Source organism: Columba livia, chromosome 5 (genome assembly GCF_036013475.1).
Source record: "Columba livia isolate bColLiv1 breed racing homer chromosome 5, bColLiv1.pat.W.v2, whole genome shotgun sequence".
NCBI lineage: Eukaryota > Metazoa > Chordata > Aves > Columbiformes > Columbidae > Columba > Columba livia.
The window spans coordinates 38,112,530-38,217,635 of NC_088606.1; the positions used below are offsets into that span (position 1 = coordinate 38,112,530).

A 105,106-nucleotide genomic window follows, 5' to 3' on the forward strand; every position below is an offset into this window, starting at 1 on the left:
ACGGCCGAATTTAAGAATATCTAAGAGAAAATCTTGTGGTTTTTTTCAAATAACTGCCTTAACAGGAAACAAAAGAGTGAAATAAAGATTGGCCATAAAGGAGAGAACCCAGTATCAAGCTCCGAAGAAAAAGGTTTATGTATACCACCAGACTCTTCGGAGTCCACAGTTAAGCAGATTTACACACCTTTCCAGAGAGTGGTCCTCATCACAGAATCATAGAATGTACTGAGTTGGAAGGGACCCACAAAGATCACCAAGTCCAATTCCTGTCCCTGCATATGACAGCCCCACAGTTCACATCATGTGTCTGAGGGTGTTGTCCAGTCTCTTCTTGAACACTGTCAGGCTTGGGGCCGTGACACTTCCCTGGGGAGCCTGTTCCAGTGCTCTACCACCTGCTGGGTGAAGAACCTTTTCGTATGTCCAACATAAACCTCCCCTGGCATACCTTCCTGACATTCCCTTGGCTTCTGTCATTGATCATCAGAGAGAAGAGATCAGTGCCTGTCCCTCCTCCTTCCCTTGTGAGGAAGCTGCAGACCAGCACGAGATCTCCCCTTAGCCTACTCCAGGCTGAACAAACCAAGTGACTTTAGCCACTTTTCATACGGGTTCCCCTTCAAACCCTTCACCAACTTTGTACCCCTCTGGACACTCCCCAATAGCTTAATATCTTTTTTATCCTGTGTTGCCCAGAACTACACACAGTGCTCCAGGTGAGGCCGCAACCAGTGCAGAGCAGAGCGGGACAATCACCTCCCTCGCTCGGCTGGCCATGCTGTGCTAGATGCACCCGAGGACACAGTTGGCCCTCTTGGCTTCCAGGACACACTGTTGCTCATGTTCAACTTGCCACTGACCAAAAGCCCCATATTCGTCTCCATGGGACTGCTTTCCAGCTTCTCGTTCCCCAGTCTGTATGTACAGCTAGGGTTGCTGGCTGTGACAGCCAGATGTGGAGGTGTGGGCAGAGGATGTGGAGCAGCCAGATGTGGAGGTGTGGGCAGAAGCCACCCAGTCCGACTCAAGTTACTCAGCCATTGCTGTAGGGAGTTGTAGAGACAGAGAAGGACCCTCTGTTGATGGTGGTCATGTCCAGTACAAGTCGATGGTATTTTTCTGTGGAGCAGTCAAATGGAAACATAAGAATACACACCCTGCAAGACAAAACAAGAAAACAGGGCTTTAGCTTAGTCAGGTGGTATATGCATATGTCGACACCATTGGTACATAGGAGAATGAACACAGGCCCGTCCAGGTACCAAGCAGGGCTAAAACATCTCCGGTGCAATGGGGAGTGAACCCATTTGTCCACCACATGTGAAAACAGCAGGAACAAAATGGCATGGTAGATGCAGGCAAAACAGTAGGAAAGCTGACAGCAAGCAAGAACTGAAGTTGAAATGAGAGAGGGGTGAACTGATCATGGAATACAAAATACAAGCCAAACCCAGATGCATGGGCAGAATAAGAATTGAACTAGAAAAAACCTGGCCAGAGGCTTAGCCACGTTATTTGTAGTTCATAACAAGACCCAGTTTTAATTGGCAGGATGCACAGCAGGAAAAAGGGCAGTAAGATTTGAGGTGATTTTCCAGCTGGAGGGGGCGAAAGAGGGGGAGGTTTCCTTCCTCCAGCACAATCATTTTTGAAAGCGTGAGGAGAAGACAAATATGTGCCAGCTGCAGAATTCTTCCAAGTATGTGTTAACCATTGCAGTTGGTAAAAGTGGCCTGGACCGACTGGAGAAGTCCTTGTCTAAATTAAGAAGAGAGTATGACTGGTTTCCAGAACTGATGGGCAGGCAAAGGTCTTCGCTACTCTTACTTGCTAGTGAACCCAGGAACCTGTAAGATGTAGAGGAGGATGTTGAGTACAGATCAACCCTCTTAGCCATGCATCTCCATTTTGTTTTCCCAGAGTTTTGCTGCAAGCTTCATCTGTGTAAATGTTCTCACCAAACTACGGCCCAGCAGGCTCAGGAGCAGCTCTATTCTCACGATGCTTCATGTGAGATCTCCAGAGGCTGTGTCTGCATTGTTTTCTTTATGCTCAGTCCCTTGATGATACCCTTTCTCCTTTCCTTTCCCAAGGGGCAGAAGTGAAGGGTGGGGAGTGGCTGACGTGGAATGATGCACTGGCCAAAGGGGAAATCAAACCATATTCACACAGGACCTGCTGACTACCCCTCATCTCTGCTCATTTATTCACCTTTCCTTCTGCACCCCGAAGCACACTCATGTTCTTCCCAGTTTCTACTGCAAACCCCCTGGCTCCACACAGTAGTTGGGTAGAGGCTTAGACAGGGGTTACTTAAACAAGGAGTAAGAGTGATGGGTCAATGTGCCACCCAGATGGTCTGCTTGGGAGGGTGCAGTGAATTATCGAATTCCTTAATACTATCCAAGGGTTCACATAGCCAGTTAGTAGGACTTTATATCACTGCAGCTGGCGTGAGATGGTTTCCAGAGATTGTTTTGAGTTGATCTTAGGAGTTCCTTGGTTACTAGATGCTGCAGGCTATGCTACTGCACCACCAGCAGCCTGGATACTACCTCAGCGAAGGTGAACCCTCCTCATTGCTGTCGAAGCTACAGTTTAGAGAAGTTAAATTCATAGATTCTGGATAAGAAGATGAGAAGAAACTTGTGGTGATACGTGACTTCAGCAGCCTGTGGGGTGGAAGAGCATGTAAGTGGTCCCAGAGATGTAGGGAGGGAAGGGAACTCTCTTTTGCTTCCTTGAGACAGGTGCTGCCTGTGTCACAGCAAGAGGCAAGCTCCAACTCTGCTCAGCCTGGAGAGCTGTGCCTACAGCAACTGTTTCCAGTAGTGGCTGTGGTGGGGAATCAGGAAATAAACAGACTGTGTAGTGCCCAGGAAATTACCTTGTTACCCTAGTTTCATGCTCAGTCCTTAGCCTGTGGAAAGCTTCTGCTGTGTTACAGGGATAGATAAGGGGTCATGTACGGCACCATTCAACCATGGCAGCAATGAATGAAGCTGCTCTCCAAGAGAGGCTGACTTCCCAGGCCCTACCCACAGCCTTTCACCTTATCGCCACCCAAGTTTTAGAAATAGCAGCAGCTTTGCAACAACTAACTTCCACAACTTTTGTTTCCTTCTAGAGGGCTCCCCTTCACTCAGTTTAGCCTAAAATGTAGCCAGGTGAAACTGCCAAGGGAATTAAGGAATAAGAAAAGGAATTTGGCTGGGGCTTTGAAGCCAACGCAGATCCTCATACAAATAGTGCCACTAGATCTGCAGTGATTACACATGTTCAGACACCTGTAATACATGGCACTCACCAGAGCTCCCTGTTGCCCACTACAACCTGCAGAAGAGGTGGGAGATCAGCTCAGAGGAAGGGTGAATCAGCAGTGTACTCTATTCATTATACTGTTTTCTCCTGAGAGCTCACAGAAGCATATGAGCCTATGTTCTCTTGTCTATTGTCAGAGCTACAAATCAAAACTGTGATTCATGTGAAACTGTACATTTTCTGTATCAGACCCCAGCTTACCTCAGTACTGTAAAGGTTTGGTGTTAACTACAGTGAAATACTGACATCCAAAATGCAAAATATGAGCACTGAAAATGACAGAAGAGTTTTATGTAAAGAACTCTGCCAAGAAAAAAAAAATCACAAGGAAAGGGAAGGGAAGGGAAGGGAAGGGAAGGGAAGGGAAGGGAAGGGAAGGGAAGGGAAGGGAAGGGAAGGGAAGGGAAGGGAAGGGAAGGGAAGGGAAGGGAAGGGAAGGGAAGGGAAGGGAAGGGAAGGGACCTGGCTACTAGTAACAGAAGCTAGATTTACTATTAAATCATCTCAACCAGCAGCTTTGTTTGCAGCATTTACAGAGGCATTCCTCAGTCTACGCATGTGTGAGTGTGTGTGGGGGTGCATGAGGGGTACAGCCCTGAGGGCAGAAATGCGTGAAACAGAGCTGGACCAGACCCTGTCCTGCTGTCCATTCCATCCCACAGCAGAACCTGCTGTAGCTCAACCAGTCCTGACACGTTTTTACTGATTCCTTCACTCTTTTGGAATGAGAGCAGGACAACTATTTGGTTACCTGTTGCTGCTTTTGTGAGTTTCCAGTTCTGCATGCTTTCATCTGGCTGTGAATCTTGCAGTGAACATCAGTGCTTACACACACTCCCCGTGGTGGTAGAGAAGGAAGGAGGTATCCAAAGGGAAGTGGGAACTTCGCTGAACGTGGAAACCAGCCTGAGTGAAAAGTCTCCCCACAGATCAATGCAAGCAGATTGAGTTCACAGCCCGAGACCCTGTTTGTGTGAGAAAGGAGAATGAGAGTATCTCAAAGAAGAGCTTAGGTGGGAAAAGGAACGGAGGCAAAAGAGACACAGATACCCATAGCTAAAAGTCTGAAGGGCCTGGCAGAAGCCCTTACTCCAGGGTGGAAGAGCGGTTTTTGGACTGGGAGACACAAGAAGGAGTGAAACAAAACAGAAAGAGTAAATAGAGAAATAGAATATAGTAGAAAAAAGAATATATAGAGCTGGTAGCAAGCATTCTCACCCATGACACAAGCAGGACTTGTGCCAAGTAGGACTTGGGCATCTGGGTGACCAAACCCTACCGTAGTTCTGAACCTGGAGACAGAGGGAGGATGAGTGAGACCAATATCTTCCTGAGGACACAAGGAGGAGACCTCAGGCAGTGGCTGTCTGCTGGACCTTTAAATGCTGATTCCTTTCTTTTGCCTTTGTATTGTTTTCCATATGGCGAAAGAAGAGACACACCAGCTGCCTTGCTTTACTGTGTTTTTCAACACATGACAGCAGCATTGGAGTGGCTGGGCCGGGGACAACATGCATTGGGTCATAATTTTAACACCTATATTAGCTGGAAGTGGCCACCCACCTTCAATATGTGTTTTGGGGACAGAGTCAATCTGAGACCTGAAACAAAGCAAATGAGAGCTTTTTTCCAAGGCTGAAAAGGGAGTTTGATTTTCATGATTCCAGCCCTTTTGCCAAAGTTGTCCGTAAAGCAGGCTGCTCTTCCAGTTTGGTGGGGCGATATTTTTGCTTGTCAGTTCCTCTGCTTCAGCAGTGGCTCAAACTGAGATGCAGTTGCACTGTGTTTCTCCTGCAACAGCACCTTAAATTCTTGTTCTAGACAGAAAATGTTGCTGATCATGCGATACTACAATTAAAAATTATTTTCATGGCTGCTAGGAAAAAAAAGCACTTATTCAGATTACCCAGAATGAAACAGATGGACTAAGTGTTTCTCTGATTTTGCTTAGCAAAGACAGCTGCGGGATTTACAGTTGGGAACACAAGGATTTTCACTTTCTTAACCAACAATGGGTGGTTTTCAGGCAGCCTGCCTGGCAGTGTTATTCTCATTTTGTGAAGAAAGCAGCCCAAAGAAAGCAGCTTAGTATGGCCTGGAACAGCCTCAAGGGAAAGTCATGTGCTGGATGGATTGTGGCATCAGGTCCCTGAAAATGGCTGGTGATAGAGCTGCAGACTCTGCATTCTTCCTCCACTTCACACAGCAGCAATACTGGGTTACAGCAAATCTTCTGGCATCAGATAAAACCCAGCTGTTTCATATTACCTCCTACAAGCTTCTGGTTAGAAAAATGGCCACGTGCAAATGGCATATTCTTTCACTCAGAGCCGGTCTCCTGCATCTTGCTGGAGCTGAATTAGATCCAACGGCTTGCTGAATTCTGTAGGCTATCTCTGAGACTTGTCTGCCTGTTGGCAAGCTCTGAGCATTGACTCAGGGAGAGCACATAAGCCCATTCCCTGAAATATGCTTAGCAAGCTAAGATGCAAGCCCTTTCATGGGGTCCTTTAGATGGCCTCTGACTGAGCAAGGTATGGGGACTGAGCCTGGATGCTCACAAAAAGCCAGGTCTTGGCATCAGTTGGGCAGAACAGATGTGTGACCTGCTTGTGGTCCAGAGGCCAATCTCTGACATCAGTTCCAGAAGCTGCGGGGGTGGCTCATGAAGCCAGGGCCACCCTCTGACTGGCATATCCCCATTGCTGACAACTCTCACAATTTTTGACTCTCCAGGTCTATGGCACTGGGACTGCACCGTCATCCTGAGGTAGAGGTAGGTCCCTGATTCTAAAAGCCCTTTAAATCCTGAGTAGTAAGGACTCCAAACATCAACAGGCAAACTGTAAAAATCCATGAGTTTATTTAAGCTCTCATGATTCAGAGGAGCTCAGCTCATCGCTTCATAATGTTTGTGGCAGGTGGTGCAGCCTGCTGATATATCACATGGGCCTGGGCTTTCCTATAAGCACAGAAAAATAGTTATCTGGTCAGAAGCCTAGCAAAATGGAAGGGCTGAGCAAGAGAAAAGCCTGCAGTGAACATCACCTTACCAACATGTCACAGCAGCACCCCAAATTTAAGTTTTCAGCAGACCTAAGGTTGTCAGTTCAGAACATTTGATTGACTTCTGGGAAATTATTTCTGTGTGACAGAAGAAGAGGAAAAGGTGTACGCAGGAATAGGGTCTTAATCTACAGATTACAGGTAACTGTACAGCTTGACAGATCAGAGGCTGGGAATACAACACTGTCAGTCAGAAAAATCCTATAAATTATAGCATATGTGGTCAGAATTCAAACCAGCAGAAAAATGAAGGATCCCACAGCACCATTAGTAAAAGTTCCTATTACAAAATGAGCTGTGGTTTTCTTCTCAAGCAATGCATCTTCTTCTAAGACATGCTGTTGTGGAGAGACATCTCTCCCATTTTCAGTGTTCTGGAACAGCCATTTCCCTCTCCACCTGTTGTTAGTCTAGCAACAGATGTGGAGCTCTAGGGATCCCAAATGTTCATGTCTCTGTGATCCAATGTCAGGTGGACTCAGTTAACTAATGAAAGATCCCGTCTAATAAAAGACGGGATCTCTACTTTTTACTCATTACCAGTATAAATACAGATGCCCTGGAGGGATTTCACAGGTCTGTTCATGATGAGCAAGCCAAGCCATGTCATCTCACACCATAAATCTGAGGAAGTACCGACTCTGAAAATAGGACTGGAAAAGATCCTCAAGACAGCGTCTACATTACCCCATTGCCTTAAGGCAAGTAAGTCACATAAAGCTAGACTGTTCCTGAGAGATGTTTATCCAACCTGGTGTTAAAAGCCTTCTATTACAGTATACCACTGCCTTCATAAATGGAAAGTTAAGAAACCTTTTACTAAAGCTCAAACTAAGTCTTCTTTGCAGTGATTTAAACCAATTCTTGTTTCAGCTACAGCACATATGACCAAAAAATTATTCTCTTGCTTTGCAGCATTTCCTGATCTTTGTGAAAGGCTCTTCTCTATGACTATTCTTTCTCAGCTTCCATCAACATTTCTGCAACTCAGCAAGTTTTTTAGCTCCTTGCTTGTTCTCCTCATTCTCCTCTGGATTTCTTCCAGGTGATTTACATCTTTACTGGAGTGTAGTGCTGAAAGCAGGACAGTTCTCCAGGTGTGGCCTTCCAGTGTAAGATAAAGCAGAAGCATTATTTCAGAAGTCCTACATACGATACGCCTACTTATAATTTTCTTTGCACTAGCAAGACATCATTGACTCATGTGCAAGTCTCTCCCCAGACTGCTTTGACTCATCGCAGTTTTTCTTCTGCTGTGTCACTATCAGATCCTTTTGTATCTGTGCAGCCAACACTCTTTACTGAGTTGCATCATGTTTGACGGAGGCATTATTAGATTCCAGGAAATCAGAAATCACAATTATTTTTCCACAAAAAGAACAGATCTGCGTGTCTCTGCTTTTTAAAGGATACATGTGGCCAAATTTTAAGGCAAAGCAAAAGTTAGACAGCATAAAGTACCAGCTTTTGTATGGGGGGAAATCAACATAGCTGTTCCCGTTTAGTAGTATTACTAACAAGTTGTACAGCTGCACAAGGTCTGCAGAGCTTTAGCAGCTCAGACATACACTGCATGACAGCTGAGAGTCACAGTCTGTTGGGAGCATCGCTCACACTCTCCTTCCACCAGGCAAAGCAATTCCTTCTGCTCTTTTAGATTACCTTGCAGAGTCAGGTACATTCAGATCATGCAAAACAAGTAGGATTAATAATGCTCGAGCAAGACGAGAGCATTCAAGATCAACAGCACAAATATTGAGAACTGGTATGTTGTTCGCCACACCCTGCAAGGTTTTTCCCCAGCATCCCCCAGTCAGACAGAGATAGATGTTTCTTTCAAAACCTTCTAAGCAAAGCTCACAGGCAATGCAACCCATAGTTTGGAATCCACAGCTCTCCTGGGTGTCTTGTTTTTTTAGCAGCTTGTGCACCTGACCATGAACAGAAAACTAGAAGATGTTCAAGATAAATGAAAAATGAAAGGAAATTATTGACCTGTGTCTAGATTCCAGTGAAGATTATGCTTTGGATACTCTTCAGAGGATTGTGATCAATAGTGCAGAGTGTAGTTGGAAGCCTATAGCTAGCAGTGTTCCCCAGGATCCAGTACTGAGTCCAACAAGGAATGACTGGAGAGAGTCCAGCAGAGAGCTACAAAAATGATTAAGGGTCTGGAGCATCTTTCATCAATGAGCTGGATTAACTGACTGAGTTCACCCTCAGCAAGGTTGCTAGTGATACCAAACTGGGAGGAGTGGTCAACACATCAGAAAGCTGTGCTGCTATTCAGTAAGACCTGGAGAGCCTGGAGAAGAAGAAGAGCCTGGGCACAGAAGAACCTGATGAAATTCAACAGGGGCAAGTGTAGGGTCCTGCACCTGGGGAGGAATAACCCCCAGGCACCAGTACAGGGTGGACATGCTGGAAAGCAGCACTGCAGAGAGGGACCTGAGAGTTCTGGTGGACAACAGATTGACCATGAGTCAACAGTGTGCCCTTTGTGGCCAAGAGGCCAATGGTATCCTGAAGTGCATTAGCAAAAATGTGACCAGCAGGTCGAAGGAGGTTGTCCTCCTCCTCTACTCTGCCCTGGTGAGGCTGCATCTGGAGTATTGTGTCCAGTTCTGGGCTCCCCAGTTTAAGAACAACAAGGAATGACTGGAGAGAGTCCAGCAGAGAGCTACAAAAATGATTAAGGGTCTGGAGCATCTTTCTTATGAGGAAAGGCTGAGAGAGCTGGGTCTGTTCAGCCTGGAGAAGAGAAAGCTGAGAGGGGATCTTATCAATGTTTACAAATATCTCAAGCGTGGGTGTTGAGAGGATGGGACCAAACTCTTCTCAGTGGTGCCCAACAATAGGATGAGGGGCAATGGGCACAGACTGAAGTATAGGAGGTTCCATCTGAATATGAGGCAAAACTTCTTTACCTTAAGAGTGACAGAACACTGGAACAGGCTGCCCAGAAATGCTGTGGAGTCTCCTTCTCTGGAGACACTCAAGACCCACCTGGATGCATTACTGTGTGATCTGGTCTAGGTAAACCTGCTTTAGCAGGTGGGTTGGACTAGATGATCTCCAGAGGCCCCTTCCAACCCTAACCATTTAGGGATTCTGTGATTCTTTTCTTCATAGATTTTCATCCTGTATTCACAGGTAGGGAGTAGCTCAAGTGTCATCCAGAAAGACATTTGCTTGCTGTTTGCTCTTTCCCAACAGTAGAAAGTATGTGCAACAGAGGACTTGGTTTGGTAGGTCATGGGATTTAATGCACGCATTCCAGTGTTTCCTTCTTTAATGAGCAATGAAGAAACAAGTCCCATGCAAGTCACAGGTAGTATGAAGTTTCTGAAGGCACTGAAGTGATGTTAGTGGTCTCCTAACATGACTGAACATCTAATTCCAGAGCAAAGCCAACTTTGACTTGGATCTGATACTCTATGGGAGAGCTGTGGCAAGCGCAGAGTCAAATCTGTAGTTGGCTGGTTACATCGAACCATACTGTAGGATGCTGTGAGAACTACCTATGCATTGCAGGCTCCATTCCCAAATTCATGTTGAAAGGTGTTAATTGCTGAGACCAGATAATTGATTACAGAATAGGTAGGTCCCTTACTCTCCAAGACTACCAATAATGGCGTAAAGCCTGTGATGTATGCTGCTATGTCAGATCTTCAGGCAAACACAGATTCCAAGTGTACTTTTGAAGTGCGGGTGAAGTGTCCAGACACAAACATGCAGCATCCACCTTCATTGAATAGCATGTTACACACAAAAATGCAGCCTGTCTTCATAATCCAGCTTGGTGGGGTTTGGCTTCTGCTCAGAGAGGAAATAATTCAAACACTCACCACTCTTAATGGCAGCAGTAAGCTAAATACATCTAAAAAACTGTTAAGTGTCCATGGGAAATCCATGGGAATTTAACCTGAAAATGTGGGCTGGATCCAAACAAATGTTGGTGTCTCCCCAAGGCATTGAAGGAAATAATGCTGATTAAAGTAACTGAGGATCTAGCACGTGGCTATGTTGCTGAAAAGTAGCTCAGAGGGGAAGAAAAGTTGTGTAGAGCAGTAGAAGACGGACTTCTCTCCTAGTTCTGCAGCTCCCTGCTTTACCTGGCCCATGTCAGAGAGCTGTGCTGAGCCCCATTTCTCACTGCATTGAAATAGCCCCATCTTCTATTGTTGGGTGTGGAGGAATTCAGCAAATAGTGTTTCCAGCACCCTAGGAGTGTGAAACATTGTTGCTGCCATTGTTAGAAACAAGAACACAGTCTGCTGCTGAATAATTCATCTGATGTGAAAAACAGCCAGCGAGTTGTTGAACAAAAATACAGTACAATGAGATGTAATTACAGAGCGGTTACAGGGAGCAGGATACAGATGGAGCTCTCAGGTTGGCTGGGGGGTGACATCAGGCCACAAACAAGCACGGATCTGTGTCCGGTTTCATACGTCATTTTCTGAGTTATTATAACACTTTGCCTTTAATTTTTGAGATATCAAAGGACTACCTGACTTGGAGAGACCATCTCTGGTGGACAAAGTGTGTTCAATGTCCCCAGCTTTTTCAGTGCTTCACCTCCTGGTAAGGGTGTAGAAGAAGTACCTAGTGATGACTGGGAAGCACTGACTTGTCACAGCAATATTGTTTTTACTGACAGGAGGAGTGGGCAGAGGTTCTCATTCCCAACCAACGTGTCACATTGTGGACACCCAGGTTTCCTGTGGCAGTTTTTTAAAATGTCAAGGACATTTCCTCCCTCAGAGACCTGTTTGAAATAAAGGTACCAGCATGCTCAGAGCCCAGCCGGCAGTTGGGAGTTCTACAGACAAGTCTCTGTTCTTCATCAAATCACACAGAAAACCTTCCTCTTCTCTGGCTTGGGAAGAAAACCCATGCCTGTCCTTAAGGTTATCTCCTTTTCTCACACATGGTCAATCATTGGCTTGAAAATGGATATAAGATCTCAAAACTGCTACAAAACTGTGTTGTCATTTATGTGCACAGAGCTGTGGTGCCCTGATTCTCATCTGGCAACTGTGAAAGCTCTCAGTGTACCAGCAAAACCAGGCACTAAACCAGAAACTAAACCAGAAGCTGAGACCTACTTCAGCTCACTTATCATCAGAGTAAACAAAAACCGGGACTTCCAGATACTAAACCAGAAGCTGAGACCTACTTCAGCTCACTTATCATCAGAGTAAACAAAAACCAGGACTTACAGATACTAAACCAGAAGCTGAGACCTACTTCAGCTCACTTATCATCAGAATAAACAAAAACCAGAACTTCCAGATACTACTGATGGATTCAAGCCTGGCTTGAGAGACTGAAAGATGAAAGTCCCTCCTGCAGAACAGGTCTCTGGCCTGCGGGCCAGATTCAAGGGACAAGGAACCTAGAAGATATGGGTAGCTTAGAGCCAGGGAGAAAAAGTGGAACATGAGAAGAGTATTTTTCATACATTTTCTTTATAATGGCCAAAATACCCTCCTGTTCTTTCTCATATATCCTAGACAGAGCACAACTGAAGTGTGAAGGACTGGTTAATAGATTTAGAAATAGTATTGATTTTCTGTCATACAAAAAGGGACTTGGAGCTTAATCAGATCTGTACAAGTGTCTCATTCTTTATTTTGCCAAAGGAACGGATTAGATATCAGAGAAAGAAAAAGCTCTTCAGCAGGCATGGGTTTGCTCTGCAGGATGAAAATCCATCCATTTACTGTTACCCATATAAGTATTTAAATGGGAAAGAATCCAAACAATTTGCCATGAGATTCTGCCTGGAGGAACTAATACAGCAGCAATAAGCAGAGGTACACTCAGCAATGCAGCAAACCATCTCCTAGCTTTTCAACACTGATTTAGCTCCATAATCTGGTCACCTAAGCATTAACAGTAGAAATTGTATTGCTGGTAACAGTCAAAAACAAACTGAACAAGTTTTCACCTTCGGAGGTACCTTCCTGCTACTGAGATACAAAGCAATGTTTATTTGCAAGCTGGACACATCTGACTGGAAAGTGACACTGAGAAAGAATTAACTAGGTACCCTCTGATGCCATTTATACAGTCACTTTTGAGACAACAGATAACTGGCTCATCACACTGTTGTCAATAAGGCCCTTTCAGGAAATACTGCAATGGTTTAGTTTCCTTGACACTTTAAGCCATAACCCCTGATGTGTCTTTCAGGTGGCTGTACATGAGACAGCTGGTTTGTGTATCTGTCTTGTGACACTACTGAAGCTGCGTGTGTGTAGAGTCCTGCACCTGGGTAGGAACAACCCCAGGTTCCAGTATAAGTTGGGGAATGACCTATTAGAGAGCAGCGTAGGAGAAAGGGACCTGGGGGTCCTGGTGGACAGCAGGATGACCAGAAGCCAGCACTGAGCTCTTGTGGCCAAGAAGGCCAATGGCATCCTGGGGTGTCTTAGAAGGGGGGTGGTTAGTAGGTCGAGAGAGGTTCTCCTTCCCCTCTACTCTGCCCTGCTGAGACCACATCTGGAATATTGTGTCCAGTTCTGGGCCCCTCAGTGCCGGAAGGACGGGGAACTGCTGGAGAGAGTCCAGTGCAGGGCAACAAAGATGATCAAAGGAGTGGAACATCTCCCTTATGAGGAAAGGCTGAGGGAGCTGGGTCTCTTTAGTTTGGAGGAGACTGGGGGGTGACCTCATTAATATTTACAGAAATATAAAGGGTGAGTGTCACAAGGATGGAGCCAGGCTCTTCTCGGTGACAACCAATGAACCCATTACCCCTTGTCCTATCAAACTGGAACACAGGAGGTTCCACTTACATTTGAGAAGAAACTTCTTTTCAGTGAGGGTGACAGAGCACTGGAACAGGCTGCCCAGGGGGGTTGTGGAGTCTCCTACTCTGGAGACATTCAAAACCCGCCTGGACGCCTTCCTGTGTAACTTCATCTGGGTGTTCCTGCTCCGGCAGGGGGATTGGACTAGATGATCTTTTGAGGTCCCTTCCATTCCTTAACATTCTGTGATTCTGTGACATGATATAGAGGATGGAGAACTGCCTGATCAACATGAGCTGGCTCTACAAGAAGTGAGTAAAATACTTCAGGTTGAACATAAACAGTGACTTTGCAGCAAGAGTTTTTTTAACATCTCAGAAATTCTCAACGTATTCCAGGATAGGCACACACACATGTATACTTGCAGGATAACCACAATGAATAATCTGGTTGGATTTGGTTTGCAGGAGATACTTAAATAACTAATCCAACTCCATGCAAGCTCTACACCAGTTTCTACAATTGAATCCCACAAAGAATGGAGGGAATTCAAGAAGCTCTCTCCCATCACTGGGAAGATTAGTTTCTTCCCAGTTAGTTTTCTTTCGTATACTTCTTCTTGGAGACTTTCATTTAAAACAACTTGCTATTTAATAAAGGAAGTTGCAGGTGGCTTGCTTTCTTGGATCGGTATTGATCTACCTTGATCTTCTCTGCCATTGTACTTGTTCATCCTGAGCCACACTTGTGCTTAGTCATGCAGACAGGACAATGGAACCTTATTTGGGACCTGGAGGGTTTGGACATCCCCTGTCTCCCAAACACATATGTAAGGAAAGGAAGGTACACAAAACAAAATGACCAAGAAGGGGTTAATCCTTTCATTTTCTAACAGTAACGAACCTTCTTCCAGGGCAGAGTTGGGTTAGCAGGTGAGCAGCATATCTGCTTGGAACACCATAGTCAGCCAATCCCAACATGGCTGTCAAAGCACGGGAACATCAATCTCTGAATCAGAAACAACTTCAGCATGGCAGGAAGAGCCACTGCCTAATTTTAAGAGAGGCCTGAAGGTGGCTGTCAAGCCCACAGCCTGTGCCAAAGTGGTGGAGAGCAGAGGTGGGTAAACAGCTCTGCCACGGGGAGGTCTGGCTTGGCAAGGTCCCCCCACACTGGTGGCATTTTCCCAGTGCCACCGAGATCCCTGGCTGTCACTGCCAGTGAGGCAGAGGGCGAGGAGGAAGGGGCGGTGGGAGTGCAGATTCTCACTCCTTGTATCAATAGTGGATCTCACCCGGCAGTCACTGACAGATCATAAATTTAGCAGAAAAGGAACACCATTTTTTTTTTTACTGTTCCTATTAAGAAGGTGACAGTGTTGGAAAGCCACTATTCATTATTTACTCACACTGCAGTATGTGACATAATTTAGTCTGACATTAGAGTCCAGTATTTCAGAGAAAATTTCAAAAGCCTATACCTTTGAAATTCTGATGTAGATCCAAAAAGCTGGCACAGGCATGAGTATCCAGCAGCTAGAAATACATTTTGTGATTACAGGAGTCCCAAGTGAAGAACAGCTTTGTCTGGAAAGAGAACTTTCCCCTTATGCTCAACCGTCTATTTCATACAATAATTGAATGTCCGCTGAAAAACTATCGTCATCTGTTGCAATAAAAAGAATATGTTTGATCATAGCTTGGCTGTACTTACCGAAATGCTGCAGCCCACAGCCGCAAGGGCGGGAATCCTGACAACTTCCTTCTCAGAGCACCTCTCGTTCATATAGAAATGTTTTGGTTCCCTTGCACATTTTGCCTACAGTGCCAGAGCCAGCCCCTTCCTTAGGTAAAAAGTCTTCAAGCTCTCCTTCCACACTCAGAGTATTTTTTACAGGAGTGTCTCGGGCTTTCTATCAGGTTTGTAACCTCCTCCCCACATTTCATGCTCTGTATTATATCCACAATCCATTAGAAAAAGAGGTGGCATTTTTTACTTCTGGAGTTCAGTCTGAACCTCACTGACTTAGCAGGAGAGGGGAGATGTGGTGAATTCATCTTGGCTTGTACTGTCCCTGCACTGCGGAGCTCCTTTAGCTGTAGGAGGACCCACCATTTCATGAAAGCGAACTACTGCAGCATGATCCAGAAAGCAGCTAAGTGCTTTACTTTTTTTTTTTTTCATTTTTACCACATTTAATCTAAATCAAGTCTTAAAGCCTGAAACCAGATATTCCCTAGAAGTGTAGAAAAATCAGCAAAAGTAAACTGCTTCTTTTTTTTTAGAGTTATATTCTATAAAAAGCAAGTGTTACTAGGAGTGCTAACATCATTAAAAGTGAGGGGAGAATTTTGGTTTGGTTTTAATTCACAATTTTGTGATGCTGAGAAGCGTACCAGAATTGTTCTGAGCTGTTGTTTAGTGGCTGCTGTGACACCAGCTAGAACTTCTCTTGGAAACTATAAAGAACAGATGTGCAGTTCTGAGCTGGATGTACATGCCTCCCCCAACACACGCATGCTTGGGTGCACATATGGGAAAGGGTGTGAATGCACAGGCACATATACACTTTAGAAACATTTTATATTTCCCTCAGCCTTATTCCATCTGTAAAAGGAGATTGTTGAATCCTGGCCTTTGAAACTCAGTGTGTAGCTATTCTGGACTTTCCTTGGCTATTGCCTTCCTCACTGAAACTGATTTTAGTTCCGGATCAGACTTCACCTCATGTAGATTAAATTTATCAATTTCCATTTTGACTTAGGGGACCCAACGATACCAACAGATCGTTGGTCTCCTGTGTGTCCCCTGCTTTCCATCTCAGAGATATCTCTTCTTGGCCATTTTTCACCAGCTCAGCTATTCCCACTCCGCCCTCAGTCTTACCCCTAGGCAATATGACTGGACTGCCAAACCTTTTACATTTTGTTGTTCTTTGGTATGAGCCTGAGGTTGTTTATTGCAGTGATGCCCAGAATATCATCTGTCTTCGTCAAAGGCACATAGGTAAGAGAGGGCAAGGGCATAGGGAGAGAAGCACATGTCTAGGAAAACAGGGGACCTCTTCCTCCCCTTGCCATTCAAGATGAAATAATTATCTCCTTTATTTCAATTAAAAGTTGGGACAGGGTGTGACTTTCCTCTCTCTTTCTTTTCTATAGGGGAGGATGTCATCTAGCATGCCAAACAACCATCTGTTAGGGGAGGTCAGAAATTATTTTCCTCATCCCCAGATGGAGCTAGAACAGCAAAAAGACCGGGTACGAGAAGGATGTATTCACCCCATAATGCCAATCAAAGGGGTATTAAATGTGATCAAGACTTAGAAACTGGCACAGAGTAGCTGTTAAGAACACCTGTTAGGAACACTCCAACATGTAGAAGAGCATTAAAGACCAGCTTCCAGGGTAAGGGCAGTTCCAAGATATATTAATACTATGAGCAAAGACAAAAGCACCTTCCTTTCCCTGGGCTACTATCCCCTCACTCATTTGCCCTTCAGTGGAGGACACATTAACTTACAATTACAGTTTGCAATTTACGTCCATCTAGCCTGAATCATTCACATCCTTTAGCTGCTCTGTGGGCCCTAAGTGGTTCTGAGCTGTAGAGCTGAGCAGGACTTTTCTTCCTCAGGTTACGAGGAGAGCCCTGCCCCTTTCTCTGCCAAACGGCATTTTGCCATTCTCACTTTTATGTTAGCATTTTATGTTAATCCAGAGGCAACCCTATTTCCAGCCTCAGCTCCTTTGCTGAGGTTCCGCTTCTCAACTGGCATTTCCCTGCTCCTTTCATAAGCTCCTGTAAAGTTTATTCCCTTCATTTGAATCAATACAGCTTTATTTAGGATGGTATCTTTTATAGAAACTGCATCCTCAAATGCCTGTGAATAACTCCAGACCACAGCCTGTGTCCAGGACAAATTACTACAAGAAGTAAATATTGCATGGAGTGAAAACATTCAATCATGCTATATTTGTTTCACTAAACCTCATGTTATTGATTTCTTACTTTTTCTGCAGCTCATAGATTTCATATCTGCATACTTTTCCTTTCCCCTCAAACACTGGTGTTACCCAGTTTTGTCCTTTCTGCAAGTCTGATTACAGCTGCATGAAACTCTGAGGAAGGAAGATGCTCTTAAGTAAAATATATACCCAGACCATATACGCAATGGGCATTTGAGATGATGCCCAGCTAACTAGCTTTCTGCCTTCCAGTATATCCAGTCTCATCATTTCTACCTAATTTATCTGATGACTTGCTTATTCAGAAGAGGTTCTGAGCTCAAACTCAGGATATCAGCACTGAGGTGTGTAACATGCTACTGTAAGCTGTACCAGAATCACACACTGAAGGACTAGTACCTGCTCCAAAAAGGACACTTTAAACCCAGACTTGTCTAGTCTTCCGAGATCAGTAACATCAGGCAAATGGCCAAACTGCAGTAGGAAGATGATGAAAGGCATATAAGTGGCCTCCTGGAGGGCACTAACATGAAAAATGATGGTTCTTCCCCAGCAAAGCTTCAGACGCATCTATATCCCCTCCCTACACATCTTATGGAAACCTCCCAGCCCCTGCCTCCACAGACATGCTGATGCAGAGGTACCAGTATGGACTTTTCCAGAGGCATCCCTTGTATGCTGAGCATTGATCTTCTGAAATGTGATCAAAATAAAGGGCAAAATGCAAAGAAGATCATTTGGCACTAAGATTCAATTATTTTTATATGACTAGCATGTGTGAGAACAAGGGTTGAAAAATATTAGCATATGCAGTGAAATCTAGAAGAAGCAAAGTCCCCGTGTACTCTGACTTCAAAATAATGTGGGTGTCGTCAGGCCTCACTGATGTAAAGGATGGGTCACTCGCTCTGCCCACCAGACTGTGCAGCAAATAACCACAATCTGCCTCAGTTTACCAGCGCCCCCCCCCCCCCGCCCCGTGAATCCCTGGGTCTGGTGGGCTCGGGAGGCCCAGTGCACTTCTTCAAAGGGCAAGAAGACCCTACCACCCCCAGCTTGGGGTGGGGGGGACAGTAAACACAGCACAGAGATCATCTCTGGTGGCATGCATAAGAGAATCCGCAGCTCAGGTTATGTGGGCTCAGCACTCTGCTGGTGTAACATGCACCACCACTGAGGGATGCTGACACTCAATGGGTATTTTAAACTTTGACCAATAGAAATGCTTTGTCATTCTGTACTCACACAGCTGTCAGTAACTTCCCTTTTGTTAGCTAAAGCCCACAAAACTCACGACAAAACATCTGACTGATCTTCTGGGTAGAATGCAACGTTTTCTTAGGAAACAATTATCAAAACCCCAAAATAGCCTCAACTTCTGTATGTCATTTTTCTTCTTAATGGGCTATTAAAAGGCTGGTTCTTGCGCTACATTGCTCAGTACCTAGCTAGAACATTCATCACTTTCCTGATAGTGCTGCTCTTACAGGAGCATCCTGTGCTTCCCTGTAGACCTTCAGAGATATCCGGCCATTTTGTTTTAATATCATTATCCTTGCTAACAACTGAATGTAATTGTCCAAGAGAGCAAGCTAATGCATACCTCAATCAAAAAAATACTTGTCGAAAATCGAAGGCGGCGGCTGTGGCTAGAAAAGGGAATTAAGAGGCAGGACTCCCAGGCTCTACTTTCAGTCCTGCTTAGAGTTTGTACCTTGGAAAATATTTTTTAACCTACTTTTTGCTCAGTGTCTGAACTGTAGAGTGACCCATTGAAGAGGCTTGTCTGGAATACGAAACAGTATTTCCAAAGATCCTGGATTTAGGGTGCTAAGTGGACACACACAAAAGTTGGTCTGCCCTTCCTATGGCCCTTAATCACACTTTGGCAATTCTATTTATTTCATTCTCCTGCTCTCCATCCTGAATTTTTTCTTCTTTTTGGTAATTATGTGCACTCATTTAAATTGTAGCCAGAGACTTCTGCTAGGAAAGCAATTCTAAGAGGAAAGACAGCAAGATGACAATCATTTTCCCCATCATGAAAGGAAAGGAGCACATAGACATGTGTGCCTCACAATTACTCCTTGTAGTTGCCAAAACATTCCTGATCCTTGGGCCACAATGATGGGGAAGAAGGTCACAGCAGTGCACTGCCATGGTTTCTAGTCCTTATTGTTGGAGCTGCTATTTTGCTGGGTTGGAGATGTTATGACTTTGACTACCTCAAGGATGTGTAAGAGTAGCCAAAACACCATTCACACCTCACTGAGATAATTCAGTGAACAACTTACAGAAACCAGAAGGGTCAGGAAGACATTTTGGGGAGCTGGAACCACATAAATTGCACAAAATTTTGCATTTGAATTGTGATGGTCACTATCAGACAAAGTCAGTACAAGCTTTAGCTTGTGCCTGGGACAAAACTGACAAAAGGCTGTGCTTTGATAGAAAGAAACAGAAGAAAAATAATTGAAAAGCCATTACAAAATCAAATGTAAGCAACTGCAAGAGCAAAGCTCAGTTCTGTGACAGTCATACGCTCACCTTGGCTATTATTTTGTACCTAGCTACCAGTCTGTGATTGGCGCCTATAAATACAGAAAATCAGCTCATCTGGAAATAGATGTGATCTACACCAATTAGTATCTCATCCACTCGAAAATACAGAAAAAGGCACAGCCACACAAGCTGCAAAACTGAGTGCTAGCAGATGAGGCTCTGGAAGCGCATCCAAGAAGGTTGGGTGGGAACTGGGAAACTGCATGGGTACACATGGAAGCCAGAGTAGAACAGGAGCGGAGACAGGGAGCACATGGCTCCTGGAGTTAGCAAAGGGACATAGAGCTTCATGGTGCCCAGTCGCCAGACTGTGATGTGCAGATGTACTTCTGTCTGACCGCTCGCTCTTGACCTGTGTGTAAGGCTATTTGCAGGAAGCACCGAAAGCCCAGCAGCACCTGAGAAAGACAACATTTTGCAGCTTTTGAAGGCACCAGCTCCATGGTGGTGAGTCACCGAACGCCTACTGTACAATTCAAGCCCTTGGTGAAACACAGTTTCCACACAAGCTGCATGTCGGAAGACAAGAGGGGATCAAGGTGCAGGGACTGGGCACACACCTGCTCCCTGCGGACCCACAGCTCCCACCCTGCCTGGGCGACAGGGGTCAGAGCCCAGCCGATCCCTCCCACGGATCCTTTATGGCATCCTCCCTTCTTTGTGGAGCCCTGCTCTGGTGCGGTTCAGGCTGCAGAACCCAGATGTGAGCTCTAGATGTTTTCCTCTCTATCCACAGCAGCCCTTTTATCTTTCAGCTGCCACAGAGACATGTGGCTCCTGACAGGAAAACAATCAGCAAGTCCCTCTATCAGCCACAGACATCAGAGACACAGGCATGTTCAAGCCTTGCTCCTGTTCCCAGCCCTTATCTGCGTGTATGCAGCTGTATGACCCTTGGAAGAGCCGAGCCGCTCTCTCACCATGCCCTACATCCAGGGTCGGGATCAGTGAACCGCCCAGATCCTCTGCAAAACTGCTGTCTGGCATAACACCTGGGAACAGCCCTGCCCTGTCACCAGCCATCTTGGACAAGTGACAAGGGGTGTTGAATGGAAAGACAGTTATAACACCCATGGGGCCCCTCATGACTCGTCACCTGCTAGTGCTGTTCTTCCCACTTCCCCTTCATCTGCACCAAACTGGCACCAAGTGAGCCACATCAAAGACTGCTTCTTGGCTAATAGTAATGCAAGAAACTCTTAATCTATTTTTAAATAAAGGCTGAGTACTCTGAAAGATAAAGGACCGGAGAGCAATGAATATAAAACAGGAAAGTAAATACACACATGTTCCCAGGGTCTTCCAACAGAAGCTCCAGACGGTTATGCAAGATAGCCACTACAGTATTCACATCCACTTTCTGCTGATGTTTAGAGGTGCTACATGGACCTGGAGATAAGGAGCTTTCAGCTCTGGGATAGATGCTTTCAGTCTGTCCAAGCAGCATGCTTCAGTTATGCCCAAGAGTGAGGCAACTAGCAGTAAAACCAGCACATAATCGTCTGTAATTAAAACCCACCACCACCATCACACCTCCCAGCAAAGGGAAAGGCTTCAGAGACAAGATGTCCCCCACTCCCACAGAGAACTCTCCTCCTGGAGGAAGCAGGAGCCCTTTGTTTGCAAGGAGGAAAACTGAGGGTCATGTGAGTGCAACACCCCGTGCTTGTAATGTCCAGATAAAACATCCTTCAGGTGGACAACAGGGTGGTGGTTTCTGTCTGTTTGGCTGCTGGTTACCTCATGACATGAAGCAAATTAAACCCAATGGCCTTTCTGAGCAAGGCTTCTTTTCCATTTTGTCCAATGCCTGTGCAAAAAAGGAAGAGTGTTATTTTTGGTCTGTCACTGACACAGCATAGCACTGAGATGTAGGTGTGGGGGCACTAAAGTGAGAAAACGATAGAGTCATTGCAGCACATTTTGCCCTTCAAGTTCTTAAGCAGGACACAGACCATCACAGCCTGAGTCATCCAGCCTCGCAGCAGCACAAATTTGGTGTCGATACCCCAGGTTGCCTTTTTACAGAAAATCCACCTCCTTACCAGCCTGTCATGGCACAAAGTGTTTAGCAATTAATAATATTTCTGCACCGGTAGGAAAATTCCCTGCAGATTGAGGATGCAAACAGTTTCTTCCTGGCAATCCACAGTGCAGCTGCCAGAGGCTACCAATCTGAGCCAGAGCCTCGGTGTTATTTTAAGCGCTGTTCGCAGCTGCAGCAGCACTGTGCTCGCCAAAATCCTTCATTCTAGAAAAGAAGAAAACTGTCCTGGCAGCGTGGTGACTTTCAGGGACGTCAAGTGTCAACTCCCAGTGTTTCATGAGGATAAAATTAATCCAGCCAGTGAAGAATCCTATACACCTTGCATGTTCAAATCCACATAGTTTGTCTGTCTCTTTAACTCTAAATTTAACACACATCCCTCAAACTCCAGCATGATCCCAAGACTTAGATGAATACTTTGGTCATTCCTATCACGGAACAAATATGTGGCACAGTCACTGAGCTGTATTAAAAGCCAAAGGTAGGGACACACCTGTAAGTGAGGATGAACGAGGTCTTTGAGGGACAGGAGGTAGGCGTCAGGCAGACATGAGCAGAATGTCAAGAGGAATTTGCACATTTCTGATTCACCTGTGGCTATGTAGCCAGCCCCCCTGCACAGACCCAGGTGGGGGTCTCAGACTGATTTCCTAATTTATTGTTTTCCTGATTAAAATTGAGGTCACAGTACAGAGCTCCAGATGCACAGAGGGAGCATTGATGTTTTGGGGTCAAACTGTGGGTAATGGTGAGACCCCAGGGTACAACCCATGCAGTAAGAGAGCCATACACATGTGTGCTAACCCAGACACAGGCAAGAGCAAGCAAAGGAAACTCACATGTGTGCTACACTTATTCTGCTCCTCTGCCTGCGTTGAAAAGCTCAGACACATCCACCAGGTACCTGGGTATAACAGTGGGTGGCAGGCAAATGCACCTTCCTAAGGGATGGGGGGCAGGGTCCGAGCAGCTTAACTCTCGGTCTCATTAAAGTCTCAAGCAGGAGGCGAACAGACCTAACTGTGGGTTGTAAAAGCTTTCAGGATGCCTGCAGAGAGGTTTACCTCCCCATATGCACAGCCACCACAGGGCACAAACCCAAGCAGCTTCTGTTTTAACAACCCATCAAGAGAAACACTCAACTATCACCTCAGTCAATCTAGTGAAGAGTCACTTTAGATAAAACAAAACTGAAGAAAGCTAAGAGCCTTGCATAATCTAAATTACATTTACTCCCACACACAGAGTAAATAAAAAAAGGTAAATTGTGCATCACAGTCCACTGAGAAGTATGTGTATAATAAATATCCCCATTCTAAAAGCGGTTAAAGTAGGGGTGTAATGGGCCGTGTAGGAAACACATCAGGAAGATGAATCCAAGTGCTCAGCCACCTCTAAGGTCTCCCAGCTTCTGCCTGCTTTCCCATGGTGGATCTCAGCAGACAACCCTAGCAAACTGAAAAAGACCCCTTGGCAAAGAAAATGGCTGTCTGAATTATAGGACTAGGTCTACAGCACTTAAAGTGATGGTTTGCATAGTGCTTCAGTCACAGAAGAGGAGGATGCTGCTGACCAGCACGCCTTGCTCTCAGCTGATTTTGTTTATAATACGTACAGGCAGCATCCTGACGCACACCAAAACCTTTTGGAGAAGAATAAGTTTCCAAAGGGTCTGCCACAAGGATAAGAGTGCCAGTCTGAGGTGGAGCCCAGAGTGCTAAGAACTGCATCAAAGTGAGGCAGTTCAGATGTACCCTACAGTCCCAAGGTGAATCTTCTGGTTGATGAGACAAAACAGGAGTTGCACAGAGCTGGTCAGGGTGCTCAGGTTTCCTTAGCCATGTGGTCCCAAATCTCTGCTCTTATTCTAGAAAGCTTGTGTGCAAGCTTGCCAGCTGTTACCCAATCACTGCACAGTTTAGATGAGGAAAGGAAAACCTTTTCCAACACGCTTGCCAGTTGCTTATGCAATACTTAACATTATTGATGCTCAAACACTCTCATGGCAGCTTCTCCCTAGTCCCAAAAGCCCTGTCATTCTGGAGAGAAATTTGATAGCACTTACATCCTGACGACTGTGTAGACGCAAGCCCAGAAAGGACTTGTGTAAGTAGCAGGTTATTATAGCAAATTCCTAGGCTCTCCATACATTTTCAGTACTGCACTGTCCAACAACATCTTTAGTTAGATGGGAAAGAATTTGTGATCAAGAGGTAGGCAACAGGTTTTGTGGTGGCTGTTTAAGTTAAGGAACCCTAAAGACTAAGTTGCTGTGATGCCATTCCAGAAATAAAAATGGATAATGTGGAATGCTCATCCATGTCTGTAGGCAGGAGGAGAACGATGGACATTGCTTGAAATAGCACCGCTTGAAGGTATGTGTATAATCAGGGAGAAAAAAAGTGGCTGCTCTACCTTGCATGTAACTTGTGCAGAGAAAAATACTTCAGGCTAACCCAAAAGCACTGACACGTGGCTGCAAGAATAGCGTGGTCCTAATGTCAGAATTGTATGAGGGTGAGAAATCAGTTGGCAAACAGTTATGACAGCCTGCTCCAGAGAAAGCTTTCTGATTGCAGAAGAGGTGATAAGCACTAAGCACTGAAACTGCAGGAGCTGCTTCTGCCACCAGACTCCACAAAAGCTGAGGTTATGAAGTGCCCAGTGGTAGTGAAAGCTCCTGGGTCCTGTCCCTTCTCTCTCCTTCTAACTGCACTTGATTACAGTGATGAACTACAGAATTAGACAAACAAACCAAGATGATTATGAGCTATAATGGATACGTCACTGGATAGGTGTCATCCCTCCTGAGTACCAAACAGCCTCCGTAACTTCTTCCTTCTCCAGGTTTGGCTGGGCGTGCCCAGGGCCAGCTCAGAAAGATGCAGCTGCATAGCCTTGGAAGCTGCTGCTGGGACAAGACCTGTGAGAAGCCTCACCACAGCCTCCCCCCTTCACTAGGCAGCCACATTTTCTTGCCTCAACTAAATTACGGCCATGCCTATGCCTGCCCGGGTACCTTGCTGACCCAGGCCCGCCCTTGTTTTCCTGGTGTGAACTTGGACCTGCCTCATCTTCACGGACGTGCCTGGTGATCCCTGGACTCTGACTGGCCCTGATTACTGTCACTGTACCTGCTCCGTTCACCTTGCTCAGGTACCCTGGGACTGCATTGGTGAGGCCACTGCCCTGCTGCCACCCTTTGCTCCAGCTCATCTTCTCTTACAAGAGCAGCACCTGGCATTGCTGCTCCCTGACACAAAAAACTTAATTAAGGAAATCAAAACATTACAGGTATAACCTTGATACCACCAAAGACAATTGCTACCAGCAGCAATGGCATAGGCAGGTTCTTAAGAAAACCTGCACTTGCTGGGGGACTGTATGGATGGTTTTACTAGATCAGTAGAATAGAGTTTTTAAATTAATAAAGCTATATATATACACCTGGAAGTTTTGCTCATGAGCTAGCAACATTATTGGTGCAATAGCTCCTAAGGAAGGCATTTGTTTTTGCCTTGGGCAAGCCTGAACTTCAAAATCCTTTCAGCGCTGACTTGCGGTAGTCCTGATACCGTCCCAGAAATAACAAATGCAGAAGTAGCAGAAATTACAGCTGTGCTACAGAGCCTGCCTAAAAGGCTCTTCCTGCCCAGAGACACCGCTGATATTTGCTAGTTTGGAAGAAGATACAGTGAGATAATTTGGCCTGTAGAGACACGGTTCTCACTCAGTTTGGTGGGGCTGAGACCTGAAGCTGATGACGGGGCATCTCTCTCTGCAGCTATACTTGCTTCTGGTCACTCCAGCCATTTACCCTGCTCTTTCTACCCTCAAATACAGACATAAGCTGCAAATTCTACCTCTCTCTTTCGCACCAGATAGGGTTTTAAAACCCTAGGTTTGGTCTTTCTTGGAAAACTCCTTTCTCTGGCTTCAAAATCACCCTGAGCAGATCAGCATTTTGAGGTTGGCTTCCTTTTCTACTCCAGCAGAGCGGGAAGCGGGCACTCCTACACAGATGCTGCAACACATTAACATCAGAGCAGTTACCAGTCACCCATGAGGTGAGAGTGGCACAGCAACTGAGGCAAGTACAGCAGCTTTAAGGCAAGGAACCTGGAAGGCTCCTTTAGGGCTACGGAAGCAGAAGCTTTGGATAGGGCAGAAGACAGGAAATTTGAACTGACTGAGGGCAGTCTTGGAGAAAGGCAGAGGAGCAGCCCCCTTGAAGAGTGAGGTCTCTGTCTTTAGAGAAGGAGAAAAAGGAGACCGTGCTGAATGTGGTGGTCTTTGGGACAAGAGCACTTGGAAGTTAAGACTCCAAGTTCTGTTTTGCTAGCAGAAACCAGCTGCATGATCAGATATCAGCTGGGCTATTTCCTCTTTTGTAGCAATTCTTCTGGTTTCTGCTTATTTCCTGTAGCATCACAGCAAAGCTCTGACCCACGTTCTCCTTAGTGCTGGTTCCTGGTGCACCCATCCCCTCCCTTCCACGGGCACACAAGAATAAAGAAACCTCTCACCTTTTGCCTTTTTCCTTCCCCCTCAGTCTGAGACCTCATCCCTTGCCCCAGCTTTTCCAGTCACAAATCATTATCATGAGACATTTTAAGAACAATTCTCCTTCAGAATGTACTCCAGTTTAGAAGATCTTCTTACCTCCGACTGGGTCCTGCAAGACTCAGGGTTACCTGTAGAAAAAAACCAAACAGCCAGATACAACTGCACGAGTTTACCAAAACTAAAACGTCAGACTGCTGCAAAAATAGCAAGCTCTTGGTACAATGACCAGTTCTCCAACTACTGCTTCAGGGTCCCACTGGAGAATGTGTTTGCCTTCACATCCATCAGAGCTGGTTCTTTTAATATTGGCTGCAATCTATGACAGGTAACCCCATCCATTCTTTTTTTCTTTTTAATATTCAAACCCATGTTTTATTATTAAGATGCTAGAGCATGCTTTTGGGATAAAAGAATAAATTTCTGAACAAATTTTGCAAGCATGAAGTGCACAGGCTTTAGTTATATTTAGTAATGTGATTATGGTTTTGTTCTACTTTGTGTTGGAGTGCTATCAGTTGATCCTGCCTCTTTTCATTCCACTTGGATTTGTTCTTTGTTAAATTAATGAGGACTTAAAAGAAAGTGAAAACCACATGTCATTTAATAAGATTTCAGATTAAGTAGTAAGAGCCACAAAGCATGTTGAAGTTTACTTGAAAGCCCCAGAGCTTTGCTCACCCTTAGTCACAATTGTTTTCTCTTTGCCTGCCAGAGCAAACTGTTGTGTCAGTTGTGTCCAAGCAAGCAGAAAAACCTTGTAAACCCTTGTTGAGATACTCTGATGTTTGTTGTTGCCATGTTTGCTCCAGCATTTTTTCTAAAGCCTAGTCTGCTTGGGCCTGATGCCACTATGCCTCCAAACTTTTCATGTTACTATTAGGTTCTTGTTAAGCTTAGCCTTAATAGGACAGCCTCTCCCTTTTCATCCATGAAAGAAGGGCCAAGCATGTCAAAATTACACTAGAAACAGCATATTAATTTACCATATCAGCTGCAGCAGCACAGTAGGAGAAAGCCTGCCCTCTTTCCCCTTAATCTGCTCAGCATTGGAAGGCTACTAGCAGTTTAATCACGGTATGCAGTGGGCTTTCAAAGCAGCACTTCCATGTACTACTTCAGCACGGGACATCCAAGGAACATAATGTAATAATACATGATGATTTCCTCACTGGAGTGTATTTACAGCTAAAGGCCTACGTAAGACTTGTGCTGTAGAATTCATATGCCCAATCCTTGCCTACACATCAAGGAATGAAAAACTGAAGTCACTCAATGTAGAACATCTGCTGGTGTGTTCATTCTGCATCGATGCTGACCCTGGCAGCTTTCATTTAGGATTCTCCCTCTGCTAGGAGTGGTTAGATTCCCCTGCTTAGAAAACCACTTGTTTTATTTTTATGTTCTGCTCCAGTGCTTTATGTCCCTGCCATTTTCTGCAGAGGCTGCATTTGCTGGCAGAAATTTATCTGCCATGATGCATCTATATTTTCATTCCTGATAAGACCAGCTTGAGAATTATGGTAGCCTCGTGGTTGTGACGGGTAAATTCAGCTAGAAATCTGATTCTCTTAGGATAGAATCCTACTCTGCAAACCATTACGAAAGGTAGAAATATTTGTTGTAGTTTGAGGCAGCCAGGATTTGGAGAGAAGGAGGGGAAAGATGGTTTGAAACATTAGATGCTGCAAGATACCTTTTGTTAAAACAAGTGAAAAGGCAATTCATTTTGCATGCTATTATTTCTAATTAAACTTAATTGACTGCTTGCCCACTCTCCTCCCAGTTTATCATAAAACACATCACTACAGCAGTTTGAATGGAATCCATGACTAAAGGTAGTCTACCTGTCCATTGTTTAGTCTCCACATCTGCTGGAAGGGTGTAAGATTTCTTGCAGGTACTCAAATCAGAGAAAAAAATCTCTTTACAAAGGAAATTATGAAACTTAAGTTCTTGTAGTGCACAGCTTTCCATCAGTGCAGCTGCACTTGTTAAAGCAGGGAAAAGTGAATGGTGGCTTGGTGGCACAGAAGAGCAAAGGCACAACCTAGGAATCAAACACACAACCTAGGAATCAAAACCATGTTGTCCTGGCTTTCACAGTGTCAGCAGATGAAACAGCTTGGAAAGATCCTTGTTCAGGCAACTCTGTCTCATTGAATGATGCGGCAGGGACAAAGATGCAGCATTAGAAGTGAATCTAAACCATCTGTTAAATGTCATCATGCACAAAACGTGTTACTGCATTAGCTCCAGATCCAGGCATTCAGATTCACGTTCTGGCTGGGATACTAAATAAAGAGCAGAATAACCTTAAGCTGACAGAACAGAAATAAAAATGGTATGCAATTAATTACCCTATTCAGAGAAACGCCAGAAGGGGGTTAGCAGGCAGGTACTGTGTGCCAAGACTGATACCAAGCTGTCTAGGGTTCTGCAAAAACAGATTTCAAAAACCCGATGGAGAACCCAGAGCTGAAATAGCTGATCAGGACCAAGACATCTAGCAAAGAAAAATAAACTTCCTGTAGCACCGACAAATAGTCTGAATTCCTCAGAGGAAGGTAATACCACTGCTATTCTAAATATCTGCTCAAAATTATTTGAAGCACAAACCCAAGAACTCAAGGCCTAAAGACGATCACTTTTATAACAGTTTTATTCAAGTCTGTGTGCTCTAGTGTTGAGACAAGGCCTAGATCAGCATTACACTGTAATACAATAATTTTAGCCATTGAACCAAGCCTGCTTGGCATCCTTGGTTTACAATTTACAGTACATCAAAAAAAGGAGCAAAGAGAAAAGAAATCCCAAAACGCCAACAACTTTCATTAGCTCTTTGCTTTGCTTAAATATTGTTCTATAACATAAAATAATTTAATACAAAAAAAGAACTGTAATCCAAATACACGTAATACATTGACACAGAACAGAGGAAAGATACAGTAGATTATGCACAAGAGTATTCAGCTGATGTATTACCTACAGTGAAACAAACTGGACATTAATATAATTTAACTATTTAAGCCCAAGAAGGTCAGAGGCAACAAGTCCGGGTCACAAATAAAGCTTTTTTAAAAATAATGCAATCTTCTTTTCCTCTAAGCTTACTGCTGCACAGAAGTTAAAGGAAGGCTCCAACAAACCACTTAATTTGACAACATTTCATCACACAAACAAGAAAAACTTGGTGGCCTCTGTTATTTTACTTAACTCTGGGGTACATCACCATTCGCTAATGTAACTGCTTCACTGCAGGTTCTTCGGGAAAAACATACCTTCAGGTGCTACTTCCATAGCAAGAGACTTTTGAACACCGTGAACAGAAGACATACAGAGGTCTCCAAAACCAGACTGAAATACTGAAGTTGTAAGATGAATTCCAGTCCTGCAGAGTTTGGAATTCCTTATGAAGTACCCACCACCCTCCACACAGTGATTTCAACACAAGCAGGAACTACGCCATATCTCAAAAGAACAGACATGGGGGCATGATCTTATACTACAGTCATCTACTCACTTGGTTCTTCAGATTTACAACATTGTACCTAGGAAAGTCAGGTCACCGATTTTTGCATCTGGCTTTAAATAGAAGCAGGAGCAGATCCACAATTAGTAAGGCAAATGAAAGAAGTAGCTTATAAAAAGAGGGAGGAAATACATTCTCTGGCTGAGAAATTCTTGGACTTTCAAAGCCACAGAAGAGACATTGTTAAAAGCACAGGTATTTTCCCTGATTTTCCACCACTGTTGGTTGCCCTGCCCACTCCATATCAGCCTGTATTTCAGGTATCTCCATATCTCAGATATTTCCAGCTTGTTCTGAATTTATGAGAAAGAAATCATATATACCAGCTCGAAGTGCTGAGCCAACAGCTGCCAAACAGAACCCAAGAGCTCCAGTAACAGGGGTGGATGTTGATCACTGCTGAACTTGTCAGGTCTGTCCACCAGCTTGCAGGGATGCATTTTTGAAATTAAAAAACCACCTGAGATAAGGCCTCAGGTTAAATGGACATTTGCACATACGACCTCCACACACTACTTACTGCCCCCCTACAGCTGGCAATCTGCTAATGCAAAAGTCGCTGTTCTCTTGTGTCAGAAAACATTCTCAAAGCTTACCCTGTTTATGGTAAGAATTAGCAGTCAAATAGGTATGGCATGTGCAGTCATGGGAAGGCCACAAGAGTCGGCAATCAAACCAGAATTTACCCAGAGGCTTGTGTAGTAACTCTTTCCTCAGGTAAATTGACTTTTCCCTCTGACAATCACAGTATAGAGCCTGGTTCTTCACCATTAATCTCTATGGGACAATCCCCCAATCTAGATTAAAAGAGCTTTCCTGAATTGGGGTCTTGTGCATTTTGACTCAGATACATTCCACTGACTTCAGTGATGTTTAAGTATGTGATGAAGGGCTTTCTTGAATTGAGGCCTCTTCCCTTTTAACTTGAAAGTTGATTACCCTAAACATGAACTTTCACTACTACATGTTCTTAGCTTTACATGCTTTCTTATTTAGCTGTCAAATATGAAGGGCACTGGTTCCTACTGACTTTAAGTGAACCCAGGTATATTCTTCACTTCAAATTTAGCCATCCCCCCAAAAAAGCTATGTTGCACAAGAATGGCTTTTCCTCTCTGCAAAGAGCACTGGCCAAACTCAACCACGCAACTGGCAAACACTCATATGCATTTGCTTTCTTCTTTTCTTCCCCTCTTTTTTTTTTTTTTTTGCTGTGGCTTTATTCTTTACAGTCTAAGATTTCTGGATGTTATGGTTGTCAAGATAACCTTGAAAACAGAGCAGAACTGATACATGAACATCTGCTTGAGATGCAGTGTGAAAAGTCAGCTCGGAGATATTAGCTGCCTCATTCAGAAACAAATTTTCACCCTGTTGACATTGTAAGAGCTGCTCACTAAAGCATGCAAAACAGAAGAAAAAGTCTACTAATGAATATCTGGGCAATCAGTCGAGGGTGACAACTCATTTAGCGACACAGACTGGGCCTGGGAGAAAACACGTTACTCAAGCAGAGAAGTGGCCACATCCAAGTAACCCAAAGTGGCGACATCCACAACTTCCAGAAGAACCCAAAAGAAGCAGCAGCAGCTCAGTCCTCCTCCAGATATAAACTGAAGAAGCCCAGTGTGCACCTGCACTATGCCATACAGTAATCAGAGGCCAGGTTTGTTCTGAAACTCAGTGAGGAGAAACCATATAACAAGGGTTCCCAAAGAACTTGTTCATTTATATACTGAAATCTGCTGTTAGCAGCATTCTTATAAATGAAGCTTGGAAAAACACCAGCATGTCCTCCTGCTCCATTATAACCTCTACTGGTAAGACAGCGAGACACAAAAACATCGGGACATAGCTAGAACAATGTTTCTTCTTCCTCAGACCCATGTATCTCTCCTCAAGACAAGGAGATTAGCTTTATCCAACCTTAACATCTATTCTTAAGAAAATGGTTAAACTGGAACAATCAAGGTAGAACAGGGAGACAGTGTCAATCACTCAGAAATAGCATATATAAAATTCATTATTCTGGTCTTATGTTGGGGTTTCAGCCAACAACTTTTCAAGACAATGTAGGTTCTCACTAGCTATCCTGGAATCTAAAATTTGGGCATGCACAAGATCCTAGAAAAGTATTTCTGAATAATGAAGGGCCTTCTCCCCACCCCCCAACACTATTAGTGTTCAAATAATTTACTTTAAACAAATTAAAGTTTGGCATTTCTCCTGCAGGTTTGTTCTAGGCTCTCTTCTGCTATGCTGTGCATCCATCTGACCCACTGGCTACAGACCTAACAGTAGCCCACTTCAAACTGAGCTTATAAATCCTCTACACTACACAGTAAAAATGTGTCATGGTTTCTTAATACTTGCTATATTGGACTGTCTGCATGTTATTAGCATTCAGACACAACAAGGACTGCATTAGGATCTGAGACGTGAGGAAAGCAATACTGCCAACACAGGGAAACAATCGGGATTGTATGCTGGATCAACTTTATGAGCATGTGAGATTATTTGAAAAAAATCTGTTTTCAAAAAACACACCTTTGCTTATAAAAGCAGTAGTGACCTATACAAAGTCACCACCTTTTGTCCTGTGGACAACCAGCTTTTCCACAGGTCAGAAACCATCAAGAAAAATTCCCTGCCTTGTCATATGTTGTTTATTTTGGAGACACACATAGTAAAAGCAAGTATAATTTTAAGTTATAAAACTGAATTGCTGGTTTCATTTTTTCCATCAGGAATTTGCATGTCAAAGAGCCAAATACAAGTGTTTACCTCTGTCCTCCCATCATTCCAGCCTCAACCACCTACTGAGAGCAATTCTTACACAAGTTATAATTTCTTCCCACTGTATCTCTACAAATGAGGTAGCTCAGAGTAAAATAAAACTAACCACAAATTAAGTAACTACACATTCCTCAAATTCTTCTTTAGGACCCAACCTACCCATGATGCCAAGAAATTAGCAAGCAGCTAGTATTCCTCTGTCCTCTGCTTATTACATCAAGGATAATAATTTCACTCTTTTATTCCCTATTTCCTGCCAACTTCTGCTTTCACTTTCCCAGTTGTGTCTTACCCTTCTAGTTTGAAAACATTTTAGGTCAAAGCACACCTAAAACAGGTATCAGGTTCTGTCTTAAGCGTCCAAGTCCTACAGTAACAAGAATGAATCACCGATAAAGATGGGACGGGGGCAGAATTCCCATTGAGAGGTAAGGAGAGCCGGGGATAGCGAACTTCTTTCCACAGGTGTGTACACACGTTGGTAAATGGAAGGACATGAAATATTTACTGTGCTGGTATTTGGCCCAATGTGTGATGAAGAACACCACAGTACTGAACGCTACAACCAGGTGTTCCCTCCAAAAACCAACCTCAGGCCCCCATGCAAAGAGGCATGTGAGACAGAAGGCACCTAGGAATACAGGATGCACCTAGCACATACATATGTATTTCACAGGCTTAAAACAAAAAGCAAACAGTCCAAGAAACCATTCTCAGTAGGAAAATTATGTTCCTGGTCATTTAGAACCAAAGGAAAAAAAAAGATTTTTCACTTCAGTACAGAAGGAGATGAACTGCTTTTCTTGTACACAAACACTGATGAGATGCTGAAGACTTTCCAGTTGCAAAAAAAGGCAGATCCTTGTTAGAGAGAACAGTAATTCCAGTAGCTCAAGCAGACCCACCACCCAGTCACCAGGGGGAAATTACCTCTTAATCAAGCACACACACCTTTTAGCTTGGGAATGACTATTTTTAAGGTACAAAAAAAAGCTGATGCAGGTTATTTCAGAAGCTGTACTCATCACTGATCAACAGCAAAACTGCTTAAAACAGCTGAGCATGAGGAAAAACAAAAGCAAACGCACATTTTAGCTGCAGCATGTGACTTTCTACTAGCAGGTTCAATAGAGGAAGCAGCAAAATAAGCCATAAATGCATTTCCATACCACCTCACAAAACTGTGAAGGAGGGCTGAGGAAACAATATACAGAAATTCTTCTTAAGACTCTTTTCTTCCTTCAACACACACACACACACACAAAAGGAAAATCTAAACCACAAACTGTATTGGAAACAGAACAAAAAAAAAAAAAAAAAGATAAAAATTTGGTTAAAGATCTTTTCTGTTCAGCTACATACATAACCACTGGCTGTGCAAACCACCCACCATATTCTAATCTTACAACAGGAAACTTAACAAAAAAACATAGGAAGGCATTATTTCCTAAAGATTTCTTAATTACATGGTCAACCAAAAGTTTATGAAGTCTGAAAGTTATCCTCTGTGACAGCATGAGTATGTTTTGGTTCTCTTTGCACATACATGCTGTATTTATTGCTTGTTTGCAAATATGTTTTAACACATGCCTATCCCCTCACTCTTAATGTCCAGTTTTACCCAAATTATAGCTTCAAGTCAGTTACAAATACAGAAGCTAAGAAACTGTTCTGTAGCGACAGGGTAAGGATCAGAAATCTCCATTTCCAATTCTAGGCATCCTTGTTTCATAATGCGAAGTGAAGCCAAAAGGAGGACCTGCACCATTGTGCAAGAAATAAGCCTCCTCATTTGCCACAGAGTTGGTGAGAGTTCCTGAGAATTTTTCCAAAACACATGGAAAAGGTTAGAAAGCAATAAGCACTTTTTCCAAGAAGAAGTGTTTAAATACCCCCAAAAGAAACAAAACTATTAATATTAGCTTAAAATTACTTACAGAAGTAACTGGCTATCATTGAGTTTTGAGATACAGTATTAGGTTTGGTTCCATACATCTAATAGGACCCCAGCTCCCATATTCATCCCGCAGAGATGAATTAAGTTTCAAATAAAAATTAAGCTCAAGATAGAAAGGTGACTCAAGATGGGAGGTTTCCTGTCATTTTCTATATAGCGGAACACTCCAGGTGGCAAAAGCCTTTCTTTACCATTACCACCTCACCTTCAACAGAACGAGAGGTATCTCTGTTTCATGACATATCGAAGCAACATCTCTATGCAGTATTGTCCATAAAGTCATGCTATGAAGAGGAAGGCAACTACTCCCATTCCTAGAGGTACACAAAAATACTTCATCATAAAAGCATGCCAAACCAAAACAGGTCTTTCCACATCAATAATGAAATATCCACTTTGCAAATATTAATTTTGTTAGTAAACCACTACAAAAAGAATGTTTTCACTGAGGTTCCCTGTCCCATACTGAATATCAACCCACTAAAGTAATAATCCGAAGGAAAAAAAAACCCACAACCTACAGAAAGTTACATTTGCACCTCTGAAAGGACGTAAGACCTACTTGTGGGCAAAACAGAACATTTGCAGCCCATAGGAAGCAACAGTATTAGAAAAAAAAAAAATGCATTAAGTATTACCACCTTAGTTTTGACACAAAAGCTTTCTTCTCTCTGCCTATCCCACACACAATTTCTGCGAAACCAGTACGAATTTATCAAAAAAATCTGTAATTTTTTCCACTGGTTGCTATGTCTGTGCTTTCCTCCAATTTTACAGGAAAAAACAAAAAAGGCTACAAGGAGAGCATCTTTTGAAGGGCTGGCAAATGTTTTTCACTATTTTGTGTAACTGATGTGCTGATTTAGGATACATACTGACAGCTGACTATTTAATAGAAAATACATAACGATTTCCAGAGCAGAAAAATTTCTCTCAGCAACAATCTTACTATTATCAGTTAAAAAACGTCACTTCCTCTTTGTGAGCCCTGTAATTACTTTAACATATTTTCCTTTTTTGTCATTATATTTTCGACTGCTCAATGATTTCGTGCTCTCATTTTCTTCTCATTTTCTCAGCAAAAATATGTGCAACTTATTCAGATATTTAAGAAACAATACATTTGTTAAAATTCTATAGCAAGGTTTTCACCATCTTTCTCAGGAATACTGCTAGAAAGGTGCGTCGGTCAAGATAATTTTGAAACTTTTGTCTCCATGACAAATGGGAATACCAGCAACCAGCAGAATAAAGGATTTGTGAGCTGACTGGCTTGTATCTTCTCAATATCTAACGGACCGGAGTGAAACACCACTCTGGAGATTTAGAGTACCTCAGGTCCCACAACTGGGAAGGAAAAAACCCAACAGATTAAGAAAGGAGAGAAATCAAGCCATGATGGGATAGATGGATACAGGGAGAGGTTACCAGCTAGCTTAAACATGCACATAGCCTCTGGGCCTCAGGACACCAGTTACAACAGCTTCTGGGGTGCATAAGGTAAAACATCTGACAACTCTGCCTTGAGAGGCCCCTCTGCCTGTCAGAGAATACCACTCCACCTGCTAAAGCCAACAGCTTTGTTTCTACAACAGATTCCTGCCTGATCCAAACATTATGCAGTTTTGTGACAGGGAATATCTAGGTTGGAAACTCTGATCCGGAGCCTTGACTCCTTGTCGTCTGTCCTACCCAAGTTCCTTTGATGTTGCAATGTCCATTTGGCATTAGGGAAGATGCTCTTCAGAGCAAAATACTTCTGACAGGTCAGCTACACTCCACCTTCATCTCAAAGGGAGACAGTGGGAAGGGGTTTTGATACTTCATCCTCAACTTTCCTAAGCAAAAGAGGTGACAGAACAACTTGGCTTCACAGCTGTCTTACCTGCGGGGAACTTGACAGAAACCTTATGGTTCACTTGGTGAAAGCAACCGGTCAACTACGAGAAAGCTTGGTGGTCTGAGTTAAACCAATGTGACATAGAAATGTAACCTCCTATTTCACACAAGTAGGTAGGTTTTAAAGATTCCCGTTTGAACAGAGCTATTCCAGGTGATGTCTTTGCAGAGTGGATGATGCTTCCTTTGACTTCTGTGATAATACTTTTTGAATGGAAAGCATTATATTTCAGAACAGCTGATCAAGTTTTGTTTCAGACTTTTCAGAATAGTAAGCGAGACTAGGAAAAATGGCTTGTTTTGATCTTCTGCTTCAAGTCCTTCTGACAGCCTCCGACTGGCTTTCCTTGAGTTTATTTCTATACCACAATCAAAACAAATCATCTGTTTTGGATGGGTTTTGCCTTTTTTTTTTTTTTTAGCCTCAGGATCACAAACTGAGTTTCAGAAATGGAAAGCAAAAGGATGGATGATTAAGAAATCAAGAATGCTGAAGGCCTACATTTACCAAAAGCATCGGAAACGTTAGTATCTGAGCTCCACACCAGAATACCTTGTCTACGCAGTCAACAGTCCATCCAGCTTCAGCAGCTAGTGTAGCACTATTAAGGCTGGCGCATTCAATGGGGAAATCAGCAAATAGTACTTCTGCCATTAAACACATTTCATGGCATGTGATAAACAAGAAATGTGTGAACTTTCTACATGAAAACATACTGTAATTGCTTGAAAAAGGGGTGCACTTGGCTAACAGCAACATGCTGGTTTTAGCCCTCAAATAGAATTTAAAAACCTTAAGTACAATACTTCTCTACACATGCTGGTTTTTAACATCAGGTTACAAACATCTAAACACTCAGATTCTCTGTGCTGACAGCTGCAGCAAAGTATTTGGCCACACTGCCTTCCCAACAGGACTGGACTTCCTGAACAGGTTGACCACTGTGCTGGCAGCACTGCCAAATCAGTTATTTGCACCCCAATGGTCAGTAGATTAGCAAAATGAGCACAGACCTGTATAGAAAGAGTAAACAGATATGCTGTATCCTGCAATAAACGGTCTACCTTATGGCACTCGCATACAGGCCGCATCCCTTATTTAAAATGCTGAAAATGGGCAAGAGTGAAGCTCTCATAAAAGCCAGTAAGATAAACCTGCAGAGGCACAGACACGCTTGAGTCTCTATACAGAAAGCTGTGAGCACTGGAACACCTTATTTGTGTGACTTTCTCCTTCAAGACAGGGGTCTGTTCTTGCTCCAGAGTCAGGAGTTTTTTCATATTTGAACAAGAATAATGTTTTACATGTCTATAGGGTCTTTCACTCAAAGATCTCAAAGGACTTTATATCTACCACATATGTCCCAACCCCTCCCCCTGTGAGGTAGGTATTATCCCTATTATTTACAGATGGGGAAATTCAGGCACAGAGGTTGCATTATTTGCCCAAGGTCACACAGTGAGTCACCAAATAAAACAGTATCCAGATGTTGTGATTCCTGTTTGCACAATGCAACTACTAACACAAGCCTCAATTTCCAAAGAGCCTTAAACAAGTATCAGCGTGCATAGGAACAGTCTTGGGTTTCAGGGGCCATTCCTAAAAAGCATAAGGAGAAAAAACAGGAAGAAAAAAAGAGTGAGAGGACACATAACTTACTTTTGCAAGCCAACACAGCTTTAAAGAAAGAGTTCCTACTAACTCCCTTCCCAAAGCTGAGGCAGCTTGACTATGAGGGAAAAGGAGGCTGATGGAACCAGATTTTGAAACAGAAAAAAGCAAGCTAGAGTAAGCAGCCGTACCATAAGACTTCATCTTTTTTGAAAGTGCAAGGTCATAGAAAAACAGGGCTGAGAGGGACCTCGAGAGAACACTGAGGTCCATCCAACCTGCCTTGAAGCCAGGATCAACTACACCTACTCTTTTCCAACAGCCTAGTTTGTTCTCAAAGACCTCCACCAGTGGAGATGCCATGCCCTTCCTCTGCAATCTGTCCCACCTTGCGCTATCACATGAGCAAAAGAGGACAAGCGAGTCTAAGATAGCTACTTCTGCTCCTTCAGTGGGGGTACCATGATTCCAAGGCCTATCTAATGATCTGAATACATTTCAGAGAAGGTAGTCTCCAGATATTCACTTGTTTCCGTCCTGGATTCCTTGGGACAACATCAAACACTGGTGTTTGCTGTAGTGAAATATTTGAGTTTTGGGTATACTGATTAATACCAGGTTAGATACCAATATACTTACTGCAAGTGCCAAATCCTGCAAGGTCAGTAACAAGGACTTTGATATGATAATTTTAGCTCATTGCAGACTCAAACTGCAATAAGAGGACAGGGAAGACTACAGAAAAACCCCACAGCAAAAGTCAGCAGCTTTTTGTTGCTGAGTTACATCCAACTGCAGACAAAAATCAGGCAGTGAAACAACACATCTTCAGCAGAGGCAGCACCGTATGATCTCTGTAGCATCCCTTCATCTCATCTGTCTTCAAAGTGCATTCTCAGTGCAAAAAAGTAAGATTGAATTTATAGGGGCTCACTGTCCCCAGTGGATTTCATACTAAGACCAGAATTCTTGCTTGAGTTCATATGCTGCAGCTTTGTGTGTGTTAAGTTCACTTCTGCATAGCGGAATGGTGCTGTCCTGGCTCTGCCCCTCAGCATCCATGTCCAACAGTGTCCGCTCCTCTGCAGGAGGACCCACCTGAAAAGGAAGCAGTGCAGGCAGTCCAGGTCTCTCTTCTACAGTGCTGCTGCTACTAGCAAAACAAGAGTCCAGATTGCTTGGAGTATCAGTACTTGAGCTGTTGGCAGAAGATTCACCCTTGGCATTGCTGGGTGACACAAACCACCAGGGATCAAGCCGCTGCCGACTGGCTGCAGGACGTGGCCGAGGCAGGAACTCCAATGTCTTGGGTCTTTCCAGTGTGGGGTCCTGCTGTGCATTCCATCGTCTCGGGGTTGGAGGAAAAACAAGGTTGGGGTCTGGCAGGCGAGGGACCTCATTGGGATCTCTACTTGGACTAGGTGTTTTTAACACACCTATCCAAAACAGAGAATGTAAGAGAAAAGGGAAACATGTTAGATGTCACTGCTAAATGGTTCCAATAGATCTTAAATTATTTTACGCACATTGTGAAAACATTTTCAAAGCAGAAAGCCTCCATTCAGAATCTACAAACCCCTTATCTTCAAGATTACACCAATCTGAAGTGAATAACTGGCTTTTTTTATTCCTACACTGTTCTCAACACAAGACACCTGTTTCACTGACATAGCACAAGCAGCAAGTTTTGTGCACTCTTTCATTTGCTTTCTTCAGTTTTCAGACTGGAGAGCATAGATTTGACCTCCTACCAGAGGTGAGGACTCTCCAAATCCTTCCAAGGGCACATTACCCATTTACAGCTTGAATGGATCAGGCAGACACTTGCACAGCAGGATATGTGACACCTGTTTGCAGCAGAGGGACTAAGTTCCTGGAAGAGTCATTTAACACTACCTACTGCGGATGCTTCCTGGTTTGTTTTCATTTAGGGGTGAGGGTGTTTTGGTTTCTGGTTTTTGGGTTTTTTTTTAATAAACACAACATAACTTTTAAATTTTCATTAATACCATTTTAATGAGTATTCTCAGCTGCATTAACCTACATTTTACTGCAGACTGCCATTCAACAGACAACCTCACATTTTGTTTTACCATTGGGAAAAGTCTAATTAAATTGGATTTTAATTTATTATTCTAGTCCTCTTTTCTAAAATCTGAATTACTAGGTCAAGAAAACAGGAAAACACTTTTTATGTTATCAAGTCAGAGCCATTCCTATACACTGCAACAGTGAGAACACTACCTACCCAGGAAGATCTCTCTTGTTTGCAAAAGAATAAGAGTAACAGTGGCACAGCTTAAAGTGCTTTAGAGATCCAGTTTTCACTGCCATAGGGATAAGAATTTACTTTGAATTTTAACAGCAATACAAACAAATGTATAAAGACAATGGAGATGGAATCTTGAGGAACTGCTAAAAATATGCAATATTTGTACTTTGGCACCATCTTTGTCTAAGAAACAATACTACGCTCCCCCTCACAGCATGGGATCAGAGAGAGTTCCTTAGCGCAGAGCTACTGGGACAGACACCATTACTGCATTATTCTGCTCATTATTTGTGTAAAGACGGTATCGATAAGCTCTTCTAATGGATTGACCATCACAACAGATGCTGTAAAAGCAACGTGTTTGCCTCCTAACAAGAAATCACACTGTTTGGGTTTTTATCCTGAAGAGGAAAAGGACGATGGCTGAAAACCTACCTGCTCCCAGTGCTCCAGTTAAACAGCTACTGGAAGGGCATCCACTGGTTGGGCACCCATTGACAATTAGTCCACTCCCTTTGATGGCCCCATCGGAAGGTGTGCGCCTGTGCCCGCTTTGCTGGGTGTGGGAAGAGACTGTCACGTGTGTGGGAGTCAGGGACTGGTTGGGGTCTTGTTTGAACCTCTCAATTTGGACATTGACTAGTGGGTTGGTAATGGCTGGCAAGGGAGCCTTGACTGTCACTGGGCTGACAGGCATTTCATACACCACAATCTCGTCACTGTCTGAGCGTAGCAGGGAGCGGGTGGAATTACATTCGGAAATGGAAGACAGGGAAAGAAGGGTGAGGGATGTGGATGGCTCGCCTAGCAACAACATGGGATCGTCTTTCCTGAAGATCTTTCGGGAAGGTGGACTAGTGCTCCTGCGGGGGCGTCCAGCTCTCTGGAAAATGCTGTCACGCTTCTTCTTCTCTTCCTTGGGTGCCTCTGGCTCCTCTTCAATCAGCAGTTGACACTTTCCTGCTTCTAACAGATCAAAACCCAAGCCTGCAGCAGCCAGCACAGCTCCACAGCCGAGCAATGCAACCTCACATCGCTTGTGGTGGGAACCACTACGTTTGAGGCTGTTGGTGGGTGTCAGCTGTGGGGTACTAGTAGCAGAGTTCACAGGGGTGGACTCCTCATTGGCATCACTAGACGGGCCATCCCAGTCTTCATTCTTCTGAAATGGGATGCAGAGGTATGACTGATTGTGCCCTGGTGAAGGGTGCCCTTTTCCCTCTCCATTAAGACATTCGCTGTCTTCATCATCTGGAAAGCAAATGAAAACAGACTTTGCATGGATGGAACATTTTCATAGGCAAATTTTGCTGTCTTACAAATATACATGAAAATTAAGCTTTTCCTCATAAAATGCAACTGTCCTAATCACAAGCATCCTTCACCAACTGCCAGATACTCATAGGCTACTGTCTCCAGAGCAGATAGGCCAAGACAAGTAAGTGGAAGTACTATCAAAGTGGAAGAAACTAGTGACACGTTAATCTGCTTGCAATCAACTGCAGAATAGTGTTTCAGAAGCAATCTACACCTCAGTTACTTCTAGAGTAAATATGCACGTTTGGGAGCAAGAAGCAAAAGGCTCCTTATTTTCCGACAAGTGAAGGTATAACCATGCTGCATATTTAAATATCATTAACAGGAAAGGAGCTGAGAAGTAGCATGCAGCTAGAGGGGAATTAAGAGAAACTTGTTAGCGTGACAGATAAGAAGCACAAGCAGATAGGTGAACAAAAAGAAAATCCAGAAGAAGAAACTAGCTACTCCACAAAGAATAAAAGAAAAACAGCACCAAAATTAAAATATTGCTGTAAGGTACCAGGTGAAGGTTCAGGAAAGGAAGGGTTCATTCAAATGTGAATGGAAGTGGGGATAAGAATATAAATTCCAGGGAATTCCTTTACCCATCTCTGCTAAGCTGGTGAATCCTGGAAAAGCAGGTGCAGTTCTCTGAATCTTCCCAAGGTTCGGTGCACTGGACGACCACTGTTTGTAGCCTTCTACCAGAGCTTTCAAACTGAAATAGTAAAAAGATGAGAGAAAATGTACCATGTTCTTAACCAATTTTCATTCCCCCCCTTCTATATTCTCTATTGCTCTACTTTGGGCATGCAGGTATCCATCTTAATCACATAGATTTGAAGTCCTCCCATAGCAGGACATTTTGCAACATCTTTACAGCACTTTAAAATACAAAAAAAGTCAGGAAGCCCATCCTTCATTTATTAGACCATGGCAGTCAAAAGATCTCTGCTGATAACCAACAGCTATGAATGCAGAATAATATAAAGCACCTCTACAAACATCAGATTAAACATTTTCTTTTTAAACCAAGGCAAACCTACCATGGCATGAAAAAATAAAGTGCTCAACAGGAGGACGTAAAAAATACCTCCAAAACCATTTTTATGTGAAATACAAATGAACAATGAAAGTCAAAGATCACTATCTAGGACAATAATACGTTAAAGTCATTATAACAGCAAAGTCATGCCCCTGTATTATAGGCCCTGACTGATATCTCCTCTGTGAAGAAAACACTGCACTGAAGTACAAACAGTTAAAAGCATAACTTCCAGACTACAAAAAAACAGGTAACTAAAATCATAAATCATGTCATTGTTTCATTTAGTTACAGACCAAAAAAAAACAAAAAAAAAAACCCAAACCAACGTGAACAAAACAAAACAAGTTAAAATCCCCAAACCAAATCCCTGCTTTGAAATCACCTGCATTTAAAGGTTTGTCACATGACACCTCAGTTATCAGCAGTCCCTATTCAGAGGTGTTCATTACCATCACCCTGTTTGTTCCCTGCTGTACATTCATGACATGAGAAACATCTTTAGTAACTGACATCACTTTCTGACATATCAACACTCAAACTTTTATTGTTCAGTTAGCAATATTGTCTGAACGTGAGATTTGTGGTGCCTTTCTCCAAACTCCAAAATTAAACACATGATAGTGTTGGTGAAAAGCTAACAGGCACTTAAGATAGTCAGAAACTGAATAAAAGGAGCAAAAAAAGCTGTGGGTAATGTGAATGATCTCAAGCAGACCTACAAGAGCATCTAGTTGTTACTGAAAGAACAGAAAACTCAAAAGAGATGAGATCTCTTCCAGCTCCATTACTAACTTCCATTGTCCTTTGATCAAAGGCACATAACTTCTCTGTACTTATATCCTTCTTTCTCTGTAAGGGAAGGATTGTAATGAATTATCTCTCATGAGTCATATTTTCCACCAGAATCATTCTGCATTTCTAAGATGGCTTCCATCCCAGGATTTAAAAACTGGAAGTTGTATTATATCAGGGTTTTTTTTTTCCTTAGCATGTATTTTTCTTCTATTCTCTACCTAACCGACATGCCTAACTCATCACCAAACTATATTGCTAAAATGAGGTCACAAGATCCAAACTCAGCTGGTTGATGACATCACACTAAAAGGATACGGTACAGTTCTCAGCTGTTAACGAAGTCCATCATCTTCCCCCCATTAACCATTCTGGTACACGAAGTACCCTGCTATGAACTTGAACCCAGACAGCAGAGTGCTGAATCCTGCTTGAGAAGACTGACAACCACATGGCTTTACAACAGAGATGCAGTTCAGTGTTTGGGTCTCTATCCTGATTTACCCCCTCCATACTATACTGGCTATGTAACTCAATCCACCAAATAATGTACGTTGTATCTAAATTATCCATGTGTACAACATGCATAGCTAGGACAAGTAGGATGAAAGGCAACAGTAAACTTCAGTTTAGCCCGCAGTTTACAGTCACAGTTATCTAAAGGGTCTTGAGAATTGCCCTTTATTGTACAGCAGGACACATCAACTTAGTTTGCTTCCTTTTGACTTCTCAGAACAATCTTCCCTTGCAAAAAACAGACTGAAAATTTGCTGTTACTGATAAAGCTCAGCTCAATCTGAAAGGTAAACAGCTACCACAATAATTTCAAGGCCTGCTACATTTACCTCAAGGTTATAAAAATCTTCATCCTTGCCTTTTATTTTTTGCTCCTTGTCTTTCTCTCTCCCAAATTACAAGCAGACCCCAGAGAGTTGCACAGAGGACAGCTGCACATCCTATTTAACTAGACAGTAACGTGCATATAAAAGCAAATCAAAATATGCCAACTTAGAGTACATTCCTACTACAGCAGTGATATCTGTTACTGCTACAAGGAAAGAGCAACTGGAAAGACTGGAAAGCACTAGCAGCAAAATTACCTATTTCAGTCACCAGCATGACAATCCAGGAGCCTAAAGACTTTGTATCTGTTATCTATTTGGGTTAAATATCAGGAAAGTTATTATGGTTGTGTTACTTCTCTGTTGCCGCCTTTTATCGGGAAGTGAAAAGCACCTTTCTTTAGGAATGAAAAGGTGACAAGGCTTATCTGCTCAGAAAATTGCAAAAAAACATCCCTACAACTGTAAGACAGCATCTCTGTTGTCTTAATACCATTCTGTAACACCATGTTGAGGCATTAATACAATACTATCATGAATAAAAAGTGTCTCTTCCCAGGCTCACCCCTATTTAGCTTGCAAGAACTTAATAGATAACAGGTAAAGGATTGTGAGTGCCCCAAATCCAGTGTCACCCTCCATAAAACCAGTAACATCAACAGTGTCAAAATTTAAACAGGGTAAAGATCAGCCATGCCGTAATAACAGACTGGGGCTAATCAATGCCAGGTTTAAAGACAATTTAGACTTCATCATATATCATTGAGAATATTCCATAAGATCACAATTGAACTGTCACAACACTAGTCCAACATAAAGCTTCATCCAGTCGCGGTCTCTGCAATCTAGCACAGCAACCTTCTGCTGCTCTGTGTATTCCTGATGTTCAAAGACAAATGCAGAAGGGTGAATAATCACTGTATAAGCTTTTAATGACTGCCTTTACTTGATGTTAATTACAGGTCAGCTTACTCATGCTTGAGAATTTCACTGCGATTCCCACAATGTCATTCTTGCATAAATTTTGAATTACCTCCTGCAGAGAACACACGGAAGATAATGAAAAAGATGAATCTTCAAGTTCCTTTGATGACATTGTTTTGTAAGCAGCTGGAAGAGCAGCACTGCTGCTACCAGAACAGTGTCATGGAGAAGGCTTGAACTGGACTTTACCCTAATTTTTAGCTCCCTACTCTCTAAAATCAGAATTTAAAAGTACTAAAAATAGAAAGCACTCTATCTTTTGAGTCAGTAATATTTACTGTAACTCTGTTCCCTTTAGATAAGTCTGCAGTCTGGCATGATCTCAGCAAGCAGCAGTAGTCCATTGTATGTTAGCTCTACTGCCCTCTCAGCAACATTATCATGTTTCAGAGACTCTGCAAAAAGCCATAGCTGTATCAAGTCTCCCTGGAGAAGGTGATGAACAGAAAACCGAAGGGCTTTATTCCCAGATTACTAAGAATGTGATTTCAATGAAGAAGTGTTTTTCTACCAGCTTCAGTGATCTCCTGCCCTTTTATACAATTAATGATTGTAAAATGTGACGTCTGTTTTAATTCTGTAGGGTGCTACACTTCCTCTATAGAGCAGGTAAAGCACAGGCAGCAGCTGAAGAAGCTTCCTCCACATTGCCCTGTTAACATGTCAAGATTGCCTTTGAGGAAGAACATATTCAATGTCATTAGAACACTTAGATCCAGGCTCTCTTGCTAAGGACTGCAATAGTGATAAATTATATAAACATGTTTTCCAGGAATTTCACATCTGAGCACATAATATTAAAGATAAATTCTAACCAGTTATTTTATTTGCCCAGCAAAAAAACATATGGCAAGAGTCAAACTATCACTTTAGCAGAGGAAAAAGTTTCAAGCTCCACTAAAAATCACAACGTGTTCAAATCTCTGAGAAGATCCAAATACTCTCACATTTAAAGCAGCACTTTGGCAATGGTCCATTGGAATCCTGGTATAAATAATTCACACAGACACACCAAAAAAAAGCCACAGAACAAGAATCTATAAAAAAGGGCCAGGTACAACCTGTATTTCTGCAAAAAACCACTTTCAGGGTGTTTTCACTCCAGGTATACATTCTGTTCAAAAGCCTGAAGAAAAAAACTTTACCTGGCTCTACCAGACACTTTTAAAATAGCAGCATTTAAGACAAGAAAAAACATAGCTGAGAATTGTAAAAGAGATGTATTTTCAGATAAGATATGAAATTACAGGATGGTGAGCCTGAAAATAAAGAAAAGCTACCAGAGAAACAGTTTTGCATAGCTAAAGAGAAGTTCTACTGCTTACAAATACACACAAGGTAACAGCAGACAGTGAAAGCATCGGATCAGTGCTGGACCTTTACCAAGGGATTTAATGCAATGCAGTTTTGTAATTGGTTCTGAACCTCTAATATCTCTGGTACAACAAGTAAGTTTGTAAGCAGAGAAGTCCTTGCAACAGGACAGGCAAATCTCCAGTGAGACAGCTCCTAACCAGTTTTAGAACCTGGAAACCAGTCTGGTTCCAGGTCCTCTCTTACCTGTCTTCTCCTGCACCCAGCTCCTTGTGACAAAGTGAGCTCGGTCCCCAAGTGCGTCCCTTTTTCTTCTGGCCTCTCTTCTCTTCTTCCTCCCCTTCCTCCTTTGGAAGGACTGAGCTTCGTCCCCACGTTTTACTGCTTTCAGCAGGAGTCACTTCACAAGTGGAAAGAACAGTGGAAAATGGGAAAGGAAAACAGACAAATTAAATAATTGGTTCCACAGCAACATAAAAGTAAAACATAGGCCAGAATGGGAATAGTAATGAAAAACCCATTCAGGTTTTTCCTTCTTTCCCATAATTCCGACCATTTATCAACACAGATCTAACAACTAGATCCCTTCAAAATTAGTAGATAGGCTCCACAGATTTCATCACCGCTTTATCTTTTAGAACCACCAGTTTGATACCAGACACACAAATGTCATGATATTCAATACAAATCTACGTGTTACTTAACATCCCTTTCAGTTCCAATACGTTCTTGTCTGCCTAATTCTGTTTAATTATGGGAACAAGTGCCCTTGATTTTCTTTCCTTAATCCACCTCAATAACATTTCACAGATCTATTCTGCAAAATTGTATCTTTTAAGATTAATCCATACACCTAGGGAATGTATTTTCTATACAATCAAACAGCAATATTTTAAGAACTTGGGTAAGTAAGGTCCGGACTTTAAGGTAATACTCCCCCCTCATCACCAACACACTCCACTTTTCTCTCTGAACACATACATGCAGGGCATAAGGCAAACATCATAGGAACAACTATTTTTTTTTATTTTACAGTCCTGTCCTAGATATGGAATCTTGGCATCTTACCACGCTGACAGACTGCACATTTCCCAAATTGAATACTACATTGAGCTCCTTACACTGTATGGCCCTGAGTCTGGGAATAATGGTAGGACTTGCAGGAGGGCTGGAGCAGCTACTAATCAAGCTTTTCCTTTTATCCATCGTTGGAGAAGCCTGCACAGTGAATTTATGCTGGAAATCTGTTTACCAAAAGAAAAAAATAAGAACAAATGCAGAAAGATATAGTTAAAACTCTCTTTTTTTAATATAAGAAAAAAAAAAATAATAATTTATGGTAACCTTCAAGGAGTGCAATTTAGAGGATCTATGTTGAAATTAAGTTTTACAGCTAATTTTTATCCCTCCATCGTACACACAGTTACTTCAGAACAAAGATGTGCACTCGCGAAGATATATTTTCTTAGTGTATGTGTGAGATACATACACGTGCACACATAGATCCCCATGAGCTGACTGACATTTATGCCAAAGTATATCCCTGTCTGAATTCCTTTCACCTTATCTCTCAGCTTCTTAGCTAAGCAAAACCACCAGCAAAAGGTGTTTGCAGACCTAAAGACTAGTTAACATGCACATTTTATCATCATTGCTCTTCTAAACAGCCAAGCTCTCAGAAAACTAAGAATATAGTTTAAGCCATCATCCTAGAGGTAGCAATGAGCCTTGAATGATTCACAAAACCCATACTTTTGTTCTTTTACAAGTTTGAATCTCTATACAGAATCTTCAGCAGAGATGTTAAGGATTCAATATTTCTGAAAATCACTATCTTCACTCTTACAAATGACTTTCTTGACACCTCACCAATTGTTAACATTTCTTCCATTACATATGGTATTACAGGTCACTTGTGTGTTAATATGAGTTCACACAGGAACTAGCAATGTAGTTCTGTAGCCTCACAGCTATCAATGTACTTGTGATAAATTTTAGATTCCTGCACGGAGAAATCCAGTAGATTATGGTTTCTTCTGCGGCACTGTGTAAAATATTCCCAGAGCAAGAACCTCCACCATTTTTTACGTACATCCTTTACCAAACTGATCATTTTGAGTATTAACATGTTAAACTGCAACACCAACATTTTTACCATGAACCATATACAGCCATCGGCTAAAAAGCACGGAACATCTCAAATTTACTTCTGGTCTTCATACTGGGAACTTTGAGGAATGCTAGCCACAAGAGAAGCATATTTAGTTTTTGATCCCAAAGAGGCATGTTTTTCCCAAAGTACACCCAATACCTTCTAATGCATAAGTATCAGTACAAATGAGCTACTTAAGCTATAGCCTCCCACTTCACCTGACACAGCCTGACACGTCACCAACCTGAAGGCAGGCTGATGTGATTGCCATCTTTTAACTTGAGCCGACTCCTCTTGAACTTCCCCATGCGTTTCTTCACTCGAGGCTTCTCCTGACACAACTGGTGGATGATAATGTTGAGCTCCCTTTCCAGGATGTCAATCTCGCGTTCTGCCAGCTCCTGTTCCCGCCTTCGTAGCAACTCCTCATGGTTCTTCTGTTCAACAGCAGCACGAGTCAGCTCTTCTTCCCATGTGCGTAGCTCCTGCAGGGAGATCGGTGTGGCAGAATGCAACCCCCCATCCCTCCTTCAGTACGGCACATCTCCCTCTTTCTCTGCTACTTGAGGCTAACAGCTTCTTTTGTTTGGCCCAGAGCACCCTGGCTCCTTGGACATTAGAAGAAGGGAGTGCCGAGGCACACTGAGCCGCGCCCAGTGTGGGGGATGTTTGGAGGCTTCAGGGGCACCCACAGACAGTGTGGGGGTGCAGAGAAGCTTCTAGAGTGCCTACAGTCAGATCTGATCAGCCACTATAAAAACGGGACTCTCGTCGAGACTCCGCCCATTGCCGCGAGTCTCTCGGAGCACGAGCAAGATGCTGCCGCCGAGAGCCCCCTCCCCGGGATGGGGACTCCGCTGGCCTTGCCGCCACGTGTGTAAGTAAAACTTCTCGCAGGATTGCGAGTATATTTATACTTTTCGTGCACATATGCACGTATAACTTTCCGTGCTCCATATGAGCGCGTGTAAAATTAATCCTCGCAGAATCGTGGGTGTATTTTCTTTCCGTGCACATTTGCACAAGTACTTTACTTCCTCGCACAATCGCGAGTGGCCGCCGAGAGCCCCTCGCACAATCGCGAGTGTATTTTCCTCCCGTGCTTCCACATAAGCACGTGTAGGATTCCGTGCACATTTGCACATGTAAGTGAAATAACTCTCGCAGGACTGCGAGCGTATTATAAATTTACTCTCGCGGAATCGCGAGTGCACACTTTCCGTACTCACTACGAGTACGTGTATCTCTTTAAAAATAATCCCGCACCGTGTTCAGGCAAGTGTGTACTCCTCTGGGACTCGGGGACGGCTCCGGCATTGTTTTGGGTGAAGCCACGTGCATGCACACTGTGGACCGTCTGTTGTATTAGTTGCTGTCTCAATAATTTTCCTCAACTGATATCCGAACCTGTATTTAAGTCACTTTTGGAGTGCTAAAACCCTGTTTTTCACCGGTTCAATAAAAGTTGGTTTTGGACCTTGTTGTCCCTTAAATTGACCTGTGGGTTGCCTCCGTGACAATCGGAAAGTAGAAAAGAAAACCTACCTTGTGACCTGTGGGTTAGGATGAACATTACCTATTCTTAAGGTACAGTAGCAACAACTTGCACTCACAGCACTGCTGGTGCTACTGGTTAAAGGCTCAGCTGAAAGCTGAAACATTAAACAACCCTGAAGAACTTCTACGCTTGCCATTTAAGGCGCTTCGTATCAGTATTACAATTCAGACACCAGCATTTGTGAGGCCACAACTGGAATCCTGTGTCCAGTTCTGGGCTCCCCATTACAAGAGAGGCACGGACATACTGGAGAGAATCCAACAAAGGAGGATGAAGATGATTAAGGGACTGGAGTATCTGTCCTAGTAGGAAGGGCTGAGAAAGCTGGGACTGTTTATGCTAGCAAAGAGAATGCTTGGGTAGGAAGAAGGGGAAATCTTATCAATGCATATAAATCTCTGAAGGGAGGGTGCATAGGGGATGGCACCAGGCTCTCTTCAGTGGTGCCCAGTGACAGGACCAGAGGCAATGGGCACACACTGAAACACACGAGGTTCCCTCTGAACACCTTGTTACTGTGGGCATGGCTGGGCACTGGTACAAGTTCCCCAGAGAGGTTGTGAAATCTCCCACCTTGGAGATATTCAAAAGCCATGTGAGACACGGTCCTGGACAACTGTCTCTAGATGGTCCTCCTTGAGCAGGGGGGGGCTGAACTACATGATCTACAGAGGTCCCTTCCAACTTCAACCGTTCTGTGATTCTGTAAAAAGGCACTGAATCCTAAATTCAGTGTCATGAGAAAAGATGCTGGAATATCTGACATGAACATGTTTACAACGGCCACTGGAGCACACCACGCATATGGCAACCCATTTTGCAAGATTTATTCATAACACTGAAAAGAATTCATCCTTGCTTTCCTTTTCAGTAAGTACCTATGATACCTTCAGTATTGACTTAAACTGTTTAAAAATAACCTTGCCATCTCGTGCATCATAAAACAGCACAAAGCACAGATCTAACATAAAAATCAATGAAGAAAACATCATGGGGAGGTCATTCCCATCAGTTTCCACCAAGCATGGATGCTCCTTAGGCATAAAGCAGCATAAGGCAAGGTTTTCAGTCTTTCCTTTGTTGACAAAATGAATCAACTGAAATTGTCCTTGAGATCTCAAAAATCTGTTCTCACTGCACTCCTCTCACAAGGACAAAAGAACTCAGAACTGAGAATAATTCTCTCCATCTAGCTAATTCCACTGCATAAGGTGAAAATTGAAGAATTAAAGTTAAACTTCATCTTATCAGATACATTTTAGTTGACTTTTTTTTTTTAATAACTACATTGTTACCTGTCACATCAATGCAAAGGACTGGTACGTTTTACTCATGCGGTGAATAGGATACAAAACTCTCTTTCCCCATCGCTACAGAGGAACACAGTACTCAAAAGTTGAGAGCAGTGTAGCTGCTGCTCTTTGGTCTTCTGTTTGTCTGTTCAAGTGTCTGGTTTTCAAAAAACATTCCAACACAGTTACACCAAGGGACAACATGGTGCAGCAGGGAAATGTCTATTAGGTATTTTATTTTCCAAAAAGGTTCTATAATACGTGAATAGAAATGTTTGAAGTATTGTTGTGGGACTCATCTGCTATGCCCTGAGATCTTTTTTTCTTCTTCTCTGCCTCCTAAACCCAACTTCTGAGCCCAAATCAAGTCGATTGTTTATTATAACTTTATTTTCAGGCACGAGGCCATGAACTTAAAAAAATATCATTACTTTACTGATTCTACTGCAGAATTTCATACCTACTTTAAAGACAGTCCCTGTAAAGCCATTAACATAGATGCAGCAAGCTGTGCTTTCTACAGCTATGCTTGAAGAAAACTTCAGCTTTTCTACTTCTACTCTGAGGGTGACAGTCACAATTCTTTTTACTCCTGCTAGCATTTTCATTTTCTACAATTTACCCAGGTGGACTTCAATTATAACAGCTATTGGACCAGTTCCCTGGCCTGTACTCATGTTTATTATAGCCTATCCACTCCAGCTGTGCTCGAAACCCAGAACACGCACACCTGACAGAACCAAAGCTGCAATGTTTGCTAGAGTATGGACACTGAAACTGCCCCTCCTACTTTTACTGTTAACAATGATCATTAGGCTCCTCAATTAAGATGCTAGTAGTGAAATATTGAAGACAACTCATCGTAGCAGTTTGCACAGTGTACAATGGAAGCTCACTACAATATTAGAGTAGCAGCTCAGGATGCAGATATTTATTTTATTCATGATTCTACCCTTGTGTGCATCACAACCTGTCATTGATTTGAGGGACTTATTACAGCCTCCTGTAAAGTACACACAAAATTAACTCTGGGATGCAGTAAATGATGATCCCTGTTTCAGTTATGAAATGGGAAAATTATAATCCAGAGAGCACAAGCATGGAGTGTCTTTCTCTACTTACCTTTTCTTTGGCTCTGAGCTGATCAAACATCTCTTGGATCTCTTGTTTCCAGTCTTCCTGCAGGGAGTGGAAGGAATCTTTGGGCATTTCAAAGAAACCGGACTCTTGTATGGCAGTGAGATGGTCTAGGATACTGGCAAAGGAAGGTCGTGAGTGTGGGTCAGGGTTCCAGCAATCTAGAATAGGACAAAGAACTGTTAAGCATCTCTCAGTATAGAGCTTTGATAGGATGAGTAGTTCTTTACTGATCCCCAGTGGCTAAGAGTGGCATGCACACTGTCTGTGCTACCCCCTCTTTCTCCATTCCCATCTGCATTGACTATTGCCCCATCATAAGCCAAGTATGGAATTCATGCTTATACAATATCCAACATCGCTTAAGATCTTTAACTACCTGGTTCTATTGCAACAATGTGCCAAGTGAAATACAGGTTTACTAATTTTCAAAAAGTTACATTTTTCAAGCATAAATTAAAATCAAATAATTTCCTTAAATATTTTGCTGCAAGGTGTATGTGCTCACAGAGTGGAAATACAAGGCAAGAGTCTGGCAAACAGTTCTTTTATCACACCTACACCGCAGTGTTAACAGCCCTACTGCAGAAAGACATCTATCAGAGTTCTTTCTGATGTCAGACTCTGAGTCATATTATGAATTGCTTCCACAGGACTGAAAATTTACCCTGCAAAGCAGACTGGGCATCATCTGAGTGAAAACAGGAGATTCAAGTAAAGAATGACACCAAAGAGACACTTGGGAGTTTTCTTTTTTTTAAGTGTTCTTTTTCACTATTTGAGAAAAATCTGTTTGATCAGGGTTTTCTCATTTGCCTTTAAGAGAAACCACAGATAAACAAGCTTTATCATTTACAATCTAACACAATTACTTACCCACTTACAGAGCTCTAAAAATGCAGAATTTAAGGTACTCATCTTATCATGAGGCAACTCAACTAGCAATAGTACAAAACAGTACTTCTTTTACCGTGACATGAATTTAACATCCAAAATTGAAACAGAAATAGAAAATGGTGTGAAGTAACATCTCAAGCTACAAAATAATTAAGAACATATTTTTAGAAAGCCATTAAGTCAAAATGTTTGACTTAACAACACTTCTGAATAGGAAATTCTTACTCATTCAGGCCTCTCTCTTCACCCTGATTTAAACTCCTGTAGAAAGCATCACTTTTTCATTCTATATTGACCTGCGCTTAAACAGGTTCTCGTTCAACAAATATCCTTTTATTCTTTTTAGTACTGCTAGACTCCTGCATGCCAATATTTGAGAAGAATCGAAAAAACTTAGCATTTAAGCATATACCTAGGGAATACAGCTTTTATGCATGAAAGGAAGAAAGTAACACAGAGGTCTCAATATGTTCATATTAATTATTATTGCTCTAAATGGTCACTGGATTACACACATTATTGCAGCACAAGGCAAGAGTTGAAAAATGTTCTAAATTTTCCTAGACCTTACAGCTACAAAAAAGGAACCATTCTTTTTGATGATGCCCTAAAAGACATTCATTCATTCATCAGTTTCATGGACCAAAATACACTAAGGAGCAGCTGTAATTAAAAATAACTAACACTTCACAAAATCTGTGCAGCTGCTGAGGCTTCATTTGCAGGTCTTTCCTTTGATTTTAGCATTACTGAGATTTTGCATTTGGGAGCTTTGGTTTCAAAACTGCTGGTACCAAGATGCTGGGATTTAAGCATCTGATCAGGTTCCATAAACTGGAACAAATTTGTGTTTATGGATTTCACACTGCTTCTCTTATCAAAATAGAGAACTGAGGATGTTAAGGAGTGCTCGGAAGGCTCCCTGCTGCTGACCAATTAGTAGCAATGGGTGATACAGCTGGACTGTCAGCGCCATAATCCCTGCCTCTTTACCTCAAGTTTTAAGCATGGCAAAGCAAACATGACCAAAAGTAAAACAAAATGCTGGAGCCAGCCAAATGCATGAATGAGTGAACAGGATAACTATGCAGGTGGCCCATGGCTTCTATTTTCCCATGCCTAGATCTGCCCTAATTTGCACTAATGAGGACAGTTGTAACATACAAGTCCTTTCTGTGAAGAGGGAATGTTCAGCTTTGTTGTCCCAGTGAAGACCACCAGGGCAGTAATTCAAAAGTAAAAGCAGCATTAGGGGAACAAGAGTTCACCCAAGATGGGAAACAGCCTGTCTGAAAAACAGTTTCGGCCAAGGGGCAGAAAGTAATTGTTTTCTTGTTTTCTTCTTCCTCCTGCTCATGGAGAAGCCAAGCGTCCCAAAACCCCGTAGGTGCTCACCCCTGCGTTGCTGGGTTCAAGCACAGGCCATATGCCTCTGCCTGACTTTCCCAACAGAGGGCATTATTTTCAACCCCAACAGCAAATACCTCACATTTAAGAAAGCCAAGGTCCTCATTTTAGAGAACCTCATCAAAATAAACTGCTTCAGCAGGACACTGAGCTGGTAGTTCCATCAACTCTTTCATCTGCAGTTTCTTGCTTTACTCTGCTTCCAAGCTACTATACCTGCAACTCTGCTGCTGTTTACCATCCATAGAATATTTTTTTTTTTAGCACAGCAGTACGTAAAACTTTCTACTTTAACTTATCTGAAGGCTGTAAGCTACAGAAAAGACCAGAGAAATCCAAAAATATACTAAAAGCAGAGAAATCCATCAGAAACATTTTCTTGGATTAATCAAATTCTTTTCTCGGGGCTAAAAATATCACCAGAGGCCACAAAACGTCAGTTCTATGTTCAGACTCATTCTTTGGTCACTAAGGCTACAAAAACATGTTTGATTTCTTTCACCTCAGTTTTTCTTTTTGCCAGATAGGCACAAAAATGTTTATGACATATAAACACCTGGAAATCCTTGTGAATAGGAGCACTGAATAAAACACTTAGAGGTACTGTTGTGAGAGAGGGAGGGAGGAAGAACTGAAGCTCTGGAGATATGGGAGTAGTTACAATAGCCAGCAGAGCAGGTCACACAGGTGCACCTCAAAAGCTACCCCACAGAATCCTTTTTAATAGCTACAGCAGCTCTGATGACAAACTCCTATATTTCTTTCCTCTGTATATAGCCCACCTTGGATATGAACTATCTCCACACACAAAGCAGAAAATCACATCATTCTGACTGAAAATTCGTGTTGTTTTCAAATGTCAAAGCCGTATTTAAACCCTCTCCCTGAAATGTCAGTAGGATAAAGTTTCACTCATTCTGACGCTGCCTAGCAAGATGTTGAAGCTGTGAATTTCAAAACAAGTTGAAGACTTCAAACTAGACCAAAATATGTGAAGTTTTGGTGTTGGTGAGTCTTCACTACTAGAAAACAAGCAGCTAGATAATGACAGCAATAGCCTCCATTTTCCTATACAGCCAGATAATAGAAAATGGCAGGGAAATTTCTTTCACCTACTACTCTTGCAGTTGAGTAACAGTCACAGCACACTAACAGCCAAGCCTATCTCTCCTAACAGCTTGCACCATTGAACAACGCCATTTGAGAAATCTATGCTCTTAGGTATCAAAGCCAACGCAAGGAGGCAACGCTCAACAGCACTCCAGAGACAGCACAAACTGTACTTGCACCACAGCTGGCTTACCTTCCATGAGTTTGGCAAAAGGCTCTGGACAGGTGGAAGGGATCGGAAGAGCAAGTTTATTCATGGCAACACCATATGCTACTGCAAGACCATCAATTCCTCGGAATGGTACTTCTCCTGTTAGCAGCTCCCAAAGCAGCACGCCGTAACTACCAGGAAGAAAACAGAAAAGAGAATAGGCGTTTGACTTAAACACATTGTGCTGAGTTAGCTGAAACTGAAGTTGTTTTCCATGCAGTTAGAATCTTTCCTCCTTCAAAGCTAGCACAGCCTTTTGTTTTGGATTTACTGTGAGAATAATACAATAATGCTGCTTCTTCCCAGGGACAGAGTTAATGTTTTTCTTTCAGTAGCTAACTGTGTTTTTGAGTCAGTATGAAGAGAATGTAAGAACTCACTGACATTTTGGCTCTTGTCAGGGAAACCAAGGACTTCAACTGTCCAGTTGCAAATGCAAATTGGTAGGATGGGGGCATGGACCAGACCACACCTAGATTGACATTCAGGCTGATCACTGACATATCCCCACCATTAGCATCATGCTCTGTATAAAGCTGCAGCCAGCTTTTCTGGCTAGTTAGTTCAGTTTTACAGCGAGTTTGGTTAGTTCCATTCCAGTTCAGTTTGATGTTAGGTTGGCCTTCCTGTCTTTTTTTTTCCCCACTCTCTCACTGTGATTGGATGTTTGAGACCAAAGTGCTCTCCTCTCCAGAACTGGCTGCTTGGCATGACTGGAGTTTTGTGAGGGGGTTGCACTGAGTTTCATTTATTTTATATATATTAATAATAATATCCTATTATTACTATGCTGTTGTCTTACTAAACTGTTTTCGTCTCAACCCACAAGTTTCTCCCTTCCCTACTGGTTCTCTCCCCTATCCCACTCATGGGGTGAGGGGACTGAGAAAGCAGCAATTGTGGTCTTAGTTGTGGGGTTAAACCATGACACACATTCTTTGTTAAGCAACAAGAAAGTACCTTAACCTGTTGAGGGTGAGTGTGGCACACTGGAGAAATCGCAGTTTTCTGGACAAGCTCATCATGGCTACCAAGCTGGACAAGTGCCTTATTTTACCTGCTTATTTTAGTAAGACTGAAATACAATGCCATTTTCACCTTTTGTTTGGTTGGTTGTCATTAAAAAGAAAAAATAAGTGAAAAACAGCTGTTCAAAATTAAGTTGTTCTTAAGATATTCTACAAAATATTACCTATGAAGTTAAGGAAATAGTTCCAGGGCTGTTCTCCCCCCAGGTATACAACAAATCCCCACAATGCTCTCTCTGCTTCTAGGAAACCTGGGCCAGAGATGACTTCTTCATATTTAGTGATCAGATGTCGTTTTCTCCCACTGATCAGAACCCACTTATCATCCACTGTGTTCCATGGTAGCAAGTTCAACAAATTTAATGATGCTTTGCCAAAAAAGTACTTATGTGTGTTTGGAGCTTGTCACTTGAAAATTTTATTTGCTTCCCTGTACTTCTTTTGATACAAGGAAGAGTGAACAGATGTTCCCTATTAGCTTCTTTCACACCATCCCTGATTTTACCAGCTCCTACTACATCCTGTCTAAATCATCCTCTTTCCAGCCACCAAAATCCTAATCTAACTAAACCCTAATCTAGTTACTCCCCTGAACATTTCATATCCTTCACTGACCTTCACTTCATCATCTGTACCATCTCATTCCATTTTAACATTTTTGTTGGAATGACCAAAATCACCAAGTTTTAAAGATATGAAGAGAGGCACATGATTTCCTGTTTTCTTCTTCATTTCCTTCCTATTAAACTTTAATTTGCCACTTGCCTTACTGACTCCTTACAAAATAAGCTAGATTACCCACATTAACTGTAATATCTTTTTACTGAATCGTAATAGTAAGATGTAGAGCCCATCATTGTACATGTGAAATTCTCCCATGGGTACTTACCATTTCACCTATTTTATCATTCAGTACAGTAAAACTTATCCTCAGCTATGTGCAGTAGATGAATTTTTCTCTTCCTGAAAAACTCTGTATCAGCCACAAATGTCCTTACCTAACCATTTACTGCTTTTATGATTATGCTGAAGACAAGAATTCCCCATTAAGAAAACTTATTTATTCCTTTAGTAATTAAGAATTGACTAAGTGATGAGAAACAGACCTGTCCTCTTTTCCGACATCAATTTACATTCTTTAAAAAGCTTTTGACAAAAGACTTCGTTGAAAGTTTTTTGAAATCCAAAGAGGTATAAGAATTCTTATGACTTGTCCACATACTCTGCAAATCCTTCAAGAATTTTCGTTGTTTCACAATATATGATTTCATTCTACAAAAGCTGACTCTTCCCCAGATATGCTCATATGTCCACCAGCCCCCCACCCCTTAGTGCTGCTTCTACCATTTGGTAGAACTGAAAATCAGACTTTCTTATCCACAGGATAAGAGAAAGCTCTTTTAAGACCTGTCATCACGTTTGCTGCCTTCCATTTCTCCAGTATTAATGCAGCTTTAAGCAACAGATTACACACCACAGCTATTAACACAGCTGGCTCTCCCATGTTCCTGTAGAAAACTTGAGTGTTTCCATAAATTCCAGTGATTTGTTACTCTTTGTTTGCCTGTGGACAGTACTCCAGTATGAAAAGTCCTCCAGCTCAGCTCTCTTAAGGAGACATATTCAGCTTAGAAAGACTCTCTTTGGTCCATTCTAGGAGATACAAATCACAGGTTTTTTTCTGCTATAGCCTTATCTTCTTTGCAGCCTTACACCTTGGTCACCTCTGGCTCATATGTTCTCCTGCAGGATTTTCACCTGTGTTTAATTTGAAAGCAATTTATTTGTTTTTATGCTCTTCGCAAGACTCTCCTCAAAACCCTTTGATCTTGAGTGTTTTATCTTCAACTTGCTAGTACTTAAGTCCATGACTGCTTTTCTTTATTTGGATATAGGTTCAACTTTCTGAAAGACATCTTCCAGTAGTCTCTTCTACATCATCTTCTTCATTCAATTAAAGACTCCTCTATACATTTGCTCTGAGCTTTAACTTAGTGTCCTTAAACAATATCCATGCTGCATGTTCCCTTCGTTGTTTTTACACAAAATTTCTATATTTTGTCATTAATCTCCTTGAAATTAAACAGTACTGTCATGGACTGATTTTTCTTAATTGCTCCTGCCAAGATATTGAATCCAAGTATACATATTTTAACCATGGTCATTATGTACTATTTTGAAGGCCTCCTAAGCACACCTGAAGAACAAATGAAAAAGTGCTTCTCCTCCTAAAAGCTCCCTGAATAGCTGTTCCATGAAATGACTGCTAAAAGATTAATCTATTCTTGATTTAAAGCAACAATTGCCTACCCATTTGAGAGTAATCAAAATTTTCACTATCCCAACCTGTACTCTTGCAACCTCCTCCCTTACTCTCTACCGCAAGTCTTTAACATTAATTGTAACTGCTACCACCTTAGTTGGACAGTCTTAATACCACTTTCCCCATTTATATATGGAATTTCTGTCACTAGAGATTCCATCTTTGCTGCTAACACAGCCAGTTCACTTTATTAAGCAAAATATCATGTATTCTCACCTATACAATCTTTTGCATTTTTCCTATGTAATTCATACTCTTAATATTCTAATGATTATAATTACAATTGATTATTTATTTCCATCAGACTTCTCAAATCCTTACTGTATCAAGAGCCTCATTTGAAAAAAATAAACAGGAGTTTAAGGATTTCCCATTTCCTTTTTGGCCTACTGGGACACGTAAAGAAAATTAATACTGGACTGAATATACATTTGACCTGTCTAAATCTGATTGAATGTTGATGTTACTCTTCAGTTTGGGTGCAAGTGTTGATATCAAAAAGTAGGAAAAACTACCAAAGAGTTGTGTTATTACTTTACCAGTAGTGGCATTTGAACAACAATCATCCCAAGTGATTAAACAGCAAGAAAGATGCTGAACAGTGTTTTCCACTAACTCTCAAGCAGGGAAGTGAGGATTACAAAGGAAAAAGCCAGAGTCAGAAGAGATGTATACAAAAAAGGCACAGGAAGAAAGAATCAAGGCCCTCTCCTCATTCTCAACAGGGAAGCAGAAAAACTCGTCAAGCTCATTTATTTTTTCTGCACACAGTAGTAATTTTTGGACTTTAATTACGACACGAACCATGTGATACAGACCATGAGTCCAAGTCAACTGACACTTGTATGAATAATTAACCATCTCCCAGTGATCCAGTAATCCCTTAAGCCATTTAACATCAGGTTCAATCCTACACATTGGATTTTCAGGGAGAGGCAGGCTGGAGGTCTGCAGGATTTCACATGTGATTTTGCCACCTCCCTCATAAGTCTGTGCACTTAAGAAAAAAAAAAAAAACTGTTATTGTTCAATGGCATTTCTGCCATGGGTTCCTCTTATCTATCTCACTAGGTTCAGCACTTTCCATGAGAAAGAAACTATCAGGCCAACAAAGAGACCCCAGCAACAACAGAAACTAGAATATTACTTTTGTTAAGAAAAAAGCAGTTCGCATTTTGCACATCGCTGGGCTAGCAGTTGCAGAGATGACATTTCCTGCTTATTTCACAACAGTCAGTTGTGTACACATCTCCCATGCAAGCTTCTACCAGTATTGCTGGTCTACACTTATGTGCCAGGTACTGAACTCTTGTGCTTCATTTCACAGAAGAGTCTACAGAAGCCTGCAAGCAGTCAGTTGTGGATGGAAGTGCTTGCCAACACTTCATTCAAATTAAATATTATAATGACTGAAGTTCCTACACCCACCACTGAATGCCTGAAACATCTTGATCTGCTAATCAGATGGTTTTAGGTAGTTCTGATATTTCATTCCTAAATGAAAATTAAATTCCTAATTATTTCACTGGTCTCAGAGTAAATACATCTTAAAAGCATCTAAACTGAGAAATACGGGGAACTCAGATCAAACTTGTATAGTGGCTTTATCTTCTGCATACCAACCATATTGACAACGTGACTGTCTTTTAAACAGCACAAGTCAAAAATGAAGTATGTAGCAAACAAGGAATATATTTAAGCAGTTAAAAATTACAGGGAAAGTTGAATTACATGCCTACTAACATTAACTTGCCATACAGTATTGGATAAGCTGCAATACCTGTGCTTCAATTTCATCCCTTTAAAGCCAAAGCAAATACATAACTCTCCTCTCAAACACAAACAGATTTACAGGAACTAACATATTGAAATAAAACTGTAGCTTCTTTGTCCTCTATGCAATGCAAGCACAAGGTTTCTGCTGCACATCTAAAGCTTGTGGGTGCATCAGAGCAAAATTCATTGCAATAGATTTTCACTAGCAAAATGTACTAAGTACTGTTATTATCTACACGCTTTGCAGTGGCTCAGATCGAGGTGACAGACACCAGTGTGTGGGAGCATTCCCTAGCCTCATAAGTTCTTTGCCAACTCTTCTTTGGAGTGGGACAAAAACACGGATCAAGTTTCTTAAAGGGTGCTTGATGCATGTTTTGAAATGAATTGCATGAAGCCATTATTTATGATAAGATTGACTCAGGAAATTTCAGTCCTAGCAAGCATCTTCTGCAATGTTATCTTCACCTGTTTGTGCAACAAGAACACAAGTAGAGCAAGATTCTTGTTAAAAGGCTGGGCACCAATTTAGCCAGCAGTATTTCTTTAATAAGCTTTACAAAAAGGGCATTGAAATAAAAGGGTCCGTGAACGTTAGGGATAGAGACAGCCAATTTTGTTGATGCTAGACAGAATAACTGGAAGGTTATCAGGCAAAAAACTCCCTTGACTCCAGTGATTAACCAAGAGGTTGAAGTGGACAAGAAGAGGGGCAAGTCTAATAGGATAAAAAAGTTCATCCTGTTAAGAATTTCAAGTTGCATCCTTCGGTGGGGACAGGATTTATTACACATGTCCATGATTGCTTTTGTAAAATCCAGTGCTTACAATCACTGACACACTAGTAGTGACCGCACTGGCAAGTAATTGTCCTCTGCATACATGACTCAAACACCATGTTCTTTTCAGCTTATTTAACTATGACTCAAGGTTTTGGCCACCAGAGAGAGAAAGCTTATTCAGAAACAGTATAACAGCTCTGTTGATGGTGACAACCCCATGTTTAAGGGGAAGCACTGAGAGAAACTCTACCTGTTTTCAAGGGAAGACTGGTAACTATAAAAAGAGAAAGTGACAAAGGTAGCTTAAAAACATCAATAAATTCTGAAAAACTAGCAATTTAAGTGATCTACAATCCTGAAGTGATTTACAGTCCTTGACCAAACTGATATTTTTGCGTAGACATAGAGGCACTTGAGCTACCTTCATGAAAAAAATTAACAACTGCCCTATAAGTCTTATCTTTTTTAAAATGAGGTCATACTGGTACAGAACATCTACTGATCTGTTCACATCATGCCTGGATTAGGAAAGTTACAATCACAGTGCATTTGTTTCCTCCTTCCCTTCTCCCTATCCCCCAGGTTACCCTTAAAGGCCTTTCCTGGCACTGTTTCCGAAAATTAACTGAGGTTTGAGCTTGACAAGCTGTATATAAACCAGTACTGTCAACATGTGCGCAGAAAAGGTGCACGGCCTTGAGATTTTCATTTTTGCCAGACTTCAGTCAGAATAAAAGCCTGGGTCTTGCTCAGTTCATCTCAGATTAACTACAGAGGCTACCACATTTAATTAGAGTCAGAATTTTATCCACACTATTACTGTACAAAGTAGAAATTCAGAGACTTATCACAACGTGACACATTATTTATTCAGTAAAACTGGAAAAGGAAAATGAATATACCCCTACCAATCTCTGCCATAACAGCCAGACAATTCTGCCAGCTGGGATATTTCTTTATCCTGACAGATTTCGCAGCTTGCACACACTTGTGTGGGAGCATTACTGACCAGTGAGAGAATCTTACTGCTCTAAAGACCAAGTCACACCAACATTTCAATACTTCTCTCCCCACAGGAAAACAAAATTCTGTCTACTTCATCTACTTCGGATGTCCAGTCTGATTCTGTGTCACACAGCATCCAGAAAAGTCACTGTCCCAGAGCTATTTACTGAATTCTGGATTTACTAAATCACTTAACAGTCACATCCAAACTCAGCTGCTGGAAATCTATGGGCCAATCCTCACACTCCTCCCAGCAAAGCAGTTCCCATTCTCAAAAATACCAGTGCACAAATGGAAAATACAATATATACATGCAAATTACTACTTCTGGATTACATACTCAGAGGGACCTTGAAGAAGAGATTTATTATTTTATGTGAAAGATCAGAACGGTGGAAATTATTCATAAATTTATTATGGAAGTGAAAAACATTGTATTCAGGTTGAAAGTGCAGAGAGAATTCAACTAGGAACAGTGCCTTTGTGTACATATACATCAGTGACAGGTAACTAGCAAAACAGAAAATTATCTTACTGTTGGTAAAAGAGTAAAAAAAGTAATTTTAAGTATTTCATTGATTGGTTTATGGCCTTTGATTATGTCAGCCAATAGTCAAACAAGCACAAAAAGTTTGTTTTAGATAAAGCAGAGGGAATTGGGATTCTGAATCCAAGGATAGTCTGGATGTAAATTTATAAAACAAACATTTAGAGGCCTGAAGGAGCTGGCCCACCACTTCCTACAGTAAAAATAAGTTTACAATAAATACAAATCAATTTGAGAGTCCAATAGATGGAAAGCTGGTGGATAAAGTTTTCTTAATACCTGAATTTTAATATTATGTTTAAAAATGAGTAATGGTGAATCAAAAAGAGCTTTCTTTGCAGTTCTAGTTACTCATTAGTATCCAATCACTTAATGGCAAATCAATACCTCCACACATCGCTGCCTTTGGAGAACATGGAGGAGCGGATGACCTCAGGAGCCATCCAGGCATATGTCCCAGCTGCGCTCATTTTGGTAGTTTTATGCCATTCCCTGGCCAAGCCGAAATCCGTGATCTTCAATATCTTGTTGCTCAGATCTCCATTTTCCACCTTTTCGAGTATCAGTACTGGAGAAAAGGGGGGGAAATAAAAGGTATGCAGAGTAAAGCTAGTATTTATGCAAAGAAGATCCTCCTGGAGATCTCCTGAATTTCAAGATTCTCCTTTTAGTTATTCAAACATATCACACTCCGTCATAAGTTATTTCAAGCTGATCCATTTATCTGACAAGTGAACAGCTGTCTAGCAGATAACTTCAAATTTAACCAAAATCCTAAGTCCCAGAGAACAAAGAGCTAATAACATAATTTTTTAATATGGTGCCCAGTGCCATTCTGTATAATAATTCTCTGCTAAGAAGAAGTGAACCACTGTAGCTTCTAGAAATCCAGATAAGGGAAGATATCTCCTAATTAATCCTCTCTCAGCAAGCCAGTAATAGCATCTTTTTCTTGAACTGCTTAGGGGACTTTTTTTTTTTTAAATCCAGATACACACACAGGCCAGATATACCCTTCCTGTAAATGCATTACAGTGGAAGCTCTATGTATACAGAATTTTTTAAAAGTCACAATTAAAATAAAAGACTGATGACCAGTAATAAAATGCCCAATTCAAGACTTCATATACACCACGTTATAGATCCTCTCTATATGAAACTATTGTTTTAGATAAGATGCCAAAGTTTCTACCATGTTTCAGTGGCAAAGGAATCTACATCCTAAAAATGTTAAAACACCCTGGAGGCAAAACTCAAGATTGATTTGTTATAAGGCACATATTCCTCTTTACCCAAACTGTACTGTCACACTGTTGTGAAATGAGCGTAAACCAGAGGCCAGAAGTATCCATTCTGTATTAGCAGCACCTTGTTATCCTCTTTATCTTAATGTGAAGTAACCATGCAAGTTGTGACAGCAATATAGCATCAAGCAACAGAATATAATAAGGCCACTAAACCTTCATAACTAATGTAACCATAAGCCTGCAAAAATATTTTTACTCACTTTGTAAAGGGCTGCAAAGAAAAAAACATTTGTATTATCATGAGTTCAATGACTCTCCAGCAAAAGGCATCAACCCACTATCATACCATCATTATTGCAGCTACTCTATGCTGAATGTCATTACTGATACAGGTTCTTAGAAAACAAGTTTTTTTTTTCCCCCTCTATATGTTTGTGTGTGTGAATTGCAGAAAAAAAGCCCCACAGCCAAACAATCACGGATCATAACAGAACCATTGCAAAAACTACAGTACATATAAAAATCATATTCAGGACCATTTTTAGCTGTCCAGGAAAAGACTCAAGTATCAGTCTCAAGTGCACACAGTTGTTTTTATTTTTGGGGGAGGAGGGGCAGGGAAGATATCTTACATTGATTCTCATACTTCCCTCCAATAATCAAAATGGGATTTCCCGTGAAAGAAAAGCCAAAAGTGTTGTTTGAACCCTTCTGCGTAGTAACTCATACACATCTAAATGTTAATATACTGCATTTAGTTTTATTAAAGTAAAAAACTATCCTCTCAAAACTTAAAAAAAAACACAGTTACCCTTTCTCCAAGGCTTCAGAATTCATAAAATACTACTACAAGATTTTTGTGGGCGAACTCAAGTTGTGAAATAACTAGACTTACAGTTAAGCTCTTGGTTCTTGCATCTTTTACAAAATTCCTTTCTAAAACTAATGAATGCCCCCTTTTCCTAATTGCAGAAGAAGGAGAAGCTTGAGGCCTAGAGTTACTATTCTCTTCACCTGGGAAAAAGCATGTGTTTTTAGAACCACACTTCAGTGTGGAACAGAACCGCCACAAGAAATAGAGATACAAAAGGCGGCTTCCTTTGTGCCTAGCAAGACTATCTTTTTTCCTTCTTTCTAGCAGCTGAAGGACTGCTAAGACAAGCTGCTAACAGGTTCCTCACTGATTGCAAGAGTGAAAAGCTTCCTAGAATAAACATGCTAAGTTTCTTCTGCTAGTATGTACCCACTCTGCCTAAAGAGCTGACAGAATAAAAAAATCTAATTCTAAATTTAAATGCAGTAATATATAGATACACAGTGAAGTTGCAAGGTAAAGTAAAACTTTGAAAGAAGAAAGCATGGATCTGGTGGGTTTTTTTGGTTCCCTCCATAAGCAACAAGCAAATTTGTTGTTCACACGGTAGATCATATTCTGTTTGAATGAGCTCAATAGCAGGACAGAGAGCCAGATATCACAGCTGGGTTGTCCATAACTTTCTGGCAAGATGTTATTTAAATCTAATTACCTTGATTTGTATTAAGTTCTACCAAAATAATTAGTACTTACACAGATCTTTTGTATCCATGAACTTGTTCTTTTGTTAGATGTAGGCTAAGTAAGATAAATCACCATGACAAAAGACCACAGAGGACAATGAAAGAGCTGGCTTTTTTGTAAGTCCTTGATTCCTTAGTAACATCCTTGGCTCCCCTATATATTTCCTTGTAATAACTGCTTGGGATAATAATCCTGCAACCCAAAATTGTAAAAATTAATTTTAAGAATCATATCTCTCTCCAGCTTCTTGTTGCAGTTCTCCTTACCTTGGTCCCCACCAACAGGTTCATTTGTAACTGCTAGGAGTCTCCCTAGCCCACCTGTCAGGTTTTCAAACTGAAAACCTTGACTGTCTCTCTTGCATTTGCCCAGATTTTAATGAAGAAACTTGTAAATAAACAAAATATTAATTCCTTTCAGCTTCTGCCTTAATCTCTTTTATGGAGAACACAAGCCAGGTTGCTAGGACACTGCAAAGGCATTTTACTCATGCTAATGAACCTGGTCAACTTTATCTACAACTGGTTATTGCCTCTTGTTTAATACCTTGAGTGCCAGTTCTCTTCTGCAAGTGCCGTTTCTGCTGCACTTGTATTAGGCTACCACAATACAAAACACAAATAAGTAACATACTTCCTACAATTACAGATTTAACATACGTTTCCATCTTTGAATAGATCTGACCACTTAGGACAGAGCTAACATTTGGCTACGTGACCAGCCTAACGAAAAAAATTCAGACACTAATATAGAGCGCCTACACCAAAAGTGCAGTTAATCGACCAGGGGAAGTAAATTTTCACATTCTGGTCTGTTGATTTAAAAGATCTGCACGAGATAGAGGTTTTTTAAAAAAGGTAGAAAATTCAATTAAGATTTTTTTCACATTCCCAGCCTTAAAAAGAGAAATGGTTTGTCAGCAAAGATACTGGGAAGAAGAGAACAGAATCAGCAGGAACATGCAGAATGTGTCAGCTTGGTGGTGGTAGATCAGTATTTCCTCATTCCAACAGGACCCATGCAAGAAACCTCTTCATTTGTACATGCACAGAACCAGCCAAGTTGTAGATTAAGGTATGCTATACACTCTTTGATACTCCTAACAACTCAAAAACGTCTTTTTCTTCTGCAGCACAGGCTAAAAGCTGATCTTAAGTAGCATGGGCAGGAGCCAGCTGGTACTGTGCAAAAGATGCTGGTGAAGCAGAGCAGGTATTACAAGCACGTTCACATAGCTTTGAGGATCCAACTGCTACAGTAAAACAACTTAATATAGCAAATCATCAATACTGTTCCATGCATACTGCAAGTGCAAAGTAAAGCATGGTGGCTTAAACTTGCATTAAAAATTCTTGGCAACTTTAGGTGAAGGGTATCATGAACATGTATTCTTATAGGAGTAATAATCCAGAAGTGCTCAGATATATTTTCATATACTCCTGAAAGACTAAGAACTTGTCCTCTGCAAAATAAGCTTTTGAAAATTAGAAATTAATTAAAGCTCAGATGAATTCTGTTCAGCAATACAGCTCTTCCATACATGAAGGTGTCCCAGCTGAGACAAGAATAAAGGAATATGATCCAAACAGGACTCGATACCTCCTAGGAAGACTTTCCCTGGATCAGGCAGTCATCCAGATACTGGTACATATGATTTAGATGTGTAATTTCAACTACTAAGAATTTATTAAGAACTTTATTACCACAGGGACTATCAAGAATTATTACTGGTAATGACTGATCCCACTGTTAAATTTCTGGAGAGCCAAGAAGACAGCAACTGCTGAAAGACGACAGTCAGTCGAGACACATTAGGTCTGAGCTTAGATAGAAAGACAGAAATTAAACACTGGGCCTCCTCCTATCTAGATTATGATGAAGACCAGTCTTTTTCTTTGAAATGTAAATGTCTATTGAGGTTCCTCTGTATTCTTTGAGAACATATTTGATGCTTTACAAGAAGCATTCAGGATAATTTTCATATCAGACTCTTGGGAGAAAGTTCCATGAGGTACAGAGAAAGAAGTAGACACCATGTAAACAAAGGGGTGGGTTAGGTAACAAAAGTCAATATCCCAACACTTACTGTTTTGATGACAAGACAGACTAACTAGCAGAACAGTATACAGTAGAATTCAAAGATCATTTGACAAGACTCAGTCTGATACAGTCCTTGGTCATAACGTCTGACATTACAGCAAGTAAATTAACAACTGTGTAGTGCTAGAGATCAGAAAACTTGTTATATTGTCAGTATTTTTTTAAACACAGGTTTCTACCTATGTGGTGCTTTGGCTTTTGCTCAGGACAAAACAAGTCACAGTAACAAGGAGGAAAGGCAGCACCGCGTGGCTTGTGCTTTCATCACTAACTTCACAGCATTTTTAGTCACCTCCGAGTAGCTCAGAGCTATAGGTGGCAGCTGGTAGCCTACTCTCTGCAGATTTAGGATACTCTGTGCTTGGGACTTTGATACTTCATGGACAGCCACCATCACCCTAACGGCACTAACTGCAGCACACAGGCTTGTAAGACCATCCCAGCTACCAAACAGCCTTTCTTAATTGTGTCATTTAATGTGTTTGTTGCCATAAGTTAGCTGAGCAATCAAGATCCATATTATGAAACATCCTTAGTCAACAAGTACTGACATTTACCCCTTCAGAATCACAGTAATGTAGAAGAGTATAATTTCTACAAGAACAAGTACACTTGCTTAAGATATGGTTTAGTTGTTTTGACTATTCAAGCAATAGTTAAGAAGCCAGAGCCAAAGCAGACTGAAAGTTTACAAAGAACATCTTCAGTACATTCTGCAGATCACTGAATGCTGGCCATTAAACAGATCTTTCACCAGATCTAATACTCTTCAATTAGTAGGGAACACATGATGCTGAAACAAAAGTGTCATTAGAGAGTTCCTCAGTCCAGTCTCAATCTGCACAAAGAGTGATGAGGAGTTAATTCAGCCAATGCTGGCACCATTTAAAGATGGTTTCCTGGTTAGTAAGGGGGGGGGGGGGAAATTCATGATATACCCAAGATCCTCTTATCCTTGGTTGTGATTTGAACTAGCAGCTTTTCCCGCAAAGTCAGAAGTGGTAGAAATCAACTTATTGAGGTCAGGTGAAGTCTGTTAAGCTTTAAGTATCATTCTGCATGTGCATTAACAGCTAGCAGGCTCTTGACAGAATCCAATGTCAGTCTTAAATGAAAGTGATCAAGTCGTTAGAAGTACACAGATCCCAAAGAGGATGATTTTCAGTTTCATGAGTGAGGGCTGTATATCAGTGACATCAAGAAGAATGAGGTGGTATATTGTGGGTTTTTTTTTCCCTACAGCCAGGGCCAACTCCGATGCTTTTGTTGTTTAAATGAAGATTTGTACTGAAGACAGACCTCAAGGAAACAGACCCACTGAAGTATGACTGACACAATAGTATCTAACACTGAGTCAGCTCTTCCTCCTGCTCCAGCCCATTCCATATTATTATGCTTTACTATGAGAGATGTTTGTCTTTCTAGTAATCAAAGCAATACAGAAAGCACCTTGATTAAGATTTCTAAGATACCACTATATCCTTCAACCTTCATGTAGTTACTACTACTTGATCTTCAGTTCTGTCTTATCATCAGAAGTCATTATGGAGATGACTGCTCTGTGAGGCACTAGACAGAGCAAGAGTATTTAATAGAACAGAGTTAGGGCTGCTGTTGGTCTAGTGAGGCCTTTAAGGATGGTTCCAAAGGTGGAGCTTCATGTTAGAATACAGAACTTTCTCTAGTAACTCATCAACTTTCACTAGTATGTTTAGGATTGGGACTATATGTGTCTAGGACTATTTTATGTACTTTCAGCAGAAGAAATCACTGCAGTGAAAACACTGAAATCTGAAGCTTTAAAATTTTATTACTGCATGCATCCTGTACTAGTACCTCAAACCACTGGTTAGTTCTAAGGAGGCAAAACAAAGGATCAAAAGAATTCTGAAGGAATACAAACTGACATTAAAAAAATTAACAGATTAAATGCTAGCCAAGTTTCGACTTTGCCATAAACTATAAGACAAAACTGCAGAATGGCTGCCCTGGAGGCAAGTTACAAACATTTCTATAGAGATAAAATTCTGTCTTGCATGCATGAAATAGATGCACACCCATCACAGCCTCTCCTGGTCAAAAGGTGAATTTCTTCTCCTTCCGCCTCCTCATGGATCACTACAGCGTAAGCTGGCTAGGATGAAGCAAACTCAAAGCATCTCAGAAGGCAGTCTCCCTAGGCTCCCAACATAGTCAGAAAAGACAAAGACTCTCCAGAATGGTATTCCAAGCATAAGTCTAATGTACATGCTTTGAACTACTCTCTACAGGAGCTGATCCTGACCAGAGACATCTGTGCTAAGTGCCCAAACTCAAACCACATGAATCCCTGTGGTCTGGTTTAAGTAAGCAATTTAAATTAGAGAAGCTCCCCAACACAACATATGTTCAAGAGCATCTGGTGAAAACCTATTTACTCATAGTTGCAAGATTATCACAGTGCTCTGGCCTTTTTTTTTTTTTAAATTTTCAGAAATATATTGTTCTATTAGAAGGACAGCTAATGAAGTCAAACTGGTACCACTGCTAAATTCGTCTTAAATAAAACTGTCCCTTGTCCCACAAAGGCAGCTGGAGGTCATAATTCATTGCATCCTATACCACCCACCTTAATGATCCCTGAATCAACTGAAAAGTGAATAGAGAATATATTCATGGAACACATAAAGCCTTACTGCAAGGAGGACCCGGTTACCAAATATTAAAGAGCTGTATTTTCTTCACTCACGCGTCAACCAGTAAGACATGAGATCAGATATACAAATGCACCATGACAAGGTAAAGACAGGGGTATAAAGCTGTATATCCTTCGATCTACTTTTATCAACATTTTAAGAAAAATCCTAAGAGAGCTGGGTAAACCACATCTAATATGTCAGTACCACTCCTGCTTCTTAGCCATTGCAGTAAGAAGTTAAAAACTGCTGAGCAAACTTTGTTTTGGGAATATTCTGGACTTTACTATAGTGTTGCAATGCAAATAACTGCTTTATTGATGTATTTTTCATTCTGCTTAACCCAACTTATTTCTATTACAACATTTTTTTCCTCTTTCCAATTATGCTAGAAGCACTAATTGGTCCAGATCTCTTTTCTTCTGCCAGAATATACACATTTTATCCCTTCCCTTTCATTTTCTTCTTCTCAAACCCATCTACTCTTTTTCCAAACACACTTCTCTACCCTACATGAACAGATAAGCCACAGATAAGCCATCTGCATTGAATCTTTCATCTGATTACTAAACAAGCATGATAAAGCTTTTCTTGGGTTCTAAGATGACCACTTTATAAAACCTCACTAGTACATCTCCTGTTTTTCATTTAGCACCATATTACCTCCAGTATGCATCAAAAGACAGTTTAAAGGAGTAAATTACTTTCACAGAAAGAAATTTTTCACAAGAGAAATTAAGAAAAAAAAATGTTGGCACCAAAATTAACAGCTACTGCTTTAATCCTCTGTTCTGTCCATATTACACCAGCAGAGCCAGACGACATGTTACAATCTCTCACAAACACAAACTTCCCCTGGAAGACAGTAACACTGTCAGATTTTTTTGCTTGTTTCTTTTGGGAGGGCTATTTTAGTTTTCACCTACACTTGTGGACAGTTAGGACAGCACTCTTAGTCTCCAGTGAGCCAAAATAACATGAAAGAGCAAGGAGGGAAAAATAAACATTTTATCGATGCTGATCCAGTTGCCAGTAACAAAGAACTAGTAGGATCTGGCTCTTCATTTCATCTTGCTGTCAAAATTAAGTGACCAGGCAGCAAAATATGGTCATATAGCTACCGTTTTCTGGTTTCTCAGCCCAGCAAAAGGATTAGGTTTATCTGCATAGTATAGCTCTGAACAGAATACTCCTTTGCTTCATCACTTTAGAAGCAGAAGTTGATTCATCACTTTAGAAGCAGAACAACATTCAGGAAGGAACTACTACAGTGTCACCACCCACGGCAAAAATAGCACATTTTTATATATGAAGGTAGAGGAAAAGTGCTGCTGTCTACTATCTACTGCACAAAATAGCTAGGTATACCAAAATTATCTGGCTGTACTGGCTTCAGCTTCTTCAATTACTCTGCTGCTATATACCAATTTATTTAGCACACAGCATATCAAGAAAATAAAGAACTCCCTGACTTGTCAGGCAAAAATTGATAGCAGAATATCAAGGAAAGCAAGATCATCTTCAACACCGCCACAAGAGTTAACCACCAAACTCCCTATTGCCCCTGTATTTCATGACAACGGGTGTATCAGCAACTTCATGTTCCCTTTCCCAGTCCAGAGAGTGTGAGTGTATTAAGAAACAGGACAGAAATTGAAAAAAAATCCAAGACAGTCTCTTGTATGGCTTACAGTTCACACCTAGTCATTTACCTGAGCATGATGCTGCTCAGTAAGCCTGGCATAGAACAAAGATCTACTAGGTAATGAACATCCAGCCTGATGGAAATGTTTACAATCATGACATGGAGAAAGAAAAACGAGATAAGACAGGAACCGAGTGCAATGAGAACTCAGAGTATACAGACAGAAATATGGAAAGGAACAGACTGGAAGATGAGGATCCCTACTGTAGGGGGAAAAAAGCTGGATTTGTTGTCTGTGGTACACTGGGATGTATCTCTGACATGATGGGCAATTGCTGGCTTCATATTTAACTCCCATGTAACTTTTCCACAACTGGGACAACATAGTCAGTATTTAAGTGTCAGAATACCTGGCATTTTTTTCTTTGAATACTACTTCTAGGCAGATAATGAAACAACAAGGCTACTACCTAGCAATAAAGCAACATTAACTCACGTATTTTATTATTATATTTTGAAGCTTTATCAATTCTTCATAGAGACGCCTACCACTAACAGTGCTTCTAGCATGCTAGGGTGGATAGTAGTGCTTTGAAACAGGTTGGGAGCACAATCTGAAGAAACTATCAGAAGCTTATTTGCCAGAAATGTAAGAAAATCAGATTATTAAGGTAGTTCAAGTTAACCTGAGCTTAAAGGGAGCTCCTGGACCTAGAGATGGAGGAGGTGGTGGAGGTTCCAGGTGTGGCCCTGACTGTGATGTGAAGTTGAAAAGACCTGAAAAATCCAAAGGTGATCTGATTGCCTGTAAGTGCTGCTGCACTTCAGTAGTTCTGTTTTAGTCTTCACCAAACTTAGCACTGCTGTGGGTCAAATGCTTTGCCACCCAAGATTCCAGAAATGAGGAAAACAGTCATATCAGACATGAGGAAAAAACACAGCAAAAGGATGCAACCTGAAAGCACATCCCACTCACATACATTCCCAAAAGCCCCTACTCATTATTTGGTGTGGTACTCTGTCTCCTTAGAGCCACATCAGCTGAGTACACAGTGCAAGAGCTAGAGGCAGCAACAGCAATGGGTGGGTAAGACTGACCAGAGGAAGGACTATAAATAGGATAAATGTCATCTTTGACACTTCACTTGCTGTAGAAACATTTAAATCATTGCACAGCCAAGCAACTATCTGCACACTTAGTGAAGTTTCTTCCCCAGTCTCCCATATTCTTATCTGGACCCTCAATTAGATTTCTCCGTTAGTCCTAATGCTTCACCATATCTATTGTTATTTTGTTAGATTGAAGAGAAGTGAAAAGACCACTACTTAAAACCTCAAAGGCCAAAAAATGGCAAAGGAATTCAAACTCACCCAGAACACTAACTTATCTCTCCCAGAATAATACCATGCATTTTTGCTGCAGTTAGGTGTTTTTGCAGATCACTCCAGAGCAACTCAACCACCTACAGATACAACAGCCTAGTACCGGATTTTTTTTCCCATAGGCATTTGCTCACTTGTTACTGTACAATCACCATTTTCAACAGCAGTAAGGTCAACAGACAGCTACAAAGAGAGGAACTAACGCTTACACTGTCATAGCTGGAGTGTGAAAGACCATTGCTGCAGCTGTATACTCACTGTTGGTGGGAATATTGGATGCATTTTAAATAATGCATCTTCCATTCTGCAAACAGCAGCTTACTGTGGCTTCACTTACCAAGACGCAAAATGGCAAAAGTTTTGACAGACAGTGGGTAAGCATCAGCCCATCCACTTCCTCCATTTAGATAATTCAAATACTGTAAAGAGATGTATTAGATACCAAGTCCATCAAATCCCAGGTGCAAGAGCTTTACAGAAAGATAAGAGTAAAACCTTTATGAAAACCAATGCTTTTTCACTCAGAGACCCTTAAATGCAAAACATGAGCAGGGTTTCAGTTCTAAAAGCTGCAAGTCTTTTCCATGGTAGGATTTCAGAGGAAGCCAGACCTGTAAGAGGAGGTACTACCAAACTTCTTCCTGCAGAAGTTTCAAGTGCAGGAGTTGAAGGAAATGGAGAATATTTCAATTTCTAAACAACTCCACATTTACCAAAAATTGTTTTACACAGGTTTCAGAAGTCAGCTAAAGGCTTACTGAAGCTGAAGTTGTGCCACAGAGGAAAAAAGTCTGATCAATATCACAGGATCCAGACTCTCCCACCCACCCACAGCAGACATGTCCAAATGAGAGACAATCTGTTACAGGAAACCTTGTACTGAACAAAGAATCTCCACACTCAACCCTGTCTGTTTTCTAAGGGGTTTTCAGACAACAGAATCTGAACTAGGACAGCCCTAAATGCACTTTCTGAGAACTTCTAGCCAGAGGATCCATGAACACTAAAATATTTATAATACACTTAAATTTGAACTTCTTCCTGGACACACACACCCTAGAATCTCACAATTGTGACAGCTGATTTCAATTTACAGTATTTTTTATACTCATCTCCCCACAATCTAGCTGTAGTCTTCGCTTTGTCCAAAGCCCTTTGACTGCCTTCTAGATCAACTTCTAGTCCAAACACTTTCAACTACTGGGAGGCTGTGAAATTCAGGCAAATTTGGATTTATATTTTTTAATTAAGTTTAATTCAGAAAAATGAGATAATCCTCTTGCATGGGCCAATTACTACTTTTATGCTTGCTTTTATCTGAAAAATGAAAAACAACTTCCAGTGTTCTCTGAAGAAATGCACTGCATTCTGGAAGTCTTCAGGATTCTTATTTAGAAGATACTACAGTAATAGAAAATATTAATGATACTCCTATAGTTTTTGAGCAGTCCTTATTTGAAGGAGGAAAGTATCCATAGATAAAACAAAGACGTTCTTGCATAGAAGATGGTTTCACTGAACTTACTATAATTGTTCCAATCCCATTTTCCACTCCCATGAATAAACAAAGCTACTCAAGCTACATTTCAGCTTAGATGCTGGTAGTGGGAACTACAGGATGTTGGATAAAAATATAACCTCAATACATTGCTTCATGCTGCTGCATTGTCTGAGATCCATGCTCCCAGAGAGGCAGAAGCTAGCCACTAAGTCCACAGTTTGCTTAAGAAATCAAAAAAGCAGTGTCACTGCAAAAGGGACAAGGGACTGAGTTTGCCAGGTGTTCCTTTTTTTAATTATTAAGTCGTCTTGGCAGTACACTGGCACACTGCCTTGAGGACAGAACTAAGCTTTTGGGAAAGGATTTCAAAAACGCGCTCCAAAATGAGACTTCATATTGCAGTGGTCTGCCAAGTTCTAATTTGCAATTTTAGCTCTACCTTCCATCGTTTGCCTGCACAGCTCTGCTTCATAAGTATCCAGATAATGAGCAATCTGCTCTTGATCCCGCATTCAAAGTACTTAAAGTGATTAACAGATCTGCACATGGACTGAGTCTGGGCTTTCCACATGCGGCCTTTACCTATGTTCTGTTGAGTACTCTGCCGTTCATTTCAGTAGGACTGCATCTTTATTCTAATATTTGTGGTGCAGAAGGCTAAGTGTTGCATAAGATCCTGTAGAGCGCAGAAGTTAAGACTTCCTCAAAATTTCAAATCTTAGAATGAAAAACAAAGAATACAAATATTGCCTCTACTAATAAGCAAATATTTTCTTTTATTACTAACCATCTAGCAACAACACACTTCAAAAAACACATATACCTTGGAAGCAAAAGCTTTTAATTATCGGGTAAGTGTGAGGGTGCAGCAAATCCATAAAGCTGGCCAACTGTCCTCTTCTATCAGCGTACAGGAGGTGATTGATGTGGCTGCACAGCAGTTCTTGGATTTTAAGCCGTGCGATACAGTAACTCTAAAGAGCTAATGCATAATGGGGGAGGGGATAGGAAAGGCCTCCAGAGCCACTATATATTTAGACTGGATCCTTTCACCTAGCCAAGCTGAAAACAGTCTTATCCCTTTAGTGTTCTGGTACAAAACACTTTGAATGCTCCTGGAGAACACTCAGGTGAGTTTCCTGGAAAAATTGAGCTGTTCAGCTCTGGTTTCAGACTAAATTCTACCATACTGCTTACATCAGAACAACCTTTATCTCAGGCATGGATTACTGTAGTCTTCATAACCAGTTAAATGCTCCAAGGAAACAATATAATTACATTTGTACCCAAACTGTTTCACAAAATTGCATCAGTTTGAAAGCTTACAACAAATCAAGAACTGTATTAAGGCAACAACAGAAAGAGGGAAGAGTAGAATCACATGAATGATGTTCATTAACTGTCACTCAAGAGACTGTCTGTAAAGAGATTTAATAATAATGCTTCTTCAGTGGGAGCCATTTCCAGGTATCCTGTTTCAACTGGGATACAGTTAATTTTCTTCCTAGCAGCTGTTGGTAAGAATGTTGATAATACACTAATGGTTTGGTTATTGTTAGGCAATGTTTATACCAAATCAAGGACTTTTCAGCAAGGAGGCTGGCAGTGCACAAGAAGCTGGGAAGGGACACAGCCAGGCCAGGTGTCCAGACTGGCCAAAGGAATATTCCACACCATTTAATGTCATGTTCAGTATATAAACTTTGAGAGTTGTCTGGGGGGCTGTGACCACTGCTCAGAAACTGGCCAGGTATCAGTTGACAGATGGTGAGCAATGGCACTGTGCATCACTTGTTTAATATATTCTATTATTTTCCCTTCCTGCCCTATTAAACTGTTTTTATCCTAACCCACAAGGTTTATATTTTCCCAATTCTGTCCCCATCCCACTGGGGCAGGGGGAGTGAATGAATGGCCGTGTGTGACGTTTAGCTGCCTGCCAGGTTAAACCACAACACCAGGCAGAAACATGAAATTCATGATGAAAAGCAGCACACAACTGTTTTGTTTGGGTTTCAATTAAGACATCTCTATGGAAGAGTCAATATAGATGAAGTACCAGTCATTTCTGGAATAAGCTGATACTCCACAACATAGAAAGTAAGGAAGACATAAAAACTTCATAGGCAGTAGCACAAACCACACCAGAAACTGGGGGTTCGGTTGGTTTGTTTGTGGTGGTGCTTTTTGTTTTTGTGGGGTTTTTTGGTTGGTTGGGTTTTTTGTTTGTTTTAAAGCAGATTTAATTTTAAAAGTCTTAAGAAAGGGAAATAGAGGGGTATTTCCATTCATCAGGCCAAATGTCAAAAGGCTCTGAGGTGCATGATCAACACCAAGCCACAGCTGACAACAGTGAAATTCAGACTTTCTTGAATAATGGAAAGTTCTACCTTAAGCTGACAACAAGTTGCCAGCTGTTGAGAAGGAGACTAGTCCTGCACTGTTGCACAAGAAGGTTTACGCAAGATAACAGTTCATGCAGTAAAGCTACCAGAAAGCTGCTCAGTTTTTGTTGTGTTAGATTTCTGTTAGTTTTCTGACTCAACTTACTTGGTGATCAAAGAGTGTGACTACACAGTACCCTGATGAAGCATTAGGAATATCCCCCAGTTACCAGATGAACATAATCATATCAATATACGTGACTGATCACATAAAGCAAGGAAAAAAAATAAAATAAAAATCAATAAATCCAAGGGCAAGATTGACAACACTTCAACAAGCACAAAAGGCATGAGTTCTATTAATGAAAGTTATGGGATTTTTTTCTTATTTTCAGGATCCTTGAACAATGCAAAGTCAAAAGCAACTAAAGACTATTTTCTCTAAATCCTGTAATACTTTTGTGGCAGATGGACCACATGGCTTGGTTCACATACATCCCACTGACCTTACACATACCATCTTTACAGCAATTATCCATACTAGCACTTCTTTATAGTATTCCAAAAACACCTCAGAAATCCCCAATTTAAACACAGCAATTGTTGTGATAAGCAAAATCTTAGCAGCAGAAATATTTACTTGTTACTAGCAAATGAAGCTCTTGGCACACTGACCATCATTTGCTACACATCTAAACAAGTAAGCCTATAAATCAGCAAGGTTGAAGCCATGTAGCCGTGCTCACATTTTAAAGGAGGGTTTCTAGTTGTAATACAAATAGCAAATCTTAACATTTCTCAACAGCCAAAGCAAATTCCAGAAGCCTGTTTGATGAAGCATCAGAGGAAGATGTTGGACAGCTAACTAGTAGCTTGGCTTGTAGCCCTAAAGATAATCCAGGACTTCAGTAGCACAGCATTCAAAGCAAATAGAGGAGTTCAGAGATAATTTGGAATCCATATGTGCTTTGGAGAAAATTTGCTGGTTTGGGAGCATATTTTTCTTCTTAATTAAAAAAAAGATGTTTTAATAAATGCTTGATTAACACAACAATGCTTTTATAAAGTGGGGTGGAAGGACTGTGTGTGGCAGCAACACAAACAGATCATAGGAGGGCTGTCTATCTTCCAGCTACTTCCTTCTGAAGAGGACCCTGAATGATGCTGCACCACGCTGCCAGTGCCACCACAACAGCTCTTCTACAGCCTGGGACCCAATGATATTCTATTATGCAACTGAATCCTGTTCTCCCCGATCTTAAGAAACACTGATGAAATCAAGTGTCATTATAAATTCTAATACATTGCGATAGTTTCTCTTCCTTGTGCATGAGGTTCTGTTATTTATTTTTCATATTTGGAAAATGTTCAGGTCTGAGGAAGCCTGAATTTACTTTTCCATTAGCAGCTGGACAATTAAGAAGCAATTATCAGATATGCCAGTTAACTTTGGCAACCTTTTGGAAATCAAAGTCACACCAAGCTGAAACTATCCTAGAATCAGAAAGCAAACGTACCAAAAAGCAGCTACTTAAAACCACAAGCTGTATCCTGTATTCTTTCCAACAGCTTAAGGTTTTCCTTGTCACACAGGAATATGCACCATCGTCAAAATGGGATATTACTTAAAAATAAAGGAATCATCTTGGGTGATGAATCATCACTTCAAAGGGCAAAACTGTGCTTAAATTCTGATGCTTCAAGAGTGGTTTGCTTTAGATATGCTGAAATTCTGAAAGGAGTTGTTTGATGAGAAAAGCAAAAGTGAAGCTGCTGACAGAAATTTCTCAAAGTTCAAATTAAGTTTATTGACATGGAAGCAAAGCAAAGAAAAAAGTGGAGCTGTAAAAGTTAGTCTAGCTTCCCAGAAACTCCACAACAAGGCTCTTCTCAGTCTTGACTTGCTACTTAGAAGTTTAATTAAAAGACAGATTGATTCCAGCTTTGTCGCAGACGGTGAAACAGCAAATTGATGGGAGTGGCAGACAGATGCCCAAGTCCACCTTCTGCATGATAGTGCCCGGGTCTGCTCCTAATCTGCTCTATGACTCCATATACACAATTTGGAGAAAGTGCCAAATGTCACAACTCATGGCTCCTCAGAAAGAAACGTGCAGAAAAATACATGAAGTAGCATAAAGACATGAAAAGAATATTAGCTACGTTTTTAAAAGTAATAGACACATTTCACTTAAAAAGGAAAGGAACTCTTTCCATTCTTGTCTACAAAGAGAAGAGAATCCATTTGTGAAATTTTCTTTTTGCTACTTGGTGTGGCCAGGAGAATACTAAAGTCTTACCATATAAGATTTATGCCCACAAGGAAGTCTTCATATTTTTGACTTGCAGTTAACAATGAAGAGATGAATTCATATTCAGCTAAAACTATTTACAGATGTATTATCATTTTTGAACTCTCAGAAATCTACTAAAATATACTGAAAACAAGACTACAACATGAAAGCATCTGTCAAACCTTTCAAAGAAGAAAGTAGTTGCACTAATTTAATTTCACAAGTTAAGAAAAAAAAGCAAAGTAAACTGTCACCCAACTTCTGTGAATTCCCAGTGCCTCAACAGGGTAAAAATTAGCATCACTTTCAGCTATAATTTACATATTCTGAACTAATAATAAGACAACTTTTTGTTTTATGTGTTACCAGTATGAAGTTGATCATCACATTACCACATGAAAAAAATTATAGTTATTGGGAATAATTTTTTTAACCGCAATACAAGTGACCAGGATATCAACATAAAGGCTGATGATCTAGGGAGATGGAGAACTAAGCAGAGTAACCAGAACTAGCGTTATGCACTATTAGCAATATCATATAAAAGTCCATAGAATCAAATAATTGCTCAAGGACAGAACCTGAAAAGTCATCTTTAATCACCCTTAGGAGTATATTCAGGCTGTTTGAAAGGTTTGATTTCTACTATACACACTTTTTAAATCTACAAAATAAATTTAAAATAGAGGTTTACTGAGTTTTGTTTTTTTTTCTGCTCCCTGAACTGAACCAGAGAACATTTGCATAAAATTAATCTCCCAGCTGTTGTTGTGCATATGTTTCCCCCCCTCCCAAATCTCACATTTTTATCCCTTTCCTGTTACAGGGCAAGGGACCATCCAACTAAGACTAAATCAATTATTAACCCAGTGTAAAGCATTCAGATGCCATTGAAATAGTTTCACTATACTTTATGTGAAGCATTACTCACACTCATTTAATTGCACCAACAAAGGAATCCATTCTGATAGAAGGTACAACATTGGAGAGTTAGTCAGCAAATTCCACTCAAGTACCAGAAGCAGCAATAATACTGCAGACTTCCAAACTCCTTTGCCAACACACTTTAAGCACCCCCTGGAAAAGCTCTACTCTACATCACCACCAGAGAGAGGAAGAGGTTTATATTAAGTACTTTTCCTTCTCTGAAAAGACCAAAAGAAAGAAGAGTGCCAATTCTGAGTGGAGTGGGATGTGAATACTGCAACAAGGAATGCGATAACTAATCACACATTATCAAGACTGATAAGTCACTTCCAAGTCGTGTTGTCCTTGGGTTAGATTTGAACTAGTTAAAGTAATCCCTGCTTCTAAATTCTGTCTGTACTTAAAAAAAAAAAAAGAATGAGGAATATTGTAAGTCCTAGGAACAACAGTCCAGAGACCACGTGAAAGTCAGCTCTACTAGCACTTTTATAAACAGAAAAATGCTTAACAACTACGTAAAATAAACAAACAACGCTATAGCAGAGTTTGGAAATCTTTAGGAAGACAGACAGTTGAATCTTAGGCTACCACAAGTTTACCTTGGTGATCCAAAAAGTAGGAGAGGTGAACATGTTCAGAGAACTAGAAGGGAAGAACTACTGACTTGACTGAATCAGAATTGTTGGGGTTTATTTTGAGCTCTATCCTACATCTTTATTTGACCTTGGCCTTGTCCCTTTGCTGCTAATCTTCTGTGCCATTTTGTGGAACACAAATGTGGTGACTTTTATAAAGCACTTTGCTAACTGGCATGAACACCCTCAGCAAAATCTTTCAGTGTAGTGTAAATAACAAACGTTTTTTGCTGAGCCAGTCAGTCAAAAAAAAAAAAAAAAAGCAAATATGCTTTTGCTAGTTCTCTGCATCATTAGTTAACTGGCATTATTCCTATAGCAATGCTAGCATATCTAACATTGACAGACAAACAGAAACTAACAGCACCAACTTCATTATTTATAATACTTCACTAAAACCAACATGACTGCTCTTTTTGATCCTAAGTATAATATGCCAAGCACCTTCCTTCTGAAGGGCCAGAAACAAGACTCAAATCACAGATATGAGATAAGAGATAAAAAAAGGGAAACTCTAAGAGCTGTGCTAAACGTGGTGATGTTGACTTCAGTGGGCATTCCTAGTTGCTTTTTTTCCACAGATCAGCATTCAGACTATTTAGGAGCCTTCACACTAGAAGAAGCCAACTACCAATTCTGTAGTGTATGCTCAGCGGAGCACCAACATGCAGATGAAGAGGGAAAGGTTACTAATATCACCAGATGAAGAGAAGAAAAAGAAGCCAGAGAGGATTCTGTCAGATTAATCAGATCAATTTTACATGGAATAAATTGAATCTCTTGAATCGAATGCCAAAAACAGAGAAAGACTTATCTCCTCACATAGCGGAACAAAATAGCTTTCCTGGGTTATCTTCATTCTCTTGTGTAGTTATATGACTGACATGCAAGTTGGTAATGCTACTGAACACTTGTCTGCCAGACTCACTGCCAACTGCACTGACAATCAGCAAAAGAATTCCAAGGTCTCTAAAAATAAATCACAGGTGTGCAATCTGCTCTCTGAAGATCTTTATGTACTAATTTCCTAATAGTATCCCCAAAACAATAAAACAGGCAGCACTCTGAACATCCAAGATTTACAATAAAAATCTGCCTCAATTGAACACGCTTCTTAAAACATACACTCTAAATGTATTACTATTAGAGGTAAAGCAGTGATAATGAAAAGCATTAAAAAAATTAAGAAAAATTATGAAATAGAGAAAATATCCATGTTTTCAGTCAAAAGAAGGGAAACAGGCAATTTGCTTGGAGCATGCTTTTTGATGCAGAGAATCTCAAGAAACAGACACCTCCCGGAATCTTCAAATAATACCCTGAAGTTTAGCCCCTATTAAAAAAAGTTACCTCCTAAAGAAATCAAAACCTTATGTTCTTTACCATCTGAAATATTGATAACTATTCTGAGCATTGTTTCGAATCCTACTACTTGAGTCCACAAAGCTGCAATACCTTAGACCAAAAAGGATTTTTCAAATCCTTATACATATATAATTAAGTAATTTCTTCAACTTGAATTAATGTGTCCACTTGACTTGCTTTAGTGTTTAAAATGTAATGTGACCTTCTTAAAAGGTTCATCATGAAGTAATGTCTTTATGCATTCTGTATCTGCCTAAATATAGGTAGACATCTAAAAGCCAGGCATACTCCAACTTTTTTCTATTCTAGCAGAAAAATTTATTTTAAATAAGGCAACTCTGTTCTCTCTCATTCCCCCATCTCTCTCCCTAACTCCCAAATTAACTCATCCTGCAGCTTCAGATGGATAGTGCAAGTCCCAGCTGGTTCTTGAAGGCAAGATGAGTTGTATGAGAATCACTGTCTATTACTAAACATAGGCAGTACCAAACAGTAGATCAATACAGCTGATGCTCCTATGACAGCTCTACAGTACTTGCAGATGTTTAGTACATGAAATAAGTTTGTCTGCAAGAATCTTTCCCAAGTTCTTGCAAGCAGAAGCTGTTCCTTCTGCAGAGACACATCACTGTCTATCAGTTGGCTTGTAATTCTACAGGCACAAAGTTAACATCATAACCTGTCCTTGATTATCCACAATAATTAAGAAACCTAAATACATCAGAAAACCACAGAAAATGCAAGCCATATATAAATCAGGAAGCAATAACATATTTAGTCCACTGATCTTTACAAAACCTGTAAAAAGCTTTCCATAGGAAACAGAGCAGAGAAATTTCCAAGATACTTATTACATATAATGGAAAAGGGATTTCAGCAATGCAGTGACAGAGCATTCAGAAGAGACATGACTTGGGCAGTGTAAAGCTTTTCATCCTATAGATAACCATGACCTAAGTCCACCTGTATGTATAGGTAATATACACTTTTGGAAAACAAAAAAAAAAACAAAACATGAAAGACCAACAGTTCCTTTTCCCCAAGAAAAGCTCCCCCATTGTCATAATTTAATATTTATAATACTTGTTTTATAGATATGCCCAGAAAATAATATATATTTTCAAATATTTAAAATAGTACAGATTTTTTAAAAAAATTATCTTCTACCACACAATACAGAATTGAGAATTCTGTATCACCAAACTAATGTTAAATAGCTGCTGTAACCCATACCTGAGGTTACTAATTTATCTTATTTCAAAACAGAGTTACAAACCAATGACTTTTCCTTAAGATAACTGAAGACCTTCCTTCCAGTACCAGCTCCCACATTTATTTAGTTTCCCAAATGTAACACTGTTTTCTATAAACTTAGCTGGGCTAGGATTTGCCTATACCCACCATTTGTGTACTAGATCTGATGGCATCTGTGGTCAAGACCACCATGTAAATTCTCTACCCTCCAAACATAGAGATCTTTGAATCTTTCCACAGCCATTCCCACCCATTCTTCTTCCTCCTTTACTATTGCTTCCTTGAAAATGAGGAAAATTCTAGTAATAGATATAGCAAAATCCTCCACTTCTCACTGAGTATTTACAGTGTAGCACAATTATGTGCTGCTGATTTGCTGTGACAAGACAATTTACTCTTGCTGCTGAGAGTACAGACCTTTTCTAGCATCCACACCTGTGTCAGGTTGGTGACATTGTGCACTAGTGTCCCTCTAGTTGGGCTGGTTCTCTGGTTGATATGTTTCCCTTTTACAACTAGCAGTGTCTAGTCTGAATAAAACAGTGAAATTTGAAGCATTAACAGCTTTTTGTCTTAGAAATAACTTTCATTCTAAATGTCAAAAATGTTCAGAGAGCATTAAGCAATAAAGTCTTAACAGCCTATTAGATAAATAAGCAAGCAAATGTTTTCTTACATAAAGAGGAAAGGCTCAACACTTAAAGGCAACTATTCCTTAATTCACAGATGCAGCCAGTCATCAATTAACAAGCAAATCACTCAATTTACAGCACTTATCAATATGCCCATATATATAAACTGCCATCTATAAGGGAAGGGTTTAGATATTAGAAAGACTTCAAAAACATTAAGATTGCCTTACTCTAACAAGAAGGCTAACTTTAATAGTATAATATTATAGAGACTAATTTGAAAGCTCTCAGAGTTTCTATTTTCAAACTCACTAACAAGAGTTAATAATACTTTTGGTTTTCCCTTCAAAACAAACTATGTAAATTTACTGCCACAAGATTTGAGGCCAAAAAAATACAGGGAGATTCTGCAAGGCCTGGAAATTTACAGCATTGTAATGGTTAATGCCAGCTCTAGTGAATCTATTTAAGATATTAAAATTCCCATCTGTCAGAACTCTTTGGTAGATGTTACTGCCTTCAAAGCAAAAGAGAACACGTGCCTGCAACCCAGCCATCCGGTTCATACTGCTTCATATTAACTCAAGCCATAAAGGAAGATTAGTTCATACCATCACACCTATCTAAACCACTGCAGCCATCATGCAGGTACATGTTTGCTCTTGCCATCTAGACACAGACAAGCAGAGAGAAAGGCTAAACAGCTGCATGCAGGCATCTGGAAAGGAGATGACGATCCACTGCAGCAGTTTCCTCCCACACTCATAAGTAGTGCTCTATAGGTGAGTTTGACTTCAAGGCAATTTTAAGTTTGCCGAAACAGACACGCTATAAAAACAATACCCAAGTGGCAGTCAATAATGTTATTAGTGTTACAGAGTAGCTATTCACCATGATTTCCAGAATCACAGCTACCAAAGTTCAGCCCCCATGCTCTAATGGGTCAGCAGTATCCCATGTAAAGCACCACAAACATCAGCTGAAGTCCTTCCTGGGTGTACAAAGGAACCCACCGGGACATTTGATTTACCCAAGTGAACATTTCTGTCAACACCAGCTCTATGAGGGATAGAGAGAAGACCCAATTCAGCAGGGATGAGTTAAATCTCCCATAAGGAAAACAGGCTTGCATCTCATCTATACAACAAAATCTAGCAAGTAAAATGAAAGCTTGGGAGCATTTATCTTTCCAAAGAAGCATTTATCCTTCTGAAAAGAAGAAAACACATTTTAGATTCAACAAGACTTTCCAACATATAGGATTCTGCTGAAGTGCAAATAAAACTGAGACACTGCATTTATATGAACTACTAGAAAAGCATGCCCCATTTCCTGTTGCTCTTGCATCCAATCATTTAAATTGCTTCTACAAAGTGAAAGCACTTACATGTTTCTGGTGCTCTGTAGCACCATACCATAGTAAAACCCCTCTGGTATTGAATTAGAGGATACAGTGGTTCACAAGAAATTATTTCTAAGTTAACATTATGCCCCTCTTTTCTTTGTACATTCTCTTTCCAAAACCTTACCCCAGCACCCAGGCTGCTCACTGTGTAGCACTTACTGTTGCTGGACTTCAGGTCACGGTGAATTATGGGAACAATTGCTTCTTCGTGCAGGTAGTTCATTCCCCTCGCAATCTGTACTGCCCAGTTCACTAGTATGTCAGGAGGAATCCTTTTACCAGACAACACTCTGTTTAGTGACCCTCCACGAGCAAACTCCATGATCAAGCAAAGATTAGGTTCCTTCAAACACACGCCCCTGAGAGCAATGATGTTGGGATGCTTTAACATTGCGAAGAGCTTGGCCTCTTGGCGGACATTCTCAATGGTCTGGCTGATGTCCTCATCAGGGTCATAGCGAGCTGCCTTCACAGCAACCTCATCTCCTATCCATACAGCTCGATACACTTTTCCGAAGCCCCCTATGCCAATGATTTCCTCCAGAACAAGCTCTGAGAAGTCGATCTCCAGGACTAGGGAAAGAGGAGAAAAAAAATATAAACATTTAGCAACTATGTAGCATTTACAACAACTGAAGGTCCATGTTGCCCAACCTCACCTTACCTTTGGAGGAAGGACCAATTCTAAGTCCAAAACAAGACAAATGAAAACAGTAGTCCCTTCTGACAATGTGTCATTGCCAAATAGTGCAGTAAAACTGATCTTGCAGTATGATAAAACCTGTACAAAGTACTCATTGTGAACAGTGATGAATTTGTCCTAATGGTGGTGAATGACACACTTAATAAAATAGTCTTCTCTTAACACACTTAAACCCTTCAAACACTGAGACCCCTTTAAGGATAAACCTTCATTTCCTGCCCTCAAGGACAGTACAAGGTTCCAAACAAGAAAAATGCAGCCACAGGGTAATCTTCATCAACTTGACTACAGAGCTTAACGTGACATAGCTGAATTTCAGCGCAAAATCCAACTGCCACTGCATTTGTCCCTTATTTGAATGTCTCTTATTCAACTGCCACTAACAATCTTCCAGTCCTTCCAAAATCATGCTTATTTTTCCACATCTCTACAAGCTTTGCGGATCTGTTCCCCACAAGAGATCTGCTAACCAATTCTGACACTACTGACGATAGTGTGACAAACAGATGGGTCAGACCACATCCTGAGTATGCAGAGCTAGCAATAAGAAAAACACTTCTTGGTTAATGCATACTGCATTTCTATTACAGAAATTATATTGAAATAACAGAATCATAATTTTCCACTCCCATGTACTCACAGCTATACTTTACAGGGTGCCACAGTAACTGGTGGCTACTTGGCGTTGCAGAATAAGAATCTACAGATGCAGATGCCTTAATTCAGCATATAAATTGCATCTGGACCAAAAGATGTGACAAAATTTATCCTGTACAACTATACGCTACACATAGTTTACACTGTAGAATTGAAAACCCACATACTGACCAGCAAAAACATGCTGACACAGCTGCATTTACAGTAGTGGAAGGCGACTGGTCAGAAACCATTGATGCTATTCTGTCTGATATTTTGGTGGTTACCAATTACAGTCAAATTTTTGTAAGTTTTGAAGGAAAAATACCATAATGCAAATATTTATGGAGAAAGTCGCTAAGTCTCGATGTACGTATTAATTCAGAGTACTGTACTATATTACTGGGTTTTGTAGTTATCAATTGTACACATAAAATTCTCCACTGTTTTTAAAAGAAATTATGTGGTCATACAAGGCAAGACAGCAGGCTAGATTCCACTTAACTGAAATATTTTAGTTATTCCAATCAAATATCTTTCCTAAGTATAAGCTTATAGTACAGGATGTTGTCACAAAACCGTATGGAGTTAATACAAACTCTCCTGTCCACAACTGCAGGCTTTTTTTTTTTAATGAGCTCTATCTTCTATGAACATGATTTTTAGAAGTCTGAGTTACTTTCCCAAGTCTGTTAAACCTCTAAGCTAGGAGTTGACTACATACAGGGATTATATCATCAACCTTCCTGTGCAGTACAATCAATACATCCGAATCCTTAGCTGGTGTAATAAGCACACCTGTGCTCTTTTTCCTAGTGTTCCATAAACAAAAGATTAATGGGAACAAAACAGAAAACTGACCAGGACAGACATCCAAAAGGAGGAAAGGTCCTTTCCAGTCCAGAGCACAAAAATAATTTATTTGTCCGTTATCGTGAGTATATTTTTTGGGTAACACTCTGAACTTCAAGGATTCATACAACAAAGAAGGTTTTGCTCCTGCAGCAGCAGCCTTGGTGTTCAAACACTCATGAGCTACAGAGGTTACTAGAACAGATAAAGGAGCAGATTCTGACCAGAAACACTGACAGACATTTTAGAACAAGACTGTAATAACACTAACTACCAACATGGGGCTATCCTGTGACTGAGAATACACAAAAGGAACTGCTCTGCTATTTCTCATTGATACAAAAGCTGAAGAAATCAGATGCTGAGTTCTATCACCTTCAGTCTGTAGAATTTTAGCACTGGTGGAAGGCTCACTTAACCTTCTCCTAGGGACTGGATCAATTAAAAGACTGGAAATGTATGTATGGGAATATAGCGGAAGATTGGCGAGGAGGTTGGTTAAATGAAAATACGCTCGAGTGACTTGCAGTTGTCTGTAGAAAAAGCACACACATCACACTAATTGTTTTACTGACCTTGTGTGCTTGATGAATAGAACCTCTGTGTTAGATAACATAGGCCTGCAAGAAACTCTAGACACCTTATCACTATGTCTGAGATTCCTGCTTTGTTGTGAGAAAGAGCAAGAGGCTGTGCCTGCCTGAAGCCCTGAAATACAGGCAAGCTCAGCAGGCCCAGTGATCTTCTACCAGGGCTGAACTTACCAGCGCCTGCGTCCCCACTTGTGTTACCTATGCCTGGAAGCTTAGGTGCCACTTCAGAGATCCCCCATTAGAGAGGGGTAACTAAAATAAAACTTGCTCTTTGCAAATGCATCCTTGGCCTCTGGCTCTTCTTGTGATGTGCCTGCGTTTGTACACACAATGTACAAGCACATAAGCCACAAAGCAATGTGGACAGACCATCTCTGGAACTCCCAACAGACAGTGCTCTGGTAGTACTCACAACTCGTGTTTTTCTTTGGCACCTAAGGGATCCAGAAGGTGTTAAAGCCAGGGAGCCATAGTTTCCTGCGGCTGTGGCAGGGAGCAGGGCGGTGCTGAAGGGACAGCTCCCGTGGCCCCCGGCACCCCTGCGCCCGGCAGAACTGGGATGGGCAGGGAAAGCAGAGGGGCAAAGGCAAACCAAAGACAGAGAAAGGAAAACTCTGTCTTCTGCCACCCATATCACTTCAGAAAAAACATACCCCTGCCTCATGCATACATGAACTTGAACAATTCCAGGGAGTACAACAGTGAGATCTGTGCTTCCAGATGAAATTCAATGCGTTACGCTGCAAGTGATTTTGCTAAGAAAGTTTTCTTTTATTTGCAAGTATGGCCTTAGCTTTAATTTGAAAATGTATGTTTCTTTAAGGAAGACTGGTCAGCTCATCCTCATGGTAGTTAAACAAATCAAACAAAAAAAACAAACCAACCAACCACAACAAAAAAACCCACAAAAAACGAACAAACAGACACAAAAAAAACGAACTCAACTTTAGAAAAGTTTTCTTTGGTGGGTTTTTTTGTTTTGTTTTTTAAGGTACTTTATGTTTAATCAGTTTCTTCGTTTTCACAGACTTAGTGACACAGTTGCATTAGTGCACAAAATACTTATTTTCCTTCACCTTTCTAAGCACACTAACCCCTTTTCTAAACTCCAGTTTAATTTGGCAAAGAAGCTGCACTGGACTGTAAGGGCAATGGGAATGTTTAATACGCATTTTTTCTGCCCTAGAATTTAAGAACTGAAGTGCAATCATTCCTCTGGGGATCAATAAGGAACTACAGAGCTTGGACACCATGAACCAGTAGCCACATTGACAAATGCAAAGTAGTTGCTGTTCTGTGAGCATTTATTATACCATATTAAGCTATATAATTCCATCTGTAGTGCGTAAGAGCCCATAGTACAGATGAGGGTCCTTCAAGCCAGCCCACTGCTGACAGCCTCAATAGGCTACTTTTATCATTTATGGTACCTCCCATGGAGTAAGATTTGAGCACACTATGCGGATAGCTGAAAGAGAACATACAATTACCATCTACAGCTGTCAGTGGAAGCAGAATCTCTAGGACTTGACCTCCAAACCTTTTACCAAACATGATGATAAACCTTAGGAAGTAACTAAAAAATAGCTTCTGTGCTGAAGACATCGGGAGTAACATCTTGCATTACTCCTACAAAACTGTAATATTTCATAGTCCCATAAGTTAACGGTAGACTGTTACTCCAAATAGCTATCAGACTAACATCACCAGCTCTAGAAGAGAGTATCATTCCTTGCAAAAGGATTTCTAACATTAAACTTGAAAATCCAGTTCAACAGCAACCAACTTTACCTCCTGTCCACATAGCACTGTTTCTTAAAATAAAAAACAACAACCACCCCAAAACAAAAACACCACAACCACACCACCAAACATACTCCTTTAGCATACTAAAATCTTATGGGAGGGGAATAAATTCTACCCTGTCATGACCATATGGCTGATGATTTGAGAGAACAGAAGTACAGTAGTCCTCCTGTTGTGGTACTAGTAGGTCAAGACAAGCATAAGGGGGGAAGGTACAACTCCACAAGCATTCCTGAGCCATCAAACCACAGCAAGTGCAATAAGGCAAGAAAATCCACAGTTAGCCTGCACTTCAACAGTCAAAACAGGAGGGGAGCTGAGACTACAAGAAGTTCTGTTGAAATGATTCTCTCAACTATCTCAAAGGCAAAACCTAATAAGGATTCAGTGTTTTCTGCATATGGGGAAAGAAAATAATTTATCCATAATGTTCAGCATGAAAGAAAACATCACCACTGCCCAACGTAGTCCCTTCACAATCCCAAGGGCAATACCACAAACTACTGAGTTTCTACCTAAATGCTTTCAAGCAGAACATAGAATAAGAAAAAGCTATTAGTTGTATTCCTTGGAGATACATCCTAGGTAGGACAGAGCATCTTTTCATTCCTTTTACTTTCTAGAAAAGCCTACTAGTCTGACGACTTTTCTCTGTCTCTCCAAAAAAGCTTTATTCTTGCCTGGATTGTCAACAGTGACAGATAAACAGGATCTAGAAACAGTCATTCCACACTGTTTCTCTTTCCACAATTGCACACATAGTGGCCAAAAAAAGAAAAAAGTAGAGGTGAAGTAGCCCTATTCTCTGGCTCCAACAAAGGTTTCAAAACTGCACTGATGTTCACAGAAAAAAAAACAGTACCTTTGTGCATCAAGCAACCCTCAGGTAGGCCCAGATATTCAAACTTGGACAAAACTCATTTACAGGAATTTCAAAACAGAACTTATAAGAAGGCAAAGGGCTAAGAAAGAATCTGGTAACACAACTCAATTTAGAAATGTTTAAGTCAGAAATAATAAGCTTTTGGCTAGGAGAAGGGAAGACTGAATAAGTATTAGCAGGGAATCAACATTCAAGAAAGCAACTCCTTTCTATCCAGCTACCTCTCCTCAAGGATACTCTCAGAAGGAGAGTCACCAAAGCCCCGATGACTTCAGCACTGCTTGGCCACCAAACTTCAACCGTTCAATGAAAATTTATCAGCCCCTAGAAACACAAGACTTAACAATGGGAAACAGCTCCTGGTGCCACAGAAACGCTACCGCACCGAGCCCGATTCGGCCTCCCGGAGAGAAGCTCCAGCCCGCGACACAGCAGAGCGCTGGAGCAGCAGGAACGCGGCTGCGGGTGGGAAAGGGAACCGGACAGGAGAACAGGGCCGGGGCGGCCCCGGCCCAGCCGAGCGCGGCCGCCGGTCCGGGCAGCCCCACAGCCCAAGGAACCGGGCCGCTGCAGCCAAGAGCCACCGCAGGGCCCACTCACCCTCGCCCTCGCCCCCGCCCCCTCCGCCGCCGGCCGGGCCCCGCCGGCCTCCCGCGGCTGCTCCTCACCGGGCTGGGCCTTTCCGTGCCGCGGCGGTCCTGGCTCCCGTCAGGGCCAGCGGAAAGGCCAGACCGGATCTCCCTCCGCGCCGGCAGCGGTCCCGCCTCCTCTCAGGGACCTTGGGAGGGCCTGGCCGGGGCTCCCCACACCCCATCCTGGCAGCCCCGGCTCCCACCGCTCCGGTCCCCTCCCCTTTCCCTCCCTCTCCCTCCCGCCGGCTGGCGGCGAGGGACCACGCCGAGCCCTCCGCCCCGGGCCCGGGCCACCTTACGCTGTATGGCGGGAGGCGGCGGGTAGCGGGTCCGCAGCTCCGGGCCGCCCCCCTGCACGCCGCTGCTCACGTAGTTGCTGGGGAAGATGCCGACGCGCTGGTCGATCTTGCCCGTCCACCAGCCCTCGTCGCCGGACACGTGCGAGTCCCGGGACAGCACCTGCACCACGTCCCCCGGCCGCAGGCTCAGCTCGTCCTCGCCGCACGCCTCGTACTCGAAGACGGCGGTCCAGACCGGCCCGCCGCCCGGCGGCTCCCCGCCGCCCGCTCCCTCCTGGCTGAGCTCTGTGAGGGGCTCCATGGCGAGGCTGCTCCATAGGGGGAGGCGCCCGCGGCAGCCGGGCGCTGCGGAGGGCGGCGGGGCCGGTACCGCCGCCTATTGTTCATGCGGCCCGGCGCCTGCCGGCAGCAGGTGCCGCCGCCGGAGGGGGGTGGCCGGCGCGGAGCCGCCTCAGCCCAGCGCGGGAAGAGGCGAGGGCAGGCAGCGCGTACCGCCGAGGCGCCAGCGCATCGCCCCCCTCCACCCCGCCCGCCTCCGCCTGCCGCCGCTGCCGCGCATCCCGGAGCCACCTGACTCTCTGGCAGCTTCGGCGGCGGGAGGGGGGAGACTCCACCTCCAAGCCGCTACTGGCCGCCCCTACCGCCGGTCAACACCGCCTTCACCTGATTGAGGGCTCTCGCTCTCTTGGCCACGCCTCCTCCTCGCCCAGCCCCTGGCCCCGGAGCCTCGCATTCACCAACGTCTCCCCCCAATTGGCCGCCGCCTCGTCAGTTTTCGCTTTCCATTGGGCTTCGTTGAGCTTGTCAGCTAAATGCTTCAAGCTCCGCCTTCCCCGCCGCTTCTCATTGGCTGGGGAAAGGGGCATGACACGGGACAGGGTTGAGGGCGGGGCGGTGGGAGCGCTTACGCCTGCTGGCGGCAGGGGCATCTCTGCTGAGGTGGAGCACCTGGGGGCCGGGCTGGGCCGGACTGCCACCGCCCTCGCCCCCGCAGCGCGGGGCGGCTCGGCGCTCTCAGGGGAAAGTCCCCAACAATCACCGTCCATTGGCGCGGACGCTGCCCGGCGTGGAGGGCCGCTCCACCGCCGGCCTATGCTCTCCCGCGGCTCCCGAGCGCCGCGGTCCTGCCGGGGCCTCCCGTGGGGTGCCGAGCCAGGCCGCGTTTCCCGTGGGTGCAGGCGGTTGGGATTTAGGGCGATGGCCTGAACTGCCTGTCGTGGCGTTGGTGCCCGCCCTGCCTGGGCCCCCGGCGCGGTCCCCAGCGCGCTGCCCGCTGTCCTCCTGCGGGCTGGGTCACCGCCATAGAGCTGGGTAGTCGCCTGGAACAGGAGCTTAGGCCAGAGACCAAAGCAGAGGCCAGGGAAGTCTTTGTTTCAGTTAGTCCCTGTTTTACCATATTCAGTCTGACCTTAAGTAGAGGTGTTCTATTATTTTTGTACGAGGTTAACATGGATGCACCCCTGCTGAATGCCTGTATTAAAAATGAAAAAACAATTTATTGCTCTTATAACTGGTGTTAACCTTTTTGGTTCTGAAAATATAAATTCCTTCTCCCTGCAACCAACATTTCTACATCCTGGGAAGATACCAGACCTTGTAAACAGAGTCTGTTCATATTTAGTGGTGTAAAACTGAGGTTTTTCTTTTGGTTTCACTGCAACTTCCTTTAAGATCCTCATTTGATTTTCAGTGGTAAAACTGGAAATGAAAAGTCTCTGTTCATGTTTCATGGTAGCAAAGCCCACTGATGCTGAACGAGAAGCCCAGGTACCTTGACCACAGGTAATGTCTTCCCACTTACATGAGGTCTTGGGCTTAATTTTTTTTAGTGTTTTGTCAATGGAGTTACACAATTCTTCTCTGCAAGATGGAATTTTTAAAAAATCTCCATTCCATAGGCATTTGGGTTGGTTTATGTACAGGGTAACTCCTAATAGTTCTTAGATTTTGTGCAGTGGGGCTTTTTCTATTTATCTCTCCCTGTGTGTTGGCACTATGCTGCTGCATTCAGGAAGCACCAGAGTTTAGGCTTCAAAAAGAATGATGAAGATCTTAAGCACAGTGTGCTCTGAGTTAAAGAGGTCATTAAAGATCCTTATTTTTGTTTGTAAAACACTTGAATTTGCTGTCGGTTTCCTGGGAAAACACCCCCACCCAACTGAAACTTAGTAACAAGTATTGCAGAGAGCCCCACAGGGAACTGAAAGCTTTCTAGTTCCTTTATTTTTTCACAAAATTCACAGCCTTTGTTTCTGGAGAAATCAAAAATACCTTGCCTAGAAAGAGCTGGTATGTTAATATCCTTATTTTACAAATAAATTAAAGAGAAAAATATATCTAGCTGAGGTTGGAACTGAGATTTTAATGTGATACACACGAGATTTAGCTATGCCACAGCACTGGTTTTCAAATTGAACTCGTCTAAGAAATGAGCTTTAGATTTTCTCCTATATCTCCATCTCCTCCTGTCAGTGAGGGTGGAGCTGAGGATGCAATCTTTCCACTATTCTTTTGTTATTTAAGGATATGTTTTCACAACTAGCATAAGCTTATTCAATATTACTCTGTTGCTGAAAGGGACTTTCCTGTCCCTTGTCACATGCTTGACCCGCTTTCCTGATTGCAGCAGTAGTGACTGCATGGCTGTAGAATCATTTCAGCTCATTTATCTAATGGAAAGCTAAGCTGCCAAGTAAAAGCAGCTAGTTTTCAATCAGCATTTTGGGTTGATCTGTATGCACAGTCATTAAAGCCAGCACAACGTAAGGAAGCAGGACAGGACAGAGTTAGGTTTGCTTGTCTTGATCACGAAGCTGAGGGGTAACAAATAGCTGTGTTCATAATTTTTGCAGTTCAAATAATAGATGACTGAAATTGAATCTGAAGGACTGATGTTAATGTCCCTTGTTAAACAGCCTCAGTTTCAAGCAATACTTCACTGTCCAATTTTTTTAGGGAAAAAAATATTTCCTTAATGCACACAGTGGAAATTTATCATCCTTTATGTGAATATTATGCTTTAAAAGTTGTAAAAATATTAGACATAAGATAAAAATGTCTCCTGTCTTCCAGCTGTTTGACACTTATTTTGATTACTGAACACTAAAAGATTTAAAGGACAGAGTTATATTGCCAATAGGGAAAACTATGATAAGAGAAAAATGACTGCTGTAGTGACCTGCCAAGACAGAACCCTGCCATCTTGTGGAACGCCTTGATATTGAAGTATACGGTCAGCTTTGCTTCTCAAAGAAATCTTGTTTATTTTTAACTTCCTTCCTTTTTTTTTTTCCCCCACTGACTATTTATTTTTTGTTTGTTTCTACAGAGATGGTGTGACTTGCTCAGGAAGCCCAGAGGAGGCAGTGCCTGGGGCTGGGAGAATGTCCAGGGAAATACTCTCAAGAACCATGACAGAATTTTCCCATTTTCACAAACTTCTCTTGGCATCTTTAACCAGTCATGCCAGAGATGGGTTTCTGAATGAAAAGATTTGGCAAGATTGGGAAGGCTGTTCTTAGAATCAAGGTAAACAGAAGAGTCACTAAATGTTAAGTTCATATTTCAGTAACTTGCAAATGGCAGAACAAAAGAACGTTAAAGACTGTCTCCATGCAGTCAGTGAAAGATGACATCTGAATTCACACTCAGTGCTACCCAAGGTTTGTATGTAGATTTTGATATAGTATGTTTAAAAAGGAAATTCTAATCTGCAACATGCAGATGATACTCTGAATGTCGTTCAGACTTCCTCCCAGATGGGAATTTTGGACCAAGGATTTTAATTCAGGTTCATTAATTAATTCACCTCATTAATGTTTACAGATATATAAAGGGTGAGTGTCACGAGGATGGAGCCAGGCTCTTCTCGGTGACAACCAATGATAGGACAAGGGGTAATGGGTACAAACTGGAACACAAAAGGTTCCACTTAAATTTGAGAAGAAACTTCTCAGTGAGGCTGACAGAACGCTGGAACAGGCTGCCCAGGAGGTTGTGGAGTCTCCTCCTCTGGAGGCATTCAAGACCTGCCTGGACGCATTCCTGTGTAACCTCATCTAGGTGTTCCTGCTCCGGCAGGGGGATTGGACTAGATGATCTTTCGAGGTCCCTTCCAATCCCTGACATTCTGTGATTCTGTGATTAATTTTGCATCTACATTAAAAAAAAATAAAAAATAAAAAAATAAAAATAAAAATTAGAGGATAAACAAAAAAGCCAGTCTATCCCCAGCCCTTGTTTTAAGAAGCTATGGGAAGTACTCTGCTTATTCAGTTCCGTTATTCATATAAATTTAGGATGACCATCTCAGCTTTTGCTCTGTCAATTCTGGAATGTTTGTACAGACAACTAAACTAGTACTGTGTCTTTCAACTGTCACCTGGCCTCTCCCTTCACTGGACCTAGCAGCTCTATAGCAACATACTACTACTGTGCCAGTCCATAGTCATAAATCCGCACTGGATAGCAAAGTATTGGCACTCTAGGCTCCTAGTCTGTGTGTTCTGTGATGGTGGGGAAATCAGAATGCCATCAAACAAAAAAAAAAAAAAAGGAAGAGGAACTTCCAGAAAGAAGAAAAAGTACCAGTACAGTCAGTTCAACTACATTGCAGTATTAGAAAACCTCTGTACTTTGAACTCTAGTTAAAATGAAAGCACATCTCTACCAGCACAGTCAGAAAGTATGAAAGATTAAGGAGATGCTCTCTAGCACATCTGCTTAGTGCAGCTCACTCCTTTTACATCCCATGGTAATTCATATTGCATCTTAAATTTACCCAGCACTAATGCTCACATTTGGGTTTTATACATTTCAGAGGATATACTTCATCAGTGTTCCATGGTTGTATCCACAGATAGAACCATATATACCACTCTGGAGATGTATCTCATGCCAGTAGACAGATTTGTTTGATCAGTTGCTGATAACCTCTCCTCCAACAATGTAAGCTTTATTGACAAATGGATTCTTCTGTCATTATAAATTGCCTCTCTGCACGACTGTAAAGATGGACTGTGTATTTTTTCCCACTTTAGAGCAGGACTGCTTTGCCAACATCACTTTAGTGTAAGTTTGTTCTTTATGGAGGGGAGAGACGTAAGCCACTGGCAACAGAAGCTTTACGAACTGTGCTGTGCTAGCTGTGAGCCAGGCTGCAAATCTGGGTCTTTAGCATCTAAGTCAGTCAGTAAAAGAGAGAGCTCTGCTCTGCTTCATAAAATATATATGCTAATCTCCCAGATGGCTCTATCTTCTTCCTCCATAGAACAGATGACCTGGAAAATAAAAGAAGACTAAAAACACTGGAGAGTGGGAATTCTGGGCCAAAGTCTGGGAGCTTCCAGTAGATTTTACAGACAGACTTGGCTTTTAACTTTAGCTTAGATTTGTTTTGATTATAAATTATAGTAATGATTACATGACTATTATTAGAAGTTGCAGTATAATTTCACATGTAACATAAAGAACTCATATATTTATCAGCATCCCTGTAAGAAAGATAAAACGAAGGAAGACTTTCAAATTATATTTATGCCTACACTAAAAGACACACAGCTAACAGAAATAATGTTTAATTTGGCTTAGCGGTGACTACCATTTGCTTATTGTGCTCAATCCGAGCCGCATTTATTGCTCTCTTTTAATTTGTCATTGGTTGAGTTGCTGCTCCCACAGAGGAACAACAGAACTGCACTGCCAGACTGGCAACATTTTGCCACAGCTTTGCAAGTGTATGGAACAAAAATTTAACTTGTTTGAAAAGAGGAATCCAGGTTAGTGCAATGCAAATGCTCTCACTGGAGTTCAGCAAAAATGCTACAGCAAACTTTCCAGCTTTCCAAAACCTTTCTAGGTGCTGGTGGCCTTAGTCTTCATTTTTATGTTTTGTGTGAAAATGAAGCAGCAGCTCAGTACCCTTCAGTGCCGCAGCCACATATGGTGCAGCACCTCAGCTCCACTTCCAGGCCTTCTGCCCAGGGAATGACCAAGTCCCCCTTTTTTGTGAGGGCAATGAGGTTTTGTTTGGAAACAACAAAAACAAGATGGAAAACAAGGTATTTAGGTACTCCATGGTTTTGTTTAGGCTTTAAGTTTGTCAAACTAAGCCTTTGGGCCAGTTTCTAGGTTGCTGAAGACACCCTTGATTAGCTTCAGAGACAAAAATGAAGAATCCTGCATCTGAACACAAACTATAGGAGATGGCTGCAAACTTTATTCCTAATTCTAGTGGTGCATTAGAATTACAACATACAGAGACATAAAACATCCATTAGATACCAACATTGGTATCCAAATTATACCTTTTACCCAAATCATAACTTTGCTAAATCTGTCATTACAAAATCATGGACATAAAATAGATAGCCTTTTCATTTGGAGTAAAATAATCCTTTTGTCAATTGAGGCTGATGTCTTTTTTCTCTAATTTGTATTCAGTAAGTTAACTTACTATTCAGAATAATAAACCTCAATCTAAAATAAGACCAACTAGGTCAGTGCAGTAGCAATTGGGTTTTTTCCATGTTGTCTTGAGGGAATAGGCAACATTTGCCTGCTCTCTGCTTTTATTTGCAATCACAGTTTAAATCCTTAGCAGAATTAGAGGAGCCTCTTTCAAAAAATGTATGACTCTACTGGAAAATCTTCTGTCTTGATTTTTCTGTATTTTTCTCTTTGACTGGTGACTAAGCTCAGATATGATACTGTATTTATTTGGTATTTCATAAGGCAACCGCAAGGGGATTTCCTTGTACTTACACGGAAATGGACCTAATTCTGTTTTGATCTTTTACTTAAGCTTGGGCAGAAAGACACACCATGTTTTTAATGTGATGCCATCTTTCGGTACTGGCAGCATCAGATCCATAGACAGCCAGAGGCATCAACTCATTGAGCACGGATTTCACACTACACTGTTGCAGCCGTCTAAAGGAGTCTGTCTTTACACTCCAGAATTAATTTACATTATCTGTTTGGGGTTTTTTTCCCCTTAATTGGTGGGCTCTGGTCCTGCACACCACCAAGGCTCTGTACAGTTCACTGTACAGCTGAAGCTTTTGTAGAATGAGAGAAGCGTGACTCATGGAGTTGCCTACACAGATCAGCCCCAGACTGCAGGCTGTTGAGTTTGACTCTAATTGGTACCTGAGTAGTTTTCAAAAGATAACATTAAACATAATTAACTTCTGAAGGATGCATACGTCCCTCTTTCTCATGGTATTTTCCCTCCAAATTATGCCTCTGAAATACCCTGTGTGATTTGTTAGTGTATGGATGACAGGGTTACTACACATACATATTACTTAAGCATAAGTCTTCCTGCTCCACTGCTGGTAGAATCTGAAACTGTGTTTCACTGGGAAGCAGAAAGTCTCAGCTTCAATCTCAAAAGGTCTCTGTAAGACTCTACCTACAATGTTTATGGACAGATGAGTAATAATCAGATCTTTCTCAAAGTCAGCTTTGACCTTTATATTCAAAACAAGTAAGACACTTGGCTTTACAGGAAGAGGGGATTTGAAAAGGAGTCGCGATAAAAGGTTTTGCAATTATCAGATTTTTTTAGTATCTATTTTTCTGTAACTTATGCCAAGCTAACAGGGAATGGTGTAACAATTGAACCAGCACTCAATAGAATGAGCTACATAATTCACTCACAGCTTTAATGCTCGTTAAGCGTTCACCTCAAATTCATGCCAGCAGAGCCTTTCCTTTACTGCACAACAGCATCTACTCTCATCAGGCTCCATGGTGCTCCTATGGGAGTCTGAAAGGTTTGAAGCCCATGACACCCACAAGCACCTCCCTGGGACTGCGGTCAAGTACCTGGTGGGACTGAAACACTGAGCGGAACCCACTATTTTCAAATAAGCTTTGGGAAAACCTAGCATGCCATTTGCCTGTCTCATTTTGAATGGGTATATAAAATATGTTACAGTGAGACTATTTTGATGGCTACAAAAAGTTCTTTTCCCCATTTTCACAGTTATCTCATTCTTTCTAACATGGCATAGCTGCTTCACCACCAGAAGAAGAAAAAAGAAAATCCTTTCTACCCAGTTTTAGTGTATGAATTGTTTTGCCTATTTAACCCCAGTAGAGGTATCCACACTTAAATTGTCAATATTGTGCCAGAATTTCTTTACGTGTGTAATAAAAAAGAAAGGTTTACAAACTGCAGAGCTGTCCGGGGAGGAGGATCTCCAGCGAGGCCAGTCTCATTATGGGCATGCGGGGGAATGTCACCTGTGCTGAGGAGCTGTAGTGTCAGCTGAAGTGTCTCTTCTCGTCAGACTCGCTCCGGAGACACAAGCCATAACATGGCATTTCCAGTAACCTTCCAGCACTTATTTTTGGTCATTCTTACCCCTGAAGGAGAATCGAGATCACCTCACCAGCAGGAGCCGTAACGAATTAGTACTGGTACTCTCAGAAGTGTGAAACCTTTGACTTACGGAAGGTAAAAGCCCCGCCCCGCCAAGGCGGGTGTCACGGAAGCCCGGGTGGCAGCGGGGCGCGGGGGGGACCCAGGGGCTCGGGGAGGCGGCCGGGGCCCCGCCGGGATCTCGGGGTCCTGCCCGGCCCGGCTTCCGCACGCCGCTCGTCTGCAGCGCTGCGGCCGCTCACCAGTCCCCTCCCCGCCAGCGCCGCCTTGTAAAGACATCTGATTTTTCCATTCTGCGGTTAACAATGAAGAAATTCTCGCCCGAGCTATTTTTGGTCCTGCTGGAGCCGCACGCTCTTTCCTCAGGGCTCAAAGAGCATTGTTTTTATTCACTTAGATGAAACAATTGTAGTCTACATAGGACATATTTGTTTTCCAGTTCCTCAAACCATTATTACTTTTTCCTGTTCCCCTTGAGAAAATGGACCCTTGATAACCTGCCAGGTTGCATTATTGAATTCCCTGCCTATTTCAGGGTGAAATCATGACAAAGGCAGGCGCTTTTACTGAAAGAAAAAAAAAAAAAAAAAAAGAAAAAATCACAGAAAGAATGTGGAAGAAATCTTACTCTGGAAAAAAAAAAAAAAAGGCAAGTTGTGTAATAGTGAAAGAATGAAGTTGTGTGAGTCATGCCGCTCATGAGCGCTTCATCTGGTGGAGTTCTCACCCTTCCAGAAGGGAGTTTGCCAGGCCCCATTTACATCCCACAGCCAGTAAGCCCAGAGAGGGGTACAGCACCAAAAATAAAACTGTATCTACTCATCTCCTAGCATCTATGAGAAATGATCTCACAGTTGCCCCCAGCAGAAGCATAAACTCTCTTTACCTGCATTTTATTGTGAATGACACCACCGAACCCAGCCTCATCTAGGTCCGCAAGGAGGTTTGGAAGACTTAGGTCCACATGATCCTCCAAACATGCAGTTCCTCCTTGGAAGACCTCTTCTCATGGTTCACGCTTCATACTACTCTTACCATACTTTTTCTCCAGCTTCCCCTTCAGAACAACTTTTATTCTCTGAAACTGGGGTTGATTTCAATTCTTTCCTGTTTATCCTTTTTAATATTCTATGGGATTTACGTGCACCATTACAAATCCCGGGAGTGCTGTAAGAGCGAGACAAAAGAAATTTGTGCTTTTGGGGTGTAATCTTGTTTCTTTTTCTTAAAGACTGTGCAGTAGGGTGAGGCAGGTTAATTTTTACTTAAAGTTTGAATTAGACTTAATTCAATTCTAACTGTACATACACATCTAGGAATCCTGGCTTTTTCCTCAGCTCTGCTACTGACTGATTCAGAGAACATGATAGTTTCCGGGTTTGTACCCACAGAGACTGACTAACTCTCAGCACATTTCTACCTTCACTTTGGATAGAGAGTGTTAGAAAGAAAGATGGATCACAAAGACAATGGCTGTCGCTATTTTAGCAGTGGGAAGAAGACAAGGTGTTATTACAAAGGATAAGCTTTCAGTAATGAAATCTCTGTTTTTTCCCATAGTCTACAGAAGGCCATACATGCTGCCCGTGCAACCACCTCCTACTGAATTTCCTTGAAGGTCACTCTAGCTAACTGAATTTGATGGATTTTTCTGGAGACAGCATTCCAAATCCCACTAAGCACTTTTAGCCTGGAGCTGATGTTTTTCCATCACTCCATTAAACTCAGTCCCTTGTAATTTCTCTGTTTCATTTATGAGCAAATCTGACAATTTAAGCATTTGTCTCAAAGTTTACGAGATGATGAGGTTCACAGAACCAGGAGATGCAATTAACTAGTAAGAACAGCACCCAACAGAAGCTCCTACCAGGCCTGCCTATCACATAGAAGTCTTTTTGAGAAAGTATGTCTTGTTTCGATCTGTTGTAAGGAGTAAGGCAGAAGAGATGCTAGTGAAAAGCTGGATTATTATAAACTCTGAACTGTTTACTTGTAAGACCCAGATCCTACAGGCTTTCTGTGTTAAAAAATAATCAAGTCGTGTGCAGGTTTCCTGATGTCAGTAGAAGTAATAGTGGTGAATAAAGATGATTTTCAATATATAGCTTCCAAAATTATGCCTGAAGCTTTGATTTATATAGATATATTTAATTTAAGGTGTTTTCTTTGTTTTCCATCATAGGCCATTTAAAGATTTACAAGAAAGCAGTTAGTTGTGTTGTTACTAACATAACTGTGAAGCAGCAACGTGTACCAGAAATTAAGAATTCAGTCCAAGAGTCAAAATACTTCGGCCACCTGTGCTTAATTGTGCTGTTACCACAGCAAGACTGTTTTTCATATGATTTGTGTAACACTCAGTACTGAATTAAATCTTGGAAGTACATTTTCTACTGCAAATAGATTTTTGTGGTTAAAATACTGTTTGCAAAAAAACCTCTTCTTTTCATGTCATGTCACATGCTGAAACAATGGCAGAAGGATAAATCACTCCAAATCTAATTTTAACTGTTGCAAATTTTGTAATAGGTTTGCTAATTTCTATAAAGTTTAGAACAGTGTATATAAGATACAGGCACGTAGCGTACAGATTTCTAATGCAACCTTCACTGGCATTTCTGGGTCCTATAAGCAGCACGATGCAGAGTATAACTCTCTCCAAAAGGTTTACTTACTCCACCCTTCCTTTGTTCTGAGGTTGTTTCTGATTTTTTTTTCCTTTAGGGTTATTTTTAATGTTAGATCATTTCCATTGTTTATCTCCAGAAATGTGTTTCCATGCCATTTTGCAGTCAGTCATTGCTGTTCTGGGAAGGCCTATTAAAAAGTGAAGTTTATATGCTTCTCTGGCAGATGTAGTCAGAAATACATGAGTAACTGTCATCAGCATAACATACCTATAGCTAATTCCTTTGCTCTCTAACAGTTTTTTCCCTATTCATTTGCATTGCTTATTCCATCAAAGATTTCCCAAAGGGCTGAATATATCTTTCAGTGGTGCAGACTGATAAGGAACGCACCAATGAAATAAATAGACTAGTGCTATTTATATGGGCAGTGCTATGAAGCCAAACCTGGACCCAGAGCCCAGCAGCTGCACAGGCACCTATGCAAGTGGCCTTGGGAAGCACAGATGCCTCTGGATGCCTAAAGATCTCTAAGGGAAGATGCATAAAGCTGCCCCATGATGGGCAAAATCCCTCATTCCTAAAGAAAAGATCAGGAAGGAACCCTGCAAAGGGTCAGTCATGGATCCACCCCCTCCTGCGGGTTTTTCCACAGAAGGGATGGACCAACAAACACTGTTTGTAGAAAAACCTTTTGCCTGGCTAAGAGCTGGAATTAATCCCCTGGCAGTTCTCTGATCTGTGAACTCCATCACTACTGTGCTGTTCAGTATCTGTTCTTGACATGAACTGGGGAACAATCTCATGTGATGAATTAA

General features: G+C 41.6%; 1 protein-coding gene across 1 annotated transcript; it reads right to left on the minus strand.

Moving 5' to 3' along the window:
• Positions 1-36,827: 36,827 nt before the first annotated feature.
• Positions 36,828-93,742, minus strand: MAP3K9 (mitogen-activated protein kinase kinase kinase 9). Its single transcript, XM_065064439.1, has 11 exons — positions 93,273-93,742; positions 87,028-87,441; positions 64,251-64,431; positions 56,385-56,533; positions 52,763-52,938; positions 49,035-49,275; positions 47,760-47,882; positions 46,885-47,038; positions 42,264-42,376; positions 40,795-41,610; positions 36,828-39,523 (listed from the first exon to the last, which is right to left on the minus strand). The coding sequence occupies exons 1-11, from the start codon at positions 93,571-93,573 to the stop codon at positions 39,042-39,044; spliced, it is 3,150 nt and encodes a 1,049-aa protein (XP_064920511.1). The 5' UTR covers positions 93,574-93,742; the 3' UTR covers positions 36,828-39,041.
• Between the last annotated feature and the right edge of the window lie 11,364 nt (positions 93,743-105,106).

Bases quoted from the DNA above. Each gene is read 5' to 3' on its own strand.
- MAP3K9 (XM_065064439.1), bottom strand. From the start codon at position 93,573: ATGGAGCCCCTCACAGAGCTCAGCCAGGAGGGAGCGGGCGGCGGGGAG. The intron at 64,432-87,027 runs GTAAGTGCTACA...CCTTTTCTCCAG, and splicing joins TGACCTGAAGTCCAGCAACA to TACTGATACTCGAAAAGGTG. The intron at 47,039-47,759 runs GTAAGGAGCTCA...CCACTTGTGAAG, and splicing joins CAGACTCAGGGCCATACAGT to TGACTCCTGCTGAAAGCAGT.